Raw genomic sequence first — 144,179 nt, forward strand, 5'->3', positions numbered from 1 at the left:
GAAAATAATGTAATAAAAAAGTGCTTCATTTTTACAATAATTATGTATAAATGATTTAGTCAGTGTTTGCCCATTGTAAAATATTTTAAATCCCTGCTTTATATTCTGACATGTATTACATGGTGACATTTTTACTGCTGGCAACTGATGTAGCTGCTGCTTGCTGTTTTGGCAGTTGGAAACAGCTGTAAACAGCTATTTCCTACAATGCAATAAGGTTCACAGACAGAAAATTGGCAAGAGTAGAACTCAGAATTTCTTTGTGGGAGGGGTTTTACCACAATATCAGCCATACAGCGCCCCCTGGTGGTCTGTTTGTGAAAAGGAATAGATTTCTCATGTAAAAGGGGGTATTTTTTTAATTTGTGTCCTTTCCCCCTTCCAAGTGACAATCGGGTAGAGTGTTTTGCCACCCCCCCCCCCCCCCCACACACACACACACACCCTTTTACACTCACAAGACCCCTGAAGTTTCAGTGTTTCAGTGATGATGCAGGATAACAATGCAACAACTCAGGACCCTGGTCTTTGTAAATCAAAAAATTTACATGGAGAAAGCTGCATTATTTTTTTTTTTCAAACTCAGCAGCTGACAGGTGTTTCCCAGAATAATATGCTTGGCTACATCAGCATGTTTCTTGTTTTAGGAGTTCAGTTACATCATTGTTTGCTATACGAAAACATTTACTGTCGCAAATAATCATAATATGAATAGAAAACAACATACTTTTTCTAATACACAAGGATGCTGAAGAGTATTAAAGTGAATCTGAAGCCTAATAAAAAATAAAAAAACAGATACTTACCTATGAAGAGGGAAGGCTCTGGGTCCTATAGATGTATATGAGATCACATTAGACTCACACCTAGACCAGGTCTGTGACTCTAGACTAGTGTTGGGCGAACAGTGTTCGCCACTGTTCGGGTTCTGCAGAACATCACCCTGTTCGGGTGATGTTCGAGTTCAGCCGAACACCTGATGGTGTTCGGCCAAACCGTTCGGCCGCATGGCCGAACTAAGAGCGCATGGCCGAACATTCCCCGAACGTTCGGCTAGCGCTGTGATTGGCCGAACGGGTCACGTGGTTCGGACCCGAACGCGCTCTGATTGGCCGAACTGTCACGTGGTTCGGGTAAATAAATACCCGAACCACGTCATATCTCCGCCATTTGTCTGTGGGTTTAGCTTTGGGTAGGCAGGCAGGGTAGTTCGCGCTCCAGCCACGCTAGCCAGGGTCCCCCCAGTCATTGTGTCGCTGCTGGGAATAGTAGTACACCGCTCGCTCAGCCACACTATATAGCATTGTGTTTACTGCCACTCTGTGTACCTCGCTCAGCCACACTATATAGCATTCTGTTTACTGCCACTCTGTGTCTGCTGGGAATAGTAGTACACCGCTCGCTCAGCCACACTATATAGCATTGTGTTTACTGCCACTCTGTGTACACCGCTCACCCAGCACACTATATAGCATTGTGTTTACTGCCACTCTGTGTCTGCTGGGAACAGTACTACACCGCTCGCTCAGCCACACTATATAGCATTGTGTTTACTGCCACTTTGTGTCTGCTGGGAATAGTAGTACACCGCTCGCTCAGCCACACTATATAGCATTGTGTTTACTGCCACTCTGTGTACCTCGCTCAGCCACACTATATAGCATTGTGTTTACTGCCACTCTGTGTCTGCTGGGAACAGTAGTACACCGCTCGCTCAGCCACACTATATAGCATTGTGTTTACTGCCACTCTGTGTACACCGCTCACCCAGCACACTATATAGCATTGTGTTTACTGCCACTCTGTGTCTGCTGGGAATAGTAGTACACCGCTCGCTCAGCCACACTATATAGCATTGTGTTTACTGCCACTCTGTGTACCTCGCTCAGCCACACTATATAGCATTGTGTTTACTGCCACTCTGTGTCTGCTGGAAACAGTAGTACACCGCTCGTTCAGCCACACTATATAGCATTGTGTTTACTGCCACTCTGTGTACACCGCTCACCCAGCACACTATATAGCATTGTGTTTACTGCCACTCTGTGTCTGCTGGGAACAGTAGTACACCGCTCGCTCACCCACGCTATATAGCATTGAGTTTACTGCCACTCTGTGTACACCGCTCACCCAGCACACTATATAGCATTGTGTTTACTGCCACTCTGTGTCTGCTGGGAACAGTAGTACACCGCTCGCTCAGCCACACTATATAGCATTGTGTTTACTGCCACTCTGTGTACCTTGCTCAGCCACACTATATAGCATTGTGTTTACTGCCACTCTGTGTCTGCTGGGAACAGTGGTACACCGCTCACCCGCCACTGTATAGCATTGTGCTCTGTGTCGCTGCTGGGAATAGTGGTACACCGCTCACCCACCACTGTATAGCATTGTGCTCTGTGTCGCTGCTGGGAATAGTGGTACACCGCTCACCCACCACTGTATAGCATTTCTGTACTGCCACTGTACTGCTGCCAGTCAGCGTGTACTTTAAGGATAAGTGAAATGAGGAAGAAATCCGGTGAAAGAGGGAGGGGCAAGGGAAGAGGTGTTTCCCCTGACGGTTCACGTACAGGCCACAGGGGAGCACCCAAGAAAACCCACTCAATACCGCCCATGTTGTCCAGGACAACAACCCTCACAAATCCAAAAGAACAGGACCAGATAATTACTTGGATGACCTCTCAAGCGTCCAGCAGTGGGTTAAGCAGCACCAGCACATCACGCACGAGGTCCGAGTCCTCAGCCAGTTACAAGGAGCCAGTGGGCACAAAGCTGACACAACCGGCAGCAACACCACGCACACAACTGCCAGATAACCAGTCCGATGAATTACCTCAGGACACAATGGGGTATTCGCAGGAGCTATTCCCAGCCCAACAAACTTCCACCTTTCAAAGGTCAATGGAGGAACAGCCAGAAATGTTGTGCCCGGATTCACAACCATTAACTGTGGGAAATGCACCGCGCACTGAAATGCAAGGCGAGTCCGAGGACTTTGAAACCCAAATCCCAGAGCAAGTTGGGCAGGAGGGGTTGCAATTGCAGGAGGTCGGCCGACAAGATCTGGAAGACGACGTTGGAGTGAGCTGCGCAGAGGTTGTTCTGGGGAGCTCTACTCCACGGCGGCGGCCCCCCACAATGACATATGACGAGTTTGAGGAGATGGAAGAGGAGGGTATGGACAATGTGGACATAGACCCAGATTTTGTTTGTGAACGAGAACATCGCCGTCGTAGCAGCAGCACAGATGAGTCTGTTGAAGAACCCACTGCTGCACGAGTTCGCCTTGTGCCACAAGGTAGGCGGCGCGCAATTTCAGACACCACAAGCGTGGAAGTTCAAGTGAGAGGCAAAAGAGGCGCAAACAGAAATCGCCAGCAAGGCAGGTGCTCCAAAGTCTGGGCTTTCTTTGAAGACTGCACTGAGGATGGTACTATGGCGATTTGCAAGGTGTGCAAGACCCGCCTGAGCAGAGGGAAAAGTATTAACAACCTCTCCACCACCAGCATGAGCCGCCACATGCTATCCAAACATCCCACTCTGTGGGCAAATGCGGCAGGACAGGGTACCAGCAACACTGCCTCCCTTGGGGTCACCAGACTCACCACCAGACCCGCCTCAGCAGCAGCAGTAGCCCAGCCATTGCGTGGTTCACAGCATTCGCAAATATCAGACGCTGACACTGTCACTTTCTGGAGTAGTGCTCTTGAGGTCTCCCAGTGTTCATCAAACACAACAACCAACAGCCCTTCAGTGTGCAGCCCTACGATTCAGTTGTCTGTCTCGGAGATGTTTGATCGCAAGAGGAAATTGCCAGCAAATGACCCCCGGGTCGTGGCAGTAACAGCCAGCATAGCTAAGCTTCTGGCCTGCGAAATGCTGCCATATCGAGTGGTGGAGACAAACAGCTTCAAGGGCATGATGTCAGTGGCCATCCCAAGTTACGTGGTTCCCAGCCGCTACCACTTTGCGTGCTCTGCAGTGCCTGAGTTGCATGAGCACGTGGTCAGCAAAATAACCCGAAGCTTAAAGAATGCCGTTGCCTGCAAGGTTCACCTCACCACTGACACCTGGACGAGTGCGTTCGGCCAGGGTCGATACATCTCCCTTACCTTACCTTGTGGAGCCTGGCAGCGATTCCTCACCTGCTACGGCGCGGGTGTTGCCCACGCCGCAAACAGCTGCACCGCCGTCCCTCCCACTGGATAACAACAGCAGCACCTACCTCGCTGACTCCTTCTCCTCCAACGCATCTCAAAGCTGTACCTCATCCGGAAACGCTAACCCAGCACCAGCAGCAGTAGGATCGTGGAAGCAGTGCAGCACAGCTGTTAGCATGCGTCAGCAAGCGTTGCTGAAGCTGATCTGCCTTGGGGATAAGCAGCACACAGGAGAGGAAATTTGGAGGGGAATAAAGGAACAGACGGATTTGTGGCTGGCACCGCTGGACCTGAAATCGGGCATGGTTGTGTGTGATAATGGGAGTAATCTCATTCGCGCTTTAAGGTTGGCTAAGCTGACACACATCCCTTGCCTGGCGCACGTGATGAACCTAGTAGTTCAGCGGTTCCTGAGGACATACCCAGGCGTGGCCGATCTTCTGTTGAAGGTGCGACGAGTGGCCAAACATTGTAGAAATTCCAGTACTGCTTCGGGGGCACTCGCCAAGATGCAGGAGCGCTTCAATCTCCCCCACCATCGCTTGCTGTGTGATGTCCCTACGTGCTGGAATTCTACGCTGCACATGCTAGCCCGCTTTTGCGAGCAGAAGAGTGCAGTGGTCCTGTACATGATGGCGCAGTACCGAGGCGCATCCGGACAGCTGCCAAGCTTCTGTGGATCCGATTGGGCCAACATGTTGGACCTCTACCAAGTCCTCCAAAATTTTGAGCAGTCCACGTTGCTTGTGAGCAGTGACAACTCTTCAGTCAGCATTACCATACCACTGCTGTGTTTACTGAAGAGGTCAATGTTGAAAATCAAGGAAACAGCTGTGATGATGCAACTGGGGGAATCTGAAGGAGAAAACGATCAGCGTGATGGTACCAACATCAGGCCATCCGCCTCAGAAAACGCTGGCCCCAGCAGCTATGACGAAGAAGAGGAGGAGGAACAGCTGGAGTTGGAGCAGGAATTTCCTGCCACCACTGACGAGGGCCAGAGCGGTGCACGTTGGACTTCCACAATTCAGCGCGAATGGTCAGCAGAAGCAGACCAGGAAGAAGGTGACGACTATGATGCATCACAACAACTATCACAACGCTCACAAGAGGATGATGAGGATTCTGGCAGGACTCTGGCACACATGGCTCAATTCATGCTAGACTGCATTGAACGCGACCCACGCATTGTGCGCATTCTGGACAACACCAATTACTGGGTTTATACACTTCTGGATCCACGGTACAAACACAATGTTCCAAAACTGCTTAAAGAAAGATTCAGACAGGTCAAAATGGAAGAATACCAGCAGGCCCTTGTGGAGACTTTAGAGAGGAGATTGACATCCTCCCCCTCCTCTAGCCAGTTGTACGCTGACAGACTGACTTCCGCAAACCCAGGACGACCAGGAGGGCAGCAAACAACACAAGCCGCAGCTAGTGCCCAAAAGGGAATGGTATCGGCAGTGTCCTTGGAGTGGGAACATTTTCTGACACCCATGCAGCAGCAGCCCACAGAACAGCAAGCGTGCAGATCCACCTCCAACACCGATCGCCTGGAGAAGATGGTCAAGGACTACATGTCAGATGGCGTAGCTGTGTTGAACAATCCATCTGCACCCTTCAACTATTGGGTATTGAAGCTAGACACCTGGCACGAACTGGCAATGTACGCAATAGAGGTGCTGGCTTGCCCGGCAGCCAGCGTTATGTCAGAACGCTGTTTCAGTGCTGCCGGAGGCATCGTCACAGATCGGCGTATCCACCTCTCCACAGAAAGTGCAGACCGTCTGACTCAAATTAAAATGAATCAATCCTGGATTGGAAATGACTATGCAACACTCCCGGACCCAAACCAAGTAACATGAACAATGACCATCTGTGATGGGTTAGCGTTGCCGGTCCCTGTTTATGGAACCTCTCATCTTTATTACATTTATGACTGCATGGCGGTAAAAAGCATGCTATCCGCACGCTTCTTGTCCTCATGCAAGGCCTGGGTTGTTATGTCTCAAAGCGTGGCCTTCTCCTCCTGCGCCTCCTCCTGTTACATCACGTGTGCTGCTGCTGGGTTAGCGTTTCCGGTCCCTGTTTATGGAACCTCTTATCTTTATTACATTTATGACTGCAGGGCGGTACAAAGCATGCTATCCGCACGCTTCTTGTCCTCATGCAAGGCCTGGGTTGTTGTGTCTCAAAGCGTGGCCTTCTCCTCCTGCGCCTCCTCCTGTTCCATCACGTGTGCTGCTGCTGCTGCTGCTGGGTTAGCGTTGCCGGTCCCTGTTTATGGAACCTCTCATCTTTATTACATTTATGACTGCATGGCGGTAAAAAGCATGCTATCCGCACGCTTCTTGTCCTCATGCAAGGCCTGGGTTGTTGTGTCTCAAAGCGTGGCCTTCTCCTCCTGCGCCTCCTCCTGTTCCATCACGTCTGCTGCTGCTGGGTTAGCGTTGCCGGTCCCTGTTTATGGAACCTCTTATCTTTATTACATTTATGACTGCATGGCGGTACAAAGCATGCTATCCGCACGCTTCTTGTCCTCATGCAAGGCCTGGGTTGTTGTGTCTCAAAGCGTGGCCTTCTCCTCCTGCGCTTCCTCCTGTTCCATCACGTCTGCGGCTGCTGGGTTAGCGTTACCGGTCCCTGTTTATGGAACCTCTCATCTTTATTACATTTATGACTGCATGGCGGTAAAAAGCATGCTATCCGCACGCTTCTTGTCCTCATGCAAGGCCTGGGTTGTTGTGTCTCAAAGCGTGGCCTTCTCCTCCTGCGCCTCCTCCTGTTACATCACGTGTGCTGCTGCTGGGTTAGCGTTTCCGGTCCCTGTTTATGGAACCTCTTATCTTTATTACATTTGTGACTGCATGGCGGTACAAAGCATGCTATCCGCACGCTTCTTGTCCTCATGCAAGGCCTGGGTTGTTGTGTCTCAAAAAGTGTGACCTTCTCCTCCTGCGCCTCCTCCTCCTGTTCCATCACGTGTGCTGCTGCTGGTGCTGGGTTAGCGTTACCGGTCCCTTTTCCTGGAACCTCTTCTCTGTATTACATTTATGACTGCATGGCGACAAAAAGCATGTTACCTGTGCAAAGAAACTTGACATTTTCCACATTTAAAAGACAGTTTTTCCTTTGAAACTTTACAATCAATTTTCTCAAAAACTATAAGCTCTTTTTCAAATATTTTTTTTCCTCTTGTACCCACTCCCAAGGTGCACATACCCTGCAAATTTGGGGTATGTAGCATGTAAGGAAGCTTTACAAAGCACGAAAGTTCGGGTCCCCATTGACTTCCATTATGTTCGGAGTTCGGCGCGAACAGCCGAACATCGCGGCGATGTTCGGCGAACGTTCGCGAACCCGAACATCTAGGTGTTCGCCCAACACTACTCTAGACCTGGAAGCCGGTGCCAACTTCTGCAGGTACACCACTCCTGCTCAACGTGCTTACAGACCAGTAAAGAAGACGGCACACAGAAGGCTATTTCAAGTAATCTGTATTGAGTGCATACAGTTACAAAGTGTCAGGACACGACATGTTTCGGGCCACGCCCTTCCTTAGGTGTGCCCCTTCCAGCACACATGACACCCTTATACCCCACTGTCACAGGAGCCCTCAGTGGCTGACCGCACTTAGCCTTCTAAACGGTGCCAGCGCACAGATCGTGCAAACTCTGGTCGCAGTCAATGCGCAGGAACCGTTAAGAATTAGCCGCAGACAACTCAGAAGGGAGCCTGTGAGACACGGGTGATTACAACGTCACCTACTGGTTCAGAGTAAACTGCCACCACCGCGGTTACTATGGGACCGTGGGGCCCACTAACTGACTGACTAATCCTGCGAATAAAACGGTTAAACACACGATATTCTGTCTAGCCAACAACAAACAAACAGTAGCGTATCTTCAGAGACCCGGGATCATTTCTGTGTGTGCTGATAAGCAGGGTAGCGGAAAGTGAATGACTTGGAGAAAGTCGTTTATTCACGCAATATAAATAATTAATATATACAGACAATTATGAAAATCAACAATTATGAAAACAGTAATAGCCAGTATGAAAAATAAAAGAAGGGAGAAAAAAATACTTAGTTCCTGGAAAGATGTCCTTATTGTGGGAAGAATCATAAAGTCCTTGGTTTCAAAGTCCAGAGTTCAGAGTTCAGACCAGGTGGATGCCAGCATATCCTCAAGCTGGCATCTGATGAGTGCAAGATGTTTCAGTGTGGAGGACACAGCCCGCCTGCTGGCTCTGTGCTTTTGATGAAGCTGGTTTGGGGGTGTGGCAATGCCAGCCCCCTCTGAGCTACCAGCAAATGACAGTTCATTCCCTCTGAGAGATTTTAGAGCTAAACTTATGAATTGCTGTAACTCCTGAACCATACACGTTACATTTAGGGGGGTAACAGCTTCATACTTGGAGGAAAATACAGATTAATATGATACCTGACATGGCTAGTGCATCAGATCAGGGTCCTGAGTAGATTCATACCTGGGTGGTAGGGGCCCCGGGCCCCTCTCGACTGGTATCAAGAGATCCAGCATGACCCTACGGATCCAATGATACCGCTCTCATAACCACCCTATTTATTGTATTCTGTAAATGGGCAAAAGATTATATTGTACATTCATTTCTTCCTGCTAAGGCCGGAGTCAGCCTGACTGGAGTCCAGCTGTGTCTGCTTCTTGTCTATGAAAAGGCCCTGTTGGCTCCTTCAATTAACATCTGAATGTGAAATCTGCTTAGACAACTTTGAGTTTACACCTCTGGCTTGATCAGCAGTCACAGGGCCAGTCTTCCTGCCAGCTGCTTGTCACCTTATACCTGATGGATGGGCCATCAGCACAGCTTGAAGCCAGGGACTCTCTGGGCCCAGGCTCATTAGCATATCAAAAGAGCCATCCTGCAGTTAAGGTGATGCTATTCCTCTGCTAAGAAGGGACTGCAGACCTCCTACACAATAAATCCAGATTCTATCGATTTGAAGCGCAATCGACGCAGAGAATCGAGTGCGATCGCTTTTCTTCACGGGCGGTTCCAGGACGCGCCTGCGTCCCCGCAATCGTCCGTGACACCCACCCACAGGAAGTCACCTGTATCAGGTGACCAAATTGAAATTTCACATAAACAATCAATCATCAATACTACAAAACAGACCTAAACAAACAAGGGAACTACACCATAAGGTGTCTACCCCAGATAATCCCGAGGATAGCCTACCCCCTTATTTTAAAGTCCATACATCTTAAATCTTGATCTTCACAAAGTCCATCAATTTAGAATATAATCCTGTATGAGTAACAGAGAGCAGCCAACATTCTGTACCTAAAAAGAGAGGACAGTCAGAGGAAACATTTCAGGGTCAGGCACTCATTTAAACCGTTGGGGTCAACACAGTTAAACCTCCTGATCCATTTAGCCTCACATTGGAGTAATTTCTTTTTTCTGTCTCCCCCTCTTGAGAACACAGGAACATTGTCAACAACAAACCACCGCAGCTGAGCCGCAGTGTGTTGTTTTTTCAGGAAATGACGTGAGACTGATGTCTCATATTCCTTTTTTCCTGCTGCAAAATTAGATATATCCCTTTTGTGTTCCTGGATTCTTTTCTTTACCTCCCGCTCCGTTTTCCCTATGTAGGCATACCCACAGGGACACTTGAGCCCATACACAACGTATGTGCTCAAGCAGGTGTACCTGTCCCTAATGGGTATCCTCTCACCGGTAGACGGATGGGAGATAAAGGGACCTTTCAAAATTGCATTACAGCAATTGCAGCCAAGACAGGGAACAGTTCCCCTCCTCTGCGGAGGAACCCCCCTCCCTGGGCGCGGCTGTATATCAGTTTTACTGACCCAACTGCGTATGGTTCTGGCCCTCCGGTAGGCAAACACCGGCGGATCCCCGAACAGTTTCCCAAACTCCGGATCCTGTCCAAGGATCGGCCAGTATCTCCGCACCACAGAACGGATCCGCCCTGACAAAAAAACAAAGTCACAAACAAAGGGGATTCTACTAGAACCGTGTTTCACTTTTGGCAACATAAGACAAAGACAAATAACATTTATATCGCGCTTTTCTCCTGGCGGACTCAAAGCGCCAGAGCTGCAGCCACTAGGGCGCGCTCTATAGGCAGTAGCAGTGTTAGGGAGACTTGCCAAAGGTCTCCTACTGAATTAGTGCTGGCTTACTGAGCAGGCAGAGCCGAGATTCGAACCCTGGTCTCCTGCGTCAGAGGCAGAGCCCTTAACCATTACACCATCCAACATAAGGCTACTCCTGTCTACAGCCCGTACTTCCTCACTGACTCGGCGAAGGACACCCTCATCATAGCCTTTCTCTGTCATTTTTTTGATGAGTCTCTCAGCTGCCTCATCGTAGTCCCCGTTCCTCGAGGAGATCCGACGCGCCCTAAGGAATTGTCCCTTAGGGATACCTTTTTTCACCGTCGCTGCATGAAAACTATTGGTGCGCAATAGATTATTGCGCTCCGTAGGTTTCTGAAAAAGTTTTGTGTATAACAGGCCATCCTCAATAAAGATGGTAACATCCAGGTAATTAATAACTTCCTTTAAATATTCCGCCGTAAACTTGATGGTTGGGTGAGATAAGTTTGCCTCCTCCACCATCATTTCAAACACATCCCTTGGTCCATCCCAGAGGATAAGGATGTCGTCGACAAACCGAAAAAAACGCACAATATGTTTCTTGTATTTCACATTGTTGATGAACATGTCCCTCTCTAAGTCAGCAAGGAATAAATTAGCGAACGATGGGGCCACCGGAGAACCCATGCTCGTGCCTTGACACTGGATGTAGAACTCATTCAAAAATCTAAAGTAATTCGAACGCAAAATAATTTCAAGCTCATCAAGCAAAAAGTAGATTTTGTCTGTCTTACTTTCTTCGATCCGACGCATTCCCTCCTCATGGGGAATTGAAGTAAAAAGGCTCTGAACATCCAGTGTGAACAGCATGAAATCTCCGGACACCTGCTCCACACCCTCCAATCTATCGAGCAGATCTTTACTATCAACCAGACAGGTCTCAATATTCATCACCAACTCCTGCAATGTGTTATCTACATATTTAGCCAGAGGGTAGAGGACCGACCCCAGACCAGACACAATGGGTCGACCAGGAGGATTCTCCAAATTCTTATGCACGTTAGGCAAAAGATAAAAAATAGGTATCTGCGGATTTTCCGTCATCAAATACGCCGCAGTCTGGTCATCAAGGATTCCATCCTCCACCCCCTGGCCTATAAACATATCCACCTTCTTTTTTATTTCCCTAGTGGGATCATAATCACATTTTCTGTAGTGACCCTCACAGGATAGCTGGCGAAATGCTTCCTGCGTATATTGTGACCTGTCCATCACCACAGTAGTGCCCCCCTTATCTTCTTTGACAATGATTATATCCTCATTAGATTGCAAGCTCCTAAGAGTCTCTCTTTCCAACACAGACAAATTATTACATACTTTTAGCCTTTTTTTCTGATCACAACGGTCCCAAAGGGCCCTTACTTCATGCAGAACAGCACCCTCGAACATATCCACTGAACTGTTAGATAAATCAGGGATCCAATCACTCTTTTTAAAGAAAATGCCTTTCTGTACTGAAGGTTTTTCACTAAAAGTCATCTTCAACTTGATGGACCATTGGACCTAATGAACTTATAGAAGTCCACCTCCCAGTTGAATAAGTACCCTTCAGTAGTGGGAACAAAGCCCAAACCTTTACTCAAAACACTAGTCTCTGAATTGGTCAAACAGTACGAGGAAATGTTCAGGATTGGGTTGCTTACCCCTCCTAACGATGTCCCGTTCGTTTCGGATACTCGTCCCTGGGTAAGGGTTGCCGTGGGTTCCGTTTTGTATGATTTCCTCCTTGGGCCGCGGCGCTGCCTATGCCGCCTGTGTCCGAACTGGTCCCGGACTCCGGAAAACCCTGCGCCGACTCTGAGCTGGTTTCCCCCTGTGGAGTTTCGTCAGAGGCTCCCCCCGCGGCACTACTAGATCCACTCTCCACTGGATTCCTCTTTTTCGGCTTGCGTGGACGCTTGCTTGGTTTCCGGGGTCCACTTCTGGGTCGCGGTGCGTCACTTCCGGTCGGCGGACGACGTGGCCTGGACCCAGCGCCTGCACCAGCACCACTCTCCCAGGATTCTAGCGGTGGACGGCGTCCCGGCTTGCGCTCCTGCTGCCAGGTATATACTCGCCCCGCTTTATAATCTTCTATATCACGGCGTACTTTAGCTTGTTTAGTTGCTGCCAACTCTTTTCTTAAAGTTGCGATCTGCAAATTGTGCTGGCTATTCAGGGTAGTGTAATCCACCGGTGGTAAGGCTGATGTCAACTCAACCTGCAGCTTTATTATGTCCACCCGTAAATCAGCAATGTGCACTTGCAAGCGGCCGATGGTCAAAACCATCACATCAAGGCTTCCTTTGTTCAGGATTTCAAAGAACCTTGTTTGGAACACAGTGTCCTGCACCAGCAACGTTGATCGCAGTGTAATCCTGTATCCTCTCGGTATGCGCTTGGCACGAACGTAATCCACTAAGAATGCCTGATGAGACATGTATCGAGCTTCCAGTTTCTAGTGTATCGAGCTTCTAGTTTCCAGTATCTCCGCACCACAGAACGGATCCGCCCTGAGGAAGTACGGGCTGTAGACAGGAGTAGCCTTATGTTGCCAAAAGTGAAACACGGTTCTAGTAGAATCCCCTTTGTTTGTGACTTTGTTTTTTTGTCAGGGCGGATCCGTTCTGTGGTGCGGAGATACTGGCCGATCCTTGGACAGGATCCGGAGTTTAGGAAACTGTTCGGGGATCCGCCGGTGTTTGACTACCGGAGGGGGAGAACCATACGCAGTTGGGTCAGTAAAACTGATATACAGCCACGCTCAGGGAGGGGGGTTCCTCCGCAGAGGAGGGGAACTGTTCCCTGTCTTGGCTGCAATTGCTGTAATGCAATTTTGAAAGGTCTCTTTATCTCCCATCCGTCTACCGGTGAGAGGATACCCATTAGGGACAGGTACACCTGCTTGAGCACATACGTTGTGTATGGGCTCAAGTGTCCCTGTGGGTATGCCTACATAGGGAAAACGGAGCGGGAGGTAAAGAAAAGAATCCAGGAACACAAAAGGGATATATCTAATTTTGCAGCAGGAAAAAAGGAATATGAGACATCAGTCTCACGTCATTTCCTGAAAAAACAACACACTGCGGCTCAGCTGCGGTGGTTTGTTGTTGACAATGTTCCTGTGTTCTCAAGAGGGGGAGACAGAAAAAAGAAATTACTCCAATGTGAGGCTAAATGGATCAGGAGGTTTAACTGTGTTGACCCCAACGGTTTAAATGAGTGCCTGACCCTGAAATGTTTCCTCTGACTGTCCTCTCTTTTTTGGTACAGAATGTTGGCTGCTCTCTGTTACTCATACAGGATTATATTCTAAATTGATGGACTTTGTGAAGATCAATATTTAAGATGTATGGACTTTAAAATAAGGGGTTAGGCTATCCTCGGGATTATCTGGGATAGACACCTTATGGTGTAGTTCCCTTGTTTGTTTAGGTCTGTTTTGTAGTATTGATGATTGATTGTTTATGTGAAATTTCAATTTGGTCACCTGATACAGGTGACTTCCTGTGGGTGGGGTATAAGGGTGACATGTGTGCTGGGAGGGGCACACCTGAGGAAGGGCGTGGCCCGAAACATGTCGTGTCCTGACACTCTGTAACTGTATGCACTCAATACAGATTACTTGAAATAGCCTTCTGTGTGCCGTCTTCTTTACTGGTCTGGGTCCTATAGAGCCTTCCTGTTCCTCTCCTCATCCCTCGTTTCCCCTTTAAGAGTTTAAAATATCGCTTCATGATGTATTCTCCTACTGGTATGCTGAAAACCTAAAGTACATGGAATGTGTGCAGGAAGGCTGTAGATAGACTAAAAGGGGTCCGTTAAAAATGGCGCCAGTTATCGTAGTTAAAATACGGCGCCCCATAGAGAACCACTATCTCTAGTTATTTTTCGTTTTTGACAGCTAAAAAATGGCGCCGGCTTTAAAAACGATATTTATCGTTTATATTTATATTTGTATTGCTCCCAAACGATATTTATCGTTTTAACCCTTGCTTTGCTGCCGTTTGGAAAATATCTGCCCGCCGGCTTTAATGTTTAATAGCAAAACCCCCTTAAAAGCTACAAACACCAAATTTGCAGGGAATGTTAAGAAGAAAATTGTGAACAAGAGGAAAAATTTTTTTTTCAAAAAGACCTTATAGTTTTTGAGAAAATTGATTTTGAATATTCTTCTTCTGACCGTGGGAAAATTAAATGCCCGCCGACTTTAGCGGTTAATAGCAAAGCCCCTTTAAATGCCAGAAACACCAAATGTGTAGGGAATGTTAAGAAGAATAGTGGGAACACGAAGAAAAAAAAATTGTTCAAAAAGACCTTATAGTTTTTGAGAAAATCGAGTTTAAATCTTCAAAGAGGAAATGTATCTATTTAAATCGCGTACTGACATTTCCGTGGAAAATTTTCCGCCGACTTTAGCAGTTAATAGCAAAGTCCCCTTAAATCCTAGCAACACCAAATTTGCAGGATATGTTAAAAAGATACTGGGAAACAATATTTAAAAAAACATCGAAAAATTGTATTTATTTATTTTTTTAAATTAAAATTTGTGGGTTATGTTCAGAGTGTGGGAAATGTTTTGAAAAAAATGACGTGGGGTCCCCCCTCCCGAGCCTCTGTAACCCCTTGTCTCCCATGCAGGCTGGGATAGCCAGAATGCGGAGCCCCGGCCGACTGGGGCTTCGCACCCTGAGCTATACCAGCCCGCATGGTCCATGGTATGGGGGGGGCTTCGGGGGGGAGGGGCGGCCAAGCCTTCCCCTCCCCCCCGGAGCCCTTGTCCAATCCATGGACAAGGGGCTCTTTCCCACCTCCGGTGCCCCAGGAGGAGGTGGGGGCGACGACTCCCTGGGGGGGGTTCATGGTGGCATCTGGGAGTCCCCTTTAAGAAGGGGACCCCCAGATGCCCACCCCCCTCCCAGGAGAAATAAGTATAGGGCTACTTTGTACCCCTTACCCATTTCCACAAAGGGTTAAATGAAATAAAAACACAACAACGAGAAAAGTCCTTTAATGTTCTAAATTAACCAGAAATACTTACCTGTACCTTTAAGAAAAAAATCCCACGTCAATTAGGTCCCACGACAGTATCCTCTGTCTTGCGACCTTCTGTTACATCTTGATTGAAGATCTCCGCCGCCCCGACGCCACACACGCCGCCTCCGCCGCACTGCTCTTAGCTATACTTAGTATAGCTAAGAGCAAAAAGCATCTTTAAATTTTAGCTCCAATGGTCCCCATTGGTTCCTTAACAGACCAATGGGGATCAGGAGGATCCCCATTGGTCGATAAGGAACCAATGGGAAGCCTTGGAGCCAAAATTTAAAGATGCTTTTTGTTCTCAGCTATACTTAGTATAGCTGAGAGTTGCGTCTATGCATCTATATAGACGCATTAGCGCTAGCTGCCGCTGCCCTCCCTGCCTCCCCCCACCTGTCACCCTCACCCATGCTGGCACCCATGGGTGCATTGGGTGTCAGCATGGGTGAGGGTGACAGGTGGGGGAGGCAGGGAGGGCAGCGGCAGCTAGCGCTAATGCGTCTATATAGACGCATAGACGCAACTCTCAGCTATACTTAGTACAGCTGAGAGCAGTGCGGCGGAGGCGGCGTGTGTGGCGTCGGGGCGGCGGAGATCTTCAATCAAGATGCATCAGAAGATCGCAAGATGGAGGATTTTTTTCTTAAAGGTACAGGTAAGTATTTGTGGTTAATTTAGAACATTAAAGGACTTTTCTCGTGGTTGTGTTTTTATTTCATTTAACCCTTTGTGGAAATGGGTAATTGGCACTTTGTACCTCTATACTCATTTCTCCTGGGAGGGGGGTGGGCATCTGGGGGTCCCCTTCTTAAAGCGGACTCCCAGATGCCACCATGAACCCCCCCCCCCAGGGAGTCGTCGCCCCCCGCCTCCACCTGGGGCAAGGGAGGCGGGGAAGAGCCCCTTGTCCATGGATTGGACAAGGGGCTCCGGGGGGGAGGGGGAGGCTTGGCCGCCCCTCCCCCCCGGAGCCCCCCCACACCATGGACCATGCGGGCTGGTATAGCTCAGGGTGCGAAGCCCTAGTCGGCCGGGGCTCCGCATTCTGGCTATCCCAGCCTGCATGGGGGACAAGGGGTTACAGAGGCTTGGGAGGGGGGACCCCACGTTGTTGTTTTTTTTTAATTTGGTATCAATTTTTATTTTTTTAATGTTCTGAGTGTGGAAAATAAATTTAAAAAAAAAAAACGACGTGGGGTCCCCCCCTCCCGAGCCTCTGTAACCCCTTGTCCCCCATGCAGGCTGGGATAGCCAGAATGCGGAGCCCCGGCAGACTGGGGCTTCGCACCCTGAGCTATACCAGCCCGCATGGTCCATGGTATGGGGGGGCTTCGGGGGGGAGGGGCGGCCAAATGAATCGATTCATTTGATTCAATACAAAAAGAACCGGCTCATTTAAGAGCCGGTTACTATACCTTAGGATGCGTCCTGTGCGGACGTATAGCTGCCAGCTCCGCTGTCTCTCCCCGTCTGCCTGCACCTGTCACCCTCACCTAGGGTGGCACCCATGGGTGCACCAGGTGCCAGGCTAGGTGAGGGTGACAGGTGAGGAGGCGGGGAGGACAGCGGGAGCCGTGCTATGCGTCCCTACGCAGGACGCATTGTAAGGTATAGTATTCTAATTGGCGTAGGAGATCTTCAATCAAGTTAATTGAAGATCGCAAGATAAGAGGATATTGTTATTCGTTGGATCATTTCCGAGGATATATTGGCGTGGGAACATTTTTTTTAAAGGTACAGGTAAGTATTTGTGGTTAATTAAGATTATTAAAATACTTTTCTCGTGGTTGTGTTTTTATTTCATTTAACTCTTTGTTGAAATGGGTAAGGGGTACAAAGTAGCCCTATACTCATTTCTCCTGGGAGGGGGGTTGGCATCTTGGGGTCCCCTTCTTAAAGGGGACTCCCAGATGCCACCATGAACCCCCACTAGGGAGTCGTCGCCCCCACCTCCTCCTGGGGCACCGGAGGTGGGGAAGAGCCCCTTGTCCATGGATTGGACAAGGGCTCCGGGGGGCGAGGGGAAGGCTTGGCCGCCCCTCCCCCCCGAAGCCCCCCCATACCATGGACCATGCGGGCTGGTATAGCTCAGGGTGCGAACCCCAGTCAGCCGGGGCTCCGCATTCTGGCTATCCCAGCCTGCATGGGGGACAAGGGGTTACAGAGGCTCGGGAGGGGGGACCCCACGTCGTTTTTTTTTTTATTTATTTCCCACACTCAGAACATTAAAAAAATAAAAATTGATACCAAATTTAAAAAAAAAATGACGTGGGGTCCCCCCTACCGAGCCTCTGTAACCCCTTGTCCCCCATGCAGGCTGGAATAGCCAGAATGCGGAGCCCCGACCGACTGGGGCTTCGCACCCTGAGCTATACCAGCCCGCATGGTCCATGGTGTGGGGGGGCTCTGGGGGGGAGGGGTGGCCAAGCCTCCCCCTCCCCCCCGGAGCCCCTTGTCCAATCCATGGACAAGGGGCTCTTCCCTGCCTCCCTTGCCCCAGGTGGAGGCGGGGGGCGACGACTCCCTGGGGGAGGTTCATGGTGGCATCTGGGAGTCCCCTTTAAGAAGGGGACCCCCAGATGCCCACCCCCCTCCCAGGAGAAAGGAGTATAGAGGTACAAAGTGCCCCTTACCCATTTCCACAAAGGGTTAAATGAAATAAAAACACAACCACGAGAAAAGTCCTTTAATGTTCTAAATTAACCACAAATACTTACCTGTACCTTTAAGAAAAAAAATCCCACGCCAATCAGGTCCCACGACAGTATCCTCCATCTTGCGATCTTCTGATACATCTTGATTGAAGATCTCCGCCGCCCCGACGCCACACACGCCGCCTCCGCCGCACTGCTCTCAGCTATACTAAGTATAGCTGAGAGTTGCGTCTATGCGTCTATATAGACGCATTAGCGCTAGCTGCCGCTGCCCTCCCTGCCTCCCCCCACCTGTCACCCTCACCCATGCTGACACCCAATGCACCCATGGGTGCCAGCATGGGTGAGGGTGACAGGTGGGGGGAGGCAGGGAGGGCAGCGGCAGCTAGCGCTAATGCGTCTATATAGATGCATAGACGCAACTCTCAGCTATACTAAGTATAGCTGAGAACAAAAAGCATCTTTAAATTTTGGCTCCAAGGCTCCCCATTGGTTCCTTATCGACCAATGGGGATCCTCCTGATCCCCATTGGTCTGTTAAGGAACCAATGGGGACCATTGGAGCTAAAATTTAAAGATGCTTTTTGCTCTTAGCTATACTAAGTATAGCTAAGAGCAGTGCGGCGGAGGCGGCGTGTGTGGCGTCGGGGCGGCGGAGATCTTCAATCAAGATGTAACAGAAGGTCGCAAGACAGAGGATACTGTCGTGGGACCTAATTGACGTGGGATTTTTTTCTTAAAGGTACAGGTAAGTATTTCTGGTTAATTTAGAACATTAAAGGACTTTTCTCGTTGTTGTGTTTTTATTTCATTTAACCCTTTGTGGAAATGGGTAAGGGGTACAAAGTAGCCCTATACTCATTTCTCCTGGGAGGGGGGTGGGCATCTGGGGGTCCCCTTCTTAAAGGGGACTCCCAGATGCCACCATGAACCCCCCCCAGGGAGTCGTCGCCCCCACCTCCTCCTGGGGCACCGGACGTGGGGAAGAGCCCCTTGTCCATGGATTGGACAAGGGCTCCGGGGGGGAGGGGAAGGCTTGGCCGCCCCTCCCCCCCGAAGCCCCCCCATACCATGGACCATGCGGGCTGGTATAGCTCAGGGTGCGAAGCCCCAGTCGGCCGGGGCTCCGCATTCTGGCTATCCCAGCCTGCATGGGAGACAAGGGGTTACAGAGGCTCGGGAGGGGGGACCCCACGTCATTTTTTTCAAAACATTTCCCACACTCTGAACATAACCCACAAATTTTAATTTAAAAAAAAAATTTCAATTTTTTTTTTAAATATTGTTTCCCAGTATCTTTTCAACATATCCTGCAAATTTGGTGTTGCTAGGATTTGAGGGGACTTTGCTATTAACTGCTAAAGTCGGCGGAAAAAGTTTCCACGGAAATGTCAGTACGCGATTTAAATAGATACATCTCCTCTTTGAAGATTTAAACTCGATTTTCTCAAAAACTATAAGGTCTTTTTGAACAATTTTTTTTTCTTCGTGTTCCCACTATTCTTCTTAACATTCCCTACACATTTGGTGTTTCTGGCATTTAAAGGGGCTTTGCTATTAACCGCTAAAGTCGGCGGGCGTTTAATTTTCCCACGGTCAGAAGAAGAATATTCAAAATCGATTTTCTCAAAAACTATAAGGTCTTTTTGAAAAAAATGTTATCCTCTTGTTCACAATTTTCTTCTTAAAGTGAACCAGAGACGAAGCACCCTTGTGTATTTTACCATAGAAATCAGTGGGAACATTAGAGAAAACATTTACCATGCTCTCTGTTCCATCCTCACTGCTAAAAGTGTCTGTTATCTAGCTGAGATAAGAATCCCGGACTGAGCATTGAGTCTGGCTTTGCTATAATGACTCAGCTATAATGATTCCTGAGCAAAGCCAGCAGGGGGCAGGCTTGGACTTGAAGACAGCAAAGAACACAGTCTCAGCTATAATCATTCTGTAGCAAAGCCAGACCGACTGCTTAGTCGGGATTCTTATCTTAGAGGTGATAACAGGCAAATTAAACAGAGAACAATGTAACAAAGAGCAGATTAGGTGTTTACTGTCATGTTCCCACTGATTTATAAGGTAAAATACATGAGGTTGCTTCATCTCTGGTTCTCTTTAACATTCCCTGCAAATTTGGTGTTTGTAGCTTTTAAAGGGGGCTTTGCTATTAAACATTAAAGCCGGCGGGCAGATATTTTCCAAACGGCAGCAAAGCAAGGGTTAAAACGATAAATATCGTTCAGGCACGAACAAAAAAAAAAGTTTTAAAACGATAAATTTCGTTCAAAAGGTCTGCACTATTTTAACCTTTAAAACGAAAAATATCGTTTTAAACATATATCGGGCAGAAGGGGGCGCCATTTTTTTGCCGGCGCCATTTTTAACTAGACGCGACTAAAAAGACAGAGAAAGTCACAGGGTAAAGAAGTAAAAGAAAGATAGGAAAAAGAAGAAAATAAGAAAAATAAGTGTAACATTGCAGTATTGTGGACCAACATCTTCCTTTAGCTCTTGGCTTTGTATCCGAGATAAACTTTTACTCATTGCATAATTGTGTTCCTTTCGTATTGTTTATAGGGCATTCCTCAAGCCAAATACTTTTTTTAGTTTCGTTTTAATACTCTAATTCCCTATTGTGACGATAAATGCCACTACTCAGATAACTGATTATTGGTGATCTGCGGAATCACCAAGAATACAGACGCTATACTCGATTATGTGTGATCCGCAGAATCACCAATAATACCAGTATAGCAAGAACGAGAGAAGAGCGTAAGTGTGTGTCTAATGCCACCGTAACTCTAATGGTCACCTGTGGAGCAGGTGATTCAGACCTTACTGCAGTCTAAGAGATACAAATAACACGGCTCTAATGGTCACCTGTGGAGCAGGTGATTCAGACCTTACTGCAGTCTAAGAGATACCAATAACACGGCTCTAATGGTCACCTGTGGAGCAGGTGATTCAGACCTTACTGCAGTCTAAGAGATACCAATAACACGGCTCTAATGGTCATCTGTGGAGCAGGTGATTCAGACCTTACTGCAGTCTAAGAGATACAAATAACACGGCTCTAATGGTCACCTGTGGAGCAGGTGATTCAGACCTTACTGCAGTCTAAGAGATACAAATAACACAGCTCTAATGGTTGCCTGAGAGAGTGTAAGTGTTAAGGTGTGAACAGTAATACTTTGGGGACCGCCCCTGGAAGACAGGAGCAAGAGCAGATAGGAATACTGCTCAGCAACAAGTTCCTTCCGTAGTCTGGACTCTCCACGGGGATGAGTCAGACAGGGAGAGGGAAGGACAGAACGTGAGTGACACCAATGGGAAAAGTGTCACTGACAGATCTGCGAACTATCTCCTAACAGGAGAGATAGTTCTCGAGGTCAGACAAGCCAGGTCGTAAACACACGTACAGATAAAGTACAGAGACAGGAGGCAGATGCAGAATCCAGAGACTAGCCGAGTTCTGGCAACAGAGTATCAGAATGACAAAGGTACAAAATCAGAGTTCAGAGGAATAGTCAGGCAGGCAGAAGGTCATAACAAATAATACAGTTCAATTCCTAACGCTAAGGTGTGAGCTCCGTGATCATCAACACCTTTGGAAACTATGCTAGAACACAGATACAATTCAATTAGTACTTTAAGCTATCAACAGAATCTGGCTAAGTGTGGATCCCCGGCTCCGGCCGGTTCTAGCACACTTTGGGATCTGACTATGGTCTGAGTGCTGACACACAAGCGTTCACGACGACAGACAAAGACAGAGTAACAACTCCAGGTTTAAATACTGACAGCAGATTCAAGCAGCCCCGCCCGAGGGGCTGAACAACCTGCAAAGAAGATTGACAGGTGGAAGTCAGCTGACCACGAAGTCAGCTGATCTGTCTCTTCTGCCCATAAAGGTCCTTTAGCTCCATGCGCAGGCGTGTGGACCCAAGCTGCTGCAACAGAGATCCCTGTCCCAGCTGAGTCGGGAAGCGACACCCGGGATGGCTTGGCCAGAGAGGTGACATCAGGTGTGAAAGCAGCTGCGCTGCTTTCCACCACAGAGCTAAGTTACACCTATAAACTAAACAAGCCTCGCCCACAGCTTTTCAGAGAGCCTTGGCACTCAGTCCCAGGTAGCAAGGGCTTATGAGAGCTCAGTCTGGGCAGGAGGAGGAGGAGGAGGTTACTAGCCAGAGATTTCAGAGGCAGAGGGGAGGAGGGAGGAGGAGGGGGGTGACATTTTTCACAGGCTGAGGACTGGAGATGCTATCAGCTTGACTCAGTGTAGTGTGACAAACAGAACATGGCTGCCCTCATTGTATCACAACAATAAATAAGCATACACTTTTGAAGCTGTTTGCAGCTAGATTTGCTGTGTAAACTATCTAAACTTTAGATAAGATATATAAGACAAGTTACTTGTTATAGTTACTTTTTCATCTCGGATCCACTTTAATGTTTGTCTTTAATCACAGAGAGATTGGAAAAAGACAGAGGAAATAACCTCAGCTTAGAATTTTTTTGGCAACATACTCTTTTTCTGGGTAAGGAACCCTTTAGTCACTGTCTCTGGAAACTGTTGTCCCATCTTGGTGACTTGTCTTGAATAGAACAAACTCATGTCAATACTCTCAACTCTCACTCTCAGTAGGAAGCAAGAAAAGCTGCTACACTCACGTTCACTGCACATGTGTGAGCAGGCAAATCAAATGCCAAAGTTCAAGCAGTAACCAAAAGGATATCCTGCTGCACCAGATGGTTGGGTGAAGTAGAAAAATCTTTATTCTTTAATCCAACATCAACGTTACAGATAAACATACTGTACCTCACAAACCACACACGTAATCAAGTATACCACATGGCATGATTGACAATTAATATATTGCATTATGTCATAATTACTGTGTATAGAGAGGGAATTGATTTCCTGTGTCTGGTTGTGAACACCACAGTATTTGCAGGTACTATAACCGCACTTGTAATACCCCTTGTATGCTAACCAGGTGGGGGTTTGTTTATCCCTGCTATGAAACAAACTAGGTGATAGACTAGTGCCCAAGGTAGGGGCACTGTGTGTTTTTATATATGACAATTCATCTTTTATATACAAGATACATATTGTAGTGGTTCACACTATTTTAAACCATGTCTGCATGTATCTGCATGTATCTTTAAGATCCGGGTCGACACCCATGGGTGTATCTACCCCTCCTATATAATCTGTGTAACACATGTATCTGTAAGCTATGATTAAGGAGCCATTCCTTGCTCTAATACGCATGAGTTTTTATTTGTAATGTTGATGTTAGATTAAAGAATAAAGATTTTTCTACTTCACCCAACTCTCACTCTCAGCTTTAGATTGTGAAGAAAGTAGTCAGTAACTGCACTGTTCAGCAACTCTTTTTGCTCCACCTTGGATCCACTTGTCATTCTGTGCTCTAGTTGCTCCTGCTTAAATATCCCAAGTCTATCTTTCTTTTAGCGACTGTGTAAATTAATTAAAAGACTGGATGGCAGAGCCGGGGCAAGATCCTCCAGCACCCAAGGCTGAGACACCAAAGTGTGCCTCTCCATCCCTCCCACCTCAGCTGTCACACACTGATTGCTATTAGACTAAGAGGCGCCTCACAGAGCCCCCACCACCCCCAACACCTTAATCTCTAGTTATCTGGCTTGCAGTCACTGCCATGTAACTCCTTTTCTTATTTCTCTCTGCATCAAACACAATGGAGGAATGATAGCTGATTGAGTTGTGCTCCCTCCTACACTGTTCCCCGAGGTTGGAGCCTCTCTCGCCTCTGCCTCGGCCCAGCCCTGCTGAATGGGTATCAGGTGCTTTTGCCTTCTGAGATAGCTAGAGATGGATAAAGTCAAGACACAATCTTTGTGGTTCAAACACCAAGCTTTATTTGTTCTGTACAAACTATTTACTACTACTGTATGTAGAATATATAAAGGAAATTAATGTAAACAAAACATTGCCACTGGATGGGCAACTAGCAATACCTAAAAACTGAATGTTTTATACTTATCTTAGAACAAATAAACAAAAATAGCAGTCTTTTACAGCACAGATCACAATAACTTTGCAGCCAAGCACACACAGCCTGTGTGCTCTCCTAGATCAATTAACCACAAATCTGTAACCAAAAATATTGAAGGTGCCACGGTCATTTAAATTTCCAATGCTGAAGTGGTGTAATTTATTCATATATATGGTGGTATACAATAAAGTAATGATGATATGTGGTTAACAAATGTCACATGCATCCCATGTAATGTTGTAACATATATTATGTGCAAAGGTGTTGCTATGTCATCAGTCACAAGATTGACTAATCCTTGTGATCACATGACTATGACAGAGAAAAAACAAACTGCTGAGACACCATATCAGAAGAATGTACAATCAGGTTTTATGATGTGAGACACAAAATGTAGTACAGTGGATTATAGGAAGACACCAGTATCTGCATAACGCATCATAGATGTGCCTTGGAATAAAAAACTATGGATCTTATCCCAAACTTCTCTGCACAGACCTGGATATTGTTAGCTGTCTTTTGGGCTCTGCTTTTACTGTGAGTTTAACATTCATGTACTTGAATTAGGGAGCCAGAAACTTTAAGTATGATGTAGCTGGAGAAGTATTTCATTAGATTTCTTGCATATCTCTCAGAGGTGAACATTTTCCTGTACATATTTGTGCCTGATCTTTATTATAGCAGTGTTTTCTCGACTGTGTGCCCTTTGTACTGTTTATATAGTCATGCCCTGGTTAAGCTTGCATGTAAGGCACCTTCTATTATTACAGTTGCAGTATATACTTATTAGGCACATGCAGAGCACTGACAGAATTTGGCTTTTGATGTTGTTACATTGATGAAAAAAATCAAAGCTATGTGTACAGAACATGTTTCCATGGCTACGACTATTGAAAGTGTTTTTTTATTTTAAAATAGTTTTTGCTTTGGTTTATTTATTGCGCCAAGTTCTGAACTTACTTCATAAAATGAAAGGAAATATATTCACCATATGAAGCTTAGATGTAACACATAGAAAGTGGACGTTCTGTAATTTTTTTTTCTGTTTCAGAAGATGCCAGTATACAATTTCAACCCTTCAGGCTCAGCCAATAATGTTTGAAGCATGTGCTGTTTGTGGTGGCATCTCCTGACATGTGCTGATGCTGCCAGGCTCTGGGCACTTTCACCCCAGGACCCACCTGCACCATTACAGAACAGAAGCAGGTGTCAGAGGTGTACCAGGGATGGTCAGAAATGCCAATATCCGCTTCCGCGGAAAATCCGCTTTCCGTCATTGCCGATTACTGCTACCGATTCCACTTTCCGCTACCCATTTCCGTATTCCGATGTGGAATTTTCTCAAAAACTACAAGGCTTTTTGAAAAAAAATGTTTTTCCTCTTGTTCCCACTGTTCTGTTTAACATACGGTAATTTTAAGCCAAACAGAAGACTCAGAATGTATAAGCCAATCAGAGAATGTAGAAATTTCTGCCTAAATCCCCATTCTTTGATTGGTTTATTCATTCTGAGTCTTCTGATTGCCATAAAATTACAGCATATTGTATAATGCAGATTTTCTGCATTTTACATTGCAGTCAAAAGCCGCCGACATTAGCGGTTAATAGCAATGTCCCCGTAGGTGCTAGAAACACCACATTTTCAGGGTTTGTTAAACAGAAGAGTGGGTACAAGAGGAAAACATTTTTTTCAAAAAGACGTTATAGTTATTGAGAAAATCGATGTTAAAGTCGGCAGAAATTTCTGCAGAAATTTCCGCGAAGATCCGCCTACCGCACTTGTATTACCGACTTCCGCATTCCGAACGGAAATGCGGAAATTGCATTTCCGCTGAATCCGAACGAGCATCCCTAGGTGTATCTACAGGAGTACAGGTATGGCATGTGCCATGGGTGCCTCTTACTGGGGGTGCTTCTTCGTAGAATCCGTAGCATCTGTTCTCCATACAGATTCTACTTTTTATCTGGGGACATTATGCTACCTGGTTACATCTTTTGGGTGTAACAAGCTGCTGTTTGGGGGGTATGTATAGAGTGAACTATGGCAATACTCCATTCTTATAGGCCATGCTTCACGTCAACTTGGATACAAAAAATTCAATTACATGTTGAAATGTTTGAAGAGGCGCTACCCTCCCTGGGGGTGAATTTTAATGCTTGACATAGGTGCGGTTTTCCCTCAATACGCCTGTGACAGGTGTCCAGCTGCAGTCTCCAGGTTGTTTCTTTCAATAGATCACCCTGTTTACCAGTCATGTTCCTTTATTCAAATTATTATTATTATTATTATTTATTCCTGGAATTAGCTAGTGTTCCTGGAAAAGCAGTGGAATGATGAGTCTGAGCCTGAACAGTTTTGTAAATGTCTGAAATAAATAACTATGATTTTCACCTTCACTTTAATACTGCGCTGTGCTGAAAATAACATAATTATTACAATTAATTATGATTTTACAATATTAATTTATTAATTGTTTAGTCAGTGTTTGCCCATTGTAAAACACCCTTTCATCACCTTAATTTACGTTTTGAAATTCATCACAGTTGGCAACATCTTGACTGCTGGCAGGTGCATCGCTGGGGAATGTTTGTTTATGCTGTGTTTATAAGCCAGTAGAATTAATACCTGGTTTCCCAGAATTCTCTGGTGGGAGAATTCCGCCTAGCTAAACAGCCTAGGCTAAGCATCACTGGGAGGGCGGGGTTACATACCAATACACAGCAATATGCTGTATAGATATAGGAAGTGTTTCTGATGCTAAACATAGGATAATTAATGTAAAAGTGGGTATCCTGAATAATTTACTACATTGTACTATAGATCACTACGATGTTTCTTTAAGAAACTTAGGTGCTGCTACAAGTAACATCTAAGATCTACTCGTAACATCTAAGATGCTAAACATCTGCTATTATTGTTACTAGAAGCAGTGACCTAGCTGAGGAGCCATGGACCCCAGTGTAAGTTCTATATTGGTCCCCCTCAAGCACTCTATTCATAACGATACAGCAGTTTAGGCATTAATGGCTGTGTGTTGAGATATTTTGATGAGGCAGCAAATGTACACCGTTATACAAGCTGTACTTTGACTACTTTACATCATATCAATCATCGTGAGAAGTGTACTTACTTTTGTGAGATACTGTATGTGAGCTGGTATTATTCAGGAGGTGTAGAGGCTTGTTTCTATTTGAAGAAGACTGCCTTGTGATTACCCTGGCTGCTGCTCTGCAAGGAGGGGGAGCAGAGAGTGGCGGCCACATAGCAACAAGCACTAGCGCTTCGGTTCAGGGCACTACGATGGGCACTACATGCCCTGAGGTTGGGGCACAGTGGGCGGGAATCTGGAGCACTAGCCCTGGATGTTCAGCCCTAACGACATTCCTGCATCACACCAACATAGTCAGGGTTGGACTGGGCCACAGTAGCAAATTTTTTTCTCTCGGTGGGCCCCACCTCCAGGTCTCTGGTGGGCCCCCCCTCCTTGTCTGACAGAGCTCCAATTGCTGCCTGCAGCACAAAAATTCTCTTCTCAGTGCTGTAATCACTCATGCTGAGAGCAGTTTCGTAGCTAAGGATCTGTAGGCCTCGATGCTAATTTTACAATGGGGCCCCCCAAGCATTCTATACATAACAATTGATACGACGCACCAAAACCTGCCAATGGCAACTACAGTGTCAGAGGTGCAAGTAGGGGATGGGAAATAGCTTGTTAATGATTACCACTGTTCAAAGTATCTATAGAAGTGATTATTATGAGCACAGGACCAATAGAGAGGTAATACTGTAGTTGAGGGAGGGCCCTTCGGGGCCCCTTTGGCCCAAGGGCCCCAACCTCTGCAACCTCTGTGGTCGCAACCTCTGCAAAGTAGGACATTACTTTATATTGAAGGAGGGGCTCTATGCAAAGTTTTGCTGGGCAGCAGTGTCTCTGAATTACAATGCTGCTAAGATCATGTACATTTGGCCCTGTCCATAATACATCATGACCACGCCCACCTTCCGATGCATGGTCACGCCCTTTTTTCACCGCAATCATGGGATGTGTGGGCCCCAGGTTGAAATTTCTTTGGTGGGCCCCCAGTGTCCCAGTCCGACCCTGAACATATTGCAAATGAAAGACAAGATTTTTGGTAGAATTTATAATATATAAGTACCCATTTCACTTACGCTAACTTTTTCCATTCAGAAGAGGCAGCATTGAGCTTGTGATCACTGCAGCCATCACCTGCAACAGCCAAGACATACATAGTGGGCTGCTATTGTGGGCTGTGCCAACATGCCTTAAAGGGGAACTTCAGCCTAAACAAACATACTGTCATTAAGTTACATTAGTTATGTTAATTAGATTAGATAGGTAATATAATCTCTTACCCACCCTGTTTTAAAAGAACAGGCAAATGTTTGTGATTCATGGGGGCTGCCATCTTTGTCATGGGGGCAGCCATCTTTTTGGTTGAAAGGAGGAGACAAGGAGCAGGAGACACAGTTCCAGCTGTCCTGTGTCCTGATAACCCCTCCCAGCTGCATGCACTAGGCTTCAAATGTCAAATTCAAAATGTAAAAAAAAAAAAAAATTGCACCAAAACAGCAGAACGAGAACAACAAAATCAGAAATCCCATCATGCTTTGCACAGCATTAGGGGAAAAAAGCCTGGGCAGTTTTCTGCTGTGCAGCTAAAAATGAGGATTGTATAAGAGAAACAAAGTTCTGATGCTGTGAAACTGTTAAAGAAACACCAGGCCTTTTCAGTGCTGCTGAGTCTATTTTTAGTCTGGAGGTTCACTTTAAGGTGTCCATACGAATCTGATAAAAACTGGTGCCGCCAAGAGCATGCCCGATTTGTCGCATATATTGATTATACATTCCCGAAAATCTCAGGCTAACATGCTTGATAGGGTGCACAGCGGTAATGGCGTGCGATAATCGTGAACACGATGGAAACCCCTAAACTGCTGCCCCCCTCATGCTGAATTTGAGTGTGAATCGGCCTGTGGTTTATGGCAGCCAACAGATCTTTGTACAATCATACAATCAGATTTGATCAAAGAGAGATCTATCTCCTGGTTGATTGGCTGCCAAATTTGCTAGATGTATGGTTACCTTTAGATTGGATGTGTGTAGCCATATTTGTTTACTAAATTGGTGATTGTGGATTTATGCCTTTTTAGTAAAGGCCTAGCATGGGGTTAAAGAACCAGATTATTTAGCACACTTCTTTATTCTATAGAATATATTTAATTCATTCTTTAACAAACTTCATTAAGCTTTATGTTTTTTTTTACATTCATGTCGTCAATACACCTACACTCACAACTACATCTCTCTTGTGTATAAAATGTAGAAGACAAGACAAATAACATTTATATTGCGCTTTTCTCCTTTCGGACTCAAAGCGCCAGAGCTGCAGCCACTAGGGCGCGCTCTATTGGCAGTAGCAGTGTAAGGGAGACTTGCCAAAGGTCTCCTACTGAATTAGTGCTGGCTTACTGAACAGGCAGAGCCGAGATTCGAACCCAGGTCTCCTGTGTCAGAGGCAGAACCCTTAACCATTACACTATCAGCCAACTGCTTAGAAAGGGTTAAGAGGTCTCACCACAGTGACAAAATTTAATGAGCATTGTGCAAGGCTTCCTATCTTTTATTCTCTGTGAAATGATTGGTGTCTGCAGTGTGACATGACAAGTGTGGTCAATGCAATATGTTCATTTTTAGCTTTTGTAAAGAGGCTAGGTTGCTGAATCCTATCAATTTATTCTACCACTTTATGACCGGCTATTAGTGCATTTCATTAAAAATGTTAATATTCAATGTTGTTTCCCCCATAAGGTATGGAATATATCCATATGGCATGTTTAAGAAGCTGGGAGTTCCAGGACCTCGTCCTTTACCATTTATCGGAACATTTCTAGGATATCGGAAAGTAAGGATACATAAAAGATATTCATGTTACTGATCTGTAAAATGGCACTTGTATGCTGTATCTGCTCATCAACCCGTTTACTGAAAAATTAGCCCTGCCCTTGTGCTGCAGGAGACTACTGGGGAGGGACAGCCAATCAACTGAAACTATCCTAGTGACAATAATGTCAATTCATAAAGCAGACAACAAGCGGTAATGGCACGAAGCATTACCATCTGCTTTGAAGTGGAAAAAAGAATGTGGAGAGTAGACTGGGAGCGTGACTCACACAGGCAGAAGCAGAGGCAGCTGTGACTGACAGGATCAGGGAGCCAATAGAAACAGCCCCTTCTCCTGCAAGTCTGAATGATGGAATCTGATAGGACCCGCAGCCTTCACCGGCGGGACAAGCTTTTAAACCCCCCAGGCAGCAGCAGAGCGAGATCGGAAAAAAAAGACATCTCCTGAATTAGGCTGTGTATCTGGTTTAACCTCTTGGGTTCCTGTAGAAGCTAGAGGGAAAAATCAACCAAGCAGGACATGTGTAAAGTTTCTTAGAAGTTAATCTAAGCTGTGGCAATTAAATAGAATGTTAAGAAAGACAGATTCAGAGCAAGCAGAGGCAGTATAACAAAATATGTACATCTAAAGGGATGTTGGGATGCCTTGCAATGCCCTCACTGTTTTACCGCAAAGGTTTTTGTCAAAGGGCTTCGGTAATTTACTGCACTTCTTAAAATTTTAATGAATTACCACACAAAAGTCTAAAATACTGAATGCTGTATTTTCCCGGCAAGATTTTTCTTACACACAGCCTTTTATGAATTGACCCCAATGTGGATGTAACAGTGGTTAGGGCATCTAAGTACTTCCAATACAAGTCACCCATCACTGCACTACCACCTCAGTCGGAATGCATTCTACAGACGGGTAAAACATTAAACACCATTTACTCTGTGGCTTTACCTGATGCTTGGATGCTTTCTCATTTGGTTATAATTCTGCTTTAAAAAGTAGAAAGAGAATTTGACATTTGTAATATTTAATGTGATCGTTGCATAGAAATGCACGTTATTATACAATGTCATGTTATATAAGTATTACAATAGTTTTACAGTATACATACACTTTTTTTTTCTTTTGTATAGGGCATAGCACAATATGATGTGGAATGCTACAAGAAATATGGAAAGATGTGGGGGTGAGGAAGACTTCCTGATGACAGTTTCCATAAGCTGGTTTAGACTATGTTAACATTTGTCAACTATGAAGATGCATGCAGGGGCGGACTGACAACTCATGGGGCCCTCGGGCAATAGGAGATTATGGGGCCCCCATACCAGTGTTTCCCACCTTTCACGTTATATTTTTACAGACTAAGATATAATAATTTATTGACAACAGTAAATATGTTATATTGTGATATTGTACACTGAGAAAAATCCCTGCGCCAAAAAATGGGTGTGGTCACGCAACAGAATGTGGGCGTGGCCATGGATGGGGCAAAATATACATGACCTTAGCAGTGGTGTAAAAGGTCTGCCGGGGAAGTTTGAACTCTGCCATAGTGCTTCCCCCCAAAATACATGTAATCTGACAGCATTTCACCAAAAATCCATGCAATTTGGCAGAGGTTCCTCCAAAATACAGATAATATGGCAGTCGTTCCCCCAAAATAGACGTTATCTGGCAGCAGCGGTTCCCCCAAATACACATAATCTGGCACCGGATCACCAAAAATACATGTAGCAGCAGTGGTTTCCCCAAAATACACAGAATCTGGAAGCAGCAGTTCCCCCATTATACACAATCTGGCAGCGGTTCCCCAAAAATACACATAATCTGGCAGCTGTTTCTCAAAATACACTTAATCTGGCAGCAGCTGTTCCCCAAAAATAGTTAATCTGGCAGCAGTTCCCCCAAAATAGGTGCCCCCAGTATAGGTATCCAGGTCAAAAGGTATCCCCTGTGGAAGTATCCAGGTCTATAGGTTTTCCCAGTGCAGGTATCCAGGTCTATAGGTGTCCCCAGTATAAGTAGCCTAATCCACAGGTGTCCCCAGAATAGATAACCAGGTCTATAGATGTCCCCATTTAAGATAGCCAGGTCTATAGGTGTCCCCAGTATAGGTAGCCAGGTCTACAGGTGTCTCCAGAATAGGTAGCCAGGCCTATAGGTGTCCCCAGTACAGATAGCCAGGTCTATAGGTGTCTCCTGTATAGATAGCCAGGTCTTTAGGTGTCCCCAGTATATGTAGCCAGGTGTATAGGTGTCTCCAGTATAGCCAGGTCTATAGGTGTCCCCAGTATATACAGCCAGGTCTATAGGTGCCCCAGTATATACAGCCAGGTCTATAGGTGCCCCCAGTATATGTAGCTAGGTCTATAAGTGCCCCCAGTATATGTAGTCAGGTGTATAAGTGCCCCCAGTATATGCAGCCAGGTGTATAGGTCTCCCCAGTATATGCAGCCAGGTGTACAGGTGCCCCCAGTATTTGCAGCCAGGTGTATAGGTGCCCCCAGTACATGCAGCCAGATGTATAGGTCTCCCCAGTATAGCCAGGTGTATAGGTCCCCCCAGTATATGCAGCCAGGTGTATAGGTGCCCCCAGTATATGCAGCCAGGTGTATAGGTCTCCCCAGTATATGCAGCCAGGTGTATAGGTCTCCCCAGTATAGCCAGGTCTGTAAGTGCCCCCAGTATATGCAGCCAGGCTTGTAGATGTCTCCAGGAGGGGAGACAGCCAGTGAAGGAGGGCGATGGGCATAGCAGGGGAGAAGGGGGGAAGTTTCCCCCCCCCTTCTCTCACCTTGGGGCCCCCCTTCCTGGCTCTCCCCTCCGTAATCTGCAAAGTGTCGCACAGCTGGAAGCGGCTGACAGCGGGCGGAGACTTACCGCTGTACAGCCACCGGAAGAAGCGCTGATCTGTGTGCCGCTAGTCTGGACTTCTCAAGCCCACACTAGCGGCACACAGATCAGCGCTCCCTCCGGTGGCTGAACAGCGGTAAGTCTCCGCCCGCTGTCAGCCGCTTCCAGCTGTGCGACACTTTGCAGATTACGGAGGGGAGAGCCAGGAAGGGGGGCCCCAAGGTGAGAGAAGGGGGGGGGAAACTTCCCCCCTTCTCCGCTGCTATGCCCATCGCCCTCCTTCACTGGCTGTCTCCCCTCCTGCTCAGGGTTCTCTGGCGGGTGGCGGGCCCCCCCATGACCACAGGCCCTCTGTCCGTGCCCGAGTGCCCTAATGGTCAGTCCGCCCCTGGATGCATGCATTTTTAACATACACTACTTTCTGTGCATTGTAGATATTCATACATCTGAAACTGTGGGTGTTTCTGGCTGCACTATAATGGAAAACCTCAGACAGCTGACACTTTTTTCAGTGTGAACTTGGAAATGTACAGTATTAGACTTGAACAAGTCTATTGTCCAACACGTGCTATCACTGCTATCGTGTTTCTGTATTGTGGAATAACGCAAAAAATGCACATAGTGTGAATGCGGTTGGTTAAGCTCATTGAAGTGAACCCAAAATGACTATAAAAGGATGGTCCCATGTAGAAGGCTGACTATATTCACACTCAGAGGCATCCTCCTCCCTCCCTCCTATAACACAGTCAACTTTTTACATGGGGCTATCCTCACATCATTGCTTTTAGTCACTTTAGATTCACTTTAGAAATGCACCGAAGAGTGTCTAACTGAATAACAAGATGCAGTATTGAGGTGGGAAGAAATTGAATTGGTCTGTAAAGCTATTCTCTTGTTTCAGGTATTATTTATAGTCCTAAAATAATACCTGAAACAAGAGAATAGCTTTACAGACCCATTCATTTTTTCCCACCTCAATACTGCATCTCCCAAATCTCTATATACTTACCTCTAGAACTTTATATCTGGATTCTGGAGTCATGTGACCCCCATCATTTGGCTGGATGGTCCATGGAGTCGAAGCACCTCCAACATGCTTTAGCTCCAATCAGCGCTGTAATGACTCCTCCCTACTCCACAAATCACCATGCAGTATCGCAGGAACACCCATATCCCTCCCACATTTAAATTCCCCCTACCCCATCACATAAATGGAGGCATGCCCCTATGCCACTTGATAAACTGAGGGAGGTTCACGGCTATAATATGCATGCCTCCCATCCATTCAGTGGTAATAGAAGGAAGTGAGTGGGGTAGGAACCAGCATGTGTATAGCGGCCCGACCCTCCTGGATGCATTGATGAGAGATCCAGACTGTCCCTCCCTCTCTGCACTGACTTACACCGCACATTGTCGCTCTTCCTCCTCCATAGCAACATAATGTGTCACTAGACTGGAGGCTAGCAACAAATATGTACAGCATTGGGCCTCAAACTGTCCCCTAAGGGGTCAAATCCAGATCCCTATGGGTGACAATTATTGAAAGTGTACCTTCCCTCTTGCAGTCTGTAGCTACACCAACAGAGCCTGATGCTACATTGTACATGTAACAGCAGGAACACAGTGCAGCAGAATGGGAAAGCCGTGCCGCACATTATCTGCACATTAAATTGCATACAGTGAATCATACAGTTAATGAAAAGTATGCTTCACTAACACTGTTAACATGCGTGTTTACGGTAATGCACTGCGTATGTTGTTAAAGGAAATCTGTAATAAAAAAAAACTGCCTCTCGGGGGTACTTACCTCAGGAGGGGGAAGCCTCTGGATCCTAAAGAGGTTTCCCCCATCCTCTTAATCCAGCGCTGGCAGCCCCCGAACACCATGTGTGGAAATATTTACAGCTTACCGATTGGGCTTAGGTGGAAAAAGCCGAGCCTGATCGCGTCCGCTCTACTGCACAGGTACAGGCAACTCGCGCTTGCTCAATAGAGTGGACTCGATCGAGCTTGGCTATTTCCGCCTGAGCCAATCAGAAAGCTGATACTGCACTTGCGCAGGAGTGCAGATTGTAAATATTGCAGTGCACTACTGCGCATGCACACAGCTTGTCAACGCTCGTCAGGGGATTTTCAGCAGAGCCAGCACTGGATCCCCGAAGGCTCAAGGGGACTGGGGAAGCCTCATTAGGACCCTGAGGCTTCCCCCTTTTGAGGTAACTACCCCAAAGGGGCCCTTTTTTTTCTTATAGTTCCACTTCAAGGCTGCTTTCACAGTGGGACGTTACAGGCGCACGTTAGAGCAGCCTGTAAAGCACCCCAACGCACAACAATAAAAAATCAATGGGCTGTTCACAGTGCCCACATTGCGTTACATTGTAACGCAGCACGTCTACATAACGTACTGCATGCAGTACTTTACACGCGGCTAAGCCGCATTAGACTGTTTGCACGTGCTCAATAGGGTTTTATTGTTCATTTTATGGGCGGAGAGGAGGCGGGGAGAGGCTGCTACGAAGCCAGGCACATAGCTACTTATTATTCACTGCACTTGCAGTGTTTACATCCTGGAGCGGCCGCGGATTGGCTGGCGGGACCACGTGATGCGGAGAGCTCCGCTCACGTGGTCTCCGCAGTGCCTCCGACAGAGCAGGCGCACCAAGAGCTGCTTGTAACGCGGCTCTTGGTAGCGTCCTACTCCAACACCACCAGGCGTTGCGTTAGGGGCACGTTATGTGCCCTATAACATCCCCTAAACGCAACGTCCTGGTGTGTAAGTAGCCTAAATTGCAACGTACCCATTACACTGTGAATATTGTATGCAATGCAATGCACAACTGTGAACATAGCCTATAAGTTTCAAGACATTAGGCTATATGATGTTATTTTTAGGACTGCGCCTTTCCGCTCTGAAAAAAAGCATTCATGTAGGCCATTTTTTCTGCAGAAAATCGCACAACAACTCAAGTCAAATACGTCGCCATTGACTTGCATTAGATGTGCAGCGAACTCGAATTTGCAAAAACAGAACACACACAAATTCTGTTATGTGTGAAAGGCATTGATGAAAATTATCTTTCATGAGTTGTCATTGGTTAATGAGAAATGATTAGTGAGATGCTGTTACTTATAGACTACATGCAAATTTAAAGTGAACCTGAATTGATAGGTATAAGGAGGCTGCCATATTTATTTTGTTTTAAGCAATACCAGTTGCCTGGCTAGCCTAATGATCCTCTGCATCTAATACATTTAGCCACAGACCCTGAACAAGCATGCAGAAGATCAGGCATTTCTGACATTATTGTTAAATTATTGTTAAATCTGTCAGGCTGGTTGCACACATGGCAGAAACACTTGCGGAGTGGGAAACACTGCATTTTATGCAGCAATGTTAATCTATGGCACACAGCAGTACCAGCGTTGCACTTGCTATTTACAGTAAGCGTTCTGCAGACGCTGGTAGTGTTGCATAATGCAGGTTGGCTGCCAAAATGCACATAATGAAAGTCTATGGTAACGCATATGCATTGCGTTTTCATGCGTTTTTTAAATGCGTTGTCTTTCAAGGGATTTGCATAAATTAAGAAAAAACCGCATACAGTTTAGACGCTAGATTGGGGGAAGTCAAGTGACAGGAAGAGGAGGGCGTAACTAGACTTAAGAGAGGACGGGATCCCGGTAACTTCACCTTCTGGAGAAGTGACTGGGCCACGGAACGCGTGAGGGGGCACAGAGAGGCAGCGGGACCATAGATTTTGCAGATCTGGGTAAAACCAAATATACAATGGCGGCATTACTAATATTACTGTTATAGGCATTACGGAAGGTACAATCATTTATACATTGCCTGCAGAACAACAATTTCTTGCCAGCATTTGCAGATATAATTATCATGTTATTGTATTATTTCAATAGTTCATGCTGACCAATCTGTGCACTGGATGGTTTTAATTGTTTTTATTAGTTACTGGGATAAGTCCTCAATAAAAGATATTACTATTATTATAACTTGGTCGTTTGATGATTATCTATTATGATTGCCTAGATGGACACTTTTCTTGTACATATAAGAGTTAACAGGTCCATGGCATTTGCCCTACTTGGTCGCATTTTGCTCTCTATTTTTTTGTGTTAAAAAACGCATACAAAACGCATATGCGTTTTCCATTAGTGAATGCATGCAAAACACATGAAAAACCGTATCTGCGCAAAAAAACGCAAATGCAAAACGCACCAAAAACACTGTAAAAACGCAATAGCAAATCGCAAATGCACCATCCAAAACGATACTTTTTCATGCTATGTCATATGTGAACCCAACTTCAAGATTAGCTTCATTCTTGTTTCTGGTGTGATTCAGACAGGGGCAGCCAAAAAGACCAGAAGGACTGCCAGGCACGTAGTATTGTTCAAAAGGAAATAAATATAGCAGCCTCCATATACTTTTCGCTTCAGGTTCCTGTTAAGGGCTTGGAATTGAGCCAATCTAAAAGACTTCCTGTGGATACTTTCTGATTGGCCCATTTCCAGGCTGCATATAATTTGAATTATATTTACATGCAGCTGGAATTATTATGACAACTCATTGACCATCTCTAATTTGTGAGCAGAGTGAACACAGTTTTACTTCACTTCTCTCCAATATATATCTATTTTACTAAATCAATCCTGAAATAAAACAGACACTTTATATGTTCTCTTGTAGGCTCTATGATGGCAGACAGCCAGTGCTTGCAATTATGGAACCAGCTATAGTTAAAACAATTCTTGTGAAAGAGTTTTACACCAATTTCACCAACAGAAGGGTGAGTTTTCATGGCCAAGCATTTGTTTCACTTGAGATATAACTGTTATCCTAGTATTATTAACTAATGACCTCAGCCCGTTTAAAAACGGGCTAGGTCTGTCTACCTGTGCGCACCTGCTCATTGCGCACGCGCGCACCCGCCTCACACGTGCGCACACGCCCGCCTGGCTCCTTCCCTGTCATCCTGCCTGTGGGAGGCTGCGCACATGTGCTGCACGCAGGGACAGTTGCCTATTATTATATAGGACTAGTGACCTTAGCCCGTTTAAAAACGGGCTAGGTCTGTCTCCGCGCCTACCGCATGCATGCGCACTCCTGCCCATCGCGCGTGCGTACCCGCCGCAAGCCCGCAACCGCCGCACCCGCACCTGGCTGCGTCCCTCTCGTCCTCCCTGTGTGAGGCTGGGTCTGTGCTGTGCACATGCGCAGTAGCAAAAAGCACGGACCCAGCTAAACTGAGACAACTGTCTCTGCTACGCACAGTTGCCTATTATTATAGAGGATCAGAAGAAGATCGCGGCCAAGGCAGGGACAGAGGACCAGAGTACAGCATGGGAAGCCTCTGGAGGCTTTACGCCCCTCTGGCTTGTATTTAAAAGGTGCATACACACCTCTTGATTTTATGTTGCCTGTCAGGGATCTGGATCCGATTCTCTAGGGAAACATCGCTGGCCGGACAGACGCGTGTCAGCTATGTAGCTGATGACGCTTTAGGTTGTTATACGGAACGATGTGTGATGTCACATGGCGTGTGGTTGAGCGGCACAGACAATACAATTGGGGGGGGGGGGGAGTTGATGTGCCAGCCGGGTCACTCGCAGGCTGGGGATCAGCGGCCACTATATAAACACCTTGCTCTTGGTACAGGCGGCTGTTACTGGCACCTTAGTCAGGCCTGTGTAAAGACAACTTATCCACATAGGTGTATTAAACAGGAGTACGGTAGTATCTGTCTTTTTGCCAATGATAACTGTGTCATTGAACTGGAAACAGGATAAGTAGTGCCTAATTTTCTCCGCCTCCATGTCACCTCTTCTGCCCCTATATATAGATAGCTCCTGCGCTATATCTGACTCAGCTCTCACCCTTGCCCATCACGAACCGTAAAGAGGACCTCCATACTAAAAGAAATCCTGCAGCGCTGCAGTAATGAAAAGATATATTTACCTCTGGAGTCTCTTCCCACGAAGCCGTCCTGAAGTCCCTGCACCACTACACCTCCGCCGCTTGGCCCTGCCTCCCCTCTCTCCTCCGAGAAAAAATGGCAAGCTATTTAGTGCAGTAAATAGCTGGACGTTTTTTCTCGGAGGAGAGAGGAGTAAATAGCTTGGCATAAATAGCTGCAGTAAATAGCTTGGCATTTTTTCTCGGAGGAGAGAGAGGAGGCAGGGCCAAGTGGCGGAAGTGGAGTGATGCGGGATCTTGGGGCAACTTCGTGGGACGAGACTCCAGAGGTAAATATATCTTTTTCATCACCGCAGCGCTGAAGGATTTTTTCTTTTAGGATGGAGGTCCTCTTTAAGGGCCCTTTCATACTTACTGCGTCATGTCACAGTACTCTCCCCCACAACAGCTCATCGCAGGGGCCATGAAAGTCAATGGAACTTTTTTCAGTTGGTGCAACGCAATGCATTGCGATGGAAATGTCCTGGCCGACGTAGAAGATGCAGCATGTTGGCGAGCATGTTGGCGAATCTTTATAAATTGTCGCGGTAGTGGTGCGGCACATATGCACAGATCGGGGACATTGACATGACGTATAGATTTCCCTGTTGGCGCAGTCTGCTGCAGAGAACAAAGTTGATGGAAAGGATGTGATGCGCTGCAGTGTGACATCACACTGCATGCCGTCCCCCCTAAACACCACGGAAAATTTGCGCAACATGCTCCTGTCTGCCGGACGCAGTGACGTCACCGTGCTTGGACACCGAGCGCCGATAAACTATTTAACTACCGCCGCTCTACAGGCAGTTCGTTCTGGCGCTCAGATATTGACATGACCACCCAGGCACATTTGTAGACCTGAGGAAGCATCTGTGGCCATGAAACGCATTGTCAGTTTTGCCTAAAATAAAAATTTTAGAAGTTTTTATCACTACCATACGTGTCAGCTTGACTCCTTTAAGGTAGGAACTTTTTAGTATCTTACTTTGTTACTGAATACTGTTCTATACCATAAGAAACACAGGTGTATGTCTACGGGTGCCTCCTACCCCTTTTCAGTGATCTCCACCCCTTCCTATCGGCGGACACGCTTTGAAGACCTCCAGATGTGTACCCCTTTTTCTGGAGCTGCGAACTACCCCATAGCTTGAAGCAAGGCCGAGTGAGGACGGTACTTCCTTACATGCCAGCTGAGTGGTTGCTTCTTAAAGGGGAACTGAAGAGAGAGCTATATGGAGGCTGTCATGTTTATTTCCTTTTAAGCAATACCAGTTGAGTGGCAGCCCTGCTGGTCTATTTCTCTGCAGTAGTATCTGAATAAAACCAGAAACAAGCATGCAGCTAGTCTTGTCAGATTTGACTTTAAAGTCTGAACCACTGAAACACCTGATCTGCTGAATGCTTGTTCAGGGGCTATGGTTAATAGTATTAGAGGCAGAGGATCAGCAGGGCTGCCAGGCAACTGGTATTGCTTAAAAGGAGATAAACATGACAGCCTCCATATAGCTCTCTCTTCAGTTCCCATTTAAGCGACCCAATTTTGTGAGTATAACGCTTTCTTCACACATATATTCTGGTGTCCCTTGGATAAAACACCAGATCTCCCTGTGCCTTTTTGTTTTCCACAAGAATATGCGTTGCGGTAAGCTTTTATGCCCCGTGCAAATCGCACCGCACAACATGTGAAAGGAGCCTAAAGTGGACCCAAACTACCAAACTAAAAACTGGTCATGTCTTGCAAAATATTTAACGTTGCATTATAATATGAAAGTATAAACATTTATTTCACTATTTACAGTATTTAACTAATTGTAGACTGAAGATGGGTGCACACTCATCAAGCACACTCCAAGACCCAGGTTCTCAGTCCTAGACCCTAATAATGCCTCTACACGCTTCCTCCTTTGCACAGAATCTAGGCCTCAGTGGTCCCTTGAAAGCTGCGCTGACATTAGCTGAAGATGATGATTGGAAAAGGATCCGCACGGTGCTGTCTCCCACATTCACCAGTGGAAAACTAAAGGAGGTAGTAATACTTTTTAATGTTGGTCATTCAGTATTCTAGGTTTAAAGTATGGCAGAAATCTTGTACTTCATATTAGGCAAAATAATCCCAGTAGCAGTGAAGGAAATGTCCAAACTAGAGAAACAATGTTCATGTCCAACCTGCAGGAGAAGAAGTGCCCCATTTCTGGATATTTGATATGTACACAACCTCACTTCATTGCACATTTAGTAGAACATGTATTATTATTCTATTGTACTGTATTTATATAGCACTGACATCTTTCACAGAGTGTCTACATAGTATATATGGTTATGTCACTGACTGTCCCTGAGATGAGTTAACAATCTAATCCCTACCATAGTCAGTCATGGTCTTTTGCTACTATTGTAGGCTAAGGCCAATTTTGTTTTGGGGAACCATTTAATCTATCTGAATGTTATTGGGATGTGTGAGAGTCCATGAAGGAAACCATTGCAAAAACATAGAGAAAACAGATTACCCAAGCAGCTTGAAATGAGCTAAAAAAACTACTAGGAAAGTATAGTGGACTAAAAGAGACCAAAAAGCCCTCCTACTAAAAATAAAATGCTCATTGTAGTTTTCCTTCTAAAAACAGACGTTATTTGCAATAATTCACCTTTAAGTGAATGACTGTAGTCTCCCAAAATGCATCACTACCAAATATGCAAATTATCTCTTTATGCCCCTGAAGCTAGGCGTACATCTAGAACCGCTAGTGTATATAAAGCCTATAGCACTTGTTGGTTGTGGAACCGCATTCAAGGGCCAAACCCCCTCCAAGGGTGAGACGTATTGGACCTTCCACCTAGGTAACACCTGGATCCTCATAGAAGCGAAATTGATTGAACACCGCAGTCTTCAAAAGTTATCAAAACTTGATTTGTTCAAAATGATTAATGTTTTAATAATTTTGTACAGTAGTTGTGCTACCCATTTACTCTTTGTTTTCTTTTTTTTTTTTTTTTTACAAATCCTTACTCTAGGTGATCATGGGAGTAACTTATCCCTTTCAGGCTGTGGCTTTCAGGGTTTTCTTTTAACCACTTAAAGGGGAACTGAATAGAGAGGTATATGGAGGCTGCCATGTTTATTTCCTTTTAAGCAATACCAGTTGCCTGGCAGCCCTGCTGATCCTCTGCCTCTAGTACTATTAGCCATAGCCCCTGAACAAGCATGCAGCAGATCAGGTGTTTTAGACTTTAAAGTCAGATCTGACAAGACTAACTGCATGCTTGTTTCTGGTGTTATTCAGATACTACTGCAGAGAAATAGACCAGCAGGGCTGCCAGGCAACTGGTATTGATTAAAAGGAAATTAATTTGACAGCCTCCGTATACCTCTTACTTAAGTTCCCCTTTAAGGACTGAAGTCATAAAACCCCTTAAAGGGAACCTTAACCGTGGGCCCGTGGGCATGACGCGCTTTATGGCTCTTTACGACGGGGAATGCGGAAGAAGAGGACGCTTTGCCGGAGGACGACTGGCAGTCAGCCGAAAACGAAACTTAGCAGCGGAGGGAGACCGGAGGGCACCGAAGGACCGGCGCGGGCACAGGACGGCTGCAGGAGGCTTGGGAAAGCCCCAGGTAAGTGAATTTTTTTGGGGGCCCACGGTTAACCACTTCCCGACCGCCTAACGCACAGGGGCGACCGGGATGTAGAGCCCGCAAGGACCAGCTCACCCACAGAGGCGGCGGTCCTTGTAAGGGCATGGGCGGAGCGATCGCGTCATCCGTGACGCGATCCTCCGCCGGCGCCTGTCACTGCTCACCCGCCGCAACATCCCGCCGGCCATACGGAAGCGCCGGCGGGATGTTAACCCCGCGATCGCCGCATACAAAGTGTATAATACACTTTGTAATGTTTACGTGTATTATACAGGCTGCCTCCTGCCCTGGTGGTCCCAATGTCCGAGGGACCACCAGGGCAGGCTGCAGCCACCCTATGTCGCATCCAAGCACACTGATTTCTCCCCCCCCTGCCCCAGATCGCCCACAGCACCCCCCAGACCCCTGTTTGCACCCAATCACCCCCCTAATCACCCATCAATCACTCCCTGTCACTATCTGTAAACGCTATTTTTTTTTATCCCCCCCTGCCCCTCCTGATCACCCTCCCCCCACCCTTAGATTCTCCCCAGACCCCCCCCCCAGATCCCCCCCCACCCCTGTGTACTGTATGCATCTATCCCCCTGATCACCTGTCAATCACCTGTCAATCACCCATCAATCACCCATCAATCACCCCCTGTCACTGCCACCCATCAATCAGCCCCTAACCTGCCCCTTGCGGGCAATCTGATCACCCACCCACACCAATAGATCGCCCGCAGATCCGACGTCAGATCACCTCCCAAGTGCAGTGTTTACATCTGTTATCTACCCTAAACACCCACTAATTACCCATCAATCACCCATCAATCACCCCCTATCACCACCTGTCACTGTTACCCATCAGATCAAACCCTAATCTGCCCCTTGCGGGCACCCAATCACCCGCCTACACGCTCAGATTGCCCTCAGACCCCCTTATCAATTCACCAGTGCAATATTTACATCTGTGCTTCCCTGTAATAACCCACTGATCACCTGTCAATCACCTGTCAATCACCCATCAATCACCCCCTGTCACTGCCACCCATCAATCACCCCCTGGCACTGCCACCCATCAATCTGCCCCTAACCTGCCCCTTGCGGGCAATCTGATCACCCACCCACACCAATAGATCGCCCGCAGATCCGACGTCAGATCACCTCCCAAGTGCAGTGTTTACATCTGTTCTCTACCCTAAACACCCAGTAATTACCCATCAATCACCCCCTATCACCACCTGTCACTGTTACCCATCAGATCAGACCCTAATCTGCCCCTTGCGGGCACCCAATCACCCGCCTACACGCTCAGATTGCCCTCAGACCCCCCCTTATCAATTCGCCAGTGCATTAGTTACATCTGTTCTTCCCTGTAATAACCCACTGATCACCTGTCAATCACCTGTCAATAACCCATCAATCACCCCCTGTCACTGCCACCCATCAATCACCCCCTGGCACTGCCACCCATCAATCACCCCCTGTCACTGCCACTCATCAATCAGCCCCTAACCTGCCCCTTGCGGGCAATCTGATCACCCACCCACACCAATAGTTCGCCCGCAGATCCGACGTCAGATCACCTCCCAAGTGCAGTGTGTATATCTGTTCTCTACCCTAAACACCCACTAATTACCCATCAATCACCCCCTGTCACTGCTACCTATAAGATTAGACCCCTATCTGCCCCTAGGGCACTCAATCACCCGCCCACACCCTCAGAATGCCCTCAGGCCCCAGCCCTGATCACCTCGCCAGTGCATTGCTTGCATCTATTCCCCCCTCTAATCACACCTTGAGACACCCATCAAACACCTCCTGTCACCCCCTAGCACACCTACCCATCAGATCAGGCCCTAATTTGCCCCGTGTGGGCTCCTGATCACTCGGTCAAACCCTCAGATCCCCCTCAGACCCCCTTCCGATCACCTCCCCAGTGCATTGATTGCATCTATTTTCCACTCTAACCACCCCCTGAGACACCCATCAATAACCTCCTGTCACCCCCCTAGCACTCCTATCTATCAGATCAGGCCCAATACAACCTGTCATCTAAAAGGCCACCCTGCATATGACCAGTTCCACAAAATTCACCCCCTCATAGACCACCTGTCATCAAAATTTGCAGATGCTTATACCCCTGAACAGTCATTTTGAGACATTTGGTTTCCAGACTACTCACGGTTTTGGGCCCGTAAAATGCCAGGGCGGTATAGGAACCCCGCAAACTGATCCCATTTTAGAAAAAAGACACCCCAATGTATTCTGTTAGGTGTATGACGAGTTCATAGAAGATTTTATTTTTTGTCAAAAGTTAGCGGAAATTGATTTTTTTTTCTTCACATAGTGTCATTTTTCACTAAATTGTGACAAAAAATAAAATCTTCTATGAACTCGCCATACACCTAACGGAATACCTTGGGGTGTCTTCTTTCTAAAATGGGGTCACTTGTGGGGTTCCTATACTGCCCTGGCATTTTAGGGGCCCTAAACCGTGAGGAGTAGTCTAGAAAACAAATGCCTCAAAATGACCTGTGATTAGGACGTTGGGCCCCTTAGCGCACCTAGGCAGCAAAAAAGTGTCACACATGTGGTATTGCCGTACTCAGGAGAAGTAGTATAATGTGTTTTAGGGTGTATTTTTACACATACCGATGGTGGGTGGGAGAAATCTCTCTGTAAATGGACAATTGTGTGTAAAAAAAAATCAAACAATTGTCATTTACAGAGATATTTCTCCCACCCAGCATGGGTATGTGTAAAAATACACCCCAAAACACATTATACTACTTCTCCTGAGTACGGCGGTACCACATATGTGGCACTTTTTTACACCCCAAGTACGCTAAGGGGCCTAAAGTCCAATGAGTACCTTTAGGATTTCACAGGTCATTTTGCGACATTTAATTTCAAGACTACTCCTCACGGTTTAGGGCCCCTAAAATGCCAGAGCAGTATTGGAACCCCACAAATGACCCCATTCTAGAAAGAAGACACCCAAACGTATTCCGTTAGAAGTATGGTGAGTTCATAGAAGATTTTATTTTTTGTCACAAGTTAGCGGAAAATGACACTTTGTGAAAAAAAAAACATTTAAAATCAATTTCTGCTAACTTGTGACAAAAAAATAAAAACTTCTATGAACTCACCATACTCCTAACGGAATACCTTGGGGTGTCTTCTTTCTAAAATGGGGTCATTAGTGGGGTTCCTATACTGCCCTGGCATTTTAGGGGCCCTAAAATGAGGAGTAGTCTTGAAACAAAAATGACCTGTGAAATCCTAAAGGTACTCATTGGACTTTGGGCCCCTTAGCGCAGTTAGGCTGCAAAAAAGTGCCAATCATGTGGTATTGCCGTACTCGGGAGAAGTAGTATAATGTGTTTTGGGGTGTATTTTTACACATACCCATGCTGGCTGGGAGAAAGATCTCTGTAAATGGACAATTGTGTGTAAAAAAAATTAAAAAAATTGTCATTTATAGAGATATTTCTCTCACCCAGCATCAGTATGTGTAAAAATACACCCCAAAACACATTATACTACTTCTCCTGAGTACGGCAATACCACGTGTGGCACTTTTTTGCAGCCTAACTGCGCTAAGGGGCCCAAAGTCCAATGAGCACCTTTAGGCTTTACAGGGGTGCTTACAAATTAGCACCCCCCAAAATGCGAGGACAGTAAACACACCGCACAAATGACCCCATTTTGGAAAGTAGACACTTCAAGGTATTCAGAGAGGGGCATGGCCCAACGTCCTATGAGTACCTTTAGGATTTCACAGGTCATTTTGAGGCATTTGGTTTCTAAAGGTACTCATAGGACGTTGGGCCCCTTAGCGCACCTAGGCTGCAAAAAAGTGTCACATGTGGTATCTCCGTACTCAGGAGAAGTAGTATAATGTGTTTTGAGGTGTATTTTTACACATACCCATGCTGGGTGGGAGAAATATCTCTGTAAATGAACATGTTTTGATTTTGTTTACACACAATTGTCCATTTAAGGTGCCCAACGTCCTATTCACAGGTCATTTTGAAGCATTTGGTTTCTAGACTACTCCTCACGGTTTAGGGCCCCTAAAATGCCAGGGCAGTATAGGAACCCCACAGGTGACCCCATTTTAGAAAGAAGACACCCCAAGGTATTACGTTAGGTGTATGGTGAGTTCATAGAAGTTCTTATTTTTTTGTCACAAGTTAGTGGAAAATGACACTTTGTGGAAAAAAAAACAATAAAAATCAATTTCCGTTAACTTTTGACAAAAAATATAATCTTCTATGAAATCATCATACACCTATTGGAATACCTTGGGGTGTCTACTGCTGCTTAGCATCCAGTGCATAATGGCAACCACTTCCTCTTTGCCTGAAAAGAAGCCAGGGAGCTTATCAAGGGGGACAGAGGTCCCAGCCATGATAAGTGAGTCTGGGCCTTATTCAGGCGCCATTGTGCCTACGCTCTCTGGGGGTGAAGAATTACTTACATAATTTTTCACAATTGATTGGTACTTCTTGTTAAAATTTGAGCAACCCCCTTGAGGATCCTCTGCACAGCCCTGGTCCACGCTACTCTTGGTCAATAATGGGATTGATTTTCCCGTGATAACTTCGCAAAATCGATCCCGTTATTGAATGGGAGCAGATCGTACATGTTGGAAATAGTCGTCTGATCACGTCAATTGGACAGGAAAATGCATCTTGTGTATTTAACATTTAGTCTTTGAGGGAAGTAGAGGGAAAAGAAAAACAGATAGTAAGTACAGTAGTGAATAGTTGAAAAATCCGACTCATTGTAACACTTGAGCAGGAGCAACCCAGAGGTCAGGTAAAGCTTTTGAAGACATCTGACAACATCATTGTTAACAGCAAGCATTCAATGGTTATTACAAAAGAGTATTGACATCATTACATACCTGGCAACAAGTGGGATATACAGTACATGACTGCTTTATTCAATGGAAAATGCACATCAGTACCAACAGATGACATCTTTGTTTTTCAGATGTTCCACATGATAAAGGAGTACTCAGATATTCTAGTGAGGAATATGCAAGTTTATGTGGATAAGAGTGAGAATTGTGCAATTAAAGAGTGAGTTGTGCATTTTAAAGAATTTATAGTTAAACAAAACTAGCAATGTTTTATGCTTGGAATAACAAGGGCATGGTCAGTTTCTCCTATATAAATTCTCAATGAGGAAAAACATGGATCAGTTTTGTTCATGTGATTCATTTAGTAAAGCTAAGTACCCACCACAAGATATCAGAAGACGGACCAAGAAACCTACGGCGACCCACAATCCGATGAGTGATCATTCCCCGATCCATCTTCTGCCGCGGGAACACATCGTGGCACGCCATGGGTGCAACACAATCATGGAACTTTGTGTGGATTGGAACGACTGTCTGCGATGGGATCCGTCATGAGAATCGCTATCGTTGCTAGACATCCTTCAAATAACTTTATATATACGGTGTTACACAATATAGCAAAAAAACGATCATTCATTGTGAAAAAAGTCACAGGTGGTGGGAAAATTCACCACAAAAAATCATGTCGTTGGTATGGGCCTTAAAGAGACACTGAAGCGAAAAAAAATATATGATATAGTGAATTGGTTGTGTACTATGAATAATTACTAGAAGATTAGCAGAAAAGAAAATATTCTCGTACTTTTATTTTCAGGTATATAGTGTTTTTTCTAACATTGCATTATTCTATAATATGTGCAGATTACACAACACTCAGCATTCAAAATGAGTCTTTCAGAGCAGTCTGTGAAGTAATGACCTCTCCTCTAGCAGAGAAAAAGTAAATAGTCCAGGAACAGTTGAGATAATAAAAGTCAGATAACAGCCCTCTCCATGACTAAAGGGGCCCATACACTCAGCCGATTTTCTGGCCGACCGATCGATCCCGATCAATCGATCGATCGATCCATCGATTGCAAATCGGTTGGCCAATCGACCGATCGATGGCCGATTTCGATCGATTTCGATGGATTTCCATCGAACTGGCAGGGTGGAAAATTTAGGTCGATCTGATGAGATTGCTTATCAGTTTGCATTGGCCTTAATGGAAATCTGATGGCAAAAAAATGCCATCAGATCGAATTTCAATAGATTTCAAACTGAAATCTATTGGAATTCAATCCTGGTAAAAAATGTTCTAAAAACGCATCAGATAGATCATCAGATGCATTTCTTATCTATCTGCTGCCAATCTGATGAGTGTATGGGCACCTTTATTTAGTCGGAGAGCTTAATGGCTTGTTTGCATAGAGATAACAACTGGAGTTTCTCAACTCTTCCTGTACTGGAAACAATTACACTGATGTATCTGATCTTAATGTTTTATTTCTTAGCTGTGCTACACATACAAATCATAATATCATCATTTTTTTTTCGCTTCAGTGTCTCTTTAAGAAATTCCTGGGCTGGTTATAATCATGCGATCACATGTCATACAAATACTCCAACTCCAATAATCATTGATTCCATCATATTTTTTTAAAGTTTTAAAAGGTTGTGAACTTGATTCACAAAAGAGTGCTAACTGTTAGCACGGCCGTTTTCGCACGAATTTTCGCGTTTGCGCGCAATTGAGAATTTTCACGCGCAATTAAACCCTGCGCAAACGATAACGATTTTGCATGAAAATTTGCGTTTGCGCACTAAACCGTTTAATTGCGATTGCGCGCAAACGCGAAAATTCGCGCTAAAACGGCCGTGCTAACAGTTACCACTCTTTTGTGAATCAAGCCCAAATGTGCATAATGTGAAAATGGATAAGGAAAGATCATTCTTGTGGCTCAACCCGTATGTGGTCTAAATGTTATTTTGCCACCCTCTGTTGTATTTCTGCCATTCCTTCCACTGTTTTTTTCAGTCTCTTCAAATTGTCACAGATTTTGTGAATGAAGCACATTTTAATTACCTTCTTCACTTAGTGATAACCATATCTACTTTTCCTATACCATTTCCATGCTTTTGTTATGCAACTCTAATGTCACATTCAGTAAATGCTAGGAAATTACAGTCTTTGGTCAGTGTGGGCTGTAAGTCATCTTCCGCTACTAAATTCTACACAGGAGCATGCTGCCCTGCCAGGTACTGCAGGTTAGTGACAATTTCTAATGATAGTCTCTGTATTCTCGAAAGACACGTCCGTCTTCCTGTCTGTGCTAGACAGAAGCTTCCTTTGGAGTTTGGAGGAAATATTCCCCATGCCATTTTGCACAGGTAAGGACTGATTAACAACAAGCCGTGAATTCAGGGCCAGATTTACCATAAGGCACTGTAGGCATGTGCCTACAGGCGCGTGATGATAGAAAGGCGGCTCACTCTGCTCCTCGAGTGCCTACCTCCCGCCTTCCCTATGCAGAGTCCTGAGGAGAGCGTAAATGAGAGGTTACTCACCCTGCTGTCGGCTCTCCACTGACGAGATCTCCTTCAGTCTGGGGCAACTTAATACTGAGAGTACCTCTGGCTACCTAATACTAAGGGGCACCTGTAGCTACCTATGACGGGCATAGAAAGTAAGGGTGAAGTGATAGCTGGGCCAGCCAGCACACTTCCAGTGCGGTTTGGCAGGGTTTGTATGTGTATAGAGGGTGAAGTCTAGGGTGCCAGAACATCTGTGCCTATAGCACCCTGGCTACCTATACTGAGACACCTATTCCTGACTATCTATACTGAGGCATCTAATCCTGGCTATCTATATTATGGCATCTAATCCTGGCCATCTATTCTGAGGTACCTATTCCTGACTATCTATACTAACACATCTAATCCTGGCTATCTATACTGAGGTACCTATTCCTGACTATCTATACTGAGGCATCTAATCCTGGCAACTATACTGAGGCATCTAATCCTGGCCATCTTTACTGAGGCATCTAATCCTGGCCATCTATACTGAGGCATCTAACCCTGGCTATCTATACTGAGGTACGTATTCCTGGCTATCTACGGTATACTGAGGCATCTATCCCTGGCTATCTATACTGAGGCACCTATCCCTGGCTATCTATACTGAGACACCTATTCCTAGCTATCTATACCGAGGCAGCTAACCAGGGGCGTAACTAGAAATCACTGGGCCCCCCTGCGAATATTTGGATGGGGCCCCCCCCATAGGTGCCAAATAATCGTAATGGGGCAGCGTTTCACTGTAAATTAATTGTAAAGTGGGCAGCATTTTACCAGACAATCGTAATGTGGGCCAGAAAATCGTAATGTGGGCAGAGTTCACCAGAAAATCGTAATGTGGGCCTTTAGAAAATCATAATGTGGGCAGAGTTCACCAGAAAATCGTAATGTGGGCACCAGTCACCAGAAAATAGTAACGTGAGCAGCAGTCACCAGAAAATTGTAACGTGGGCAGCATTTACCAGACAATCGTAATGTGGGCAGCGTTCACCAGAATATCGTAATGTGGGACAGAAAATCGTAATGTGGGCAGAGTTCACCAGAAAATTGTAACATGGACAGCATTCACCAGACAATCGTAACTTGGGCAGTGTTCACCAGAAAATCGTAATGTGGGCCAGAAAATCGTAATGTGGGCAGCGTTCACCAGAAAATCGTAACGTGGACAGCATTCACCAGACAATCGTAACGTGGGCAGTGTTCACCAGAAAATCGTAATGTGGGCCAGAAAATCGCAATGTGGGCAGCAGTCACCAGAAAATCGCCATCTGGGCAGCAGTCACCAGAAAATTGCAATGTGGGCATCAGTCACCAGAAAATCCTAATGTGGGCAGCAGTCACCAGAATATCGTAATGTGGGCAGCAGTCACCAGAAAATCCTAATGTGGGCAGCAGTCAGTCACCAGAATGTCGTAATGTGGGCAGCAGACACCAGAAAATCCTAATGTGGGCAGCAGTCACCAGAAAATCGCAATGTGGGCAGCAGTCACCAGAAAATCGCAATGTGGGCAGCAGTCACCAGAAAATCGCAATGTGGGCAGCAGTCACCAGAAAATCCTAATGTGGGCAGCATACACCAGAAAATCGTAATGTGGGCAGCAGACACCAGAAAATCGCAATGTGGGCAGCAGACACCTGAAAATCGCAATGTGGGCAGCAGACACCTGAAAATCGTAATGTGGGCAGCAGACACCTGAAAATCGTAATGAGGGCAGCAGACACCTGAAAATCGTAATGAGGGCAGCAGACACCTGAAAATCGTAATGTGGGCAGCAGACACCTGAAAATCGTAATGTGGGCAGCAGACACCAGAAAATCATAATGAGGGCAGCAGACACCAGAAAATCGTAATGAGGGCAGCAGACACCAGAAAATCGTAATGTGGGCAGCAGACACCTGAAAATCACAATGTGGGCAGCAGACACCTGAAAATCGTAATGAGGGCAGCAGACACCTGAAAATCGTAATGAGGGCAGCAGACACCTGAAAATCGTAATGTGGGCAGCAGACACCAGAAAATCGTAATGAGGGCAGCAGACACCAGAAAATCGTAATGAGGGCAGCAGACACCAGAAAATCGTAATGTGGGCAGCAGACACCTGAAAATCACAATGTGGGCAGCAGACACCTGAAAATCGTAATGAGGGCAGCAGACACCTGAAAATCGTAATGAGGGCAGCAGACACCTGAAAATCGTAATGTGGGCAGCAGACACCTGAAAATCGTAATGTGGGCAGCAGACACCTGAAAATCGTAATGAGGGCAGCAGACACCTGAAAATCGTAATGTGGGCAGCAGACACCTGAAAATCGTAATGAGGGCAGCAGACACCAGAAAATCGTAATGAGGGCAGCAGACACCTGAAAATCGTAATGTGGGCAGCAGACACCTGAAAATCGTAATGAGGGCAGCAGACACCTGAAAATCGTAATGAGGGCAGCAGTAATGTGGGGCTGTGGTGGGCAGCGAGCGGCGGGCAGATACATACCTGCTTCCGTGCGTTCCATTGGAGACTTCTCCCTCTAGTGGCTGACGTCACTTCCGGAAGTGACGTCAGCCGCTAGAGGGAGAAGTCTACGATGGAACGCACGGAAGCAGGTATGTATCTGCCCGCCGCTCGCTGCCCACCACAGCCCCACAGACACTTACGAGCTGGAGGGGAGCACAGAGGGGAGAGCCCCGAGGTGAGGGAGAGGGGGGAACTACCCCTCTCCCCGCCGACTGTGGGCAAGGCTTTCCCCTCATGCTGCCACCCCTCCAGCACCCACAAAACGGCCCCAAGCGGGCCCCAGGGGGGGGCCGGGCCCCCCCGCGGGCGCAGGGGCTGCAGGGCCTATTCCTACGCCCCTGGCTGTGGTGGGCAGCGAGCGGCGGGCAGATACATACCTGCTTCCGTGCGTTCCATTGGAGACTTCTCCCTCTAGCGGCTGACGTCACTTCCGGAAGTGACGTCAGCCGCTAGAGGGAGAAGTCTCCGATGGAACGCACGGAAGCAGGTATGTATCTGCCCGCCGCTCGCTGCCCACCACAGCCCCACAGACACTTACGAGCTGGAGGGGAGCACAGAGGGGAGAGCCCCGAGGTGAGGGAGAGGGGGGAACTACCCCTCTCCCCGCCGACTGTGGGCAAGGCTTTCCCCTCATGCTGCCACCCCTCCAGCACCCACAAAACGGCCCCAAGCGGGCCCCAGGGGGGGGCCGGGCCCCCCCGCGGGCGCAGGGGCTGCAGGGCCTATTCCTACGCCCCTGCAGCTAACTCTGCCTATCTATACCAAGGCACCTCTCCCTGGCTATCTATACCAAGGAACCTATCCCTGGTTATCTATAATGAGGCACCTATACCTGGCTACCTATACTGAGGCACCTACTCCTGACTACCTATACTGCTGCACCTATTCCTGGCTACCTATACTGGAAGCACCTACTCCTGGCTATTTAATGTAGGGGGGGAGGGCCTGCGTTCAAATTTCGCATCGGGGCCCTGAGGTTTGTAGCTATGCCGCTGGCCTATAGGCTCATGTAATGTAAATCCAGGCCTGCTTGCATTAGATCTTCATATAACTCCTTAAAGGGATACTGTAGGGGGGTCGGGGGAAAATGAGTTGAAGTTACCCGGGGCTTCTAATAGTCCCCCGCAGACATCCCTTGCCCACGCAGCCACTCCCCAATGCTCTGGCCCCGCCTCAGGTACACTTCTGGAATTTCAGACTTTAAAGTCTGAAAACCACTGCGCCTGCGTTGCCGTGTCCTCGCTTCCCCTGATGTCACCAGGAGCGCACGGTGCAGGCACAGACCATACTGTCAGTGGGAGCGAGGACACGGCAACGCAGGCACAGTGGTTTTCAGACTTTAAAGTCTGAAATTCCAGAAGTGTATGAGAGGCGGGGCCAGAGCATTGGGGAGTGGCTGCGCTGGCACAGGATGTCTGCGGGGGACTATTAGAAGCCCCAGGTAACTTCAACTCATTTTCCCCCGACCCCCCTACAGTATCCCTTTAAAGACCTCCTCATTCTGAAAACAATTATACAGTCTATAGGGAAAGGCTGTGTTTAGTATCTCCAGGAAAAAAGAAGGTAGTTCTGAAGTCTGACTAAATCCTTGCCAAACTGTATGTAAAATAGATTCTGGGAAGTTAAAGTGAAGCTTCACAATACCCACACAACCTTTCTTGGAATGAATAGGCTTTGCCTTTGTCAGCAGCAGAAAAAAAGCTGGCGGATAGATGCATAAACAACATATGTTCATCTTACTGAAAAATACTACTTTTGAACTTGAATTCTTTGTGATTCCTCTTTTCTAGTGTATTGGGAGCCTATTCTTTGGATGTTGTCACCAGCACTGCATTCAGTGTGAACATTGATTCCCTGAATAATCCTAATGACCCTTTTGTTACACACAACAAGAAACTACTAAAGCTGGGATTATTCAATCCATTGTTTGTTCTAGTAGGTAGGTTATATTTTGCTGATTTATTGCAGTGGTCTCTATTATGCTTTTCCACATTCTGCCTTGATATCACACAAGATGATATAAATAATTAAGTAGGTATAAATAATAAGGTAGGATTTATTAAAGGGTACTTGAGGCGAGGAAAAGAAAAGGAAAAGAAAAATGTTAGATATTTCCTCGGTAGGAAATAGTCCAGAGACTCCCCCAATCTTCTTATGCCCCTCTGTTCCTCCCCTGAGACCATTAGAAACTATTTGACAATATGGATGAATATGGTGCTTGTGGCCACACTGCAGGAGCAAAGTATTGCCTGTAGCGCCTGTGAGAATTAGCAAGAAATGACTCATCCACATTTTTTTCCCTGTGCAAGAACGGCTCCATGCTACTGCACAGGCACAAATCCTACTGGCTCCTGCGCAGTGCAGCTACTCTCGTACACAGAGGGGAGCGCAGCTGCAAAGATGAAGAAGGTCCCAGCCAGGCCAGCAGCAGAGGGGTTGGTGCTATTTTTTCAATGAAACCATAAAGCAATTAACCAGTTTTGTTTTTGCACACATAGGGGTTGATTTACTAAGCTGCGCTGCTATAGCAGCGCAGCTTAATGACAATAGCGCTTGGTAATAATTCTCAGCGAATGCTATATGCAGTCATAGTGTGCGCTGCTAAATTACTAAAGTTTAACGAGCGTTTCGTTAAACTTAATGAGCGCTCCACCGAACCTGCCCGGAGCCCGGCGGGTCCAGTAGCTTCAAAGAACGATATTCCTGCACTGTTCTTTGAAGGTACTGGAATCGACAGGCTCTAAGGGGGTTCAGTAGAGCACTCGTTAAGTTTAACTAAATGCTTGTTAAACTTTTGTACCTCTCGGTTTACAAGCCCTACTCCATAGAGCCAGATTAATCCATGCCATGCACTGATGAGGATCAAACAATCCGAAACAGTCTGTATGCATGTTGGATTATTATGGCTCTGTACAATTTAACAAGCTGACACATCATTGCATTCCAGCGGTTCTGGAGGTGTGTTTAGCTTCTAAGGGTACAATGGTTAATTTGCATATATTCAGCAGTGGTGCTCTGGGAGACATCTCGAGCTCACTCCAACCTGAATTATCGCAAATTCTTTCTGTTTTAGGAAAGCAAATTTTTGTTTTTCTTAACATCTTAGTAAGGGGGCTTTTAGGACCATTGTAGTCCCTTACTAATTGGCTGAAGGAGGAAGGGCCCCCAAAGCCTCTGGGTCCCCCTGCAAGGGCAGGGGCCGCATGGGGTGATTGCTACGCCCAAGATTATAAGAAAGCATGTCTACATTTATGGCTGATTTGCTTACAAAGCAGGCAATGTGGCACTTTGCTCACATACAGTATTACTGAATTATGCTCTCCTCTGAAAGTTTAGACTAACCAGCAAGCTCATGGTGACCCAGAACTCATTGGAGTGTGTAGTCCCTTACACACTCCAATGAGTTCTGGGTCACCATGAGCTTGCTGGTTAGTCTAAACTTTCAGAGGAGAGCATAATTCAGTAATACTGTATGTGAGCAAAGTGCCACATTGCCTGCTTTGTAAGCAAATCAGCCATAAATGTAGACATGCTTTCTTATAATCTTGGGCGTAGCAATCACCCCATGCGGCCCCTGCCCTTGCAGGGGGACCCAGAGGCTTTGGGGGCCCTTCCTCCTTCAGCCAATTAGTAAAGAAAACTCCCCATTCGCTCACAAAAAACAGTGCACTCTCTGCTGTCATTCGTCGGCTCCCGATCACATGGGGTTCAGGGACCAAGGGGGTCTCATGCTATCATTTTTGCAGGGGGGCCCTATTAAAGCGGAATATAACCCTGCATTTCAACTTTGCTCTAAAACATTATTTACAGCATATTATATGCAAAAAGCATTTTTTTTTTACTAGACCAGCATTGGAAGGGTTAAACACAGAGGATTAAAGTTCCGTGGAGAGATATGCAGAAGTTCAGATTGTTACATTCTATTTAGTTATATGTAACTATTGAGAGATGTTAAACACTCTTTGGCTGTCCTTCAACTCCTTCTCAGTCAGAGAGATGAGTCACATTCAACACTTAGATACATTTATGTAAACAAAATGTATCTATGTCAGCTTCCGACTGCAGAAATCTCCAGGAACTTTAAAGCACTGTGTAACCCTTCCAATGCTGGTCTAGTAAAAAAAAAAAATGCTGGTTGCATATAATATACTGTAAATAACGGGTCCGTTAAAAATGGCGCCAGTTATCATAGTTAAAAAACGGCGCCCCATAGAGAACCACTATCGCTAGTTATTTTTCGTTTTTGACAGCTAAAAAACGACGCCGGCTTTAAAAACGATATTTATCGTTTATATTTGTATTGCTCCCAAACGATAATTTTCGTTTTAACCCCTGCTTTGCTGCCGTTTTGAAAATATCTGCCCGCCGGCTTTAATGTTTAATAGCAAAGCCCCCTTAAAAGCTAAAAACACCAAATTTGCAGGGAATGTTAAGAAGAAAATTGTGAACAAGAGGAAATTTTTTTTTTCAAAAAGACCTTATAGTTTTTGAGAAAATCGATTTTGAATATTCTTCTTCTGACCGTGGGAAAATTAAACGCCCGCCGACTTTAGCGGTTAATTGCAAAGCCCCTTTAAATGCCAGAAACACCAAAATGTGTAGGGAATGTTAAGAAAAATAGTGGGAACACGAAGAAAAAAAAATGTTCAAAAAGACCTTATAGTTTTTGAGAAAATCGATTTTAAATCTTCAAAGGAAATGTAACTATTTAAATCGCGTACTGACATTCCCGTGGAAACTTTTTCCGCCGACTTTAGCAGTTAATAGCAAAGTCCCCTTAAATCCTAGCAACACCAAATTTGCAGGATATGTTAAAAAGATACTGGGAAACAATATTTTAAAAAAAAAAAATTGAAAAATTTTATTTATTTTTTTTTTAAATTAAAATTTTTGGGTTATGTTCAGAGTGTGGGAAAAGTTTTGAAAAAAATTACGTGGGGTCCCCCCTCCCGAGCCTCTGTAACCCCTTGTCTCCCATGCAGGCTGGGATAGCCAGAATGCGGAGCCCCGGCCGACTGGGGCTTCGCACCCTGAGCTATACCAGCCCGCATGGTCCATGGTATGGGGGGGCTTCGGGGGGGAGGGGCGGCCAAGCCTTCCCCTCCCCCCCGGAGCCCTTGTCCAATCCATGGACAAGGGGCTCTTCCCCACCTCCGATGAATCGATTCATTTGATTCAATACCTTAGGATGCGTCCTGTGCAGGACGTATAGCGCTGGCTCCCGCGATCTCTCCCCACCTGCCTGCACCTGTCACCCTCACCTAGGGTGGCACCCAGTGCACCCATGGGTGCACCAGGTGCCAGGCTAGGTGAGGGTGACAGGTGAGGAGGCGGGGAGGACAGCGGGAGCCGTGCTATGCGTCCCTACGCAGGACGCATTGTAAGGTATAGTATTTTAATTGGCGTGGGAGATCTTCAATCAAGTTAATTGAAGATCGCAAGATAAGAGGATATTGTTATTCGTTGGATCATTTCCGAGGATATATTGGCGTGGGAACATTTTTTTAAAGGTACAGGTAAGTATTTGTGGTTAATTAAGATTATTAAAATACTTTTCTCGTGGTTGTGTTTTTATTTCATTTAACCCTTTGTGGAAATGTGTAAGGGGTACTTTGTACCCCTATACTCATTTCTCCTGGGAGGGGGGTGGGCATCTGGGGGTCCCCTTCTTAAAGGGGACTCCCAGATGCCACCATGAACCCCCCCCCCCAGGGAGTCGTCGCCCCCACCTCCTCCTGGGGCACCGGAGGTGGGGAAGAGCCCCTTGTCCATGGATTGGACAAGGGCTCCGGGGGGGAGGGGGAGGCTTGGCCGCCCCTCCCCCCCAGAGCCCCCCCATACCATGGACCATGCGGGCTGGTATAGCTCAGGGTGCGAAGCCCCAGTCGGCCGGGGCTCCGCATTCTGGCTATCCCAGCCTGCATGGGAGACAAGGGGTTACAGAGGCTCGGGAGGGGGGGACCCCACGTCGTTTTTTTTTTAAATTTATTTCCCACACTCAGAAGATTAAAAAAAAAATTGATAGCAAATTTTAAAAAAAAAATGACGTGGGGTCCCAAAAAAACCCAGTTTTAAAACGATAAATTTCGTTCTGCACTATTTTAACCTTTAAAACGATAAATATCGTTTTAAACATATATCGGGCAGAAGGGGGCGCCATTTTTTTGCCGGCGTCATTTTTCACTAGACGCGTAAATAATGTTTTAGAGCAAAGTTGAAATGCAGGGTTATATTCCGCTTTAAGTCTAGTTATGCCCCTGCTGACAATACTTACTTTTTTTTTTACTCTATACCTAGTCTTTCTGATATACTTTTTACTGTTAATACAATTTATTCCCTTATGCTCAGCTTTATTGACACTATAAATATTAATGCATTTACAGTGATTTTCCCATTTCTTGGACCTATTCTTGAGAGACTGGATTTCAATTTCATACCAAAAGATTTCCTGGATTTTTACATGAATGCTGTCACTAATTTCAAAAAGAAGCGTCAGAAAGGCGACCATTCAGTAAGTTCAGTTCACTGTATTCATCTATGACATGGATGTTTCTGCATATCTACCTGTTTGAGCTGGATTGTGGCAAAAGCAAAGGAAGCACCAGACTCAGGTGCATTATTGGGGGAAAAGGGGGAGCAGGCCCAGCAGACCAGATTTTGTTTAACTTGTTACAGTTAATTTGACTAACTTGCCAGTATATGCCACCAGTAAAAGTAGGAGAGGAGTAAGTCACTTGGATACATGGTGTGCACCGGCCCATTCTAGGTCTGGCCTAGGTCAGAGCAAAATCATTGGTACATTTATAGCAACTGATTTTGAATGCGAATGCACTTTAGTGCAGGTGCTTTGATAAATGTGATAAAACTGTGAGTTTTTGTAACACGCAAGAGGTGATCCTTAAAGAAACATTCAAAAATGAGCAATAAACAGCAAAGGGGGGTCCTCATGCTTATTGCTATACACTAGCGTAATTATATCTCCTATGAAAGCGTAAAGGAGAGGGGGCTAAGCCGAGGCCCTGCACCTCTCCAATCTAAAGATACAGAGTAGCACTGCAGAGCTGACTTACCCGTTCAAATGCCAAATGAAATACTGCATGATTCCTTAAAGGATACCGCAGCCCTTGTAAAAATTCAAAACCGGAGGAGCAGGCATGTGTAGTAGGCTCTCCTCATGCCCACTGCTCCCCCTGATCCCGGTCTTAGTGGATTGAAACCAACATAGTTTGCTCCTTTTGTTCCAGGTGTGCACAAATGCAGCACAGTGGATAGCACTCTCGCCTTGCAGCGCTGGGTCCCTGGTTCGAATCCCAGCCAGGGCACTATCTGCACAGAGTTTGTATGTACTCCATGTGTCTGCATGGGTTTCTGCCAGACACTCTAGCTTTCTCACATCCCAAAAACATACAGATAAGTTAATTGACTTCCACCTAAATTGCCCCAAGATTATGATACATACTCTACATGATACATACATAGACATATGACTATGGTGGGGATTAGATTGTGAACCCTCTGAGGGACAGTTAGTTACAAGACAATATACTCTGTACAGTAAAATGTCGACACTATATAAATACTAAATAATCCTACCCCTGTGTCTCTGCATCCCATGTCTCTGTGTGTGTGTGTGTCCCTGTGTCTGCGCTACTGCGCATGTGCCGCAGGGACAGCCATTGCTTGAACGGGAGCAGGACAGCCAGGGGGCGTGTGTGCACGCCACGGGCAGGCGCGTGCATGCACGCTGACAGGTGGCGGCGGTGACAGACCTAGAGCCCGTTATTAAAGCAACTTGAACTCAGTAGTACTCTGTGTACACAGGCCCTCACATTGCATTGTACACAAGGGTTGTGCAATGCAATAATCAAGCCTCTTCAAGCAGTTGTCGGCCATACTGGCATATATTATTGGCATATATAATAAAGTTTTTTCTTTTGTTACTTACATAAACAGGGTCGAGTAGATTTTCTGCAGCTCATGCTGGATTCCAGGACAGATGATAACACTCTGAATAAAGAACAGAAATGTAAGTGAAGCCTTTGCTGCATGGATTTATTTTTGCACAAAAAAAATATTTGTCACATTTCAAAGTGTTAAACATTTGCGCCATAGCATATTTCTACAAGTATAAATGTAAATCCTCCCCATGATACAATAATCTTCATTGGATAAATAATAACTGTAGCACCACAATAGAAATCCTTGACATGTTTTACGTAACAATCAATTTAGCGTTCAGTTCAGTAGAAGGACCAGGTCCAGGTCACAGGTAGTCTGGCGAAGGTTTAGAAGGATGTTTGAGATGTCTTCCTGAGTAATTACCTTAAAGGGAACCAGAGAGGTTGGGGGGAAGCTTTTATACATACCTGGGGCTTCCTCCAGCCCCATACGCACGGATCGCTCCAACGCCGCCGTCCTCTGCTGCCTGGATCCGCCGGTACCGGGTCCCGTCATTGCCGCGAGTCGGCCAGTCGGCCGGCAGATGCGGCCAAATGTCCGCATCACACGGGGCTCCCTCCATACACATACGCATGAGGCTGCCTACTGCGCAGCCTCATGCGTACGAGTATGGAGGGAGCCCCTGTGATGCGGACAATTGGCCGCGTCTGCCGGAAGTGACGGGACCCGTTACCGCCGATCCAGGAAGCGGGGGATGGCGGCGTGGGAGCGATCCAGGCTTATGGGGCTGGAAGAAGCCCCAGGTATGTATAAAATCTTGTTCTATTTTTTCTGCCCGTTCCTCTCTGGTTCCCATTAAAGTCAGACCACTGCGGTAGGTTGTGATGGCATCCATTATGAGGCTCTGCGTAGGTCTTTCGGTGATGTGGATTTGATAGCAGACCGAATAGATGAGACTTTGCCTGAGAAGAAGAGGGCAAATTTCTCACATAGGTCCTTAGAGGATATGATGTTGGGATTCCTGCAGGATGGATTGCATAGACTGTCAACTGTGCAGAATAGCTGGGCAGGTTTGTTGGCTGTTTTTGCAATTTCTTGAGATAGAAAAGCAGACTTTTTCTTGTTGACCATTGCCTGGTAATTCTTTTGGTGACGAACAGTGGCGTAGCTAAGGAGCTGTGGGACCCGATGCAAATTTTACAATGGGGCCCCCCAAGAACTCTATACATAACAATTGATACGGGGCACCAAAACCTGCCAATGGCAACTACAGTGTCAGAGATTCAAGAAGGGGATGGAGAGCAGTCTGTTAATGATTACCACTATTCAAAGCATCTATAGAAGTGACTATTATGAGCACAGGATCAATAAAGAGCTAATACTGTAGTTCAGGGAGGGCCCCGATGCGGTCGCAACTTCTGCAACCCCTATTGCTACGCCCCTGGTAACGAATTAGGGAGTGTTTATCCTTTGAGCACTGGTGTTTGCGCCATTGTCGTTCTAGTCTGCGGTCTTACTTCCGGTAGCACGTGTATGTAATAAAAATTACAGTCGGGACGTCTAGTGGCCAAATAGTAAACTACACCCTAAGGCCCGGTTCACATTAGCGGTCGCCGTCCGGAATCGCCGTGCCGGAGCCGGACCGCATGCGGAACGGACGGAACGGACGCACGGCATAGCAATGAAAGTCTATGCGTCCGTTCACATGCGTCCGTTTCGTCCGGACCGGATCCGGACCGGATCCGGACTCCGGCGTAAGACCCAACATGCGCTATTTTTTGGTCCGGCTCCTCCGGCAGACGTATCCGGAGCGGAGCCGGACTGCACCATCCGGCCAATACAAACCAATGAGAACGCACAACACACTGGCTATAAAATCCGGATGTTCTACCCCACTTCCTATGCGTATTGTAGCGGCGATTTTGGATGGGGACACATGGACAAGCATTTTGGAGTGGAGCAGCAGTGACGTTTAACGTGCTGGAGATGTTGGCAGTATGTCGGAGGTGGAGGTGAGTTCTAAACAGCGGAGGGCCTGATTCCACAGGTCCACCTTCTGCTGACCTCCCAGACCCCAACATTTTTATTTTATTTCTACTCTCTTTTGCCAAACGGATCCGGATCGCATCCTGATGCACACCTGATGCAACCTGACCGGATCGGGATTGGATCCGGAACAGAACCATACGGTTCCGATCCGGATCCGATCCGGATCCGGTCAGGTCATCCGATCCGTTTGGCAGAGAACCGCAAGTGTGAACCGGGCCTAATACAATACATTACATGCTAACACTTTCGTTTCCCAATAAAATGAACCCCTTACTTACCCCACACTTGTATTATGTTAAAAAATTACATTAAAAAACATAAATATTTACCTTAGAGACTTAACTTTTTTAACCACTTAAGGACCGCAGTGTTAAACCCCCCTAAAGACCAGGCCATTTTTCATTAAATAGGCCAAGCTGCAGGGCCGCACGACACAGCGCACAATTGATTACCCCCCCCCCCCCCCCCTTTCTCCCAACCAGCAGAGCTCTCTGCTGGTGGGGTCTGATCACCCCCAGGTGTTTTTTTTATTTTTTATAAAGCATTGTACATGCTAATTAGACGGCGGTTTCGCTGTCTAACAGTCTCCCGAGCGGCAATCACCGCTCAGAGCGAGTGGCAATCACCGCTCAGAGACTGAAGGCGGAGCTCTGTCCACCAAGCAGGAGATGCACGCGCAGCCTGCGCACGATCACCTGCAAAACAGGACTTTACTCCAATCGGTGTTAATAGGCGGTCCTGGGGCTGCCGTCGCGGCCACGCCCATCGGCGTGACGTGGTCGGGAGGTAGCTAATATGTATGTCATGAGGGTATATTACTGTTATTTTTGCATGTAAGAGCTTGTAATTAGTGCCGGATGCAAAACTGAAAAAAATACACCTTTATTTCTAAATAAAATATTGTCAACATACATTGCACTTGGGACATCATGTAAATTTTGTAATAACCGGGACCAATGGGCAAATATAATGTGTGGCTTTCATCCACAGCAGCATGTTTTACTTTAAAACTATAATGGCTGAAAACTGAGAAATAATGATTTTTTTTCCACTTTCTACTTATTATTCCCGTTAAAATGCATTTAGAATAAGATAATTATTAGCAAAATGTACCACCCAAAGAAAGCTACTTGGCGGCAAAAAAACAAGCTATATTTTTATTGTGATAAGAAGTGATAAAGTTATTGGCAAATGAAAAGGAGAAGTGCTGAAAGGTGTAAATTGCTCTAGTCCATAAGGAGGAAAAACCCCTCAGTGGTGAACTGGTTAAATGACCACTATTGCAAAAATTGTAAAATGTAAAATACAAGTATGCACATACTTGTAAGAAGTACATTCCTCCCAGAGTAAAATGCACTATGATTTATTTTTTTCCTATGTTGCTGTCACTTACAGTAGACAATAAAGTTATGACAGATCTGACAGGTTTTAGACTACTCCATCTCCTCATGGGGGGTTCTCAGTGTTTCCTTTATTCTTTACAAAAGCACTCTATACAAGATCTATGCAACATTGCTGGCCCACCTTCCTATTCACTTTTGGCTTTTGGACAGAGCAACTGCTGCTCAGTAAGTGCTTTTGGAAAAAAAAAACCTTTAGAATCCCCATGAAGAGATGGACTAGTCCAAAACCTGTCAAATCTGTCAGACGTTTACTGTTTATTGTTAGTAATAGGAAAATAGAAAAAAAATATTGCATTTTACTCTAGAACAAATGTACATTTTATACATATGCAATTTAAATTTTACAACTTTTTTGTGGTAATGATCCTTTGATAAACTAGATTTAGTGTAAAAATTTGACACAGTACTTATGACTTATGTCCTGCAGACAAGCAGAACAGTCTATGCAACTGATTTCTTCTCTAGCCATTGCCTTATTTTGTTTATGATTTTAAGATATTTTTCTTAATTGTGACAATTGTAGAATTGATCTCCCACCTTGGTAAACCCTCGAGATTTTAACCAAAATAAGAGGAAAATCCTATTCTTGCATGGAGCAAGGATTTCCCGGTTATAGAAAGCATACAGTATATGACCTGGTAAAGACTATTGACCATCTAACAAGCTAAAGCTAGAACGTACATGTGCTAGTTCATGAGCAGGTCAAACACTCATTATGCAGTGAATATTAGTTTAATAAAATATGCTACAAATTACGAATGAGATGAAGTTATAGTTCTAGGGGTATGTTCTGACCATACTGGAGCTGCAGACAGTTACGGAAACTCTTTGTCAGTATCCACTTTCAGAAACTGAGGGCCGGTTCATATTGGCACTTTCTGGTAAACGGATCTGTGAAAACGGATCCAATTTCCATCCGTTTGTATCCCTCTCTGTTCCGTGTCTATTCCGCTGGTATCCGTTTTGTATCCATTTTGTATTTAAGTTTCCGTTCCGTTATAACTGAAAATGCTAAAAATAGCCCTATGCGTGGCAAAGTGTGCAAAGGTTTATCTGCACTGAGCAAGGGTATTTTGGCACAAAACTGATGATATATGTAGATTGCGTGAGGACTGCATGGGGGTCAGGTGCATTGTTGCACTTGCACCTTCTTGGTTATTATTTGCATACATTGCACATCAGCCGCACAGTAAGCATGAACTGGGCCTAAAATAAATAAAGACATGCTTCCAAAAAAAAAAAAAAGGAATGTGTAACGATTGTGGAATTCTCTCCGTGATCAGCGCACAAGGCGTGCGCTGACACTGCGGAAATCCTCCACAAGCGTGTAATTTGAGGGAACCCAGCAAAAGGTGCAATGCACCTGTAGAGGGAAATTCCTGTCGACAGGTGGAGCTGTGGAGTGCAGAGGAACAGCTCCTCTGCTCTGCCACAGACGCCAGACAGGAATTGTACGAAGGGAAGAAACGCAGGGCAAGATAACCCTGAAAGAGAGAGATCAAAGGGACAGAGGGTATGTGTGTCCACCAAACTAGTCGCCACCCTGCGACGATGAACACACAACCATGAAGACAAAGTGAGAAGGCAATTGCCAGAAATGGCGATTGCTAACAGCGACACAAGACTGAATAAGCACAGATGAGGAATGTATGTATGTCCACCAATCTAGCCGCCAACCTGCGATGGTGGACACACAACAGAAGAAACCAAGTGAGAATGCAATCGCAAGAGAAGCGATTGCGGAAGAGAATGAGCACAGGGACAGATTGTATGTGTGTGCACCAAACTAGTCGCCAACCCGCGACGGTGCACACACAACAGCAGATATGAAGTAGGAACGCAATCGCGAGAGAGGCGATTGCCAGAGGCGACACAAGGCTACAGCAAGGCAGAGCACGAGAGTAGCAAAGGCACAGCAAATCATACAATGAGAAGATAAGGAAAATAACAAACGCTAACTAAACGCGAACACCGCACTCATTTGCAACAGTGCACGCGTTTATGCGCGGTCCCCGCGTGATAAGCACAACAGAGACAAGCACGCCTAACTAACCACCGACAGACAAACATAAAACAGAGGACGCGAGCGCTTGCTTAACGGTTACCTCACTGAGCCTCCAGCAAGCGTTCGTACAAGACAAAACAGACACACGAAAACAGGAATACGTAAGAGATACGATCCACTGCTCTTTCCATCAGAGCGAGTGCGATCCAAGTAAGGCAACAACAGAACAGAAGGGCCTACCAGTAAAAACCGCTGCTCTGGTTAGCACCCCACAGACAGACAGAACAGGCAATACAAATAATACAATCCTGACTGCCCTAGCAAGGATGCCTAGTGCAATCCCTGAGAATTACTCTAAGCTTATCTTCAACAAGAAGTAAGGCTGACACTCAGGAGTGTCTCACAGGACTAACCCTTATGACCAGCAAAGGACTCTGGGAAACATAGCTCTTTATAGGCAGGCAGCCGAGCGGATCCTCACAGAATGCTACAGAAATAAATAACAATAACAACAATAGCTACATAATTGAGTTTTACAGGCATAAGAATCAAATGCTGTACACCAAAATGTAAATATTTTGTTTTTTAGGAAAAGATAATTTGTATAAAATAATTGAATTAAACTTTTTTTTTTTTATTGAATTTTTTGTTGTTGTAGAAAATACAATAAAATGCCTGATCAGGCACAGTGGGAAGTTTCTATTTGATCAATGGATAATTTATTTATACTGTATAAAAAAAATAAATGAAGGATCATCTGCACACATGCAGGTTTCAGATGGTATTGATAACGTCTTTTCTCTTTGTAGGTTTGACAGATGAAGAGATTATGGCTCAGTCTGTTGTGTTTATCTTTGCTGGTTTTGAGCCCACCAGTCTATTGCTATGTTACCTATTTTATAACCTGGCAACTCATCCTGATGTTCAGCAGAAACTCCAGGAAGAAATTGATACCTATCTTCCTAACAAGGTGAGGACACAGCCAGTATTCTCATATTTTATGACTATTAGGCACAAAGTAAGTACGACAGCATAGCAAGAAACATCAGGGGTTTACAATGTGCAGGTAGGCCCTGGAAGCATGGGCGTCCGCAGAAAATTTTCCGGGGGGGGGGGGGCAAAAAAAAAGGGGGAGGGGGTAGAAGTGCCGAAAATTGGGGGTACTTTGTGTGGCGCGCATAGCACACAAAAAAATGGGGTTACGTCATGTAGCGTGCGTAGCGCCGAAAAATGGGTGTGATCATGGACCAGAATGTGGGTGTGGTCACAGGTGGAGACAAATTTACTTGAACTTAGCAATAGTGGGACATTAGCTTAGGACAGTGGTGGCGAACCTTTTGGAGGTCGAGTGCCCAAACTGCAACCCAAAAGTCACTTATCTATCGCAAAGTGCCAACAGCAATTTAAACTAAATACTGTACAAACGTTTTAACTCATACATGAACATTATGGAAAATCCAAGTAAACTGTGAAGATAAACAATTTCATCCATCCTACTCCTGAAAAATGTATTCATTTTTTTAGAACCTCCCAATTTTATTTTCTGTTTTAAAAAGCTAAAAAAGTAGGTTTAATGCTATTGTCTCATATGATGATGATTCATCTTTTCCCATAGTCTCGCAGTTAGCAATCATGTGACCCCCAACAAGACACATTCAGCAATCATGAGGCCCCCCATCAAGACAAATTCAGCAATCATGAGGCCCCAACAAGACAAATTCAGCAATCATGAGGCCCCCAACAAGACAAATTCAGCCATCATGAGGCCTCCCAACAAGACAAATTCAGTAACCATGAGGCCCCCATCAAGACAAATTCAGTAACCATGAGGCCCCCAACAAGACAAATTCAGCAGTCATGAGGCACATAAATAGACAGCATTTTACATAAATAGGCAGAATGCCCCCTTAATATGGTAGACATCTCTCAAGTGGATTCTGAATTATCCTCTACTGGCTGCTGTGCCTGGCTGGCCTGGCAGTACTGTTTTTGGCTGGATTGGGGATGATGTGTGGGCTGAAAGGCCTGGTAGTGATGCTGTGGACTGGCTGGTGCTGATGCTGTGGCCGGGTTTGCAGTGATGGCTGGCGGTGATGCTGTAGCTTTTTTGACAGTGATTCTGGGCTGGTTGGCTGGTGGTGATGCTGGGCTGGCTGGCCTGGATAGTTTAGGTAGTGACAGGTGCCCCCTAGTTTAGGTAGCACCAGGAGCCTCCCAGTTTAGGTAGTGACAGGGCCCCCCAGTTTAGGTAGTGACAGGGCCCCCCAGTTTAGGTAGCGACAGGAGCCCCCCAGTTCAGGTAGTGACAGGAGCCCCCCAGTATATGTAGTGACAGGTGCCCCACAGTTTAGGTAGTGACAGGGACCCCCCAGTGTATGTGGTGACAGGTGCTCCCCAGTTCAGGTAGTGACAGGGACCCCTCAGTGTATGTTGTGACAGGTGCCCCCCAGTTCAGGTAGTGACGGGGAACCCCCAGTGTATGTGGTGACAGGTGCCCCCCAGTTTAGGTAGTGACAAGGACCCCCCAGTGTTTGTAGCAACAGGTTCCCCCCAGTTTAAGTAGTGACAGGGACCCCCCAGTGTATGTAGTGACAGGTGCCCCCCCAGTTCAGGTAGTGACAGGGACCCTCCAGTGTATGTAGTGACAGGACCCCCCTGTGTATGTAGTGACAGGAGCCCCCAGGTTAGTTAGTGACAGTGACCCCCAGTTTAGGTAGTAACAGGGACCCCCCAGGTTAGGTAGTGACAGGGAGCCCCCTGTGTATGTAGTGACAGGAGCCCCCCAGGTTAGTTAGTGACAGTGACCCCCAGTTTTAGATAGTGACAGGCACCCCCCAGGTTAGGTAGTGACAGGGACCCCCCAGGTTCAGCGGTGGGACACTTACTCTATCTTCCGGCGCGAGTGAGCTCTGAATCTGTGCGCCGCTGCTCTGGTCTAGTCCAGACCAGCGCAGCGGCGCACAGAGAGAGAGTCACTCGCGCCAGAGGATAGCTAAGTGTCCCACCGCTGCCGTCCGCAGCGCTAATTTCGAAAGGGGGGAGCGAGAGAGGGGGAGCCCCAAAGGTGAGGGAAGGGGGGGAGACTTCCCCCCTTCCCCACCGCTGTCCACACGCTCCCTTTTCTCTCTCTGCTGCCACCCCAGGGTGGGTGGGCTGGCCCCTTCCATGTTAGGGTGGCTAGGGGGGGGGGGCAGCAGCTGGCCAGGGGAGGGCCAATGCCCTATTTTGCCATACGTATGGACGCCCATGCCAGGGAGGATAAATCAATATATTCATATGTTAAATATAATTTGCTAGTTAACGCGCAGTGAGAGCTACATGCTTGTTTTTGAGATATACAACACTCATGCACTTTAATGTGAACTGCATGCTGTGAAGCAGATATTGGCATTGTTGAGGAAGATATTGATCGCTGGTCTGTGTGATCATGAGGAGGGGAGGGAAGACTATTAATGCCCCACAAGCTTGTTTGACTACTGTGATCATAGTCTAACTGATCAGTTAGTCATTTTCCAATCAGGTGCAGTCTTTTCCCCTTCATGGAGGATCTGATCTAATATTATTAACCACTTGAGGACCACAGTCTTTCTACCCCTTAAGGACCAGAGCCTTTTTTTCCATTCAGACCACTGCAGCTTTCACGGTTTATTGCTCGGTCATACAACCTACCATCTAAATGAATTTTCCATCCTTTTCTTGTCACTAATACAGCTTTCTTTTGGTGCTATTTGATTGCTGCTGTGATTTTTAGTTTTTAATATATTCATAAAAAAAGACATGAATTTTGTCAAAAAAATGATTTTTTTAACTTTCTGTGCTGACGTTTTTCAAATAAAGTAACATTTCTATATACATTTTTGTCCAAATTTATTCTGCTACTTGTCTTTGATAAAAAAAAAATCCAATAAGTGTATATTTATTGGTTTGGGTAAAAGTTATAGCGTTTACAAACTATGGTGCCAAAAGTGAATTTTCCCATTTTTAAGCATCTCTGACTTTTCTGAACACCTGTCATGTTTCATGAGGTGCTAAAATTCCAGGATAGTATAAATACCCCCCAAATGACCCCATTTTGGAAAGAAGACATCCCAAAGTATTCACTAAGAGGCATGGTGAGTTCATAGAAGATTTTATTTTTTGTCACAAGTTAGCGGAAAATGACACTTTGAAACAAAAATAAAACAAAAAAAAAAGTTCCAATTTCTGCTAACTTGTGACAAAAAAAAAAGAAATCTGCCACGGACTCACCATGCCCCTCTCTGAATACCTTGGGGTGTTTACTTTCCAAAATGGGGTCACTTGTGGGGTGTGTTTACTGTCCTGGCATTTTGGGGGGTGCTAAATTGTAAGCACCCCTGTAAAGCCTAAAGGTGCTCATAGGACGGTGGGCCCCTTAGCGCACCTAGGCTGCAAAAAGGGGTCACACATGTGGTATCACCATACTCAGGAGAAGTAGTATAATGTGTTTTGGGGTGTATTTGTACACATACCCATGCTGGGTGGGAGAAATATCTCTGTAAATGACATATTATTTTTTTTTTTACACACAATTGTCCATTTACAGAGAGATTTCTCCCACCCAGTATGGGCATGTGTAAAAATACACCCCAAAACACATTAAACTACTTCTCCTGAGTACGGCGGTACCACATGTGTAACACTTTTTTGTAGCCTAGGTGCACTAAGGGGCCCAACGTCCTATGAGTACCTTTAGGATTTCACAGGTCATTTTGAAGCATTTGGTTTCTAGACTACTCTTCACGCTTTAGGGCCCCTAAAATGCCAGGGCAGTATAGGAACCCCACAAATCGCCCCATTTTAGAAAGAAGACACCCCAAGGTATTCTGTTAGGAGTATGGTGAGTACATAGAAGATTTTATTTTTTGTCACAAGTTAGCGGAAATAGATTTTTACTGTTTTTTTTCACAAAGTGTCATTTATGAGCTCACCATACTCCTAACGGAATACCTTGGGGTGTCTTCTTTCGAAAATGGGGTCATTTGTGGGGTTCCTATACTGCCCTGGGATTTTAGGGGCCCTAAACCGTGAGGAGTAGTCTTGAAATCAAACGTCTCAAAATGACCTGTAAAATCCTAAAGGTACTCATAGGACGTTTGGCCCCTTAGCGCACCTAGGCTGCAAAAAAGTGTCACACATGTGGTATTGCCGTACTCAGGAGAAGTAGTATAATGTTTTTTGTGGTGTATTTTTATATATATCCCATGCTGGGTGGAAGAAATATCTCTGTAAATTACAATTTTTTGATTTCTTTTTACACACAATTGTCCATTTACAGAGATAATTCTCCCACCCAGCATAGGTATGTGTAAAAATACACCCCAAAACACATTATACTACTTATCCTAAGTATGGGGATACCACATGTGTGACACTTTTTTGCAGCCTAGGTGCGCTAAGGGGCCCAAAGTCCAATGAGTACCTATAGGATTTTACAGGTCATTTTGAAGCATTTGGTTTCTAGACTACTCCTCACGCTTTAGGGCCCCTAAAATGCAAGGCCAGTATTGGAACCCGACAAGTGACCCGATTTTAGAAAGAAGACACCCCAAGGTATTCCATTAGGAGTATGGTGAGTTCAAAGAAGATTTGATTCTTTGTCACAAGTTAGCGAAAATTGATTTTTATTGTTTTTTTTTCACAAAGTGTCATTTTCCACTAACTTGTGACAAAAAATAAAATGTTCTATGAACTCACCATACAACTAATGAAATACCTTGGGGTGTCTTCTTTCTAAAATGGGGTCACTTGTGGGGTTCCTATACTGCCCTGGCATTTTAGGGGACCTAAACCATGAAGAGTAGTCTAGAAACCAAATGCCTCAAAATGACCTGTGAAGATGACGTTGGGCCCCTTAGCGCACCTAGGCTGCAAAAAAGTGTCACACATGTGGTATTGCCGTACTCAGGTGAAGTAGTATAATGTGTTTTGGGGTGTATTTTTACACATACCCATGCTGGGTGGGAGAAATATCTCTGTAAATGGACAATTGTGTGTAAAAAAAAAATTGTCATTTACAGAGATATTTCTCCCACCCAGCATGGGTATGTGTAAAAATACACTCCAAAACGCATTATACTACTTCTCCTGAGTACGGCGATACCACATGTGGGACACTTTTTTGCAGCTTAGGTGCGCTAAGGGGCCCAACGTCCTATTCACAGGTCATTTTGAGGCATTTGGTTTCTTGACTACTAACGGTTTTGGGCCCCTAAAATGCTAGGGCAGAATAGGAACCCCACAAGTGACCCCATTTTAGAAAGAAGAGACCCCAAGATATTCTGTTAGGAGTATGGTGAGTTCATAGAAGATTTTATTTTTTGTCACAAGTTAGCGGAAATTGATTTTTATTGTTTTTTTTTACAAAGTGTCATTTTACACTAACTTGTGACAAAAAATAAAATCTTCTATGAACTCATCATACACCTAATTGAATACCTTGGGGTGTCTTCTTTCTAAAATGTGGCAGATTAGGGCCTGATCTGATGGATAGGAGTGCTAGGGAGGTGACAGGAGGTGATTGATGGGTGTCTCAAGGTGTGATTAGAGGGGGGAATATATGCAAGCAATGCACTGGCGAGTTGATCAGAGGGGGTCTGGGGGGGCTATCTGAGGGTGTGGGCGGGTGATTGGGTGCCCGCAAGGGGCAGATTGGGGTCTGATCTGATGGGTAGCAGTGACAGGTGGTGTCAGGGGGTGATTGATGGGTGATACGTGGGTGATTAGAGGGAAGAACAGATGTAAACAATGCACTTTGGTGGTGATATGACGGTGGGTCTGCGGGTGATCTGATGGTGTGGGGGTGATCAGATGCCCACAAGAGGCAGGTTAGGGTCTGATCGGATGGGTGGCAGTGAAAGGTGGTGACAGGGGATGATTGATGGGTGATTGACAGGTGATTAACAGGAGAATAGATGTATACAGTACACGGGGGGGGGGGGGGGGTCTGGGGTGGATCTGAGGGTAGGGGGGGTGATCAGGAGCCCCCAGGGGCAGTTAGGGACCTAATCTATAAAATAGCGCTGAGAGATAGTGACAGGGAGTGATTGATGGGTAATTAGGGGGTGATTAGAGGGAAGAACAGATGTAAACAATGCACTTTGGTGGTGATATGACGGTGGGTCTGCGGGCGATCTGATGGTGTGGGGGTGATCAGATGCCCGCAAGAGGCAGGTTAGGGTCTGAACAGATGGGTGGCAGTGACAGGTGGTGACAGGGGGTGATTGATGGGTGATCAGTGAGTGATTAGAAGGGAGAACAGACATAAATATTGCACTGGGAAGGTAAGAAGGGGTGGTCTGAGGGAAATCTGAGGGTGTGGGTGGGTGTTTAGGTGCTTGCAGGGGGCAGTTTAGGGTCTGATCTGATGGGTAGCAGTGACAGGTGGTGATTGATGGGTGATTGATGGGTGATTGACAGGTGATTGACAGGTGATCAGTGGGTGATTATAGGGGAGGATAGATGTATACAGTACACGGGGGGGGGGGGTCTGGGGAGGATCTGAGGGGGGGGGTGATCAGGAGCCCCCAGGGGGCAGATTAGGACCTGATCTAAAAAATACCGTTGAGAGATAGTGACAGGGGGTGATTGATGGGTGATTAGGGGGGTGATTGGGTGCAAACAGGGGTCTGGGGGGTGTTCAGGGGGGGGTCTGAGGGGTGCTGTGGGCGATCAGGGGGCAGGGGGGGCAGATTAGTGTGTTTGGGTGCAGACATGGAGGGCTGCAGCCTGCCCTGGTGGTCCCTCGATCACTGGGACCACCAGGGCAGGAGGCAGCATGTATAATACACTTTGTATACATTACAAAGTGTATTATACACTTTGCATGCGGCGATCGAGGGGTTAACATCCCGCTGGCGCTTGCAAACGGCCGGCGGGATGATGTCGCGGGTGGGCGGAGCCTGTTGCCAGGGGCAGCGCGCGTCACCAGTGACGCAATTGCTGGCCGGACACGCCTTAAGGACCCGCTGCCAATGTGCGTATTGCGGACCTTTCGGCATCCACTTTGCCGCCGACCATCGGCTGTGGGCGGTCGGCAAGTGGTTAAAGGAAGCGCTAGTTGAATTAGCTAAAGCATGATATAGTGCATAGCCTCACATTCCTAATCATAATACATTTAATAAAAAATAATAGGTCTTGGGACTTTTTAGAGGCATAAATATCAAAAGTGGTAAGAAAACACCGTAATGGACATCAGGGGCCAAAGAACAATAAAAAACATTTTATTGACATATTACGTATATAAAAAAAGATTCACTTAAACAAGTAAATAAGACGCTAACGGCCATATGGAAAACTAAATGGCTACTGTAAGTCATGCACTTGGTCTCATACATATTATAAGACCAGATACAAGATACATTTGTATCAGGGGCGTAACTTGAAGTCCCCGGGTCCCCCTGCAAAAATTTGAGCGGGCCCCCACCCCACCCTGGTGCCCGCTCATGGCCGTTTTAGGGGGGCAGGAGGGGTCGCATCATGAGGGGAGAGCTTGGTAGCACGTCGGTGGGGAGGGGGGACGGTCCCCCCCTCCCTCACCTCGGGCTCTCCCCTCTGCACTCCCCTTCTGCATCTATGTAAGTGTTAGCAGCGGCGGCAGCAGCTATAATTACCTCCATTCACCACCGGAGGTCGCCGATCTGCAAGGGCTTCACATTACTTTCACATTACTTCCTGCTTTAACAGGAAGTAATGTGAAGCCCTTGGAGATCGGCAACCTCCGTGGTGAATGGAGGTAATTATAGCTGCTGCCGCTGATGCTGACACTTACATAGATGCAGGAGGGGAGCGCGGAGGGGAAAGCCAGAGGTGAGGGAGGGGGGGTCCGTCCCCCCCTCCTCACCGACGTGCTACCAAGCTCTCCCCTCATGCTGCGACCCCTCCTGTCCTTTTATATTTTGAAATTATATATTATGGTCTCATTCTCATAAAAAAATGGTCATTTAACATTATGGCCCATATGAAATTAACTTTTCCCTGATATCTTCATGGCAGCATACAGATGGGCAGTTCTCTGCCTACAACTGCCAGATAGGACCTCTCTGAATATAAAATGAGCTCCACCCATTACCCCATATTCCTTTTTAACCTCCCTGGCGGTAAGCCCGAGCTGAGCTCGGGCTATGCCGCGCAGGGGGAGATCTCAGCCCCTGGTGGGGCGATTTATGTGCTGTAAATTGCTGTGCGCGCAGCCAGCACTTTGCTAGCCGCGCGCACAGCTTGATCGCCGCCGCTCTGCGGCGATCGGCCGCACGCAGCGGCTGAAGAGGGCCCCCCCCCGCCAGAGCCCTGCGCTGCCCGGATCAATGAGTTCCGGGCAGCGCTATGGGCTGGATCGGGTGTGCCTGACGTCAGGACGTCGGCTGACGTCCATGACGTCATCCCGATCGTCGCCATGGCGACAGGAGAAGCCAAACAGGGGAACGCGTTATATACGCGTTCCCCTGTTTGCTATAGATGCCGGCGACGATCGGACTAGAGGGCCACATGCGCCCTCTAGTGGTGTTTCATGTAGCTACCACTCTGGTAGCTTTACATGAAACAAAAAAAAAAATTTTTTTTTAAAAAGGATTTTTTTAATAAGGAAAAAAAAAATTAACCGCCAAGGAGGTTAAGTCCTCACCGCCGGATAAGACGATTTTATTTAGGGTACATGTATTGTTTTTCCATTACCTGCGCACAATTTTTTTGCGGTTTCCAACCAGGTTCCTACTTCCCCTGGTTGCAGTTCTGATTCTCAGGCAACTAAATCTTCCAAAGAGATCAGAAGCCTGCTCTTTTGCGTTCTCCAGCCAGTCTTTTGGCTAAACATCTAATGAGATGTCTATCTAATTCCCAATAAAGCTATGAAATCTGCAATGCATATTTCCCAATAAGCAATAAGCATGCATGTGCTAAATGGATATACCTCATGGTAAGGTTGTTGCCGTCTCATCGGTTTCCGGTAACCTGGTGCGACTTTTTTCCACCCCCAGTGATTCCAGCCCCGTCTGATGCCGGTAAGTCTGCACATGCGCATTACTGTCCGCAAAATTGTCTGCAAAGGCGGCCATTGTCTTGAAGCCCGGGGCCCATGTAAAACTTGCATCGGGGCCCACAGCTCCTTAGCTACACCACTGGCAGTAGCGCCTGCAGGGCCGGATTTGTACTTTTTGCCGCCCAAGGCCCATTATCAACAGCCACCCCCCGACCCCACCCCACACCCCCTTTAACACAAACATGATTTAATGTCAGTAAGAAAGGTAATAGAACAGGCACCACAGCTCTCAGAGCCCTTTTACACTTAATCAGTTGGTATCCATTAGTGTGCGTTAGTACGAGTTTTTCCCATAGCAGTGCATTGGGAAAAAGATTTCAGTTAAATGCGTTAAGTGTGAAAGGTGCCATAACATGGGCATTACTTTGAAAAACAGTTTTCTTTCAGTTATAACTGAGAGCAACTGATTAAGTGTAAAAGGGCCCTTAGTGTTGTTGGTCTTTCAAAGATTAGATGGGCGTCATGAAGACAACGAATCGGGTATCTTGTACCATAGATTGCGTGCTCTAACCTGATGAAACAGACGTTTTCACTGATGCAGATAGAGAAAAAGCAGGTTGGCACTTGCAATTCAAAGGTATAAGACAGCTTTATTGCTCCGGCTGGTGTGGTTAACATAACAGTACAGTATAGTAAAGGTGGCCATACACTGGTCGATTTGCCATCAGATTCGACCAACAGATAGATCCCTCTCTGATCGAATCTGATCAGAGAGGGATCGTATGGCTACCTTTACAGCAAACAGATTGTGAACCGATTTCAGCCTGAAACCGTTCACAATCTGTTGTGGTGGTGCTGCTGCTGCTGCCCCCGCCCGCCCGCATACATTACCTGCTCCGCCGGCGCCACTCCAGTAGTGTTGGGCGAACATCTAGATGTTCGGGTTCGGGCCGAACAGGCCGAACATGGCCGCGATGTTCGGGTGTTCGACCCGAACTCCGAACATAATGGAAGTCAATGGGGACCCGAACTTTTGTGGTTTGTAAAGCCTCCTTACATGCTACATACCCCAAATTTACAGGGTATGTGCACCTTGGGAGTGGGTACAAGAGGAAAAAAAAAATTAGCAAAAAGAGCTTATAGTTTTTGAGAAAATCGATTTTAAAGTTTCAAAGGGAAAACTGTCTTTTAAATGCGGGAAATGTCTGTTTTCTTTGCACAGGTAACATGTTTTTTGTCGGCATGCAGTCATAAATGTAATACATATAAGAGGTTCCAGGAAAAGGGACCGGTAACGCTAACCCAGCAGCAGCACACGTGATGGAACAGGAGGAGGGTGGCGCAGGAGGAGAAGAAGGCCACGCTTTGTGAGACACAACAACCCCGGCCTTGCATGAGGGCAAGAAGCGTGCGGATAGCATGCTTTGTACCGCCATGCAGTCATAAATGTAATAAAGATAAGTGGTTCAATAAACAGGGACCACGCGGCAACGCTAACCCAGCAGCAGCAGACGTGATGGAACAGGAGCAGGCGCAGGAGGAGAAGGCCACGCTTTGTGAGACACAACAACCCAGGCCTTGCATGAGGGCAAGAAGCGTGCGGATAGCATGCTTTGTACCGCCATGCAGTCATAAATGTAATAAAGATAAGTGGTTCAATAAACAGGGACCACGCGGCAACGCTAACCCAGCAGCAGCAGACGTGATGGAACAGGAGCAGGCGCAGGAGGAGAAGGCCACGCTTTGTGAGACACAACAACCCAGGCCTTGCATGTGGACAAAAAGCGTGCGGATATAGCAGCAATGCTTTTTGCCGCCATGCAGTCATAAATGTAATACAGATGAGAGGTTCAATAAACAGGGCCCGGAAACGCAACACCATCCCAGATGTTCATTGGTCATGTTACTTGGTTGGGGTCCTGGAGTGTTGCGTAGTCATTTCCAATCCAGGATTGATTCATTTTAATTTGAGTCAGACGGTCTGCATTTTCTGTAGAGAGGCGGATACGCCGATCTGTGACGATGCCTCCGGCAGCACTGAAACAGCGTTCCGACATAACGCTGGCTGCCGGGCAAGCCAGCACCTCTATTGCGTACATTGCCAGTTCGTGCCAGGTGTCTAGCTTCGATACCCAATAGTTGAAGGGTGCAGATGGATGGTTCGACACAGCTACGCCATCTGACATGTAGTCCTTGACCATCTTCTCCAGGCGATCGGTGTTGGAGGTGGATCTGCACGCTTGCTGTTCAGTGGGCTGCGGCTGCATGGGTGTCAGAAAATTTTCCCACTCCAAGGACACTGCCGATACCATTCCCTTTTGGGTACTAGCTGCGGCTTGCGTTGTTTGCTGCCCTCCTGGTCGTCCTGGGTTTGCGGAAGTCAGTCTGTCTGCGTACAACTGGCTAGAGGAGGGGGGAGGATGTCAATCTCCTCTCTAAAGTCTCCACAAGGGCCTGCTGGTATTCTTCCATTTTGACCTGTCTGACTCTTTCTTCAAGCAGTTTTGGAACATTGTGTTTGTACCGTGGATCCAGAAGGGTATAAACCCAGTAATTGGTGTTGTCCAGAATGCGCACAATGCGTGGGTCACGTTCAATGCAGTCTAGCATGAATTGAGCCATGTGTGCCAGAGTCCTACCAGAATCCTCATCATCCTCTTGTGAGCATTGTGATAGTTGTTGTGATGCATCATAGTCGTCACCTTCCTCCTGGTCTGCTTCTGCTGACCATTCGCGTTGAATTGTGGAAGTCCAACGTGCACCGCTCTGGCCCTCGTCAGTGGTGGCATGAAATTCCTGCTCCAACTCCAGCTGTTCCTCCTCCTCTTCTTCGTCATAGCTGCTGGGGCCAGCGTTCCCTGAGGCGGATGGCCTGATGTTGGTACCATCACGCTGATCGTTTTCTCCTTCAGATTCCCCCAGTTGCATCATGACAGCTGTTTCCTTGATTTTTAACATCGACCTCTTCAGTAAACACAGCAGTGGTATGGTAATGCTGACTGAAGAGTTGTCACTGCTCACAAGCAACGTGGATTGCTCAAAATTTTGGAGGACTTGGCAGAGGTCCAACATGTTGGCCCAATCGGATCCACAGAAGCTTGGCAGCTGGCCGGATGCGCCTCGGTACTGCGCCGTCATGTACTGGACCACTGCACTCTTCTGCTCGCAAAAGCGGGCTAGCATGTGCAGCGTAGAATTCCAGCGCGTAGGGACATCACACAGCAAGCGATGGTGGGGGAGATTGAAGCGCTCCTGCATCTTGGCGAGTGCCCCCGAAGCAGTACTGGAATTTCTACAATGTTTGGACACTCGACGCACCTTCAACAGCAGATCGGGCACGCCTGGGTATGTCCTCAGGAACCGCTGAACTACTAGGTTCATCACGTGCGCCAGGCAAGGGATGTGTGTCAGCTTAGCCAACCTTAAAGCGCGAATGAGATTACTCCCATTATCACACACAACCATGCCCGGTTTCAGGTCCAGCGGTGCCAGCCACAAATCCGTCTGTTCCTTTATTCCCCTCCAAATTTCCTCCCCTGTGTGCTGCTTATCCCCAAGGCAGATTAGCTTCAGCAACGCTTGCTGACGCATGCCAACAGCTGTGCTGCACTGCTTCCACGATCCTACTGCTGCTGGGTTAGCGTTTCCGGATGAGGTACAGCTTTGAGATGCGTTGGAGGAGAAGGAGTCAGAGAGGTAGGTGCTGCTGTTATCCAGTGGGAGGGACGGCGGTGCAGCTGTTTGTGGCGTGGGCAACACCCGTGCCGTAGCAGGTGAGGTATCGCTGCCAGGCTCCACAAGGTTCACCCAGTGCGCGGTAAGGGAGATGTATCGACCCTGGCCGAACGCACTCGTCCAGGTGTCAGTGGTGAGGTGAACCTTGCAGGCAACGGCATTCTTCAAGCTTCGGGTTATTTTGCTGACCACGTGCTCATGCAACTCAGGCACTGCAGAGCGTGCAAAGTGGTAGCGGCTGGGAACCACGTAACGTGGGATGGCCACTGACATCATGCCCTTGAAGCTGTTTGTCTCCACCAATCGATATGGCAGCATTTCGCAGGCCAGAAGCTTGGCTATGCTGGCTGTTACTGCCACGGCCCGGGGGTCATTTGCTGGCAATTTCCTCTTGCGCTCAAACATCTCCGACACAGACAACTGAACCGTAGCGCTGCACACGGAAGGGCTGTTGGTTGTTGTGTTTGATGAACACTGGGAGACCTCAAGAGCACTACTCCGGAAAGTGACAGTGTCAGCGTCGTCTGATGTTTGTGAATGTTGTGAACCACGCAATGGCTGGGCTACTGCTGCTGCTGAGGCGGGTCTGGTGAACCCAAGGGAGGCAGTGTTGTTTCTGGTACCCTGTCCTGACGCGTTTGCCCAAAGAGTGGGATGTTTGGATAGCATGTGACGGCTCATGCTGGTGGTGGAGAGGTTGTTAATATTTTTCCCCCTGCTCAGGCGGGTCTTGCACACCTTGCAAATCGCCATGGTAACATCCTCAGTGCAGTCTTCAAAGAAAGCCCAGACTTTGGAGCACCTGCCTCCTTGCTGGCGATTTCTGTTTGCTCCTCTTTTGCCTCTCACTTGAACTTCCACGCTTGTGGTGCCTGAAATTGCGCGCCGCCTACCTTGTGGCACAAGGCGAACTCGTGCAGCAGTGTGTTCTTCAACAGACTCATCTGTGCTGCTGCTACGACGGCGATGTTCTCGTTCACAAACAAAATCTGGGTCTCTGTCCACATTGTCCATACCCTCCTCTTCCATCTCCTCAAACTCGTCATATGTCATTGTGGGCCACCGCCGTGGAGTAGAGCTCCCCACAACAACCTCTGCGCAGCACACTCCAACGTCGTCTTCCAGATCTTGTCGGCCGACCTCCTGCAATTGCAACCCCTCCTGCCCAAATTGCTCTGGGATTTGGGTTTCCGAGTCCTCTTCGGACTCGCCTTGTATTTCAGTGCGCGGTGCATTTCCCACAGTTAACGGTTGTGAATCCAGGCACAACATTTCTGGCTGTTCCTCCATTGACCTTTGAAAGGTGGAAGTTTGTTGGGCTGGGAATAGCTCCTGCGAATACCCCATTGTGTCCTGAGGTAATTCATCGGACTGGTTATCTGGCAGTTGTGTGCGTGGTGTCGCTGCCGGTTGTGTCAGCTTTGTGCCCACTGGCTCCTTGTAACTGGCTGAGGACTCGGACCTCGTGCGTGATGTGCTGGTGCTGCTTAACCCACTGCTGGACGCTTGAGAGGTCATCCAAGTAATTATCTGGTCCTGTTCTTTTGGATTTGTGAGGGTTGTTGTCCTGGACAACATGGGCGGTATTGAGTGGGTTTTCTTGGGTGCTCCACTGTGGCCTGTACGTGAACCGTCAGGGGAAACACCTCTTCCCTTGCCCCTCCCTCTTTCACCGGATTTCTTCCTCATTTCACTTATCCTTACAGTACACGCTGACTGGCAGCAGTACAGTGGCAGTACAGAAATGCTATACAGTACCACTATTCCCAGCAGCGACACAGAGCACAATGCTATACAGTGACGGGTGAGCGGTGTACCACTATTCCCAGCAGCGACACAGAGCACAATGCTATACAGTGACGGGTGAGCGGTGTACCACTATTCCCAGCAGCGACACAGAGCACAATGCTATACAGTGACGGGTGAGCGGTGTACCACTATTCCCAGCAGCGACACAGAGCACAATGCTATACAGTGGCGAACGAGCGGTGTACCACTATTCCCAGCAGACACAGAACAGTACACAGAATGCTATATAGTGTGGCTGAACGAGCGGTGTACCACTATTCCCAGCAGACACAGAACAGTACACAGAATGCTATATAGTGTGGCTGAACGAGCGGTGTACTACTGTTCCCAGCAGACACAGAACAGTACACAGAATGCTATATAGTGTGGCTGAACGAGCGGTGTACTACTGTTCCCAGCAGACACAGAACAGTACACAGAATGCTATATAGTGTGGCTGAACGAGCGGTGTACCACTGTTCCCAGCAGACACAGAACAGTACACAGAATGCTATATAGTGTGGCTGAACGAGCGGTGTACCACTATTCCCAGCAGACACAGAACAGTACACAGAATGCTATATAGTGTGGCTGAACGAGCGGTGTACCACTGTTCCCAGCAGACACAGAACAGTACACAGAATGCTATATAGTGTGGCTGAACGAGCGGTGTACTACTGTTCCCAGCAGACACAGAACAGTACACAGAATGCTATATAGTGTGGCTGAACGAGCGGTGTACTACTGTTCCCAGCAGACACAGAACAGTACACAGAATGCTATATAGTGTGGCTGAACGAGCGGTGTACCACTGTTCCCAGCAGACACAGAACAGTACACAGAATGCTATATAGTGTGGCTGAACGAGCGGTGTACTACTGTTCCCAGCAGACACAGAACAGTACACAGAATGCTATATAGTGTGGCTGAACGAGCGGTGTACCACTGTTCCCAGCAGACACAGAACAGTACACAGAATGCTATATAGTGTGGCTGAACGAGCGGTGTACTACTGTTCCCAGCAGTGACACACAATGACTGGGGGGGACCCTGGCTAGCGTGGCTGGAGCGCGAACTACCCTGCCTGCCTACCCAAAGCTAAACCCACAGACAAATGGCGGAGATATGACGTGGTTCGGGTATTTATTCACCCGAACCACGTGACAGTTCGGCCAATCAGAGCGCGTTCGGGTCCGAACCACGTGACCCGTTCGGCCAATCACAGCGCTAGCCGAACGTTCGGGGAACGTTCGGCCATGCGCTCTTAGTTCGGCCATATGGCCGAACGGTTTGGCCGAGCACCGTCAGGTGTTCGGCCGAACTCGAACATCACCCGAACAGGGTGATGTTCTGCAGAACCCGAACAGTGGCGAACACTGTTCGCCCAACACTACACTCCAGTCTCCCAGTGACCGCTGCTCTGTCTGCGCTCTGGTCTCCAGGTCCGGCATGCCTCACTTCTTCTAGCCCGGCAGGAAGTTTAAACAGTAGAGGGCGCTCTACTGTTTAAACTTCCTGCCGGGCTAGAAGAAGTAAAGCATGCCGGACCTGGAGACCAGAGCGCAGACAGAGCAGCGGTGACCGGGAGACTGGAGTCGCGCCGGCGGAGCAGGTAATGTATACGGGCTCTATTGCGTCGGTCGTCGGGCACTCGAACGCCGCTAGCGATGCGCTCTTTACCCACGGGCGATCGACGGTTATTTTCCACACGGCGTGATCGACGGGATCGGACGAAATGGATCGAAATTTGGCGTGTAGCGTGAACGATTGGCAGCAGATTCGATCCCAGTGATCGAATCTGCTGTCGAAACGGGCGCAAATCGGGCCAGTGTATGGCCAGCTTTACACATCTTTCCTACCCGATTCCTTATTGCTGTGGGGTGAGGTGGAAGCGGTGGGCTGCCTAACAACCGTTTCGCTCTCCTGAGCATCTTCTGAGGCTCTGAGCCTCAGCAGACGCTAAGGAGAGCAAAACCGTTGTCAGGCGGCCCACTGCTTCCACCTCACCCCACAGCAATAAGGAATCGGGTAGGAAAGATGTGTAACTGTACAGTTATGTTAACCACACCAGCCGGAGCAATAAAGCTGTTTTATTCCTTTGAATTGCAAGTGCCAACAAACATATAGACTTCTTTTCCCCAGATTACTTAATTTATTAGTTGATATACCACCGGATACAAACATTAAGAGGCCATGGCTTTCCTAGATACAAAAATTAAGTAGCTACGCGCAACAAGATTAATTAAGTAGTCACTGGCCTCCAAATAAAACAATAACATGAATGTGGGCTATAGATAAAGGAATTTAGTAGTCACATTCCTCAGAATCAAGTTGTTACATGCTTTCAGATAAAACCATTATGTATTCACGTGTTTATTGATAAAATAATTTAGTAGTCACATGCCCCCAGATAAAAAAATTAAGGAGTCACATGCCTCCAGATATAAATATAAAGTAGTCAAAAGTATCAAATAGTGGGTGCTTGCAGGGTGGGAGTGTCAAACAGCGGGTGCTGGTGGAGTGGGAGGATCAAGCAGTGGGTGCTGGTGGAGTGGGAGGATCAAACAGTGGGTGCTGGTGGAGTGGGAGGATCAAACAGTGGGTGCTGGTGGAGTGGGAGGATCCAACAGTGGGTGCTGGTGGAGTGGGAGGATCAGACAGTGGGTGCTGGTGGAGTGGGAGGATCAGACAGTGGGTACTGGTGGCAGGGTGGGCCAGACAGTTGGTTATGGTGGGAGAGTGGACCAGACAGGGGGTACTGGTGGGAGGGTGGACCAGACAGGGTGTACTGGTGGGAGGGTGGACCAGACAGGTGGTACTGGTGGGAGGGTGGACCAGACAGGGGGTACTGGTGGGAGGGTGGACCAGACAGGGGGTACTGGTGGGAGGGTGGACCAGACAGGGGGTACTGGTGGGAGGGTGGACCAGACAGGGGGTACTGGTGGGAGGGTGGACCAGACAGGGGGTACTGGTGGGAGGGTGGACCAGACAGGGGGTACTGGTGGGAGGGTGGACCAGACAGGGGGTACTGGTGGGAGGGTGGACCAGACAGGGGGTACTGGTGGGAGGGTGGACCAGATAGGGGGTACTGGTGGGAGGGTGGACCAGACAGGGGGTACTGGTGGGAGGGTGGACCAGATAAGGGGTACTGGTGGGAGGGTGGACCAGATAAGGGGTACTGGTGGGAGGGTGGACCAGACAGGGGGTACTGGTGGGAGGGTGGACCAGACAGGGGGTACTGGTGGGAGGGTGGACCAGATAGGGGGTACAGGTGGACCAGATAGGGGGTACTGGTGGGAGGGTGGACCAGACAGGGGGTACTGGTGGGAGGGTGGAGCAGACAGGGGGTACTGGTGGGAGGGTGGACCAGACAGGGGGTACTGGTGGGAGGGTGGACCAGACAGGGGGTACTGGTGGGAGGGTGGACCAGATAGGGGGTACTGGTGGGAGGGTGGACCAGACAGGGGGTACTGGTGGGAGGGTGGACCAGACAGGGGGTACTGGTGGGAGGGTGGACCAGACAGGGGGTACTGGTGGGAGGGTGGACCAGACAGGGGGTACTGGTGGGAGGGTGGACCAGACAGGGGGTACTGGTGGGAGAATGGACCAGATAGGGGGTACTGGTGGGAGGGTGGACCAGACAGGGGGTACTGGTGGGAGGGTGGACCAGATAGGGGGTACAGGTGGGAGGGTGGACCAGACAGGGGGTACTGGTGGGAGGGTGGACCAGATAGGGGGTACTGGTGGGAGGGTGGACCAGATAGGGGGTACAGGTGGGAGGGTGGACCAGACATGGGGTACTGGTGGGAGGGTGGACCAGATAGGGGGTACTGGTGGGAGGGTGGATCAGACAGTAGGTTCTGGAGGGGTGGGTAATACTACTGGGATGGAAACTAGTTTGTTTCAAGCTGGGGTTAAGCTGCTTACCTATGGTTTTCACCCCATTCCAGTCCTCACTCACAGCTCAGTGTCCGGCTCTTTCAAAGTCCTGAGTCCTCACTCACAGCTCAGTATCCAGCTCTTTTAAAGTCCTGCTGCCGCCACCGCTTGCAGGGAGACCCTGTACAGCGGCGCTGCGAGATCTCGGGCTCTCACTGCTGACATGACGTGCCATGCCACACTCAGTCCTGGCTGGGATGACGTCACGCACGTCCCAGACGTATTGACAGCGGAGCGAACGGAGCGGCTGAAATGTTGCTAGTTCCGCCCGCTGTCTAGAGGAAGCACTACCGCCGCATGGGAGAGAGTCTGCCTGCTAGTTGTTGCAGACTCGCTCCAGGCTGCACTGGGCATGGCACGTTACACAGAGTATGCAGCCGCGGCAACCCCCGCCAGCTACGCACACTTGCTCAGTCATACTGAGCAAAGCAGGGCGGCCGGGCTGCGGGCTTCCGGAGTGGACAAGCGGCATTCAGGTGTAGTTGGGGACAGGTACAGTCAACCTGTCACCCGCCCTGTGGACGCTGGCGCCCTAGGAACGGGCCTTGGGGGCCTTCCCCTAAATCCGGCCATGAGCGCCTGCCATACGAGCACCAACAATTTGGCCTCTTTGAAAGTCTGAGTGATCTGCCATTTTTATAAATTATAACCAACTTTGGTTTACATATCTGTAAAAAACAATTATTGTAATTAAACATATCAAATAACAAAAATAATAATAATAATAAATTAGCATATGTCAAGTTTTGATTGCTTAGAACATGTTTAAAGATTATGATGCCAAAATGTTAGGTGTTTCCATTATTTTGTCCAACCCCTGTTATATTGCATTTTTCTACTGGTGGATTTAAAGCGCCAGTGCTGCAGCCACTAGGATGCATTCAGTATGCAGTAACAGCGCTAGGGACTAGGAGTCTTGCCCAAGGTCTTCTTATTACATAAGTGCTAGGTTACTGAACAGGAGGAGACAAGATTCTAACCCTGGTCTCCTGTGTCAGAGGCAAAGCCCTTATCCAGTACACTATCCAGCTAGATAGCATACAAGTAAGGCTGTTGCCTATGATGTAGGATTTGAGCCCTTGACCAGGGTTTGAATCCTGTCTCAAACCAGTACATAAAACAGTAAGGAGTTTGGACAAGGCTCCCTAATCAAGGCTGCTAAAATCCGAAACAAGGAGACATCCGGATAGTTCTATCCGGACATCTCCCAGTAAACCTGTGCGGGGGGGGGGGGGGGGGTCAATCTTACCTGTCTGACGTCTTCTTCGGTCCGTCCCTCTGCGCTTCCTACGATGCGCTCCAAGCGGCGGTCACGTGGTTACTAACACGTCCTCCTTCCGGGTTGAAGGAGGAAGTGTTTGCAATCACTTGACGCGCGTGGAGCGCATCGTGGGAGGCACTGAGAGATGACGTCAGACAGGTAAGATTGACACCCCCCCCCCCCCTCTGCACAGGTTTACTGGGAGATATCAGGATAGCAACTATCCAGATGTCTCCCAGTTTCGGATTTGAGTAGCCCTGTCCCTAATGATCCTGGTCGCCCGTGGAGCGCCCTAAGTGGCTGGCTGCTGCCTTGAAGTGATTTGAGTCCATTTAAAGAAAAGTGCGATTTAAATGCAAAGAACAGCTCACAGCTCTGATTCACAGCTGCTGAACTAATTGGAAATTTTGATGTGGCTAAACAAACACAGAACACAGAGTAGTGAATTTCTTGAGAAACTATATGAGGAATTAAGAGTTTTGTGCTGTGCAAGATTTTGGGTCCGCTTTAGGAGAGAGCACCATAGAAAAAAAATTGTTTATTTTATTGATGAAAGAATGTACTTTCTATAAGAATGTGTTCATATGTACTTTACATTTATACAACATTTTTTTTGACAGAGATGTGTTGTGTATATATCCGCAGTGCTTGGCACTTTAGTGGTCAGAATATCGGCAAGTCTGTGAAGGGCGTTGCTAAGATCCTAAGAGGTCTGGGGCACTTTTGGGCGGTACAGACGGAAAATGGGTGTGACCACACACTAGAATGTGGGTGCGCTCATTGGTGGAGCCAAATTTACATGAACCTAACAGCAGTCTAAGTAAGCCTGTCATGACCGGATGAGGGGGGAGCTAACTGTAATTTAAAGTGAACCCGAGGTGAGAGTGATGGAGGCTGCCATATTTATTTCCTTTTAAACAATACTAGTTGCCTGGCAGCCCTGCTGATCTATTTGGTTGCAGTAGTGAACTGAATTACACCAGAAACAAGCATGCAGCTAGTCTTCTCAGTTCTGACAATTTGTCAGAAACCCCTGACCTGCTGCATGCTTGTTCAGGGTCTATGGTTGAAAGAATTAGAGGCAGAGGACCAGCATGGCAGCCAGGAAACTGGTGTTGCTTAAAAGGAGATAAATATGGCAGCCTCAATATTATTCTCACCTCGGGTTCCCTTTAAAAGTTCAACGCAAAGACAGTGGGCCCAAGTTTTGGTGACCCTTTCCTCAGAAAATTCACATAATTGTGCAGGTTTTCTCAAGAAAATACACGTAATGTGAGCAGATTTGCCCAGAAAATACATTCAATCATGTCGGCAGATTTGCCCAGAAAATATGTTCAACCATGTGGCAGATTTGACCAGAAAATACGTTCAACCATGTGGCAGATTTGACCAGAAAATACGTTCAACCATGTGGCAGATTTGACCAGAAAACACGTTCAATCATGTTGGCAGATTAGACCAGAAAATACGTTCAATCAAGCTCGTTGCCTAGGGGTAACTCTGGACTCTGAGCTCTCCTTTAAACCACATATTAACACTTTAACGACCTCCTGCTACTTCCACCTCAAAAACATTTCCAGAATCCGTCCCTTCCTTTCACAAGAAGCAACTAAAATGCTTGTGCATGCCCTAATCATCTCCCGTCTTGACTACAGGAAGCCCCCAGAGCAGCCGTTGCTAAGCGATGGGGGGCATGACGTGGGCGGAAAGTAGAGGCCTGGGGGGGGAGCCGATAGGCTGGGCAGGTAAAGGTGGGACAGGAAGTGGGGGCAGGGCAGCCAGGTAAATGTAAAAAGCAGGGGCAGCAGGGGAACTTCCTCTTTTAACCTGAACGCTGGAGCTGCAGTTGTTATGAATTATGAATGTACTAATAAAGCTGTGGCCTTTTTAATGCCAATGGTTGTCACAGTCTCTTTGTTAGTACTGGAGGCCTCAGATGGGGCCTGCCCAGGTCATGCAACACCCTACTCTGTGGTCTACCAAAAAGCAGACTGGCACCTCTCCAATCCCTACTAAACTCTGCGGCCCGTCTCATCCACCTCGCTTCTAGATCCTCTGAGGCAGCCCCTCTCTGCCAATCCCTCCATTGGTTACCAGTTGCCCAAAGGATCCAGTTTAAACTTCTCACACTTGCATACAAAGCTCTACACAAGCTATCGCCTCCATACATTTCCTCTTTAATCTCCAGATACCTCCCAGCCCGGACCCTCCATTCCTCACAGGAGACCCTTTTGTCCTCCAGCCTAGTCACCTCCTCTCACTCTCCCATCCAAGACTTCTCACGGGCTATCCCTTTCCTTTGGAACTCTCTCCCTCATCCGGTTCATCATGCCACAAGTCTGGAAACCTTCAAACGTACTCTGAAAACACACCTGTTCAGACAAGCCTATAATTTGCTATAGGCAGCACTGAAGGCACACTGGCTCACCCACTAATCCTTGTGTTTCCTTCCCTTTTGTTTCCTCCCCACTATCCTCTAGATTGTAAGCTCGCAAGGGCGGGGACCTCCTCCTAGTGTTTCTCATATTGCTGTAATTTTAACATATGTACATGTACCAACTACACATCAACTATGTATGTATTTGTATTTTTAATTCTATTCAATGTCATGACTGTACAGTGTCTTGTACTTCTTATGTATATTTGTTCCCCATTATTTGTTTGTACTATGTACAGTGCTATGGAAGATGTCGGCGCTATATAAATAAAAAATAATAATAATAATAATCATGTCGCAGATTGAACAAGAAAATACGTTCAAACACGTCGGCAGATTTGACCAGAAAATACATTCAATCCATCGGCAGACTTGATCAGAAAACACTTCAATCATGTGGCAGATTTAACCAGAAAACACTTCAATCATATGTGGCAGACTTGGTCAGAAAACACTTCAATCATATGTGGCAGACTTGATCAGAAAACACTTCAATCATGTGTGGCAGACTTGCCCAGAAAACACTTCAATCATGTGGCAGACTTGCCCAGAAAATACACCTGTTAATAAATAAATAAATAAAGAAAACACCTGAAGACCTCCTGTCCTGGTCTCCATCCGGCGTTCAGCTCCCACGATCCTCTGCAGCCAGCAACTGAAACTCCCCCGCTGAGTGCAGGGCTACGGGAAAATGACGCCCGAAACCCTGCACTGCAGATTTGAAGTCTCCAGAGCAGGGCTTCGGACGCCATTTTACTGTAGCCCTGCTCTGCCGCTGCCGGAGCTGCGGGCTGCTGCTGCAGGTGAACTGACACGGCGTCTAGTAGACGCTGAAAGTCAGATCATGCTGGGGGGTGCTTTAGGGGTGCTTGAAGAATTTTAGGGGGTGCTTCAGCACCCCAAAGCACCCCCTGGCGCCGCCACTGCTGGTCTGGCTTTCTGCTGGGTGGGCAGGCCTGCCGCCAGGTTATCTGGCACGTCCCCAAAGCATTCCCTAATCTTCTAGTGGATCCCCTCCCATGGGCTGTCCATTGAGTTACCACAACTCCCAGCATGCCCACATAGACAAACCACAGCTCCCTGCATGCCCCCATAAAGGCATTACAGCACCCAGCATGGCACCACAGCACCCAATATGCCCACATAGAGGCACCAAAGCACCCAGCATACCCCCAGTTGATGCACCACAGCTCCCAGCATGCCCGCCATTAAGGCAGCTGACTCCGCCTGGAGGACATCCGGGGCACCCCAGAATAGATCTGGGGGAAGGTGCCACTGATCTTTGGGGCTAGCAACACCCCTGAGTCTGTGCAAAATATTCCTACAGACTGCTGTTCAAGATACAAACTGTACAATTGATTTTTCCTTGTTTAAAAATTTATGAAAATAGGAGAATGGAATTATAGAAAACAAGGCATGTTTAACCACACGGTCTAGGAAGAAAAAAATGTTTTGAAATCCTGACTGCTAATCTAGCAATGAATAATTTGTCCACATTCTGATGTTGCCTATATAGGCTAGTCCCTCATATGAGATCCTGATGCAAATGGAGTACCTCGATATGGTCATTCAGGAAACCCTTCGCATGTTTCCTCCATCACCAAGAGTGGAGAGGATCTCCAAGCAAACCATAGAGGTTAATGGTGTCATCATACCAAAAGGGACCACTGCAATGATACCAGTGTATGCTTTACATCATGATCCTGAATACTGGTCAGAACCTGAAGAGTTTTGTCCTAAGAGGTAACATACCAGAGAAGCATTACGGCATTTCTTATTTTCTCAGCAATCACCATCCACTATCCATAGAGATAAGCAGAAAATTCTGCTAATATGTACATCTACGATCCCACAGGATGTGGAAGCCATCCTATCTTACTGAAAGGCTTGTATCAATCACTTAGCTGGTAGAGATGAACAATGAAATGCACAGTTTAGAACTTTATTGCTAATTTGTTGCAAATTCCATGCTGCTTGCCACTGGGCCAATCATTATTAACAGCAGTTGTATGCGATTGGACCAACTTTAAGCTTCTTGAAAGAAAAAAAATGCAATAGAGTTAGAAATGTGCATATTATTGACCATCCAGTTAGTTGGCAGCTGTGTTAATCAGTCACTAGCTAACTGAGTGGCAGTTAAAATATTCTCTTTGCTGGCATATGCTAGGAGTGGTTTCTGCATTTGCACATGTCTCAAATTACTGAGACATGTGCAAATGCAGAAACCACTCCTAGCATATGCCTGCAAAGAGAATATTCTAACTGCCACTCAGTTAGCTAGTGAATACTTTTCTGAATTTTCTGAATACTTTTCTGAATAAAATACTTTTCTGAATTTTCCCCCTTTCCCCTTTGTCATATGAACATGTTGGGATCCTTCAGCATCATCACTATTGAGCAATAAACCACGTGGAGGGGGGGGGGGGGGTGGAGGGGACATGTGTGCCTTGCTGCACATCAGGTGGTAGGGGTGGGGTCAGATGAAGCTCTATGAAAATTTTGCTGGTGGACCCAGGGGGTTATTGTAATATCCCTGATTAAATTATAATTTTCATTAGCATTCCGTTACAAAAGTACTTTTGTACTAAAGTGGTATAACCCTTTAAAGGGAGTCTGAAGCAAATGTAAAAAACAAAAATAGATACTTACCTAAGGAGAGAGAAGGCTCTGGGTCCTATAGAGCCTTCCCATTCCTCTTACACATCTGCTTGTTCCAGCGCTTGTTCCCCCGATCAAATCCCCTGTCACGAGGAGGCTTCAGATGTCTTCGGGAGCCTGAGTGCTCCAAAGACAGGTGGCTCCGTACTGCGCATGCGCAAGTGCACGATAATGCATGCATGCGCAGTATGGAGCCGCCTGTCTTTGGGAGCACTCAGGCTCCTGAAAACTTCCGAAGTCTCCCACTGCAGCAGAGAGCAGTTTCCGACCCATCGGTCAGACAATGCTAACAGGGAGCACAGCACAAGAACGAAGAGACTGTAGGCGGAAACAGAAGGCTCTATAAGACCCAGAGCCTTCCCTCTCCATAGGTGAGTATCTGGTTTGTTTGTTTTTTTACATTCGCTTCAGACTCCCTTTAAAGAAAATGTGTAATGAAAAAAAAAACCCTCTGTTTAATACTTACCTCGGGAGTGGGAAGCCTCTGGATCCTAACGACGCTTCCCTGTCCTCCTCCATCCCTCCGTTCATGTGCCAGGGTCCCCCGATGTGCGGCGAGGTAAATATTTACCTACCGCGATCCTGCGCAGGCGCACTAGCCGGTCTTCACTCGGGCTAAGGTGGAAATAGCAGAACCCAATCGAACCACTGTACAGCGCAGGCGTGAGTCCTTTTGCGCCTGTGCAGTAGAGCGGATACCATCAGGTTCGGCTATTTCCGCCTAGCCCTAACGAAGAGCAGCTGCTGCGTCTGCGCTGGACCCGGCAAGGTAAATAAATCCTCACTTGTCAAGCTTGTCGGGGGAGGATTCGGGGAGCCAGTGCTGGGTTCCTGTTACCTACAAGTCAGGGAAGCCTCATTGGGACCATGAGGCTTCCCCCTCCCGAGGTAAGTATGCCTCACAGGGCTTTTTTAAATGGCAGAGTCTCTTTAACCATAACAGTTAGTATGGGTTATAGAAAAGGTAGATATACTTTAAAATAAAAGTTGAACAAAACACAGGGGCATGTATCTTCGTGTGAGCGTTGGCCAGATATTGTCAAACTTTTTACAGGTTCAGAGGAAACCTATGTTGTGATGCGAACAGCTTGTGGGATCCAGCATTCCACCAAACTCTTCCTCTGAAACTTGCAACAGCCTGCTCATTTACAGCTCGCTAGTCTGAAGGACTGAAAAAAAAACCCCAACAAAACAAATAAATAAAGAGGTGTAAGTTTGGGATGCATTGCTGATTTTCGTTCATCAAATTAAATAACCAAAATATAACAACTTTTTGTAGGTTCAGCAAAGAAAACAGAGCACACCACATTCCCTATACCTTCCTGCCCTTTGGAGATGGACCAAGAAACTGTATTGGCATGAGGTTCGTTCTTCTGAGCATTAAGGTAGCAGTTACTGCCCTCCTCCAGAATTTCAGCTGTCGGCCCTGCAAAGATACTATGGTGAGTTCTTATTTATAGGAGATAACCTACTACAGTGGAGAAAAGGTAATACTCTTTAGTCTGTTAAAAATGATATTGCAAATTTCAAACAAATTTCATTTTCCTTAGATACCGTTGGAAATTGGCACTGAAGGATTCATGCAACCAAAAAAGCCAAATGTATTAAAGTTTTCTTTACGGACCAGAGTTGAAAGAGAGGCAGCAGAAGCTGAATAATGAAAAGGAACAATGTAAAGGACACACAGAGCTGGAAAAATGTTCAGTTTTATTACTAGGATTATTATTATAATTGAATTATAAAGCCCCAACATATTCTGTAGCGCTGTACAAAGTAAGAAACAAACATGGTATACATAATAATACAAACAATGGAATACACCAATATACAAAATACAGAGTTGGTACATTATACAGAATCTGTACAAAATACAGAATTGGTAAATTAAAGAGACAAAAGTAAGATGATGAATAAAATGTATAACATATTCCAAGACACAAAAGGTGAGAGAGCCTTGCCCTTGCAATCTTACCATCTAAAGGAATATGTAATGAATAGCGGAGATGCCGCCGCGCGGTCTGGCGGCGGGGCGGCTGTCTCCGCATACAGACCGGCGGTTTCCGCACAGCAACATGTGTCTGGTTTGCCTGGGCCTTCTAGTGCACACAGATGGAGAGCTATGCGTGCGCGCGCCAGAAGACAGGACCTTTATGCCAGCAGGAGAGGTATCAGCTGATCCCAGCGGAACTCCTGATTGGCTGAGTGGCTGGGGGCGGCGCTGCGCAGCGCTGTAGTATATATAGATCTTGCTTGTCAGTTGCTGGTTGTCTGCCGTTGCGAATACTTACGTGTGAGCACTAAGACCTCAGTCAGATCCTACAGTGTGTTAGAACCAGTCGGAACTGGGAATTCACACTTAGCCAGATTCTGCTCTTGATGTTTACTTTGTCATCATTGTGTTATACTTTAGATCAGTTCCAGGGTGTTGAGACCAAGGACCTCACACCCAAGCATAGGATTACTGTGTTATTACTGTGTTATACTTTAGACCAGTTCTAGGGTATTGAGACCAAGGACCTCACACCCAAGCATAGGATTACTGTGTCATTACTGTGTTATACTTTAGACCAGTTCCAGGGTGTGAGACCAAGGACCTCACACCCAAGCATAGGATACTGTGTTATTCTTTAGACTAGTTCCCGGGTGTCGAGACCAAGGACCTCACACCTCAGACTAGTATTGTGCTTGATATCTATTATGACCTCTGGCTCTGTTGACCTCTCTCTTGCTTTCTGATTCGGTACCTCTGCCTATCTGTCTACCAGTTGCCAACCTTGCCTGTACCCGGTTACCGAATCAGCCTTCTGTCTCTGTACCTTATCTGCTCGTGTGTTGCCGACCTGGCCTGTCTGACCCTTCTGACTGTCACTCATCCCACGAGTGATCAGTCTGTCTGTACTACCCGTGACACTAATCCACCAGGTGTCAGTTAGCTGCAAGGACCTCCTGCTCCTCAGAGAGTCATTCCTGCAGTTCAGCCATAGGAGTCAGCCATAGGAGTCCACTGACTGCAGTACAGTCTGATTCCCAATCCATCTGGGAATCCTTGGCTGCAGTACAGTCTGATTTCCAGTCCATTAGCGAATCACTGGCTGCAAGATTATCTCTATCTCTTCCTCTTAAAGAGATAGTCCCTGCACAGCCAGAGGCCACCTGCTCCTCAGGTGGTCACTGGCTGTATCTGTGTCTCTCGCTCCACGGGATCTGTGTCTCTCGCTCCACGGGAGATAGCCTTACAGTTGCACCAAGCACTTACACTTCATTAGGTGTCCAGAGGTTAGTCATACTTGTATTATTGGTGATTCTGCAGATCATCCATAATCAGGTATACATCTGTATTGTTGGTGATACTGCAGATCATCAATAATCAGATACTCTCTGTGTGCTGACACCAATCGTTACAGAACGGCAGACCTAAAAAACAAAATGGACGCACTCAACAGCCGTATTGATGGACTAACCACCTCGGTGGAGAATTTCATCAGGGTGTTGGATGGCCAACAGACCCAGATCACCGCTTTGTCTGGGTCCATACAAGTCCTCCAAACGGCTGTGAATGCAGTGCGATCTCCTCCTGTTACAGACTTGTGTATGTCTGTACCCGAAAGGTTTTCTGGGCATAGATCTGACTTTCAGAACTTTAGAAATCGAGTATTGTCTTATTTTGAGTTAAGACCTAATTTATCGGGAACTGAGGCACAGAGAATTACTTTTATAAAGACCCTTTTGTCAGGGGACTCACAAACATGGGCATATAGCCTCCAGGCAAGGCATGAGGCTTTGTCATCAGTTGAGGAATTTTTTAAGGCTATGGCCATAATTTATGATGATCCGGACATTGCTTCCACCGCTGAGCGGAAGGTTAAGACTTTGCCTCAGGGTAAAGATCCGGTAGAAGTTTACGCAGCTGAATTCAGGAAATGGGCTGTGTCAGCTAGGTGGGGGACATTTGCATTGTTAGACTGCTTTTTGTCAGGTTTATCAGATGCAGTTTCTGATTTAATGCTGGGACATCCTGAACCGAAATCTATTGATGAGGCAATCTCTTTAGCAGTACGGGTTGATCGCCGTTTACGCTATCAAAAACAAACCCGGGGTAAGAATACTGTAAGATATGTCTCCTACGCCTCTTCTCCACCTGTGTTGCCTCCGCCAGAGCCAATGCAAATTGGACATTCAAAATTGACACAGGTGGAACAGAATCACAGGAAAACAGAACAACTCTGTTTGTACTGTGCAGAGGAGGGTCATAAGGTACAGAATTGTCCTAAAAAGTCAGGAAACGCTGCCGCCTAGGTGTAGTCAGAGGTAATACCCTAGGCGCGCAGACATAACCTCTAAACAGTAATCATCTGCTCCTTCCCTGCTCTATCACATGGGAGGGTCAGACTGTTCCCACCGAAGCTTTTCTAGACTCTGGTTCAGCAGCTAACTTTATAGACTACGAGTTTGCAAAGAATTTGGGGATTCCCTTACTCCCGTTAGACCAACAGCTTTTGGTCACTGCTGTAGATGACTCTCCTCTGCAAAGTAGACAAACCCTTTCTCGAACCCCTGAGTTGATATGTAATGTTGGGGTACTACACAAAGAGAGTTTACAGTTTCTGGACCATTATTCTTGGCATGCCATGGTTACAACTTCACTCCCCTCAGATTGACTGGGCTTCAGGTCAGCTAACGAGCTGGTCTACCCATTGTCATCATCATTGTTTAGCGAAAGTAACCGTAGGAAACACCAAGATTCAGGTTAAAGGTGTGCCAACTCAGTACGCAGAATTTGCTGATGTATTCTGATGTATTCTGTCCTAAATCGGCAGATAAACTTCCCCCTCACCGTACCTTCGACTGTCCCATCGATTTAAGATCTGGTTGTATGCTTCCAAGGGGTCACCTCTATAATCTGTCTGGGCCTGAGAAAGTGGCAATGCAGGAATATATCAAAGAGAACGTGGCCAAGGGTTTCATCCGTCCCTCTCGTTCACCAGCAGGGGCAGGATTCTTTTTTGTAAAAAAAAAGGATGGAGGCCTTCGTCCCTGCATTGATTATCAAAGTTTGAACAAGATTACAGTGAACAATCGTTATCCATTGCCCCTGATTGATGATTTGTTCACTCAGGTTACCAACGCCAAGATTTTCTCTAAACTAGATTTAAGAGGTGCATACAACCTAGTTCGAATTAGAGATGGTGATAAATGGAAGACAGCCTTCAACACACCCGACGGGCACTACGAGTATCTGGTGATGCCCTTCGGGTTGTGTAACGCTCCGGCCGTCTTCCAGGAGTTGATAAATGAGGTATTCAAGGAGGTGTTGGGGAAGTTCGTCTTAGTATATCTGGACGACATACTGACCTTCTCTTCCAATCTGTTGAAACATCGAAGACATGTCAAGTTTGTGTTAATGAAATTAAGACAGAATTCACTTTACGCTAAACTGGAAAAATGCCTTTTCGAGGTAACCTCCGTTGCTTTCCTGGGGTACATTATCTCTACATCTGGCCTCTCCATGGATCCAGGGAAAGTCTCTGCTGTTTTGGAGTGGCCTCAGCCTGTGGGATTAAAGGCACTCCAAAGATTTTTGGGCTTTGCCGACTACTACAGGAGATTTATAAAGGGGTACTCCTCAGTGGTCTCACCTCTCACAAGTCTCACCAAGAAGGGTGCTGATACTTACCACTGGTCAGCAGAGGCACATTCTGCTTTCTCTACACTGAAAAAACTGTTCTGTACCCATTTTAAGACATGTGGATGTCACCTTCCCCTTTATTGTGGAGGTCGATGCCTCAGAGGTTGGGGTGGGGGCTGTATTGTCTCAGCGCTCTGGTTTGCAGGGCAAACTTCACCCATGCACTTACTTTTCTCGTAGGTTTTCACCCGCAGAGAAAAACTATGATATTGGCAACCGGGAGCTTTTAGCTATTAAATTAGCTTTTGAAGAATGGCGACATTGGCTAGAAGGTGCAGAGCATACTATCACAGTTTATACAGATCATAAGAACCTGGAGTACATAGAGGGCGCCAAGAGACTTAGCCCTCGTCAGGCCCGGTTTTCTTTGTTCTTTTCAAGATTCAGATTTGTTATAACGTATACCCCAGGTAGTAAAAACATCAAAGCTGACGCCTTGTCCAGGTGTTTCGAGCCCGAGACAGTACAGCCCTCAGCCCCTGAGACCATTCTACCTCAGAGGGTAGTCCTCGCAGCTACCGAGACCTGGAAAGATTGGACAGTCACTCTGAGTCCCTACCAACAGGATGTTCCAGAGGGGAAGCCCGAGGGGGTGATGTTTGTACCACTACCTTTTCGTCTGCAACTCTTACATCTGTTTCATTCCCATAAGAATGCAGGTCATCCCGGGGCCACCAGAACTCAGGATTTGCTGGCCAGATGCGCTTGGTGGCCTACATTAGCAACAGATTGTAAGGAGTTTGTGAGGGAATGTGCAGTATGTGCTAAGAGTAAGCCTTCTCGCCAGGCACCTGTGGGTACGTTACAATCCTTGCCAGTGCCAAGTGAACCATGGACTCATCTGTCCATGGATTTTGTAGGAGAACTCCCCAGGTCGGAGGGCCAGACAGTCATTTGGGTGGTAGTGGACAGATTCAGTAAGATGGCCTATTTTGTTCCATTAAAAGGACTCCCCTCGGCTCAGGAGTTGGCTGATCTCTTCATCCAGCACGTTTTCCGGCTGCATGGCATTCCGGAAAATGTGGTGTCAGATCGGGGAGTCCAATTTGTATCAAAGTTTTGGAAAGCTTTTTGCCATCAGCTGGATATGGACCTTGCATTTTCATCAGGCTACCACCCACAGACCAATGGCCAGACCGAGAGAGTTAACCAGTCCCTGGAGCAATTTCTCAGATGTTATGTCGCAGATGCTCAATCCGATTGGGTAAAATTTGTACCATTTGCGGAATTTGCACACAACAATCTGAAGAGTTCCTCTTCAGGATTTTCCCCATTTCAGGTAATTTTCGGGAAGATCACCCAAGTTTGTCCTGTTACCTGTGGCGTCTACACCATTCCCAGCCTTGGAGGATTGGCAGAGAGCTTTGAGGGAGATTTGGGGAATGGTTAAGAGGAACTTGGGGAAAGCTTTCCAGACCCAGAAGAAACAGGCAGATAAAAGGCGGTCTGTAGAATGGAAGTTTTCTCCGGGAGACATGGTATGGGTATCCACTCGGCATTTGGCCTTGAAGCAACCGTCACCCAAACTGGGTCCTAGATTCATTGTACCATTTCCAGTGACCAGAAAGATTAATAATGTCACTTATGCGATTGATCTCCCAGCCAGCATGAGAGGTGTGAGATCATTCCATGTGTCTCTGTTGAAGCCGGCAGTGCACGTGGATTCCCCCCCCCCCCCCCCCTGTGACGGTTGATAGCCAACCTGAATATGAGATCGAAAAGATTCTGGACTCTCGCTTAGTGCAAAATTCTGTGCAGTATCTGGTCCACTGGAAGGGATATGGTGTGGAGGAAAGAACTTGGGTGCCGGATTGTCACATGCATGCGGAAGAATTAAAGAAAGAATTTCATGACTCACATCCTGGAAAGCCGGGTGGGAAGTGTCCGGAGTCCACTCCTCGGGGATGAAAAAGAGGAGGGGGCCAAGCACAGAGTCTTGAGGTACCCCCCACAGACAAAGGATGTGGAGAAGATAATAATCAAAATTGTGGCAGTGACAGTACTAGATGGTAGGGCATACACTCCTAATAAGCAAAAAACACATATCAATTTTCGAAAAGCATATCAAAATTTTATTTATTCCAAAATTTAATTCATTAAAAAATGTATATAAAAATACATGGGATGGCCACCCCGTCACGACACATCCACTCAGATCACCAAACCACACAAGCAAGCACACGCCGGCATCAATCTCTAATACAGAGGGAATGTATGGAAACTAGATCCACTCGCATGCGAAAGGCATGCAATGTCCACCTATGGAGATGGGGCTGTTAACAGACAGTCCAGCAGCGCTAGCACAGCCCTTGGTGTTAGTAATGCAGAATATCATTCAGCATGCAGTTCATTATCAAAAAGCAGAGTAGCAAGCATGGACGTCACAATACTTATCAGCCAGATTATTTCCTCAGCAAAGTATCTCCAGAAAACAATGCCATAAGCTTCATATCATGAGGGTATACAATACAGTTCATCTTAGCAAGACTTCACCGATGCATACAGTAGCTCATCTCACCATACCCCTGGATGTCAACAGCATGTCAATCTAGGCTTGCTAGAAATCCACGGTGTGCAGTCGGAGTTCAGATTGCAAGTCCTCCATGCGTGTTTCTAGGTAAAGGATGTGGAGAAGATATTTGATCTGAGTAAGAGACTGCGAAAGATCTCCCAGAGAGATATCCAGGAGAGAGAAGGCATAATTAACCACTACTTACAAAAATATCTCTAGATCCCACCGCACTCGCCAACTACCGCTCTGTGTCACTTCTCCTATTCACATCCAAATTACTCGAATGGAACACATTAGGCAGAATCGCATATGCGTTTTCCATAGCACATAGTGGAAAATGCATATGCGATTCTGCCTAGTGTGTTCCTACCCTCAGAGGTAGGATCACTCTAGGCAGAAACGCTAGCGTGGCGTAAAACGATAGCGTTAACGCGCATAATGTAAGTCAATGGGCCGCATATGTTTGGATTCTGCAATGTGCGTTTTTGAAAATCAGAACTTGCTGCATATTTTTCCAAAACACATCTAAAACACAACGCATCTAAAACGCACATAATGTATGTCAATGGTGATGCAGAGGTATAGCATTTTATTGCATTTTTAATGCTGCAAGAGCATGCTTTTATACTTTCCACATTCCAAAAAACTTGCATAAAACTCATATTAAACATATACAAAATGCACAAAACCGCACTTGTGATTCATATGTGCGAAACGCAAATGCAGTAAAACACAAGCAAAACTCATGTGCAAAACACAACCGCACTCAAAATGCACTTCATTATGACAAAAAACGCACAAACTCATATGCAGTAAAACTCAACCTTTCACGCACCACCTAGTGTGTTCCCAGCCACATACATGCTAAACTAAGCCATTATTTATCTGCTAACTACCTGCATGATCAGTTCCAGTCTGGCTTCTGCTCTAACCACTCCACAGAAACAGCTCTTACTGAAGTGGCCAGTGACCTTCTTACAGCTAAATCCAAAGGTCATTATTCCATATTCATCCTTCTTGAACTGTCATCTGAATTTGTCACTGTTGACCACACCTTACTCCTACAGATACTTTCACCTGCAGGCATAAAGGGCCTCACTCTCTCCTGGATATTTCTCTGTAAGGTCTTTCACACATGTTCCTGGTAGGTTTAACCTAATTTTAGGACAAAAAAGACAAAAAAGACTTGCAGAGAGTGTCTTCAAAACAGTATCAAAATGTATTATAACATCTTATACAACCCTCATAACTATACCCTTATCCCCCCTTAAAAAACACGGCCGTGTTTCTACTGGTCAGCTGACATCACCACTCTTACCCACAGCACTCATTCACCACTTGGTTAAAAAAGGATGACTCTCCCTATATCATATAGGGTTTGGACATCACCTATAGTCCTCAATTGTAGCTAGATTTTAGGTGCTGATTGATAGTATCATGACACTTGGTTGTAATAAGTCCACCAGTCTCAGCATACAGATCAGAGGAACTTTAGAGAGATTTGATATGGCAGCTTTTAAGTTCAGAGGTGGTTTACTTGGTATCCTTCACATGCAGGTATTAATACTGGGACAGCCATTGCACCAGCCATCCGGCTTAGTTGACGCTTGATATTCAGGTTGCACAACCTTGTAACTTCAAATGTACCCAATATATGCCACAAGCACTAAGTTCCACTGGTATACCAGTAATCCTGGAGCCAAGCCTGCACACAGCTAATTTAAGTGAAATCACACTACCACAACTCCAAGAGACAGGTTAAGTCCATTGCCACATAAACAACATGCCATGCAAAGCGGACATACGGATGCAGATATACAGCACTGCCCAGCGGGCTCTCACCACCGCTGCTTAGACTGTCTCCGTCTGCCTTGTTGTCCTGCCTGTAATCACAGTTCCAAGTTCCGCTGCTTTTCCCTTCTCTGTGCTGGGGCACTTCACTGCAGCAACTTGTAACGATTGTGGGATATCTCCGTGTTCAGCTCACAAAGATGTGCGCTGACACTGCGGAGGTCCTCCACAAGCGTGTCAAGATACTAGAACCCAGCTTTTGGTGTAAGCACCAGTAGAGGGAAATTCCTGTCGGCAGATGGCACTGGGGAGTGCAGAGGAACCAATCCTCTGTACCTCCACAAATGCCACACAGGAATTGTACGAAGCGCAGAACGCAATCACAAGAGAAGCGATTGCGAATGAGAACGAGCAAAGGGACAGGTTGTATGTGTGTGCGTCAATCTAGTCGCCACCCCGCGACCGCGCACACACAACAGCAGGTGCGAAACAGAAACGCAACCGCCAAGAACGGCGATTGCCAGAAGTGACACAAGGCAGATCAGAACAGAATACGAGGATAGCAAAGGCACAGCAAATCATACAATGAGAAGATACGGAAAATAATAAACGCTAGCTAACCGCGAACACCGCACTCATTCGCAACAGTGCACGCGGTTATGCGCGGTCTCCACGTGATAAGCACAATAGAGACAAGCACGCCTAACTAACCATCAACAGACAAACACGAAACAAAGAACGTGAACGCTTGCTTAACGGTTACCTCATCGAGCCTACAGCAAGCGCCCGTATCAGACAAGACAGACAAACGAGAAACAGGAACTAGGCAGAAAGGATCCACCGCTCTTCCGCCAGAGCAAATGTGATCCAAGCAGGAACACAGATCAGAAAGATCCACAGCCGCTAACGCTAGCGGCTAGTGCGATCTAAACAAGACAGATCAGATGAGGTAGCTGGTAGCAACCGCTGCTCCAGCTTACACTCCAGGAACTAGATCAGAAGGATCCACAGCCGCTACTGCTAGAGACTAGTGCGATCCAAACAAGACAGAGCGATTCGCTATCAACCGCCGCTGGTGACAGCGCAATCGCGACAGACAAGACAAGACAGAATAGGCAGTACAAATTATACACAAACTGACTGCACTAACTAGGAATGCAAGGAGCACTCCCCAAGAATTAACTATACTAAGATAGCAGTGGCTGACACTCCAGGTGAGTCCAGCAGGAACAAACCTCTATGAGCAGCGAAGCATTGTGGGACACACATAGTACTTATAGTACACGCCTCCAATGAATGTGGCCAGGCAATTTGCATGACAAAGTATGCAAATTCCTCAGCAAGCACAAGCTGCAAAACTGACAGAAGGTCTTCTTTCCAGAGTCCTGCAGCATGCAGACCTGAATAATGATCAAAAGGCTGCCTGCCTGCGCAGGCAGCTGAGCGGATCGTTACAGTACCCCCCTCTAGGGACGAATTCCAGACGTCTTTCAAAACTGGCGTTACCAAAAAACTCTAACTGAAGACTCATGAAGGTCGGGGCAGCCCGACAAGGTCCAATTCCAGAGTAAGTCCACCCGAAACCGACCTCATCGGAAACAGAAGCCACCGAAACATGCCCATCAGTACTACTAATCTTAGCGTAACACCCATCAGGACTGTGGATACCAGAGAAAAAGCCATCGACACCCTCCAGACAATACCCACCACCTTCCAAGGAGCGTCCAAAACTACCAAACCTGCCACAATACCTGTTCGAAGTGTCCCTTACAACACAAAAGCCACCGTTGATCTTATCCAGGGGACCAAGCAAAATCTCTCCCGGAATCTCCCAGAACCTTTTGAAGCTCCACAGAGATCCCAAGAGGGCAGAACAATCACCAGGCTCACATGGAGAATTACCAAGAACCCCCATGGAACCAATGACAATTCCGGATTCAGAATTACGAGGACACCCATCAAGATCAAGACTTTCAGGGACCACTTTTGGGCATGCAAGCAGGCAGGCTAAATCAGAGCATGTCTCCACCGAGGAAGCATCTGAGTACGCTGGTAACCGAGGCACACTTGGGCTTTCTGGGTCACAGAGCACACTGGGGTACACCAGCACAGGAGAAACCTCAGTACATGTCGGGGAACTGCCAACCTCAGAGTCCGGCACGACAAGACCAAAACCAGTACCGGACAGAGAATCATCATGAGTGGAGGTCACAGGCACTGGACTTTCACAAGAAGACTCAGATACAAATTCAGAAATTTCTGTGACAATAATATCATCATTGACTACATATGAGTGAAGCTCCATCAGAGCTGAAAAGGTAGCCAGCAAGGCAGCAATACTTACGGAAGAGGGTAACACCTCAGAAGGACTTGGGGGGCAGGAGACATCTCCTACAAGTTCTGCACCCTTTGGGAGGAACTCGGAGACCTCCAGAACATCAAACAAGACCTCAGGAACATCTTTTTTCAAGTTTTCTCGGAAGGATTCTGAACTATCCATGTTACAGGGCAAAACTGGAACTTTATTTTGTGGACAGGGCAGATGTCCCAGGAATGGTTCCACCATAACCTGAGACTGGATCTCATCATCATGAGGGGAATGTACAGGTATATTTACTGGAACACACACTGACTCCCTAACTTCATTCTCACTGTACCCAGAATTCTGTGTGGCAGTCAAACTAGCTTGTAACTCCAAAACTGCAGAAAAACAGGTGAGTATAGTGGCAATACCTAGACGAGCCTCTAGGGACACTGCAGGAGACTCTAAACAAGGCCATCTTAACTCATCCAGAGTACAGGGTGCAGAATCAGCACTTTCCTCAGAACAAGAAAGGGACTCACAAATGTCAGTGTGATTGGACATCATATTGTTATTCATGGTACAGGGCAGGCTCAGAGAAACTTTCTCTGGACCCAGCAAAGATGTTTCAGAGTCAGATTCGCAAAACCGAAGCGCTGTCTCACTCTTAGATTCGGCTAACAATGTCAAATCCGAGGAGCCAGAACGCAAAACCTGCGAATCCAAGATCGATTTAGGTTGTGAAACTGACGCTTCCATAGCGCAAATCTCCGCGATCTGCGGAGCAGACTGCAAGGCATCTAGGGTCGAAACACTGGAGCAATTGTCCCCAGGCAACGGGCCCTTACAGGTGTGAACAGGGTGAGACAGAGACTCATCTGCAGAAGAAATAGCGACATCAACTGAATAAACTTTATTAGGCATATTAATTTCACTTTTGATGCTGCATAGTTTAGGAATTTTTCCCATAGCAGGATCATAGATGGAAGATCTTAAAGATCTGTTCTTAGATGACAAGGGATCCCACATATCTTTGAGAAAACTGGCACATTCATGTTGATCACAATCTGCAGGAACATCTGAGAAACAGGCATTACATTGCATAGATTCAAACTTCACGCAATCAGGAGAGAATCTTTCAAGATTCGCACAAGAATCAACCACAGTAGTGCACCCATTCATGTCAGGTCGCACAATATCTAGACTCACATGCTTTACCCCAGAAAGGCAGGAACAATCATCCGATAACGAGGTCTCTTTATTGAAGTCAATTGATTGGTGTGTGTGCAATTCATCCAAAATCGTCTGCCACACATAAGTCACCGGATTCACAAAACATTCGTCACACTCATCAGAGTCAATCAAAGCGTACACCGAATCAAGACAAGCATAAAGAATCTCTGCGCTTTCCAATCAATCTCGAACTCCTCAATTAATGCTCCAATATCCCATGGAGCAAATGGGGGTTCAAACAACTCGGTTTTCAAGAAACCCTCATAAGGGTTGGGGTCAGGAACATGCAAAGACTTTCTTACTCCTTTAATATAGAAAATAATTCTGCCTATCAAAATATCCACAAATGCCCTTTCTTGGGGTAATGAAACCTGAGACTGAGAAATTTCAGACTTTACAGAAACAATTTTTTTATTTGTAGTTGCTATGGGCAACGGATTTTTCAGCTGAGAAGTCTTCCTTTTTTTCCTGCTTTTAGTCCTTGCTGCTTTAGGTGGCTGCTGTTTAGACACAGGGGAATAGTTACTGCATTCATTTTCAAACTGAATGGTTTTGCATGAAGTAGGTAGAGCAGCTGACTCATTAGCAACTACACACTCATACAGGGCAGGTGGCAAGCAAGGCAACTCAAACCAGTAGGAGAATGTAAATGTAAGAAACTGATATCGATTATCATTCCAAGAATTGTCTTGCAAGATTTCATGAGCCCATACAAACAGATCGTCTTTCAAAAGCACATAAGCTAATTGGAGAGCAGACGTGGACGGATCAGTAATTTGAAAAGTAGGATTCAGGGCTGGTGCACACCGAGCGGCTTTTTGGGCGTTTTCAGATCCGCTTGCGGCTGCGGATCTGCTTGGTCAATGTATCTCAATGGGGTGGTGCACACCAGAGCGGCAGGCGTTTTGCAGAAACGAAAAATGCCTGGGTGAGGCATTTTTTGGATTGCGGATGCGTTTCTGCCTCAATGTTAAGTATAGGAAAAACGCAAACCGCTCTGAAAAACGCCTGTTCAGAGCGGTTTTGCAGGCGTTTTTGTTACAGAAGCTGTTCAGTAACAGCTTTACTGTAACAATATATGAAATCTACTATACTGAAAACCGCAGCAGCAATCCGAAAAACGCTAGCAAAACGCCTCATAAAAATAAAAAAAAGCGTTTAAAAATCTGCTAGCGTTTTGCGGATCTGCTAGCGGGTTTTGGTGTGCACCAGCCCTCAGACAAAATTTTACGCATTCAGGGCTGGTGCACACCGAGCGGCTTTTTCCGCGTTTTCAGATCCGCTTGCGGCTGCGGATCTGCTTGGTCAATGTATCTCAATGGGGTGGTGCACACCAGAGCGGCAGGCGTTTTGCAGAAACGAAAAATGCCTGGGTGAGGCATTTTTTGGATTTCGGATGCGTTTCTGCCCCAATGTTAAGTATAGGAAAAACGCAAACCGCTCTGAAAAACGCCTGTTCAGAGCGGTTTTGCAGGCGTTTTTGTTACAGAAGCTGTTCAGTAACAGCTTTACTGTAACAATATATGAAATCTACTATACTGAAAACCGCAGCAGCAATCCGCAAAACGCTAGCAAAACGCCTCATAAAAATAAAAAAAAGCGTTTAAAAATCTGCTAGCGTTTTGCGGATCTGCTAGCGGGTTTTGGTGTGCACCAGCCCTCAGGCCTGAAACACACCAGAGGAGTTTTTCTGAGCGTTTTGAGTTTTTAAATCTGCTGCTAAGGTTATCCTATGTGTCTGTGCACACTGGAGCGATGAGGTTTTGTAAAAAACCCCATAGCATTACATTGGGAAGAGGTTTTGAAACCTCTAAAAGCTCTTCCCAATGTAACGCTATGGGGTTTTTTACAAAACCTCATTGCTCCAGTGTGCACAGACACATAGGATAACATTAGCAGCAGATTTAAAAACTCAAAACGCTCAGAAAAACTCCTCTGGTGTGTTTCAGGCCTCAGAGAGAAAATCCTCTTTCGTCTCTGAATTTAATATTTTGAAACTCTTAAAGACACAGGAACCATACTCAGCAAAATCGTACAAATCAGAAATTCCCTCTACACTGGGGTTTTGGGTTGGGCTGCTCATAATGTAACGATTGTGGGATATCTCCGTGTTCAGCTCACAAAGATGTGCGCTGACACTGCGGAGGTCCTCCACAAGCGTGTCAAGATACTAGAACCCAGCTTTTGGTGTAAGCACCAGTAGAGGGAAATTCCTGTCGGCAGATGGCGCTGGGGAGTGCAGAGGAACCAATCCTCTGTACCTCCACAAATGCCAGACAGGAATTGTACGAAGCGCAGAACGCAATCACAAGAGAAGCGATTGCGAATGAGAACGAGCAAAGGGACAGGTTGTATGTGTGTGCGCCAATCTAGTCGCCACCCCGCGACCGCGCACACACAACAGCAGGTGCGAAACAGAAACGCAACCGCCAAGAACGGCGATAGCCAGAAGTGACACAAAGCAGATCAGAACAGAATACGAGGATAGCAAAGGCACAGCAAATCATACAATGAGAAGATACGGAAAATAATAAACGCTAGCTAACCGCGAACACCGCACTCATTCGCAACAGTGCACGCGGTTATGCGCGGTCTCCACGTGATAAGCACAATAGAGACAAGCACGCCTAACTAACCATCAACAGACAAACACGAAACAAAGAACGTGAACGCTTGCTTAACGGTTACCTCATCGAGCCTACAGCAAGCGCCCGTATCAGACAAGACAGACAAACGAGAAACAGGAACTAGGCAGAAAGGATCCACCGCTCTTCCGCCAGAGCAAGTGTGATCCAAGCAGGAACACAGATCAGAAAGATCCACAGCCGCTAACGCTAGCGGCTAGTGCGATCTAAACAAGACAGATCAGATGAGGTAGCTGGTAGCAACCGCTGCTCCAGCTTACACTCCAGGAACTAGATCAGAAGGATCCACAGCCGCTACCGCTAGAGACTAGTGCGATCCAAACAAGACAGAGCGATTCGCTATCAACCGCCGCTGGTGACAGCGCAATCGCGACAGACAAGACAAGACAGAATAGGCAGTACAAATTATACACAAACTGACTGCACTAACTAGGAATGCAAGGAGCACTCCCCAAGAATTAACTATACTAAGATAGCAGTGGCTGACACTCCAGGTGAGTCCAGCAGGAACAAACCTCTATGAGCAGCGAAGCATTGTGGGACACACATAGTACTTATAGTACACGCCTCCAATGAATGTGGCCAGGCAATTTGCATGACAACGTATGCAAATTCCTCAGCAAGCACAAGCTGCAAAACTGACAGAAGGTCTTCTTTCCAGAGTCTTGCAGCATGCAGACCTGAATAATGATCAAAAGGCTGCCTGCCTGCGCAGGCAGCTGAGCGGATCGTTACACAACTCCTGATGGTGTTCCAGCGTGCGCCGTTGTACGGCGCTCCGGTCAGCTGATCGTGACGGCTGTGTCACGTGACTAGTTTCACGTGAGGTAGCAGCAGAGCTTTTTTTCAATTAACATCTGCAACACAACCTCTTGTAACTTTCCCTTGGGTCACGGTTTTATGTATGAGTGTATTGTGACAGAGGGTGACTCCCCTGAGGGGTCAGTAAGCATATTGGCTCTAGCGCATCCCAATCAAATTTTTTTCTATTTAACCTATTTTAATATTAATATTTTAATCATTTGAATCATTAAATCAAGAAGCCTCTTTTTTGTTTATGGTTTGACGAAAAAAGCTTCCTGCTGTCATCCAATTGAACAGTTATATCATTTTGTATTAGACTTAGAGGACACCTCTGAATGGCTGTAGCTTAGCTGGCAACCAATCAGAAGCTTTGTTTACCTCTGAACACCCACACCTTCTAAGTAAAAGGCACATAAATCGCTAAGTTGGTGTCGGAAGACATGCCAGTTACACGGAAATTCTGTAAATCTCTACATGACTTCCACCTCAAACACTTACCCGACTTCTGTCTCCTTTGATTTTAATGGATTTTGATTTAAATGGTACCTTTAAGAAAAAAAAGATTACTGTTAGGTATTTACATTAGTGGAGTGAAGCCTCTGGATAACCCAAAGGCCACCCCATCCTTGTTCACCACATTGGTCCAGCAATGGGACCCTCCAAACCCTCAAGAGCTTGTCGAATATGTTCTAGCGGCTGTGCTCCCATTCACATACGAGCGCAGATGCAGTGTGTAAGTGGAAGTACGGCCCACACCTGCGCAGCAGCACAGAGCCACTGGTGCAGGCTTTTTCCTCTGTGCACAAGTGGCTTTGTGCCCCTGCACAGGTGTGGACCGTACTTGTGCCTACACAGTGCAGACACACTTGTACATGGAGGGGAGTGCAGCCGCAAAGAAAAAGGCCATGACGCCCATCACAGTACACATAATAAGTGTATATTTCTGTGTGGATGCAGGATACTTCATGAGGTTTAATACATTTAAAACCGAGTGTCTTACATGTATGAATTGTAACATATGCAAATAGGACCTGGAAGTAAAATATCGGGATCAAATATATGCAAAAGCATATGCTGCCTGCTCTGAACCCAACTAGTTTTGCCATTCTTGCATCATCATGGGTCCTGCAGCATACATGTATGTCCCTTAACTTACCAGCAGCTGTATCAGAAGCTTTGTCCACTCAGAATCAGAATCATTTATTTTGCCAAGTACAAACGGGGGTTGTATTCAGAATTGGTCTTGGCTCATACAGGTTCTGGAAGGATGGGGGTGGGGGAATGTCTGAAAACCAAGAGTCGAGGCTGCCATACTACGGCGCCAGCAGTCGCACTTAGCAATCATCTGTCATTCCTAAGAGGGGGCAGATGGAGGCGAAGGTTCAACAATGATGGCCCAGTTCTTCATGAAAGAAACCTGGTGATGGTTGACGCTGCTGAGAGTCCCTGTTACTGACATTGGTCATCTGCCAGCGCTGGCCAAGGTGTTCCAGTTCAAAAGGTGTAGTAGTGTTCATTACTGTGGTGGGTTCGGACTCCTGGGCAACATTCAGCAGGGCTGGTCAAGATAATCTGTCTGGCACAGAAGCGTCCGGGCGCGGCAGCTCTTACTTCTGGTTTAGCGGCTGGCATCATGGAGGGGCTGAAACAGAGGTGTCTTTACTGCAGTGGAGCAGCAGCAGCCAATGGATGGACGGATGGAGCCGGCACTCTGGCCACCAGCATAAAACATGTCTCTTCCACGCATGAAAACTCGCCTGCCCACATACACCAAGGGTGTCTTACAGTCATTTTCATAGTTAACTGTCCCCTCCATGGACTGCAGTCACTAACAGTTATATCCTAGTGACTTTTGCTGGATCCACATCAACTGCCCTCCTCCAGTATGATGGAAGTATGTATTACATGCCCAGTCACTGTTTGATTGGAGGTATGGTCTGGCCATGTGACTGTCACGTCATGGCGCAAGTTGCCATAGGCATTACATTACAGAGTGTATAGTAGAAAGTGCTTCCCAGTCCACTCATATATACTGTCACTTGCAACCAACATCAAAAAGTCCTGCATGTTTCTTCCTCTATTTATCCAGTCTTGGTATGTTCTCGAAATACCTTTAAATCAGAAAAGAAAAACAGAAAGATAGACCATAGTATAATCTGTTTTGCAACTTTATCAAATCCAGTAACCATGGGGGGGGGGGGGGGGGGGGGGGTATAATTCCAGCTATGTAGGCCACCTGCTGTTTTTAATGGACGTATGATTGACCCTTTCTGATGCAATGTCGTTATGTTTTCATAATGGCTTCTGTATTAATACAGTAGAGTCTCGACGGGGATAGGCTAATAAATAAACATAAATAAAATGCTGGATAATTGTGCTTTCTGGTTGCTTGAGACTCGATGTAAGAAATAGGCCTAGCTAACACAGTACTTTACCCCACTCTATGTACATATCCTGAACTCTGTATTAAATGTTAAAATTCAGTAATTGAGAGTATATTAACCTTGGGGGAGCAGTGGAGCCCAATCTTTAAAGGAAAACTTAAGTCAAATAAAAAAAAGCTTTTAACTTACCTGGGGTATCTTCCAGCCCCCTGGACTCCTACTGTGTCCACACCGTCTTCTTGATCCTCTCCGGCTAGCAGCAGGGATCCCTGCAAAGCTGGCCTGTCACCCCAGGTCAACGGCTACTGCGCACCCTGGCCGTGGGAACGTGGCCAGGAGCATTCTGAGCATGCGCAGTAGCAATTTCTGCATAATGCACATGCGCACAACGCTACCAGCGGCGGGAGTGCGGCCATTGTGCACAGGGCTCATGGCTGTGCATACGCAGTAGCAACCGAATGGCGGCAATAGGCACACTTTGCGGGGGTCACCCCTGCTGGCCATAGGGGATCTGGAGGATGTTGTGGGCACTGTATGAGTCCAGGGGGCTGGAAAATGCCCCAGGTAAATTAAAATCTTTATTTGACTTCAGTTTTCCTTTAAGCACAGCAGAGCCCACAAACAGCCCAAGGGCCAGTACACATCAAAAACCTCTAGCAGATCTGCAAAATGCTAGAGGTTTTTGAAGCAGATTTACAGAGCGATTTTAGGCATGTTAAGGGCCCATTCACACTTGCTGATCGCAAAACGCTAGCGATTTTGGTAGCATTTTGCTCTGGCGTTTTTTTGGCGATTAACGCCACAAAAAAATCACCATTCACACCTGGCGATTTTTTTGCGATCGCGTTTTGCGCTTCTATAGCACTGAAACGAGATTACCGGGAAGTCGCCTGAAAATGGTGCAGACTACGCGTTTGCGTTTAGCGTTTTTGGGCGATTTGCAGCATATTTTCTTTTTATATACTGTATATATATATATATATATATATATATATATATATATATATAATTATTCTTATTATCTAACTCTGTACGATTTCTAAAAGCCTGGGTGATATACAACCACCCATCTTCCTCTGTATCCTTAAAAATTCCATAACATTAAGTTGAAAGGGCTCCATTTGTCACCTAAAATGCTACTGTGTAGAGCAAACTCGCCAGGTCTTTGTTGGCAATAACAACATGTTATTTATCTCTTTCTTACTCCACCTTTTGTTTTTTGCATGAATACACTTCATTCAGTTTACCGACACAAACAACGGTTTCATTACCGCACTATTACCGCATGCTTTAAAACATGCGTAAAACATGATATAAATTTTATGAATCCATTATCAACAACATACCATGCAGTAATTTACCGCTTGGGCGATAACGCATGCGGTAATGCTTTATGAATTGAGGCCTTTGTCATATTAATGCCACAAACATGAATCAGTTTTATTGGAATTCCACGTAAAAGACCAATACAAAGTGGTGTACACGTGAGAAGTGGAACCAAAATCATACATGATTCCAAACATTAAAAAAAAAAAAAATAACTGCGAAGTGGGTGTGTCTGTAATTATTCAGCCCCCTGAGTCAATACTTTGTAGAACCACCTTTTGCTACAATTACAGCTGCCAGTCTTTAGGGTATGTCTCTACCAGCTTTGCACATCTAGAGACTGAAATCCTTGCCCATTCTTCTTTGCAAAACAGCTCCAGCTCAGTCAGATTAGATGGACAGAGTTTGTGAACAGCAGTTTTCAGATCTTGCCACAGATTCTCGATTGGATTTAGATCTGGACTTTGACTGGGCCATTCTAACACATGGATATGTTTTGTTTTAAACCATTCCATTGTTGCCCTGGCTTTATGTTTAGGGTCGTTGTCCTGCTGGAAGGTGAACCTCCGCCTCAGTCTCGACTCTCAAGTCTTTTATAAACTCCAAGAGGTTTTCTTCCAAGATTGTCCCTGACCAGCTTCCCTGTCACTGTTGAAGAGAAGCACCCCAGAGCATAATGCTGCCACCACCATATTTGACAGTGGGGATGGTGTGTTCAGAGTGTCGTGCAGTGTTAGTTTTCCGCCACACATAGCATTTTGCATTTTGGCCAAAAAGATCCATTTTGGTCTCATCTGACCAGAGCATCTTCTTCCACACGTTTGCTGTGTCCCCCACATGGCTTGTGGCAAACTGCAAACAGGACTTCTTGTGCTTTTCTGTTAACAATGGCTTTCTTCTTGCCACTCTTCCATAAAGGCCAACTTTGTGCAGTCCATGACTAATAGTTGTCCTATGGACAGATTCCCCCACCTGAGCTGTAGATCTCTGCAGCTCGTCCAGAGTCACCATGGGCCACTTGACTGCATTTTTGATCAGCGCTCTCCTTGTTCGGCCTTTGAGTTTAGGTGGACGGCCTTTTATTGGTAGGTTTACAGTTGTGCCATACTCCTTCCATTTCTGAATAATCGCTTGAACAGTGCTCCGTGGAATGTTCAAGGCTTTGGAAATCTTTTTGTAGCCTAAGCCTGCTTTAAATTTCTCAATAACTTGATCCCTGACCTGTCTGGTGTGTTCTTTGGACTTCATGGTGTTGTTGCTCCCAATATTCTCTAAGACAACCTCTGAGGCCATCACAGAGCAGCTGTATTTGCACTGACATTAGATAACACACAGGTGCATGCTATTTAGTCATTAGCACTCATCAGGCAATGTCTATGGGCAACCGACTGCAGTCAGACGAAAGGGGGCTGAATAATTACGCACACACCACTTTGCAGGTTTTTTTTTTATTTAAATGTTTGGAATCAAGTATGATTTTCATTCCACTTCTCACGTGTTCACCACTTTGTATTGGTCTTTCACGTGGAATTCCAATAAAATTGATTCATGTTTGTGGCAGTAATATGACAAAATGTGGAAAACTTCAAGGCGGCCAAATACTTTTGCAAACCACTGTATACAGTGTATATATATATATATATATATATATATATATATGTATATATATATATATGTTTGCAGCTGTGGGCAAAGTAATGTATTCTATATATCGCATATTTTTTGATTGGTGATACTATATTCGCCTAAGGATGCGGATTTCACCTGTAAAATTTGCTGTCTTAGCATATCTTTTGAATCTAAGTTGATTCTAGGCTGTCTCCATTTCACTTCTAACGTTTGATGACTGCTTCCCATAGCTATTGTACTTGTAAAAACACTTAATAAATAACAATGAAGAACTGGTATTTCTACTCTGTCAAGAAGTTTAGTTACATCCACTTCTTTAATGTCTCTTAACCATTAGAGATGTGTAAACCTATATAGCTGAGCAAGAGGACACATACACAGCAACCAAGTAATGTTCCCATGCTTCAGGAAGCATTATGAAGCTAGTGATGGCAGTGGTCAGATCAATTTTATGTATTAAACAAATGAAGTTATATGAAATATCAAGACTGAAACATTTATTAGTCCTGAGAAATATAAGTTGTTACTTCTCTTTACACTACAGTATTTTCCTTACATGTGTCATGTTGTAATATCACACTACTGGGTGGAGCATAATGTAAGGCTGCTAGTCCATATTCCTAGCAGCAAAGCTGCCTGCTGTGACGAGCCTATGAGATCAGATCATGTGACTGTTTATCTGTGAGAGAGGAAGTTCGAGTTTACTGAAAAGACGCTATATGTTGCACAAGAAAACAAAGGGTTGGACTTGGGCTCAAGGTAACACAAAGTGACATTCAGCAACGTGCAAGGCATAGAAGAATCATGAACTTAATTCCTAACTTCTCTACAGAGACCTGGATCTTGTTAGCTGTACTGTGGGCTCTCTGCTTGCTGTAAGTATGTAATGCACTGAGGATGCTGCAACTATGTGATACTCTGATACTCAGACACTGTGAATGCTGTGTGAACATACAGGGGGAATTTTATTAAGATAAGATGCACCAGAACACAGTACCACTACCTAGAGTAGTTCACACAGAATAACTAATCTTTGTATTACTAAGTTGATTCTAGGCTGTCTCTATTTCACTTCTTCCTTTGATGACTGCTTCCCATAGCTATAGTACTCAGGGGAGGACTGGCCAGGGGGGAGGGCTGCCTCTGATTCATGTTTAGGGCTGGTGCAGGGCCTGCTGCATTCAAATTTTTGTATAAGGCAATATAAAGCACTAGGCTGGCTGAGGGAAATAAAAGTGCAATTACAGAGCAATTAGAGGGCGGTAAGCTGATAAGGGCTTGTTCACAATAAAACACTTTTTTAAGCACTAGTGATTTTGAAAAGCTCTTGCTAATGCAATGTTATGGGGGATTTTTACAAAATCACATTGCTCCAGTGAGAACACACACATAGGATAACATTAGCAAGAGCTTTTAAAATCACAAAGCGCTCAGAAAAGCTCTTGTAGTGTGAACAAGGGCGAAATGTACACAGCAAGATGCAGAGCAGAGACTTGCCTGGAGTGTTCATAGTAAAAACTCTGTCTGCTCTCTCACCATAATAGCTCCCAACTGTCCCTCTTTTGAAGGGACATTCCATCTTTGGCCATAAGTGTGTGTGTGGTGGTTGTGGTTGAGGGGGGGGGGGGGGCTTAGCCTTGGGGAATTAAGGTGGCCATACATCTATCAACTCGGCTCAACCAACTGTTTTGATAATTACTATCAAATTGGAAGAACATCAGTGCCGCCACAAGCATGCCCAATTGACGATTTGACTGATTACAAGCAGAAATTGGTTGAATCTGAGACGCTGGGAAATCTCAGCCTGATGTGGGTAATCGTGTGCCCAGCAGTAACGGCGTGAGATAATCACGAACAACGGACACAGCGGAAACCCCTGGCTGTCGTCCATCCAAATGTATTATATGACCCCCGATGACTGTGCAGTTATACTTTACGTGTCACGCTGTCCTGCAGGCGTCCTTGCTGTATTTCTGCATGGGCGCCCCAAGTGACTACTAACATATAGCAAGGGGGGCGCGTGTGTCACGCCATTTGGGATAAGGCTGCCATGAACACGGCCTCTAGTTTTTGTTTCCCCCCCCCAGGCCAAAAGGTCCCAGTCCTCCCCTGATAGTACTTGGAGAAAAAAAACACTTAATTTAAAACAATGAAGAACTGGTACAGTACAGTCCCATTTATCCAGGAACCCAACTCATCAGCAGTCTCAACCAACCAGCACAATTAGCCGGCAGTACTCACAGTGGTGAAGACCAACTTTTTACGCTGTTTGTGAGCTCTGCTGTGTTTACTGAGTTCCATGGCTCTCCCAAACTTAATATGATTTCAATTAGTGTATTTTAACATTTAAAATAAAGTTCATGGTGTGTAGATAGAGCGTATTATAGTGCTGTATTAGGTAGGCCTATTTTTAACATTGACGCCGGTTTCAGACTGCGGATTGGCAGTAGCGGTGCACCGCCAAAAACAGGCCTTCGGAGATTACCTAGTTAGTATGCAGTAATCCCCGTCTCGCAGCCGGCCAAGCATGAAGTGACGCTCACTTCCTGTTGGGGAAGCGATTACGTGCGTGGAAGCATATTGCTAAAATACGCTTCCACACTTGTGTGACGCATAAAACTTGCGGCAATCATTTTAAAACAAGCGCGTCACCATAGACTTACATGACTTCCGGTCCACTGCATGTCGCCGTATGGCAACTTAGGTTCGCCTATGGACTGGGGACGCGGCAAAAAGTCACTTCTGTTGCATCGCGCTGCACAGCATCGGTATCGAAGGCCCCATAGAGTATCATTGCCCTAGCGGTAGGGTGCAGTAAAAATGCCACACCACATCGCCCCCCCTGTGAAAGGGTGCCAGATAACTGAGACTCTACTGTATTTCTACTCTGTCAAGATGTTTAGGTATATCCACTTCTTTTAATGTCTCAAAACCATTAGAGATGTGTAAACGTATTAAGTCTGTGATCAGTGGTGTGGGTTGATTAATAATTACTGTAAAATGAAATTCAGGAACTGATTGGACGAAAATACTACATTACCACATACACGTGTGCAATGGATCTTTTGTTTAAACTTGTGATCCCAAGCAAGCTGTTCCTGTCACAGTGTGATCTTTCATCATTCACATTTGCATGCAGATCGATATGCGTAGGATCAATCAGCATTTCAAAGTCTGCCTGCCTATCTGCTCTGCACTTGACTGAAAACTCTGTCAGGCAGGAGACACACTAACTGTATTTGTGCGCTTGTCTGCAAGGAAAAACTGATTTAAACTGAGAACTCATGTTAATCAATGGGCTGGTTCAGGGTTCCCCAACCTTTTTTGGACCGGGAACTGCTTTCCAGTCCAATCATTCCTCAGTCATTTCTCCAGAGACTGGGGTGGGGGGAGATCAGGTGGAGGGGGGTTTCAGCAAATTGAATTGGGCAGGGAACAGGGTTATGGTGAAGGTGTATGGAGAACCAATGGGCCTCAAAAGAACCACACAAAGGCACAGATGTTCTCCCAGTATTAGATAGCCCCTCCCCAGTTTAGATAGATAAAGTATAGCCAAGTATATATAGCTAAATGTACCCCCAGTGTTATGTAGCTCATTCCCCAGTTTATATAGCTAGATGTGTCCCCAGTGTTATGCAGCCCCCTTCCCAGTTAGCTAAATGTGTCCCATGTTATGTAGCCTCCTCCCAGGTTAGGTAGCTAGAAGTGCCCCCAGTCAGCCTTACCACCACGGGTCTGGCATCTTCTATTTTCTTTCAGTAGAACATCATGTGGCAGAGAGTTTTTCAGCATGGAGCCGTTAAAGAGAGCATAACTCACACTGTATTGAGAGGACAGCACCACCTACTGACGCGTGTATCAAAAAAGGGAGCCTGGAAAAAAGGGCGGGGGATATAGCCAAAATTATAAGTTGTAATGTAAAACAATATTTTTCGTTTATAGCTTATAAATGAAAATATCGTGCTAAATCGATTCAATAAACGGAAATGAAACGGCGAAATACCGTCTATAACAATAAACGAATTCAGAAATGAAACGTCAAATAGTGTCTATAACAAAAAACTATATTTTCACTTGTATTAAGCATAGTAATACAATGGTAGATTTTACAGGTATTTTACTGCAATTATACCTAAATCTAACTGTAGGCTCTCCCTATGCCTATCCCTAACCCCTAGACCCCCCCCCCCCTTGTGTAAATATACATAATTTAATAAATTGTGTATATTACAAATATTGTTCTGTAACTATACCTATCCCTACTCTCGCACAGCACCCTCCCTGTACCTATCCCTAACCCCTTGAGCCTCCTGGTGGTGCCTAACCGTAACCACCCCCCTGGTGGTGTATATTGTACTGTAACTATACCTATCCCTACTCTCACACAGAACCCTCCCTGTACCTATCCCTAACCCCTAGACTCCCCTGGTGGTGCCTAAGCCCCCCCTGGTGGTGCCTAACCCTAAGACCCACCTGGTGGTGCCTAACCCTAAGACCCCCCTGGTGGTGCCTAACCCTAACCCCCCCTGGTGGTGCCTAACCCTAAGACCCCCCCTGGTGGTGCGTAACCCTAACCACCCCCCTGGTGGTGCCTAACCCTAAGACCCCCTGGTGGTGCCTAATCCTAAGACCTCCCTGGTGGTGCCTAACCACCCCCTGGTGGTGCCTAACTCTAACCATCCCCCTGGTGGTGCCTAACCCTAAGACCCCCCTGGTGGTGCCTAACCCTAAGACCCCCCTGGTGGTGCCAAATCCTAAGACCTCCCTGGTGGTGCCTAACCCTGAATCTCCCCTGGTAGTGCCTAACCCTTACCATCCCCCAGGTCATGCCTAACCCTTACCTTCCCCACTGCACAAACACCATTACACGCATATAAACAATAATATATTTAATCCTTAAAATACTTCACTATAAATAACATGAATAGAATAATTTATATATTTGTAATAGAATAAATAGAAAAAAAAAAAAAAAAAAAATATATATATATATATATATATATATATATATATATATATATATATATATATATATATATATATATATAATAGAATAGATAGCCTTACAATCACGTACGCCTTAAAAATCTTAAAATAACGGTAATATTAAAGGGACTCCGAGCAGTGCAGAAACTATGGGAAGATGCATATCATTTTAACCACTTCGGGACCACAGTCTTTTCGCCCCTTAAGGACCAGAGCCTTTTTCTCCATTCAGACCACTGCAGCTTTCACGGTTTATTGCTCGGTCATAAAACCTACCACCTAAATGAATTTTACCTCCTTTTCTTGTCACTAATACAGCTTTCTTTTGATGCTATTTGATTGCTGCTGCGAGTTTTACTTTTTATTATATTCATCAAAAAAGACATGAATTTTGTCAAAAAAATGACTTTTTTAACTTTCTGTGCTGACATTTTTCAAATAAAGTAAAATTTCCTATACATTTGAGCGCGAAAGTTATTCTGCTACATGTCTTTGATAAAAAAAAAAACATTCAGTGTATATTTATTGGATTGGGTAAAAGTTATAGCGTTTACAAACTATGGTGCCAAAAGTGAATTTTCCCATTTTCAAGCATCTCTGACTTTTCTGCGCACCTGTCATGTTTCATGAGGGGCTAAAATTCCAGGATAGTACAAATACCCCCCAAATGACCCCATTTTGGAAAGAAGACATCCCAAAGTATTCAGTGAGAGGCATGGTGAGTTCATAGAAGATTTTATTTTTTGTCACAAGTTAGCGGAAAATGACAGTTTGTGACAAAAAAAAAAAAAAAAAAAAGTTTCCATTTCTTCTAACTTGCGACAAAAAAAAATGAAATCTGCCACGGACTCACTATGCTCCTCTCTGAATACCTTGAAGTGTCTACTTTCCAGAATGGGGTCATTTGTGGGGTGTGTTTACTGTCCTGGCATTTGGGGGGTGCCTAATTGTAAGCACCCCTGTAAAGCCTAAAGATGCTCATTGGACTTTGGGCCCCTTAGCGCAGTTAGGCCGCAAAAAAGTGCCACACATGTGGTATTGCCGTACTCAGGAAAAGTAGTATAATGTGTTTTGGGGTGTATTTTTACACATACACATGCTGGGTGGGAGAAATATCTCCGTAAATGACAATTTTTTTATTTTTTTTACACACAATTGTCTATTTATAGAGATATTTCTCCCACTCAGCATGGGTATGTGGAAAAATACACCCCAAAACACATTATACTACTTCTCCTGAGTACGGCGATACCACATGTGTGGCACTTTTTTGCACCCTAACTGCGCTAAGGGGCCCAAAGTCCAATGAGTACCTTTAGGATTTCACAGGTCATTTTGAGAAATTTCGTTTCAAGACTACTCCTCACGGTTTAGGGCCCCTAAAATGCCAGGACAGTATAGGAACCCCACAAATTACCCCATTTTAGAAAGAAGACACCCCAAGGTATTCCGTTAGATGTATGGTGAGTTCATAGAAGATTTTTTTTTTTTGTCACAAGTTAGCGGAAATTGATTGTAATTGTTTTTTTTCACAAAGTGTCATTTTCCGCTAACTTGTGACAAAAAATAAAATCTTCTATGAACTCGCCATTCTCCTAACGGAATACCTTGGGGTGTCTTCTTTCTAAAATGGAGTCATTTGTGGGGTTCCTATACTGCCCTGGCATTTTAGGGGCCCTAAACCGTGAGGAGTAGTCTTGAAACCAAATGTGGCAAAATGACCTGTGAAATCCTAAAGATACTCATTGGACTTTGGGCCCCTTAGCGCACTTAGGGTGCAAAAAAGTGCCACACATGTGGTACCGCCGTACTCAGGAGAAGTAGTATAATGTGTTTTGGGGTGTATTTTTACACATACCCATGCTGGGTGGGAGAAATATCTCTGTAAATGACAATTATTTGATTTTTTTTACACACAATTGTCCATTTACAGAGAGATTTCTCCCATCCAGCATGGGTATGTATAAAAATACACCCCAAAACACATTATACTACTTCTTCTGAGTACGGCGATACCACATGTGTGACACTTTTTTGCAACCTAGGTGCGCTAAGGGGCCTAACGTCCTATTCACAGGTCATTTTGAGGCATTTGGATTCTAGACTACTCCTCACGGTTTAGGGCCCCTAAAATGCCAGGGCAGTATAGGAACCCCACAAGTGACCCCATTTTAGAAAGAAGACACCCCAAGGTATTCTGTTAGGAGTATGGTGAGTTCATAGAAGATTTTTTTTTTGTCACAAGTTAGCGGAAAATGACACTTTGTGAAAAAAAAAACAATACATATCAATTTCCGCTAACTTGTGACAAAAAATAAAATCTTCTATGAACTCATCATACACCTAAAAGAATACCTTGGGGTGTCTTCTTTCTAAAATGGGGTCACTTGTGGGGTTCCTATACTGCCCTGGCATTTTAGGGGCCCTAAACCGTGAGGAGTAGTCTTGAACCCAAATGTCTCAAAATGACCTGTGAAATCCTAAAGGTACTCATTGGACTTTGGGCCCCTTAGCACAGTTAGGCTGCAAAAAAGTGTCACACATGTGGTATCGCCGTACTCAGAAGAAGTAGTATAATGTGTTTTGTGGTGTATTTTTACATATAACCATGCTGGGTGGGAGAAATATCTCTGTAAATGACACATTTTTGATTTTTTTTGCACACAATTGTCCATTTACAGAGAGATTTCTCCCACCCAGCATGGGTATGTGTAAAAATACACCACAAAACACATTATACTACTTCTCCTGAGTATGGCGATACCACATGTGTGACACTTTTTTGCAGCCTAGGTGCGCTAAGGGGCCCAACGTCCTATTCACAGGTCATTTTGAGGCATTTGTTTTCTAGACTACTCCTCACGGTTTAGGGCCCCTAAAATGCCAGGGCAGTATAGGAACCCCACAAGTGACCCCATTTTAGAAAGAAGACACCCCAAGGTATTCCGTTAGGGGTATGGTGAGTTCATAGAAGATTTTATTTTTTCTCACAAGTTAGTGAAAAATGACACTTTGTGAAAAAAACAATAACAATCCAATTTCCGCTAACTTTTGACAAAAAATAAAATATTCTATGAACTCATCATACACCTAACAGAATACCTTGGGGTGTCTTCTTTCTAAAATGGGGTCACTTGTGGGGTTCCTATACTGCCCTGGCATTTTACGGGCCCAAAACTGTGAGTAGTCTGGAAACCAAATTTCTCAAAATGACTGTTCAGGGGTATAAGCATCTGCAAATTTTGATGACAGGTGGTCTATGAGGGGGCAAATTTTGTGGAATCGGTCATAAGCAGGGTGGCCTCTTAGATGACAGGATGTATTGGGCCTGATCTGATGGATAGGAGTGCTAGGGGGGTGACAGGAGGTGATTGATGGGTGTCTCAGGGGGCGGTTAGAGGGGAAAATAGATGCAATCAATGCACTGGGGAGGTGATCGGAAGGGGGTCTGAGGGGGATCTGAGGGTTTGGCCGAGTGATCAGGAGCCCACACGGGGCAAATTAGGGCCTGATCTGATGGGTAGGTGTGCTAGGGGGTGACAGGAGGTGATTGATGGGTGTCTCAAGGTGTGATTAGAGGGGGGAAATAGATGCAAGCAATGCACTGGCGAGGTGATCAGGGCTGGGGTCTGAGGGCGTTCTGAGGTGTGGGCGGGTGATTGGGTGCCCGCAAGGGGCAGATTAGGGTCTAATCTGATGGGTAACAGTGACAGGTGGTGATAGGGGGTGATTGATGGGTAATTAGTGGGTGTTTAGAGGAGAGAATAGATGTAAACAATGGATTTGGGAGGTGATCTGATGTCGGATCTGCGGGCGATCTATTGGTGTGGGTGGGTGATCAGATTGCCCGCAAGGGGCAGGTTAGGGGCTGATTGATGGGTGGCAGTGACAGGGGGTGATTGATGGGTGGCAGTGACAGGGGGTGATTGATGGGTGATTGACAGGTAATCAGTGGGTTATTACAGGGGAGAACAGATGTAAATATTGCACGGGCGAATTGATAAGGGGGGGGTCTGAGGGCAATCTGAGCGTGTGGGCAGGTGATTGGGTGCCCGCAAGGGGCAGATTAGGGTCTAATCTGATGGGTAACAGTGACAGGTGGTGATAGGGGGTGATTGATGGGTAATTAGTGGGTGTTTAGAGGAGAGAATAGATGTAAACAATGGATTTGGGAGGTGATCTGATGTCGGATCTGCGGGCGATCTATTGGTGTGGGTGGGTGATCAGATTGCCCGCAAGGGGCAGGTTAGGGGCTGATTGATGGGTGGCAGTGACAGGGGGTGATTGATGGGTGGCAGTGACAGGGGGTGATTGATGGGTGATTGACAGGTAATCAGTGGGTTATTACAGGGGAGAACAGATGTAAATATTGCACGGGCGAATTGATAAGGGGGGGGTCTGAGGGCAATCTGAGCGTGTGGGCAGGTGATTGGGTGCCCGCAAGGGGCAGATTAGGGTCTAATCTGATGGGTAACAGTGACAGGTGGTGATAGGGGGTGATTGATGGGTAATTAGTGGGTGTTTAGAGGAGAGAATAGATGTAAACAATGGATTTGGGAGGTGATCTGATGTCGGATCTGCGGGCGATCTATTGGTGTGGGGGGGTGATCAGATTGCCCGCAAGGGGCAGATCAGGGGCTGATTGATGGGTGGCAGTGACAGGGGGTGATTGACGGGTGATTGACAGGTGATTGACAGGTGATTGACAGGTGATTGACAGGTGATCAGGGGGGATAGATGCATACAGTACACGGGGGGGGGGGGGGTCTGGGGGGGGTCTGGGGAGAATCTGAGGGGTGGGGGGGTGGTCAGGAGGGAGTAGGGGGCAGATTAGGGACTTAAAAAAAAAATAGCGTTGACAGATAGTGACAGGGAGTGATTGATGGGTGATTAGGAGGGTGACTGGGTGCAAACAGTGGTCTGGGGGGTGGGCAGGGGGGGGTCTGAGGGGTGCTGTGGGCGATCAGGGGGCAGGGGGGGGGGAAATCAGTGTGTTTGGTGCAGACTAGGGTGGCTGCAGCCTGCCCTGGTGGTCCCTCGGACACTGGGACCACCAGGGCAGGAGGCAGCCAGTATAATAGGCTTTGTATACATTACAAAGCCTATTATACACTGTTGCAGCGGCGATCCGGATGCCAGTAACCCGCCGGCGCTTCCGAACGGCCGGCGGGTTACGGCGAACGGGGGGCGGAGCCAGTCCCCGGCGGCTGATCGCGTCACGAATGACGCGATCGCCGCATAGCCACTCCCGCAGCCGCCCCCGCCGATGGGCGTATTGCGGTCGTTTGGGCCCAGACTTTGCCGCCGCCCATCGGCTGGGGGCGGTCGTTATGTGGTTAAAGCTCTCTTTCTCCTATTTCTCGTTATTTTCGCGCTTGAATTTGCCGCGGCCGCGATTTCGATTGCGAAAATAGAGAAAACTAAAAGGCGTGGGCGACGATTTAGGTGTCGCCAGAAAGAGGAGAAAGAGAGCTTTAAAATGATATCCATCTTTCCATAGTTACATTGTAATACACAGGGCGACTTTTTCTGCTGAATGGAGCTGCTGACTTTGAGAAAAAGTCGCCCTGTGTAATACAATGTAACTATGGAAAGATGGATATCATTTTAAAGCTCTCTTTCTCCTCTTTCTGACGACCCCTAAATCGTCGCCCTACACCTTTTAGTTTTCTCTATTTTCGCGATTGAAATTGCGGCCGCGGCAATTTCAATCGCGAAAATAGTGAAAACTAAAAGGCATAGGGCGGCGGTTTATACATCATTGGAAAGAGGAGAAAGAAAGCTTTAAAATGATATGCATCTTTCCATAGTTTCTGCACTGCTCGGAGTCCCTTTAAAAGCAATATATTAGAAAACTATAATCACCGCATTATAAGTGTAAAAAACAAAGTTAATACCAAAAGCGACGTATTTCCAAAAGAACAAGGTTGAAAACAATATTTAAGCATTATACGTATGAAAACGAAATTTTAAATGATAATAGAAGTGTAAACGATAATTTACTTGTTAAAAAAACGGAAAATAAGTAAAAGCTCCTATAAGCGAAATTTAAAAACGAAAAAATAAGTAAACCACAAAGTTAAAACGAACTTGTAAACGGTATTTGTAATAAACCTTATTCTGTAAACGAAAACTTTTGTTAAAGGAATACTATCGATACCCAAGTGTTCTAACATGACAGTGTGCAAATAATGTGTGAGTAGCTGTGTAAACATTTTCCTACTTTTCATGTTAAATATCAGAGGCAAAAGCTGTAATTTATTGAGGGTAGGATTTAGCTTTATTGGGACAAATCAATTGCAGAAGGGGTGTCTGCTTCAAATGTACAGCCAGAGTTGCATATCAGACTACTACAGAAAGCAAATATCAAACATATCAAACTCTGAAAGCAAAAACAGTATGAAAAAGCTGTGACAGTTAGTTACATTTCCTCTGCTCTCTTCAGACAGGTCAGTCAGAAACACAGGACACAGGAGCTGCTGCTGTCTGTCACACACAGAGTTACAGTGGTGTGAAAAACTATTTGCCCCCTTCCTGATTTCTTATTCTTTTGCATGTTTGTCACACTTAAATGTTTCTGCTCATCAAAAACCGTTAACTATTAGTCAAAGATAACATAATTGAACACAAAATACAGTTTTAAATGATGGTTTTTATTATTTAGTGAGGAAAAAAAACTCAAAACCTACATGGCCCTGTGTGAAAAAGTGATTGCCCCCCTTGTTAAAAAATAACTTAACTGTGGTTTATCACACCTGAGTTCAATTTCTGTAGTCACCCCCAGGCCTGATTACTGCCACTCCTGTTTCAATCAAGAAATCACTTAAATAGGAGCTATCTGACACAGAGAAGTAGACCAAAAGCACTTCAAAAGCTAGACATCAAGCCAAGATCCAAAGAAATTCAGGAACAAATGAGAACAAAAGTACTGTAATTGAGATCTGACAAGGACAGAGGCGCCAAAAGAATAAAACCAATACTTAAAAGGTTTAAAAATTGCTGTGGAGGCAGTGGTGGACTTACCTCCAGCAAGTAGACACAACAAACTGTGTGTTTAGAACAACTTAAATTTATTGGTACACTCCGGGGGGCAGTCGCAACGCGTTTCGCAGGCAAGGCCCGCTTCCTCAGGCAATAATGAACGGAGTACACAACTGTGGACAAGAGGCATAGTTAATGTATATTCCCAGACATATACATGGATAAATATAATAAACAGAGCAGTTGTAATATGTACAAAGTAGGTATAACAAATACATGGTGTCATCAGTGTAGCGTAGCAAATGTGGGGTGAGCTGAAATGGACATATATAAATGTATATATATATATATATATACACACATACATACATACCCATGTACATAAATGTACACGCTAGTACATATGGTGCTCAATGCTGGTGTGGGTAGGGGAGTGGGGTATGCTGTGAAAGGTTAGGAAGTGGAGGGTATAGGGGGACTAACCGATTTTTAGGTGTGTAGGGATGTTTCGTTTTTTTGGGAGTGGGGATTGAATAGTATCTAGGGGTTTCTAGGGAGAATGTCGGGGTTAGTAGTCCCATGTAGTTTAAAAGGGAGATGCGGGGACAAATAATGGTGAGCAGCGTTTTAAAAAGGAATACTAGGGGTATGGGATGTGTGGGGAAAGTGTGGGGGGGGTTTTTTGTTTCTTATGCCATTAAATTCACTGTGGGGTGCGGGGGAATAGCCGAAAAGAGGGGAGGGATATGTTAAATCAGTGTCTGGTCCGTGCAGGACTCAGCTTAAGGTGGTGGGGAGAGTGCTAAAACATCATTAAACTAATCTAGGCAAGAGTAGTAAAATAAAATCCACTTACCAGCATTAGGTCCGGGTAACACCTGGCGCCTCGTTATCATGGTGCCCCGGACCTACTGTTTAAATGTGGCTTAGTGGTGTATCTGAGCCTATCAGAGGGTGGGGGGCAGCTCCTAATATTATTAATATTATCCATACCCCTAGTATTCCTTTTTAAAACGCTGCTCACCATTATTCTTAATCCTGAGTGAGGACAGGCTAATCTCCTCACCTGCTTATTTAGTGGTTACCTGGAGGTAACCCATGTTTGTGAGTATAATTTTGTACTCTATTTATTTTCCCATTATCACAACCTACTACACTATATTTTGGCTCTCGGTTCTTCTCTTCACATGTAATTGAGATCTATCAGTCTGGTAAAGGCTATAAAGCCATTTCTAAAGCTGTGGGACTCCAGCGAACCACAGTGAGAGCCATTATCCACAAATGGCAAAAACATGGAACAGTGATGAACCTTCCCAGGAGTGGCTGGCCGACCAAAATTACCCCAAGAGCGCAGAGAAAACTCATCCGAGAGGCCACAAAAGACCCCAGGACAACATCTAAAGAACTTCAGGCCTCACTTGCCTCAATTAAGGTCAGTGTTCACAACTCCACCATAAGAAAGAGACTGGGCAAAAACGGCCTGCATGGCAGATATCCAAGGCACAAACCACTTTTAAGCAAAAAGAACATTAAGGCTCGTCTCAATTTTGCTAAAAAAACATCTCAATGATTGCCAAGACTTGTGGGAAAATACCTTGTGGACCGCCGAGACAAAAGTTGAACTTTTTGGAAGGTGCGTGTCCTGTTAAATCTGTTGTAGAAGTAACACAGCATTTCAGCAAAAGAACATCATACCAACAGTAAAATATGGTGGTGGTAGTGTGATGGTCTGGGGTTGTTTTGCTGCTTCAGGACCTGGAAGGCTTGCTGTGATAGATGGAACCATGAATTCTACTGTCTACCAAAAAATCCTGAAGGAGAATGTCCGGCCATCTGTTCGTCAACTCAAGCTGAAGCGATCTTGGGTGCTGCAGCAGGACAATGACCCAAAAGACACCAGCAAATCCACCTCTGAATGGCTGAAGAAAAACAAAATGAAGACTTTGGAGTGGCCTAGTCAAAGCCCTGACCTGAATCCTATTGAGATGTTGTGGCATGACCTTAAAAAGGCTGTTCATGCTAGAAAACCCTCAAATAAAGCTGAATTACAACAATTCTGCAAAGATGAGTGGGCCAAAATTCCTCCAGAGCGCTGTAAAAGACTTGTTGCAAGTTATCGCAAACGCTTGATTGCAGTTATTGCTGCTAAGGGTGGCCCAACCAGTTATTAGGTTCAGGGGGCAATTTCTTTTTCACACAGGGCCATGTAGGTTTGGAGTTTTTTTTCTCACTAAATAATAAAAACCATCATTTAAAACTGCATTTTGTGTTCAATTATGTTATCTTTAACTAATGGTTAACGGTTTTTGATGAGCAGAAACATTTAAGTGTGACAAACATGCAAAAGAATAAGAAATCAGGAAGGGGGCAAATAGTTTTTCACACCACTGTACACATAGAGTTAACTGATCAAGTGTGAGGGGAATTTCCCCTCTCCTCATGGCTCAGTCTGCCGTCAGTTTTGGCGTCAGTAAAGTTTGAATGTATTTTGATAACAGTAAACAAAGAAGTTGCTACTAAAATGTATACACCAGTACTTAGCAGCACTTCCCAAACAATTCCTGTGTCAATTGAAAAAAATATGTGAATCGATAGTATTCCTTTAACACTATTCCTGCAACCGATATTTCTCGGGCGCAGAAAAACGTGTGCAGGAACGAAAAGACGAGTGTGTCCCCTGCCTAATCGGTCTACAGCAGAATTCACATTTAACTCCCAGACAATTCAATCATATTGGCCCATGTGTACTAGACATAAGGGTGTCTATTAATGGTGCAATTTTTAGTGATTTTTTTCGATAATATCGTTCAGATCGAACGAAAAGATTGTATGAGCAGGCCATGATTTACATCACAGGAGCCTATAGGCACAGATGTCCTGGAACCCTAGACCTCGCATCCATTAACCTACAAACCCCCACCAAACTGCACCTCAAGTGTGCTGGCTTGCCCAGCTATCACCTCTCCCTTACTTACCTTGCCCATCATTGGTAGCTACAGGTTCCCCTTAGAATTAGGTAGCCAAAGGTACCCTCAGTATTAAGTAGCTAGTGTTGCCCCGGACCAGAGGGAGATCTCATCAAAGGAATGCAGAAATAACCTCCCCTTTACGCTCTGCTCAGGACTCCGCATAGGGAAGGAGAGGGAGGTACTATGGGAGGGGAGGGAGCCGCCCTTCCATCCTGGTGGTGCCTAATCCTAAGACCTCCCTGGTGGTGCCTAACCCTGAATCTCCCCTGATGGTGCCTAACCCTAACCATCCCCCTGGTCATGCCTAACCCTTACCTTCCCCACTGCACAAACACCATTACACACATATAAACAATAATATATTTAATCCTTAAAATACTTCACTATAAATACCATGAATAGAATAATTTATATATTTGTAATAGAATAAATAGCGTTAAAAAAATCACATACACATTAATAATATTATAAATAGAAAAAAAAAATTATATATATATATATATATATATATATATATATATATATATATATATATATATAAAATAGAATAGATAGCCTTACAATCACGTACGCCTTAAAAATCTTAAAATAACGGTAATATTAAAAGCGATATATTACAAAACTATAATCACCGCATTATAAGTGTAAAAACCAAAGTTAATACCAAAAGCGACGTATTTCCAAAAGAACAAGGTTGAAAACGATATTTAAGCATTATACGTATGAAAACGAATTTTAAATGATAAAAGAAGTGTAAACGATAATTTACTTGTTAAAAAAACGGAAAATAAGTAAAAGCTCCTATAAGCGAAATTTAAAAACGAAAAAATAAGTAAACCACAAAGTTAAAACGAACTTGTAAACGGTATTTGTAATAAACCTTATTCTGTAAACGAAAACTTTTGTTAAAGGAATACTATCGATACCCAAGTGTTCTAACATGACAGTGTGCAAATAATGTGTGAGTAGCTGTGTAAACATTTTCCTACTTTTCATGTTAAATATCAGAGGCAAAAGCTGTAATTTATTGAGGGTAGGATTTAGCTTTATTGGGACAAATCAATTGCAGAAGGGGTGTCTGCTTCAAATGTACAGCCAGAGTTGCATATCAGACTACTACAGAAAGCAAATATCAAACATATCAAACTCTGAAAGCAAAAACAGTATGAAAAAGCTGTGACAGTTAGTTACATTTCCTCTGCTCTCTTCAGACAGGTCAGTCAGAAACACAGGACACAGGAGCTGCTGCTGTCTGTCACACACAGAGTTACAGTGGTGTGAAAAACTATTTGCCCCCTTCCTGATTTCTTATTCTTTTGCATGTTTGTCACACTTAAATGTTTCTGCTCATCAAAAACCGTTAACTATTAGTCAAAGATAACATAATTGAACACAAAATACAGTTTTAAATGATGGTTTTTATTATTTAGTGAGGAAAAAAAACTCAAAACCTACATGGCCCTGTGTGAAAAAGTGATTGCCCCCCTTGTTAAAAAATAACTTAACTGTGGTTTATCACACCTGAGTTCAATTTCTGTAGTCACCCCCAGGCCTGATTACTGCCACTCCTGTTTCAATCAAGAAATCACTTAAATAGGAGCTATCTGACACAGAGAAGTAGACCAAAAGCACTTCAAAAGCTAGACATCAAGCCAAGATCCAAAGAAATTCAGGAACAAATGAGAACAAAAGTACTGTAATTGAGATCTGACAAGGACAGAGGCGCCAAAAGAATAAAACCAATACTTAAAAGGTTTAAAAATTGCTGTGGAGGCAGTGGTGGACTTACCTCCAGCAAGTAGACACAACAAACTGTGTGTTTAGAACAACTTAAATTTATTGGTACACTCCGGGGGGCAGTCGCAACGCGTTTCGCAGGCAAGGCCCGCTTCCTCAGGCAATAATGAACGGAGTACACAACTGTGGACAAGAGGCATAGTTGGTGTATATTCCCAGACATATACATGGATAAATATAATAAACAGAGCAGTTGTAATATGTACAAAGTAGGTATAACAAATACATGGTGTCATCAGTGTAGCGTAGCAAATGTGGGGTGAGCTGAAATGGACATATATAAATGTATATATATATATATACACACATACATACATACCCATGTACATAAATGTACACGCTAGTACATATGGTGCTCAATGCTGGTGTGGGTAGGGGAGTGGGGTATGCTGTGAAAGGTTAGGAAGTGGAGGGTATAGGGGGACTAACCGATTTTTAGGTGTGTAGGGATGTTTCGTTTTTTTGGGAGTGGGGATTGAATAGTATCTAGGGGTTTCTAGGGAGAATGTCGGGGTTAGTAGTCCCATGTAGTTTAAAAGGGAGATGCGGGGACAAATAATGGTGAGCAGCGTTTTAAAAAGGAATACTAGGGGTATGGGATGTGTGGGGAAAGTGTGGGGGGGGTTTTTTGTTTCTTATGCCATTAAATTCACTGTGGGGTGCGGGGGAATAGCCGAAAAGAGGGGAGGGATATGTTAAATCAGTGTCTGGTCCGTGCAGGACTCAGCTTAAGGTGGTGGGGAGAGTGCTAAAACATCATTAAACTAATCTAGGCAAGAGTAGTAAAATAAAATCCACTTACCAGCATTAGGTCCGGGTAACACCTGGCGCCTCGTTATCATGGTGCCCCGGACCTACTGTTTAAATGTGGCTTAGTGGTGTATCTGAGCCTATCAGAGGGTGGGGGGCAGCTCCTAATATTATTAATATTATCCATACCCCTAGTATTCCTTTTTAAAACGCTGCTCACCATTATTCTTAATCCTGAGTGAGGACAGGCTAATCTCCTCACCTGCTTATTTAGTGGTTACCTGGAGGTAACCCATGTTTGTGAGTATAATTTTGTACTCTATTTATTTTCCCATTATCACAACCTACTACACTATATTTTGGCTCTCGGTTCTTCTCTTCACATGTAATTGAGATCTATCAGTCTGGTAAAGGCTATAAAGCCATTTCTAAAGCTGTGGGACTCCAGCGAACCACAGTGAGAGCCATTATCCACAAATGGCAAAAACATGGAACAGTGATGAACCTTCCCAGGAGTGGCTGGCCGACCAAAATTACCCCAAGAGCGCAGAGAAAACTCATCCGAGAGGCCACAAAAGACCCCAGGACAACATCTAAAGAACTTCAGGCCTCACTTGCCTCAATTAAGGTCAGTGTTCACAACTCCACCATAAGAAAGAGACTGGGCAAAAACGGCCTGCATGGCAGATATCCAAGGCACAAACCACTTTTAAGCAAAAAGAACATTAAGGCTCGTCTCAATTTTGCTAAAAAAACATCTCAATGATTGCCAAGACTTGTGGGAAAATACCTTGTGGACCGCCGAGACAAAAGTTGAACTTTTTGGAAGGTGCGTGTCCTGTTAAATCTGTTGTAGAAGTAACACAGCATTTCAGCAAAAGAACATCATACCAACAGTAAAATATGGTGGTGGTAGTGTGATGGTCTGGGGTTGTTTTGCTGCTTCAGGACCTGGAAGGCTTGCTGTGATAGATGGAACCATGAATTCTACTGTCTACCAAAAAATCCTGAAGGAGAATGTCCGGCCATCTGTTCGTCAACTCAAGCTGAAGCGATCTTGGGTGCTGCAGCAGGACAATGACCCAAAAGACACCAGCAAATCCACCTCTGAATGGCTGAAGAAAAACAAAATGAAGACTTTGGAGTGGCCTAGTCAAAGCCCTGACCTGAATCCTATTGAGATGTTGTGGCATGACCTTAAAAAGGCTGTTCATGCTAGAAAACCCTCAAATAAAGCTGAATTACAACAATTCTGCAAAGATGAGTGGGCCAAAATTCCTCCAGAGCGCTGTAAAAGACTTGTTGCAAGTTATCGCAAACGCTTGATTGCAGTTATTGCTGCTAAGGGTGGCCCAACCAGTTATTAGGTTCAGGGGGCAATTTCTTTTTCACACAGGGCCATGTAGGTTTGGAGTTTTTTTTCTCACTAAATAATAAAAACCATCATTTAAAACTGCATTTTGTGTTCAATTATGTTATCTTTAACTAATGGTTAACGGTTTTTGATGAGCAGAAACATTTAAGTGTGACAAACATGCAAAAGAATAAGAAATCAGGAAGGGGGCAAATAGTTTTTCACACCACTGTACACATAGAGTTAACTGATCAAGTGTGAGGGGAATTTCCCCTCTCCTCATGGCTCAGTCTGCCGTCAGTTTTGGCGTCAGTAAAGTTTGAATGTATTTTGATAACAGTAAACAAAGAAGTTGCTACTAAAATGTATACACCAGTACTTAGCAGCACTTCCCAAACAATTCCTGTGTCAATTGAAAAAAATATGTGAATCGATAGTATTCCTTTAACACTATTCCTGCAACCGATATTTCTCGGGCGCAGAAAAACGTGTGCAGGAACGAAAAGACGAGTGTGTCCCCTGCCTAATCGGTCTACAGCAGAATTCACATTTAACTCCCAGACAATTCAATCATATTGGCCCATGTGTACTAGACATAAGGGTGTCTATTAATGGTGCAATTTTTAGTGATTTTTTTCGATAATATCGTTCAGATCGAACGAAAAGATTGTATGAGCAGGCCATGATTTACATCACAGGAGCCTATAGGCACAGATGTCCTGGAACCCTAGACCTCGCATCCATTAACCTACAAACCCCCACCAAACTGCACCTCAAGTGTGCTGGCTTGCCCAGCTATCACCTCTCCCTTACTTACCTTGCCCATCATTGGTAGCTACAGGTTCCCCTTAGAATTAGGTAGCCAAAGGTACCCTCAGTATTAAGTAGCTAGTGTTGCCCCGGACCAGAGGGAGATCTCATCAAAGGAATGCAGAAATAACCTCCCCTTTACGCTCTGCTCAGGACTCCGCATAGGGAAGGAGAGGGAGGTACTATGGGAGGGGAGGGAGCCGCCCTTCCATCCTGGTGGTGCCTAATCCTAAGACCTCCCTGGTGGTGCCTAACCCTGAATCTCCCCTGATGGTGCCTAACCCTAACCATCCCCCTGGTCATGCCTAACCCTTACCTTCCCCACTGCACAAACACCATTACACACATATAAACAATAATATATTTAATCCTTAAAATACTTCACTATAAATACCATGAATAGAATAATTTATATATTTGTAATAGAATAAATAGCGTTAAAAAAATCACATACACATTAATAATATTATAAATAGAAAAAAAAAATTATATATATATATATATATATATATATATATATATATATATATATATATATATATATATATAAAATAGAATAGATAGCCTTACAATCACGTACGCCTTAAAAATCTTAAAATAACGGTAATATTAAAAGCGATATATTACAAAACTATAATCACCGCATTATAAGTGTAAAAACCAAAGTTAATACCAAAAGCGACGTATTTCCAAAAGAACAAGGTTGAAAACGATATTTAAGCATTATACGTATGAAAACGAATTTTAAATGATAAAAGAAGTGTAAACGATAATTTACTTGTTAAAAAAACGGAAAATAAGTAAAAGCTCCTATAAGCGAAATTTAAAAACGAAAAAATAAGTAAACCACAAAGTTAAAACGAACTTGTAAACGGTATTTGTAATAAACCTTATTCTGTAAACGAAAACTTTTGTTAAAGGAATACTATCGATACCCAAGTGTTCTAACATGACAGTGTGCAAATAATGTGTGAGTAGCTGTGTAAACATTTTCCTACTTTTCATGTTAAATATCAGAGGCAAAAGCTGTAATTTATTGAGGGTAGGATTTAGCTTTATTGGGACAAATCAATTGCAGAAGGGGTGTCTGCTTCAAATGTACAGCCAGAGTTGCATATCAGACTACTACAGAAAGCAAATATCAAACATATCAAACTCTGAAAGCAAAAACAGTATGAAAAAGCTGTGACAGTTAGTTACATTTCCTCTGCTCTCTTCAGACAGGTCAGTCAGAAACACAGGACACAGGAGCTGCTGCTGTCTGTCACACACAGAGTTACAGTGGTGTGAAAAACTATTTGCCCCCTTCCTGATTTCTTATTCTTTTGCATGTTTGTCACACTTAAATGTTTCTGCTCATCAAAAACCGTTAACTATTAGTCAAAGATAACATAATTGAACACAAAATACAGTTTTAAATGATGGTTTTTATTATTTAGTGAGGAAAAAAAACTCAAAACCTACATGGCCCTGTGTGAAAAAGTGATTGCCCCCCTTGTTAAAAAATAACTTAACTGTGGTTTATCACACCTGAGTTCAATTTCTGTAGTCACCCCCAGGCCTGATTACTGCCACTCCTGTTTCAATCAAGAAATCACTTAAATAGGAGCTATCTGACACAGAGAAGTAGACCAAAAGCACTTCAAAAGCTAGACATCAAGCCAAGATCCAAAGAAATTCAGGAACAAATGAGAACAAAAGTACTGTAATTGAGATCTGACAAGGACAGAGGCGCCAAAAGAATAAAACCAATACTTAAAAGGTTTAAAAATTGCTGTGGAGGCAGTGGTGGACTTACCTCCAGCAAGTAGACACAACAAACTGTGTGTTTAGAACAACTTAAATTTATTGGTACACTCCGGGGGGCAGTCGCAACGCGTTTCGCAGGCAAGGCCCGCTTCCTCAGGCAATAATGAACGGAGTACACAACTGTGGACAAGAGGCATAGTTGGTGTATATTCCCAGACATATACATGGATAAATATAATAAACAGAGCAGTTGTAATATGTACAAAGTAGGTATAACAAATACATGGTGTCATCAGTGTAGCGTAGCAAATGTGGGGTGAGCTGAAATGGACATATATAAATGTATATATATATATATACACACATACATACATACCCATGTACATAAATGTACACGCTAGTACATATGGTGCTCAATGCTGGTGTGGGTAGGGGAGTGGGGTATGCTGTGAAAGGTTAGGAAGTGGAGGGTATAGGGGGACTAACCGATTTTTAGGTGTGTAGGGATGTTTCGTTTTTTTGGGAGTGGGGATTGAATAGTATCTAGGGGTTTCTAGGGAGAATGTCGGGGTTAGTAGTCCCATGTAGTTTAAAAGGGAGATGCGGGGACAAATAATGGTGAGCAGCGTTTTAAAAAGGAATACTAGGGGTATGGGATGTGTGGGGAAAGTGTGGGGGGGGTTTTTTGTTTCTTATGCCATTAAATTCACTGTGGGGTGCGGGGGAATAGCCGAAAAGAGGGGAGGGATATGTTAAATCAGTGTCTGGTCCGTGCAGGACTCAGCTTAAGGTGGTGGGGAGAGTGCTAAAACATCATTAAACTAATCTAGGCAAGAGTAGTAAAATAAAATCCACTTACCAGCATTAGGTCCGGGTAACACCTGGCGCCTCGTTATCATGGTGCCCCGGACCTACTGTTTAAATGTGGCTTAGTGGTGTATCTGAGCCTATCAGAGGGTGGGGGGCAGCTCCTAATATTATTAATATTATCCATACCCCTAGTATTCCTTTTTAAAACGCTGCTCACCATTATTCTTAATCCTGAGTGAGGACAGGCTAATCTCCTCACCTGCTTATTTAGTGGTTACCTGGAGGTAACCCATGTTTGTGAGTATAATTTTGTACTCTATTTATTTTCCCATTATCACAACCTACTACACTATATTTTGGCTCTCGGTTCTTCTCTTCACATGTAATTGAGATCTATCAGTCTGGTAAAGGCTATAAAGCCATTTCTAAAGCTGTGGGACTCCAGCGAACCACAGTGAGAGCCATTATCCACAAATGGCAAAAACATGGAACAGTGATGAACCTTCCCAGGAGTGGCTGGCCGACCAAAATTACCCCAAGAGCGCAGAGAAAACTCATCCGAGAGGCCACAAAAGACCCCAGGACAACATCTAAAGAACTTCAGGCCTCACTTGCCTCAATTAAGGTCAGTGTTCACAACTCCACCATAAGAAAGAGACTGGGCAAAAACGGCCTGCATGGCAGATATCCAAGGCACAAACCACTTTTAAGCAAAAAGAACATTAAGGCTCGTCTCAATTTTGCTAAAAAAACATCTCAATGATTGCCAAGACTTGTGGGAAAATACCTTGTGGACCGCCGAGACAAAAGTTGAACTTTTTGGAAGGTGCGTGTCCTGTTAAATCTGTTGTAGAAGTAACACAGCATTTCAGCAAAAGAACATCATACCAACAGTAAAATATGGTGGTGGTAGTGTGATGGTCTGGGGTTGTTTTGCTGCTTCAGGACCTGGAAGGCTTGCTGTGATAGATGGAACCATGAATTCTACTGTCTACCAAAAAATCCTGAAGGAGAATGTCCGGCCATCTGTTCGTCAACTCAAGCTGAAGCGATCTTGGGTGCTGCAGCAGGACAATGACCCAAAAGACACCAGCAAATCCACCTCTGAATGGCTGAAGAAAAACAAAATGAAGACTTTGGAGTGGCCTAGTCAAAGCCCTGACCTGAATCCTATTGAGATGTTGTGGCATGACCTTAAAAAGGCTGTTCATGCTAGAAAACCCTCAAATAAAGCTGAATTACAACAATTCTGCAAAGATGAGTGGGCCAAAATTCCTCCAGAGCGCTGTAAAAGACTTGTTGCAAGTTATCGCAAACGCTTGATTGCAGTTATTGCTGCTAAGGGTGGCCCAACCAGTTATTAGGTTCAGGGGGCAATTTCTTTTTCACACAGGGCCATGTAGGTTTGGAGTTTTTTTTCTCACTAAATAATAAAAACCATCATTTAAAACTGCATTTTGTGTTCAATTATGTTATCTTTAACTAATGGTTAACGGTTTTTGATGAGCAGAAACATTTAAGTGTGACAAACATGCAAAAGAATAAGAAATCAGGAAGGGGGCAAATAGTTTTTCACACCACTGTACACATAGAGTTAACTGATCAAGTGTGAGGGGAATTTCCCCTCTCCTCATGGCTCAGTCTGCCGTCAGTTTTGGCGTCAGTAAAGTTTGAATGTATTTTGATAACAGTAAACAAAGAAGTTGCTACTAAAATGTATACACCAGTACTTAGCAGCACTTCCCAAACAATTCCTGTGTCAATTGAAAAAAATATGTGAATCGATAGTATTCCTTTAACACTATTCCTGCAACCGATATTTCTCGGGCGCAGAAAAACGTGTGCAGGAACGAAAAGACGAGTGTGTCCCCTGCCTAATCGGTCTACAGCAGAATTCACATTTAACTCCCAGACAATTCAATCATATTGGCCCATGTGTACTAGACATAAGGGTGTCTATTAATGGTGCAATTTTTAGTGATTTTTTTCGATAATATCGTTCAGATCGAACGAAAAGATTGTATGAGCAGGCCATGATTTACATCACAGGAGCCTATAGGCACAGATGTCCTGGAACCCTAGACCTCGCATCCATTAACCTACAAACCCCCACCAAACTGCACCTCAAGTGTGCTGGCTTGCCCAGCTATCACCTCTCCCTTACTTACCTTGCCCATCATTGGTAGCTACAGGTTCCCCTTAGAATTAGGTAGCCAAAGGTACCCTCAGTATTAAGTAGCTAGTGTTGCCCCGGACCAGAGGGAGATCTCATCAAAGGAATGCAGAAATAACCTCCCCTTTACGCTCTGCTCAGGACTCCGCATAGGGAAGGAGAGGGAGGTACTATGGGAGGGGAGGGAGCCGCCCTTCCATCCTGGTGGTGCCTAATCCTAAGACCTCCCTGGTGGTGCCTAACCCTGAATCTCCCCTGATGGTGCCTAACCCTAACCATCCCCCTGGTCATGCCTAACCCTTACCTTCCCCACTGCACAAACACCATTACACACATATAAACAATAATATATTTAATCCTTAAAATACTTCACTATAAATACCATGAATAGAATAATTTATATATTTGTAATAGAATAAATAGCGTTAAAAAAATCACATACACATTAATAATATTATAAATAGAAAAAAAAATTATATATATATATATATATATATATATATATATATATATATATATATATATATATATATATATATATATATATAAAATAGAATAGATAGCCTTACAATCACGTACGCCTTAAAAATCTTAAAATAACGGTAATATTAAAAGCGATATATTACAAAACTATAATCACCGCATTATAAGTGTAAAAACCAAAGTTAATACCAAAAGCGACGTATTTCCAAAAGAACAAGGTTGAAAACGATATTTAAGCATTATACGTATGAAAACGAATTTTAAATGATAAAAGAAGTGTAAACGATAATTTACTTGTTAAAAAAACGGAAAATAAGTAAAAGCTCCTATAAGCGAAATTTAAAAACGAAAAAATAAGTAAACCACAAAGTTAAAACGAACTTGTAAACGGTATTTGTAATAAACCTTATTCTGTAAACGAAAACTTTTGTTAAAGGAATACTATCGATACCCAAGTGTTCTAACATGACAGTGTGCAAATAATGTGTGAGTAGCTGTGTAAACATTTTCCTACTTTTCATGTTAAATATCAGAGGCAAAAGCTGTTATTTATTGAGGGTAGGATTTAGCTTTATTGGGACAAATCAATTGCAGAAGGGGTGTCTGCTTCAAATGTACAGCCAGAGTTGCATATCAGACTACTACAGAAAGCAAATATCAAACATATCAAACTCTGAAAGCAAAAACAGTATGAAAAAGCTGTGACAGTTACATTTCCTCTGCTCTCTTCAGACAGGTCAGTCAGAAACACAGGACACAGGAGCTGCTGCTGTCTGTCGCACACAGAGTTACAGTACACATAGAGTTAACTGATCAAGTGTGAGGGGAATTTCCCCTCTCCTCATGGCTCAGTCTGCCGTCAGTTTTGGCGTCAGTAAAGTTTGAATGTATTTTGATAACAGTAAACAAAGAAGTTGCTACTAAAATGTATACACCAGTACTTAGCAGCACTTCCCAAACAATTCCTGTGTCAATTGAAAAAAATATGTGAATCGATAGTATTCCTTTAACACGATTCCTGCAACCGCTATTTCTCGGGCGCCCTTTTTTCCTGTCGGGCGCCCAATAGCCGATATTTTGCATTGCAGTCTATGGCGGCGCCCTTTTTGTCCTTTTTTACTGGCCCACCTACTGAAACTCTGCTGCATGCTGCTGGGGGGAAAAAAAGAGACTCGCACAACACAGCCCACGGACCGGCAGTGGGCTGCGGACCGGGTGTTGTTGACCCCTGGGCTAGTTCACACTTAATGTTAATGTGTTTTTCACGTGCAGAAAAAAAAAACTGACATCCCGCAGGATAATTATGCACATTTTATCAGTTTTCCATAACAATTACGTTAGCAGCTGTGAAAAAAACATGTTTTTCTGCATACAAATAAACATGGTGTGCAGAAAAAACACGCCGAAAAACGTGTGCAGGAACGAAAAGACGAGTGTGTCCCCTGCCTAATCGGTCTACAGCAGAATTCACATTTAATTCCCAGACAATTCAATCATATTGGCCCATGTGTACTGGTACTGGTTGAACTCGATGGACGTATGTCTTTTTTCAACCAAAATAACTATGTAACTATGTACTAGACATAAGGGTGCCGATTAATGGTGCAATGTTTAGTGATTTTTTTCGATAATATCGTTCAGATCGAACGAAAAGATTGTATTTAATCGATTCAAAGCATTCATGTGCACAAAAACACAAAACACAACATGTGGAAAAAGAGCACACATTAACAGACACGCAAATTCATAGTGCTAGCATGAAAGGGCTGTTATGCTCCCAGTTTGGGAAGCCTTCAGCGCGTGGTCGCTCCCAGCTGTAGAGGATGCCAGATGGGCCATGAGCAGGCCATGATTTACATCACAGGAGCCTATAGGCACAGATGTCCTGGAACCCTAGACCTCGCATCCATTAACCTACAAACCCCCACCAAACTGCACCTCAAGTGTGCTGGCTTGCCCAGCTATCACCTCTCCCTTACTTTCCCTGCCCATCATAGGTAGCTAAAGGTGCCCCTTAGAATTAGGTAGCCAAAGGTACCCTCAGTATTAAGTAGCTAGTGCTGCCCCGGACCAGAGGGAGATCTCTTCAAAGGAATGCAGAAATAAACTCCACTTTACGCTCTGCTCAGGACTCCGCATAGGGAAGGAGAGGGAGGTACTATGGGAGGGGAGGGAGCCACCCTTCCATCATCAGGCGCCTGTAGGCAAGTGGTTCGTGCATCGGTACCTACTTGTACATGCCCAGGCTGGATGCACTCCTGAATGGAAGGGAGCATGGCTGGTAGAAATCTATTTGACTGGGAAGAATATAGGTTTAAAGGGACCCTGTGCTGGAATTGTGGGCTCTAGGATACAAGAAGCCACTGGATCATCTGGTGGCTCCCAGCTACCTAGGTAAGTACCTATTTTTTAAATCGCTTCAGGCTTACTTTGGGTGATGCAAAAGTAAAGGGAAAGGTAGGGAACAGTAGGTTCTTTGAGATAACTCTCAACATATAAAAGATATAAACAAGTAAGAGCCAATCTAGTGTAGTATAAACTACGGGCAGCGTGGTGGCGTAGTGGATAGCAAGGCTGGAGAGGTTGTAATCTCGAGAGTTACTTTTCAAGAGAAAGGAAGCTCCACTGGAATAATGGCTGGATTAGTAACACTGTGGCCATATTAACATATGCAGATGGCACCCAAACAGCCTATTTTAAAGTGAGCCCAAGGTAAAAATAAACTGATCTGATTAACAAATGTATTTATCCTCCTACTTCTAAAAATAACCTTTTTTTTGGCCATCCCATGCTTTTATTTTATATTTAAACATTTACAAAGTAGATTGAATGTTTAGTTGCTGCTGCTCAATAGCAGTCTATTAAGTGTCCCAGGGTTAAAATACATGAACTATTGACTTTTTTTTCTATCTCTCCCTGCTCTCAGAAGTTGTATTCTGCCAGGAAAACTTTATGGCTGTAATTTGCTTATCAGTGAGGTTTAATATAGTCCCAACAAGGTACGAAAAAGACAGAAGCTGTCACTTCCATGCCTAGAAATTTTCAGGCAGCAAAAAACAGCCTGGTTATTAATATGTTTTGTACTGTACATTCACATGGTTATCTCATCATGTCACATGTCGCCTCGGTACACTTTCAAGGAAAGAGTGTCCCAAGAGGAAATGCTTTCCTGCCCCCTGGGCCAGTTCTCCCAGGACTGTGGCCGGTATGGATTGGGACTCGATACTTTGGCTGACAATTTGGGCCGAGTTCTTTGCAAGGCTAATGATGAGTTCTGCTGCTTTGGAGGGGGGCAGAAGGTCGACAGTACAGCCCATGATGCACCAAATGTGGTGAGCAGGAGAACAATGACCACATCCTGTACCGGCCGAGACGATCTGCCATTGTATCAAGGGGGAGGATCTCAGGCCGCTGTACACATGCTAGATTCTTGGCAGATGCATCCCTGACTAGCCACCATGTCCGAGAATCATGTAACATGTGCACAAGGTTTTACTCGGCTCTTTATGAGATCTTTATCAGCTAGTCACGCTCCACTAAATGGGAAGAAAAGAACTCATAACATTGAACTTAAAATTATACTCAGCCTCCCACCAGAGTTGGGTGGATATTAATCTTTTAATGCAGCATTCAAGTTAGTAAATTGACTGATGTAAATCACAATATAGAGTCGAGTGTCTCCATATTTCACAGCGGAAATTATCACACTGAGTAAATGGATGCAAATGATAGTGCTACATGAATTAACAACAGTAATATTTGTTGAGCGTATTTCGGCTGAACTCCAAGAAGACACTTCAAGCATTTGTACCAGCTGTTTATGTAGGTACAGTATGTTAAGAGCGAGGTCTATTTATAAAAAAAAATTGCCATTTTTCACACTTTACTAATATGATTGCATCTTTTGTAATCATATCTGCAGTTATGTGTTCATGTTTTCTATTAGTTTATGCAGGTCTGTAGGTTGAAGTAGATATTTAAATTCATTTTACATTATATGGAACATTTGCCTGCCTATAAATACTGTATTTAAACTGATGTGTGGGGAAAAACTGATCTGTGGAACCGGGTCAGCTTTTAAAAGGCATCCATTTTTTATCTGTAACCCTCCATTGTGTTAGTATGTCCTCCTCTGTTCTGTTAGCGCAATGCATCCTTCAATCTGGAAAAGTCGCTCTCGCACCAAACTTGCAGTCCATTTGGTGAAATGAAATGAGCGGATCCGTTCTAATGGAGCAATATGAACAGATCCTATTGATTAACATAGGATCCGTTCATCTCGAGAAGGGCCCAGTCCGTTTAGTTTTTAATACCAGTGTGGACTGGCTCTTATAGTACTGCCTTACAGTGCTGCCTTACAGAGTGCCAAACCTTCCTGCATTTATGTCAGTGTATTTGTATACCACTCTATCAGTTCAGTTGCATTTGTTAATTACATTAACAATTAATTACTCTACTTTATGAATTTTGTCCTCAGGTATGGAATATGGCCATATGGAATATTTAAGAAATTGGGAGTTCCGGGACCCTCTCCAGTACCATTTATTGGAACATTCCTGGGATTTAGACATGTAAGTGTATTATTTCATTCGAGATTTCAGGTCCCCAAATTCAGCAGTAACACAGATAATATCTAAGGCAAACTCCAAAAGAAAAGTACAATGGCAGATCGATGGGTTGAATCAATAATGTCCGTTCTAAGCATTACTGATTGCTTAGCACTTGTACCACAACTGCCTTATCTTCCCACCCCATGCAGTCTCACCTCCCACAGACACTTGTCACTGTCAACGGCACAATCATCCACCTAACCACACAAGCCCGCAGCCTGGATGTCACCCTGGACTTAGCCTTCTCCTTCACCCCCCACATCTAAACCATTGCTAGGGCCTGCGATTTCCAATTACGCAACATCTCCAAGATCCGGCATTTCATGACCCCAGACACTGCCAAACTCCTTGTCCATGCCCTCATCATCTCCCACCTGAACTACTGACACTCCCTCCTGTCAGGCCTTGCTCAAAACCGCATCACCCCCCTACAATCCATCATGAACGCAGCAGCCAGACTACTCTACTCCTCCCACCGCTCTGTCTCCACGACTCCCCTATGCAAATCCCTTCACTGGCTTCCAATTCGCTTCAGAATCAGCTTCAAGATCCTATGTTTGGCCTACAAATCTATATACATGTCCTGCCCAACCTACATCTCTGACCTGGTCAGCAGATACACACCTGTCTGCCCACTTCGCTCCTCCAACAACCTCCTCCTAACCACACCACGCATCTCGCACTCCCATGCATGACTACAGGACTTCACTAGAGTTGCCCCCATCCTGTGGACCTCTCTCCCACTGCCCATCAGGCTTGCCCCCTCCTTCAACACCTTCAAAAAAGCACTCAAAACTAACTTCTTCCATCAGGCCTACCTCACCTCGATGCTGCCCTAACTCTCTCTGCCGAGAACTTCTTGATGCACCCCCCC

At 45.6% G+C, this 144,179-nt stretch overlaps 2 protein-coding genes across 3 annotated transcripts in view; both read left to right on the forward strand.

Annotated features, from left to right (window-relative positions):
* Nucleotides 1-24,473: 24,473 nt before the first annotated feature.
* LOC137570684 (cytochrome P450 3A9-like) lies at nt 24,474-93,450 on the forward strand. 2 transcript variants are annotated; one of them, XM_068279384.1, is made up of 13 exons: nt 24,474-24,587; nt 29,882-29,975; nt 31,103-31,155; nt 37,531-37,630; nt 40,709-40,822; nt 47,417-47,505; nt 54,144-54,292; nt 58,737-58,864; nt 60,307-60,379; nt 66,519-66,679; nt 90,380-90,606; nt 92,801-92,963; nt 93,072-93,450. In XM_068279384.1, exons 1-13 carry the CDS (start codon nt 24,517-24,519, stop codon nt 93,177-93,179), a joined length of 1,530 nt encoding a protein of 509 aa, XP_068135485.1. In that variant the 5' UTR covers nt 24,474-24,516; the 3' UTR covers nt 93,180-93,450. The 2 variants fall into 2 exon arrangements, with proteins under 2 accessions (XP_068135485.1, XP_068135487.1); XM_068279386.1 differs by lacking the exons at nt 24,474-24,587; nt 31,103-31,155 and having other exon boundaries at nt 29,949-29,975.
* A 21,055-nt stretch (nt 93,451-114,505) lies between these two features.
* LOC137503712 (cytochrome P450 3A9-like) overlaps nt 114,506-144,179 on the forward strand; it is a 124,368-nt gene continuing 94,694 nt past the window's right edge. Inside the window, exons 1-2 of the mRNA XM_068231107.1 lie at nt 114,506-114,708; nt 143,173-143,266. Of these exons, the coding sequence (XP_068087208.1) occupies nt 114,638-114,708; nt 143,173-143,266 (165 nt within the window). The 5' untranslated portion in view covers nt 114,506-114,637. The remainder of the gene's footprint in view (nt 114,709-143,172; nt 143,267-144,179) is intronic.

Source organism: Hyperolius riggenbachi, chromosome 4 (assembly GCF_040937935.1).
Source record: "Hyperolius riggenbachi isolate aHypRig1 chromosome 4, aHypRig1.pri, whole genome shotgun sequence".
Classification (NCBI taxonomy): Eukaryota; Metazoa; Chordata; class Amphibia; order Anura; family Hyperoliidae; genus Hyperolius; species Hyperolius riggenbachi.

What these genes read in the sequence shown, in the direction of transcription:
- LOC137570684 (XM_068279384.1), top strand. Translation starts at nt 24,517, where the DNA reads ATGGATCTTATCCCAAACTTCTCTGCACAGACCTGGATATTGTTAGCT. An exon ending in TCCATTGTTTGTTCTAGTAG is followed by an intron (nt 54,293 to 58,736) that starts GTAGGTTATATT and finishes ATGCATTTACAG; the next exon opens with TGATTTTCCCATTTCTTGGA. An exon ending in GAAGAGTTTTGTCCTAAGAG is followed by an intron (nt 90,607 to 92,800) that starts GTAACATACCAG and finishes AACTTTTTGTAG; the next exon opens with GTTCAGCAAAGAAAACAGAG.